The sequence below is a fragment of the Myzus persicae genome, unplaced genomic scaffold (assembly GCF_001856785.1).
Source record: "Myzus persicae strain clone G006 unplaced genomic scaffold, MPER_G0061.0, whole genome shotgun sequence".
NCBI classification, from domain to species: Eukaryota; Metazoa; Arthropoda; class Insecta; order Hemiptera; family Aphididae; genus Myzus; species Myzus persicae.
The window spans coordinates 121,770-265,948 of record NW_019100725.1 but is presented as its reverse complement, the minus strand read 5'-3'; the positions used below and the strand labels follow the sequence as shown (position 1 = coordinate 265,948).

At 30.2% G+C, this 144,179-nt stretch overlaps 12 protein-coding genes and 1 long non-coding RNA gene across 31 annotated transcripts; 4 read left to right on the top strand and 9 right to left on the bottom strand.

Moving 5' to 3' along the window:
• Window positions 1-6,832: 6,832 nt before the first annotated feature.
• Window positions 6,833-22,952, bottom strand: LOC111042654 (homeobox protein Nkx-6.1-like). The gene is made up of 4 exons (XM_022327340.1): window positions 21,583-22,952; window positions 20,131-21,467; window positions 7,941-8,116; window positions 6,833-7,501 (listed from the first exon to the last, which is right to left on the bottom strand). Exons 2-4 carry the CDS (start codon window positions 20,642-20,644, stop codon window positions 7,331-7,333), a joined length of 861 nt encoding a protein of 286 aa, XP_022183032.1. The 5' UTR covers window positions 20,645-21,467; window positions 21,583-22,952; the 3' UTR covers window positions 6,833-7,330.
• An 18,773-nt stretch (window positions 22,953-41,725) lies between these two features.
• Window positions 41,726-48,855, bottom strand: LOC111042653 (probable cytochrome P450 305a1). The gene is made up of 8 exons (XM_022327339.1): window positions 48,674-48,855; window positions 45,727-45,981; window positions 44,545-44,933; window positions 43,810-43,921; window positions 43,300-43,480; window positions 43,100-43,217; window positions 42,717-42,858; window positions 41,726-42,646 (listed from the first exon to the last, which is right to left on the bottom strand). Exons 1-8 carry the CDS (start codon window positions 48,774-48,776, stop codon window positions 42,477-42,479), a joined length of 1,470 nt encoding a protein of 489 aa, XP_022183031.1. The 5' UTR covers window positions 48,777-48,855; the 3' UTR covers window positions 41,726-42,476.
• A 2,393-nt stretch (window positions 48,856-51,248) lies between these two features.
• LOC111042661 (venom protease-like) lies at window positions 51,249-58,088 on the bottom strand. Of its 2 annotated transcripts, XM_022327347.1 has the most exons (10): window positions 57,829-58,088; window positions 57,240-57,384; window positions 55,707-55,854; window positions 55,475-55,602; window positions 53,836-54,180; window positions 53,553-53,700; window positions 52,835-53,001; window positions 52,073-52,174; window positions 51,793-51,941; window positions 51,249-51,721 (listed from the first exon to the last, which is right to left on the bottom strand). In XM_022327347.1, exons 4-10 carry the CDS (start codon window positions 55,572-55,574, stop codon window positions 51,560-51,562), a joined length of 1,173 nt encoding a protein of 390 aa, XP_022183039.1. In that variant the 5' UTR covers window positions 55,575-55,602; window positions 55,707-55,854; window positions 57,240-57,384; window positions 57,829-58,088; the 3' UTR covers window positions 51,249-51,559. The 2 variants fall into 2 exon arrangements, with proteins under 2 accessions (XP_022183039.1, XP_022183038.1); XM_022327346.1 differs by lacking the exon at window positions 57,240-57,384.
• Window positions 58,089-69,709: 11,621 nt separating this feature from the next.
• On the top strand, window positions 69,710-71,202 carry LOC111042688 (PRADC1-like protein). Its single transcript, XM_022327379.1, has 5 exons — window positions 69,710-70,018; window positions 70,112-70,248; window positions 70,349-70,467; window positions 70,537-70,704; window positions 70,880-71,202. The coding sequence occupies exons 1-5, from the start codon at window positions 69,943-69,945 to the stop codon at window positions 70,998-71,000; spliced, it is 621 nt and encodes a 206-aa protein (XP_022183071.1). The 5' UTR covers window positions 69,710-69,942; the 3' UTR covers window positions 71,001-71,202.
• A 1,971-nt stretch (window positions 71,203-73,173) lies between these two features.
• LOC111042660 lies at window positions 73,174-78,396 on the top strand. Its single transcript, XR_002605492.1, has 2 exons — window positions 73,174-73,447; window positions 74,903-78,396. It is a non-coding gene; the product is annotated as an uncharacterized LOC111042660 (long non-coding RNA).
• A 1,209-nt stretch (window positions 78,397-79,605) lies between these two features.
• Window positions 79,606-84,648, bottom strand: LOC111042659 (polyadenylate-binding protein-interacting protein 2B). Its single transcript, XM_022327345.1, has 5 exons — window positions 84,399-84,648; window positions 81,689-81,899; window positions 81,119-81,231; window positions 80,953-81,052; window positions 79,606-80,144 (listed from the first exon to the last, which is right to left on the bottom strand). Exons 2-5 carry the CDS (start codon window positions 81,866-81,868, stop codon window positions 80,055-80,057), a joined length of 483 nt encoding a protein of 160 aa, XP_022183037.1. The 5' UTR covers window positions 81,869-81,899; window positions 84,399-84,648; the 3' UTR covers window positions 79,606-80,054.
• Window positions 84,649-88,344: 3,696 nt separating this feature from the next.
• LOC111042694 (heterogeneous nuclear ribonucleoprotein 87F-like) lies at window positions 88,345-93,626 on the bottom strand. 11 transcript variants are annotated; one of them, XR_002605498.1, is made up of 13 exons: window positions 93,135-93,626; window positions 92,892-93,049; window positions 91,849-91,969; window positions 91,561-91,768; window positions 91,353-91,505; window positions 90,903-91,022; window positions 90,744-90,839; window positions 90,571-90,616; window positions 90,417-90,438; window positions 90,278-90,341; window positions 88,757-88,818; window positions 88,616-88,697; window positions 88,345-88,517 (listed from the first exon to the last, which is right to left on the bottom strand). XR_002605498.1 is itself a non-coding variant. In XM_022327389.1 (10 exons), the coding sequence occupies exons 1-8, from the start codon at window positions 93,144-93,146 to the stop codon at window positions 90,573-90,575; spliced, it is 912 nt and encodes a 303-aa protein (XP_022183081.1). In that variant the 5' UTR covers window positions 93,147-93,626; the 3' UTR covers window positions 90,277-90,341; window positions 90,417-90,438; window positions 90,571-90,572. The 11 variants fall into 11 exon arrangements, 4 of the variants coding, with proteins under 4 accessions (XP_022183081.1, XP_022183080.1, XP_022183083.1 ...); XR_002605500.1 differs by having other exon boundaries at window positions 90,747-90,839; XR_002605502.1 differs by having other exon boundaries at window positions 90,750-90,839.
• A 4,716-nt stretch (window positions 93,627-98,342) lies between these two features.
• Window positions 98,343-103,850, bottom strand: LOC111042693 (heterogeneous nuclear ribonucleoprotein 87F-like). Of its 6 annotated transcripts, none has more exons than XR_002605496.1 (10): window positions 103,604-103,850; window positions 103,266-103,399; window positions 103,080-103,200; window positions 102,782-102,989; window positions 102,527-102,709; window positions 101,997-102,221; window positions 101,834-101,935; window positions 101,675-101,756; window positions 99,297-99,383; window positions 98,371-98,546 (listed from the first exon to the last, which is right to left on the bottom strand). XR_002605496.1 is itself a non-coding variant. In XM_022327387.1 (9 exons), the coding sequence occupies exons 1-8, from the start codon at window positions 103,613-103,615 to the stop codon at window positions 101,695-101,697; spliced, it is 1,047 nt and encodes a 348-aa protein (XP_022183079.1). In that variant the 5' UTR covers window positions 103,616-103,850; the 3' UTR covers window positions 98,343-98,546; window positions 101,675-101,694. The 6 variants fall into 6 exon arrangements, 4 of the variants coding, with proteins under 4 accessions (XP_022183079.1, XP_022183078.1, XP_022183076.1 ...); XR_002605495.1 differs by having other exon boundaries at window positions 101,831-101,935; window positions 103,604-103,849; XM_022327387.1 differs by lacking the exon at window positions 99,297-99,383 and having other exon boundaries at window positions 98,343-98,546.
• A 3,437-nt stretch (window positions 103,851-107,287) lies between these two features.
• On the bottom strand, window positions 107,288-110,344 carry LOC111042687 (zinc finger HIT domain-containing protein 2). Of its 2 annotated transcripts, none has more exons than XM_022327378.1 (7): window positions 110,096-110,344; window positions 109,786-110,000; window positions 108,498-108,681; window positions 108,336-108,432; window positions 107,762-107,971; window positions 107,506-107,677; window positions 107,288-107,436 (listed from the first exon to the last, which is right to left on the bottom strand). In XM_022327378.1, the coding sequence occupies exons 2-7, from the start codon at window positions 109,829-109,831 to the stop codon at window positions 107,294-107,296; spliced, it is 852 nt and encodes a 283-aa protein (XP_022183070.1). In that variant the 5' UTR covers window positions 109,832-110,000; window positions 110,096-110,344; the 3' UTR covers window positions 107,288-107,293. The 2 variants fall into 2 exon arrangements, with proteins under 2 accessions (XP_022183070.1, XP_022183069.1); XM_022327377.1 differs by having other exon boundaries at window positions 110,089-110,343.
• Window positions 110,345-115,349: 5,005 nt separating this feature from the next.
• Window positions 115,350-122,680, top strand: LOC111042672 (short/branched chain specific acyl-CoA dehydrogenase, mitochondrial). Its single transcript, XM_022327356.1, has 9 exons — window positions 115,350-115,462; window positions 117,798-117,930; window positions 118,549-118,649; window positions 118,779-118,985; window positions 121,126-121,296; window positions 121,498-121,623; window positions 121,713-121,895; window positions 121,974-122,109; window positions 122,280-122,680. The coding sequence occupies exons 1-9, from the start codon at window positions 115,430-115,432 to the stop codon at window positions 122,453-122,455; spliced, it is 1,266 nt and encodes a 421-aa protein (XP_022183048.1). The 5' UTR covers window positions 115,350-115,429; the 3' UTR covers window positions 122,456-122,680.
• Window positions 122,681-123,017: 337 nt separating this feature from the next.
• LOC111042673 (SRR1-like protein) lies at window positions 123,018-125,304 on the bottom strand. The gene is made up of 2 exons (XM_022327357.1): window positions 125,074-125,304; window positions 123,018-124,027 (listed from the first exon to the last, which is right to left on the bottom strand). Exons 1-2 carry the CDS (start codon window positions 125,124-125,126, stop codon window positions 123,343-123,345), a joined length of 738 nt encoding a protein of 245 aa, XP_022183049.1. The 5' UTR covers window positions 125,127-125,304; the 3' UTR covers window positions 123,018-123,342.
• A 2,794-nt stretch (window positions 125,305-128,098) lies between these two features.
• Window positions 128,099-133,743, top strand: LOC111042669 (eukaryotic peptide chain release factor subunit 1). Of its 2 annotated transcripts, XM_022327355.1 has the most exons (10): window positions 128,099-128,515; window positions 129,675-129,850; window positions 129,916-130,043; window positions 130,136-130,246; window positions 130,307-130,537; window positions 130,612-130,741; window positions 130,851-131,071; window positions 131,147-131,294; window positions 131,516-131,614; window positions 133,568-133,743. In XM_022327355.1, exons 1-9 carry the CDS (start codon window positions 128,424-128,426, stop codon window positions 131,593-131,595), a joined length of 1,317 nt encoding a protein of 438 aa, XP_022183047.1. In that variant the 5' UTR covers window positions 128,099-128,423; the 3' UTR covers window positions 131,596-131,614; window positions 133,568-133,743. The 2 variants fall into 2 exon arrangements, with proteins under 2 accessions (XP_022183047.1, XP_022183046.1); XM_022327354.1 differs by lacking the exon at window positions 131,516-131,614 and having other exon boundaries at window positions 128,100-128,515.
• A 2,637-nt stretch (window positions 133,744-136,380) lies between these two features.
• LOC111042662 (charged multivesicular body protein 7) lies at window positions 136,381-139,141 on the bottom strand. The gene is made up of 7 exons (XM_022327348.1): window positions 138,705-139,141; window positions 137,578-137,773; window positions 137,131-137,511; window positions 136,936-137,055; window positions 136,759-136,863; window positions 136,547-136,700; window positions 136,381-136,484 (listed from the first exon to the last, which is right to left on the bottom strand). The coding sequence occupies exons 1-7, from the start codon at window positions 138,950-138,952 to the stop codon at window positions 136,402-136,404; spliced, it is 1,287 nt and encodes a 428-aa protein (XP_022183040.1). The 5' UTR covers window positions 138,953-139,141; the 3' UTR covers window positions 136,381-136,401.
• Window positions 139,142-144,179: the final 5,038 nt, after the last annotated feature.

Genomic DNA, 144,179 nt, shown 5'->3' with positions numbered 1-144,179 from the left:
ACAATTTCCTCACACAGGGACTGTGTATAGAAATAGCGGTCGTAGGATTTGCTTATACATAAGGGAACATCTCCAGGTGTATACAGTTTGTTGGTTGATCAAGAGGTATAGAACTTTTAGCCTTTGGTAGCCTTGTTGTAGTTTGGAGGTGATGTGTGGATTCCAAGTTAATTTCCTGTCCAAAATTTCACCGAGATATTTGATATTGGGAAAACAATGATAAATCATCAGATAAAATCATTTACATGTTGGTTAGGATATAACTATATTTATGTACAGAGGTACATTTTTTCGAATAATAAATCAACTAAAAATATTATTTGATTATAACGTAGGTATATTATGTACTTAAATGTGTATTGAATGCACTAAGACTAAGTCCGTTCGTTTCATAATTACTATTGGACCCTACAGTGGCGTATTCATAAGGGGGGGGTTATTTTTGTATTCCCCCCAGAAAGGTTCTTTTACTTCATGCATATTTATTTTTGATTATATGTTATATTAGTATGTTTTCAACAATATATTCATTTGAATACTGCACAATTTAAGTTATCAACTTTTTAACGTCATTAAGACGCTATTGTTTCATTGGAATTCACTAGCTTAGCCATCTTTTATGGAAAATCTATCTATATATTTAGATATAATAATAATAGAATAACTAAAATCACTTTAGGTACTTAGGTAATTTTAGCTAAGTGCGTTTGGTCAATCAATGATTTTTGTTTCTGTGAACACTTTTTCTGATAACTAAACATAATAATTTAACTTACTAAGTACATAAATAGAACGGCGAAATTTATATTTATCAATACCAACATATCCATAAGTGTATTAATACGTTACCTATTGAAATCAAAACATTTATAACAAATATTAAGGAAATCTCAAAAGTGTGTGCAGCTTTAACTTAGATTCGTATAAATTTAATAATCCAAATTGTAAATCACTGCGATAAAATATATTACTATCGATATATTGGTCGGCATTTTGTTTTATAATATGTTTTTATAATAAATTAATAAAAATAGAAGAAATAAGAATAACGTATAATGCATAGACAATATAATACCATTATATTAGTTAAGCATACATTTTAATATATTCAGTAAGTAGGTATCGCTTTTAAGACACGAGTTTATTTTCTTTTTTTATCTTTTGGAAGTTAAGCTATTTTAAACAAAATTCCTGTACCACCAGTGGTTTTTAAACATTCCTTTAGGTTCTTTTTTAATCTTTTTTTTTTTGTTTTCCATTCTTACCTTTTTTTGTTTACACTTTTGTGTAATCTTTATTAGTATTTCCCTTTTCGTATATAACATTAAAATACTTAAACAGCTAAACACTCAACAATTTACCTGCAAACAGATATCTATATTATATGATTTCACTTTTCTTCAAAACTTTAAACTATAGAATTTCTGAGTACCCATAACTAATTGATGTTAAAGTCGTACTTTTTTTTTCTTTCAAAATTGTTTAACTGTTCAAATCTTAATTCTTATAAACGTTTAATATTCTCAAGTTGTCGAGTACCTTCTTGAGCTGGACACATTATAAAACGTTACATGATAAAATTAAATATTTAAATATTTCTTTCAAAACAATATATTTTAGTTTGAAAAAATAAAATTGAAATATACGTTGGATATGTGTGAGCTTACTACATTTTAATGGATGTAAATCAATTGTTCCAATATCCCTTTATCGCCTATTATGTACACACATGCATTGTGGTTATGAGTTGCCTACTTTGAGGATAATAATATTTGCTTATTTTAAACTGTTTGTCAAAATCGTCTTAGAATTTTGTTGTGTACCACGTTTTGAATAAAGGATGCTGAAACAGTTTTTTAAAACATATACAAATATATTACAAACGTTTAAATTTAAACTGTATTATTGACTTCCAATAACACCAATAATAATATTTATTAAACACGTTTTATTATTTATTTACAACACTGTAGAATATATATTTACATTTGATCAACATAGGTAATATTTTATAAATAATAATAATGGAACATCTAACCTATATATTATATTCTAACATGCTAATTACTAACGATCTTGCAATACAAATTAATCACATCAGATAAAGTGTATAATTAGATTTTCAACAATTTGTAAAGGTTCACTCTTTCATCAAAATTCCGTCTGATCTTCAGTTTTGGCATCAGTTTATGTTTAAAAGCGATTTCGGCGATTCTCCACAATTCATGTACAATGCTATAGTTAGGTACATGGATATTAATATTTACGCCTTGTAAAAAGACGAACATTAAAAAAAGTTTTTCATTTTAAATATTCTGTCCGATATTTCAGAAAAACAGACGTTTTNCCCCCCCCCCCAGACGGCGAGACGCGACTTTTATACACCCAAATACACATTTGTACGCGGGTACCTACCTATGTAAATGATAAAATTCAAAATTGCCTTTTTATTGCGACTGGCAGGCACTACAATTCCTTACATTTAGACACCGACAACCACCGCGACCGGGCGGTTCTCCGCGAAACGATATGACTCCGACGAATAATAATATATAATATATAAGTAGGTACGCTGTTGTGTGGGTATACACTGCGGCGGCAGTACTCTTCTCTTTGATCCCGGTGGCAGACGCTCGTGCGATTTTTCTTCTTTTATTGCGTTATATATATATATTCATTCGTTTTGTCGTGTAACCGTAAAATAATATTGGATTCGAGCACAGAAGCATATTATATATATATATAGATACCCGCAGTAACCGCGGGCTGTCGGGTTTTCATTTATTTTGTCGTACGCGGGCTCAATGACTTCACTGCGAGTTTCACCGCGCATACCTATAGTATAAGTAAAACACATATCACATTTTGTTGTACGTTTGCTCGTTTATTTATCATTATTACATAATATTATACATACAATATGGGTAATATTCGTACTTTTACCTTGACAAGTGCACTTACCGACCACCGCGAGGCCGCGAAGTTCTGATCGCATAAGAACGCGGCGACATCGCCATAACTATTCGATTTAAATGTACACTTTGAACGACAATAACGTCCGGAAAGTAGATGTGAGACAGATAGAACAGAAATATAAGATACGCACAGATATGTGTCCGAAATCAGACGATGCAACAAATTAATAAATTAATACGTTTCGTGGGATGTGTTCGGTCTTAATTTATTGTATACAATTTGTTAGATTAATTATCTATTTTTGTTTTGTTGTGTGTACCGCTTCGACGTTCTGTTGCTGTTTCTCGCCTTTTTCTCATCAACGATTACTGTCGTGAATCTAAGACATTGTGTGCAGCTGATACCCTGCGATTCATTTATAATTTCTGACATCTTTTTGAAACCCTCAGAGTTTTCTACCGCTGTCCAATCAATATAGTTTCCACTCCGAACCTAAAATACGTAGTGCAGGTGGATATAGGACCTAATAGTGACGAAATCCTACGTCCCAAAGGCCTGGTATACGAAAACCAAATCTTCTCCTGACCATCAGGCGACGGTCTGCAGTAGGTATGATCGACCCAAATCACACCGCACGCCAATGGTCTACGAGACACATATATAGATAGGTACTGTAGAATGTAGACGAATGAGATGTCGGACACTCGTCCGTGACACTTACTCCTTTTTTGCATGTGATATGAACAGTATTTTAAGTACTGGAGTATTGCCATTTTAAATTTTAAATCGCAAGACGATCGTCGCATCAGAAAAACGAAATTGTAAGGTTTCAAAATTATTTATATTTATATTTAGGTACATTGATGCCTCCACAGTTTCACCAAAAACATATAATAGCTTAACAATATCTTTATGACAAACATTACTATAGGTCTCTACTGTCTCTACAAACTATTCTCACATAATTTAACGCATTAGCTGGCAATGACCACAATTAATACAGTTTTCAAATTTAACAATCATCCTTGAATTTATACCTTCTGATTCCAGTAAAACAGTTGTATAAATGTAAACGGTCTGATCGGTACAAGTAAGTACTATGAACTTATTTTCTAGGTAATTAACCAATACACTGTTAAGTGAAGGTATATGCATTTTGTTGGAGCTTTGCAGGCATATATCATAATATTACGACCTTACCACATTTCATCATTCGAAAAGTAGTCGTTTATAATACCTGTGAAACAATAGTCAATATTTTTGACATTAAAATTATATTCATCCTCGACTCTCCATCGACGTTTTTTAAAAACGTTTCTAGTGAACAAACTTACTTCTCTATCGATATTTCTTTGCTAGTGTAACGATTTATGCTCCTAAAATAAATTTTGAAAGGCCAGGCAAGATGAGTTATTACACTTTAATACCAGTTAATATCAGTAGGTTATTTATTATGACATATTTTCTAGCTGAAAACAATGATTTTTTTTTAATATTTTTTATTAAAGAGACTTTTACTGACGTCAGTCATCTCAACTTATCGTTGATGAATATATTTTTTTTTTAAACATATGAAAATAGATAACAATTAGTAATTAGTAATAATGTTAGTAATAACGTTTTAAATTATTTACAAATCGGAAGAAAACTATAAAATTAAAATAAATATAGTTATAACAGGAGGTCGTGAGGACGTCCACGCTCGAGTCGGCGTACAGCAGGTGGGTCACTTAATCTATAAAATTTAGCACTGTGTACAGAATTTATGTGATCGAAGAAGTTAATTTTTTAATGTGCTCAGTTATTGTGGGTAGCTGGAAGTCTTTGTGAGGTGCTGCATCATTACGTACAAACCACAAACCACGGGCCATTAGAAATGGTTCTCAGAACTTTTGATCGGAAAACTTGTATTTTTTTAATGTGGGTTTTTGCACAATTTCCTCACACAGGGACTGTGTATAGAAATAGCGGTCGTAGGATTTGCTTATACATAAGGGAACATCTCCAGGTGTATACAGTTTGTTGGTTGATCAAGAGGTATAGAACTTTTAGCCTTTGGTAGCCTTGTTGTAGTTTGGAGGTGATGTGTGGATTCCAAGTTAATTTCCTGTCCAAAATTTCACCGAGATATTTGATATTGGGAAAACAATGATAAATCATCAGATAAAATCATTTACATGTTGGTTAGGATATAACTATATTTATGTACAGAGGTACATTTTTTCGAATAATAAATCAACTAAAAATATTATTTGATTATAACGTAGGTATATTATGTACTTAAATGTGTATTGAATGCACTAAGACTAAGTCCGTTCGTTTCATAATTACTATTGGACCCTACAGTGGCGTATTCATAAGGGGGGGGTTATTTTTGTATTCCCCCCAGAAAGGTTCTTTTACTTCATGCATATTTATTTTTGATTATATGTTATATTAGTATGTTTTCAACAATATATTCATTTGAATACTGCACAATTTAAGTTATCAACTTTTTAACGTCATTAAGACGCTATTGTTTCATTGGAATTCACTAGCTTAGCCATCTTTTATGGAAAATCTATCTATATATTTAGATATAATAATAATAGAATAACTAAAATCACTTTAGGTACTTAGGTAATTTTAGCTAAGTGCGTTTGGTCAATCAATGATTTTTGTTTCTGTGAACACTTTTTCTGATAACTAAACATAATAATTTAACTTACTAAGTACATAAATAGAACGGCGAAATTTATATTTATCAATACCAACATATCCATAAGTGTATTAATACGTTACCTATTGAAATCAAAACATTTATAACAAATATTAAGGAAATCTCAAAAGTGTGTGCAGCTTTAACTTAGATTCGTATAAATTTAATAATCCAAATTGTAAATCACTGCGATAAAATATATTACTATCGATATATTGGTCGGCATTTTGTTTTATAATATGTTTTTATAATAAATTAATAAAAATAGAAGAAATAAGAATAACGTATAATGCATAGACAATATAATACCATTATATTAGTTAAGCATACATTTTAATATATTCAGTAAGTAGGTATCGCTTTTAAGACACGAGTTTATTTTCTTTTTTTATCTTTTGGAAGTTAAGCTATTTTAAACAAAATTCCTGTACCACCAGTGGTTTTTAAACATTCCTTTAGGTTCTTTTTTAATCTTTTTTTTTTTGTTTTCCATTCTTACCTTTTTTTGTTTACACTTTTGTGTAATCTTTATTAGTATTTCCCTTTTCGTATATAACATTAAAATACTTAAACAGCTAAACACTCAACAATTTACCTGCAAACAGATATCTATATTATATGATTTCACTTTTCTTCAAAACTTTAAACTATAGAATTTCTGAGTACCCATAACTAATTGATGTTAAAGTCGTACTTTTTTTTTCTTTCAAAATTGTTTAACTGTTCAAATCTTAATTCTTATAAACGTTTAATATTCTCAAGTTGTCGAGTACCTTCTTGAGCTGGACACATTATAAAACGTTACATGATAAAATTAAATATTTAAATATTTCTTTCAAAACAATATATTTTAGTTTGAAAAAATAAAATTGAAATATACGTTGGATATGTGTGAGCTTACTACATTTTAATGGATGTAAATCAATTGTTCCAATATCCCTTTATCGCCTATTATGTACACACATGCATTGTGGTTATGAGTTGCCTACTTTGAGGATAATAATATTTGCTTATTTTAAACTGTTTTTCAAAATCGTCTTAGAATTTTGTTGTGTACCACGTTTTGAATAAAGGATGCTGAAACAGTTTTTTAAAACATATACAAATATATTACAAACGTTTAAATTTAAACTGTATTATTGACTTCCAATAACACCAATAATAATATTTATTAAACACGTTTTATTATTTATTTACAACACTGTAGAATATATATTTACATTTGATCAACATAGGTAATATTTTATAAATAATAATAATGGAACATCTAACCTATATATTATATTCTAACATGCTAATTACTAACGATCTTGCAATACAAATTAATCACATCAGATATAGTGTATAATTAGATTTTCAACAATTTGTAAAGGTTCACTCTTTCATCAAAATTCCGTCTGATCTTCAGTTTTGGCATCAGTTTATGTTTAAAAGCGATTTCGGCGATTCTCCACAATTCATGTACAATGCTATAGTTAGGTACATGGATATTAATATTTACGCCTTGTAAAAAGACGAACATTAAAAAAAGTTTTTCATTTCAAATATTCTGTCCGATATTTCAGAAAAACAGACGTTTTCACGAGAGACCCGAGATTCTATAATATTATAGTGATTTACATGTATTCCTTAAAACCACGATGGATGGACTTGCCACGTTTCAATATTAAACACGGAGTTATGGGAAACTACCTACATATTTTTTTCGTAACATTTTTATGAGTAATATGAACAATTATTCGTTTCCGCCTCCGAATCCTCGTCTTCTTCGCAATCTTGGACCATTCCCTGCGTACTCCGTTGGTGTATATTGGCCAACCTCTGTTGCTGTATTTCCAGATGTTGTTTTCGCCATTTTATTCTACGATTTTGAAACCAAACTTTAACCTGAATCAAATAAAACGCTACAATGTAATATTTTTTCTAAAAAATATTAAATTTTACTACAATATACCTATTACCTATACGCCATTACACATAAATATAAAAATAATCGTTATTGGTGTACGGTATTATGACCCAACATCGCGTTGTGTAAAGTTTATTTACGTTAAGTTTTCGTCCAAATGTAACCCTACCACACTCTATGCTGGATTTATCTTAAGCCATTTCTAATGATTTATTGTTCAGCAATGTCTATTTTAATGGATACATCCGCGTTGTGTTTATGCACATGATATTAATAATTTACTGTCGAAACTTTTACAATAACTTAAACTAAGCTGGACGAGTGATTCGAGAGTCAAGCAACATAATACATTAATGCCTTTGATAATATCACCGTCGGATGTTTAGTCGATAATTGTAATTTTAGTCTCGTACTCACTTGTGCTTCCGTTAGCTGTAACGTGTGAGCTAGATATAGTCTTTCTGGACCCACCATGTATTGTTGACGTTCGAATTCCATCTCTAACCTCTCCAATTGTTCCGGGGTGAATATTGTTCGTACTCTTTTTGATTTACCAGAACAACCGTGTTTTTTACTGGAACCATCAATTTTGTCTGAAAATAAATAAAATCAACAATTTAGTACAATTTACGTAATATGGTAAAACATATAGGTTCAGAGATAAATCTCGATTGAAAAATATAATTTCAACTTATTTATGACTTTAGATAGTCGTGCAGACGACTTAGTGCACATATAGTCAGGTCAGTGAAAATCCAAGTGAATTTTACATTAGTAACGTTCGTACTATCCTAACGTGCTAACATTCTAAAACCAAATTAGAAAGGTAAATTATGGTTGTTTAACATTATTTTGATGTGTTTATCATATTTTGATATGTATTTATTATCATTATTATCCATATTATGCACATCAATATTAGCGTATGTTAATGTGTATGAAGCATGTCAGAAAATGTGAAGGAAATATTATAAGCTACACGTTTTATTCAATTAATTGTGTATTTCAAAATGATACAGGTGTCGGGTACCTAGATTATGTTTAAACGTATGATATTTAAAACACTTTGATAGATTTTTACTTTTTAGTTTATATAGGTACCTACAAAGAATTTAGTTTTAAGGGATTAATTAGATTTTAAATGTTTTATTACATGTTATTTGGTGCGTGTTTTTGGTAAAATTTCAAAAATAATCAAATATCTAATTTTTATTATAAATAGACTAGAGTATTGCAGAGAGTATATATTAAGGCGTATATAAGTATGTTAATTAATTCATTTTATATTAAACAAATTAACCAACTATAATATGGACGGTTCTAATCACTTACGTTTTAATGGACGAAATATGTGATGAGTCATGAGTAAAGTATGTTATTAATTACACATCTATACTAAGCATATACTGGCTCTATGATTCCAATTTTTATACAGCGGGTAAGCCTTGTGGACATGACAAGGAAATTAGATCATTATGTCGGATTAATGCAACCTTATATAAGAATATAATACAGAGAATAAAATTAAAACATATTTGTAACGTATATTTCGAAAAATTGAACATGGAAATCGAAAAATGGAAATGAATAAACTAAAAGCCAATCAAACCCGTTGTTTTCAGTATAGGTATAATTCAAGCAGATTACGAACTGAAAATAATATGATGAATACACATCTGAAAGTCTAATAATATAATAATAATCGTATTTCATTATGAATTGACCGCACATCACAATGGCTGCAGCATTACGGTTATCAATTGTATCCACTCAACCACTCGTCCATACATTACACATAATATATACATTATATACATACGTCATACACACATAATTCAGGCACGTGGTTTTTATTTTGCGAACATTTCATGTCCAACTGATGACAATGATTATTATTATTATTATTATTATTATTATTATTACAACGGTCTGCCACCCTCCCGGTGTAATGATACAACTTTTATCGTGATCAAACAATCGAATTAGCATGACGGCAATCCACCGACACTCGTATAACAATCAATAAATTTGCTCTTCAGCGTCGAACCACCGAAGCATTAATAATGTACACATGTATCACAATAATTAGAACAATAATTTGTCCTGCCAAAACCACATAGTATAACTACTGGACCCGATCACGAATAAATAAAATCACACTTGCTGAATGTAAAAAAAAAAAAAAAATTATAAAAACCGCAACCATAATAATACGTATATATCCTTGTGCATGTGTATATGCGCGCATAATAACCGGTCCTGCTCCGGTGATTTATGGTTGATAGGGAACGTATTAAAAAAATATGTTATACGTATACGCACATATTATTAGTATGAAAAAGTCGCAAAGGGCGCTGAGTGAACCCTTTGGCAAAAAAAAAAAAAAAAGGGTGAGCAAACTATCCAGAGAATTATTGTTGTTGAACTGCAGGGGCGTTCGCGGGCGTGTACAGATATATTATATTATATACTTTTGTCTAAATAAAAACGATGCACCCTCCGCCGAGAAACCAATACAAAACGCATCGTAATTAATATAATATAATATAATATAAGCTTTATGGGTCATGTTTTTTTTTTTCCATAACTTGCCACTCGTTCAACCGACCGGAAACACAATCGTTGGTCGATTTGAAGTCATCGTCGTTGTATCCGTGCACACGACGTCATGTAACGACCAAACCACTGGCGGGTTAAAATAGTCGCCACGATCAAATAATTCCGCCGATTTCGTTGTATGCAATCGAGGACCTGACTGCAGTCGTTCGCTAAAAGCTACCAACAATCTATGCGGTTATAGCTGCGAGTCGCTTAAAGAACAACCTGTAAGCTCGTTACCGGCCCAGTAATCTATTCGTTCGATAAAGTCAACGGTTGTGAGATATTTGAATTGTCGTTAACCGCGATCACCGGACAAATCAAACCACTAGTGACGTTGGTAACGTCTATGGTATTTCATCGACCTGTAAGTTACCGGACCGAAATCCGATCAGTACAGTTTTCGGGTCCGGTAAGCGGTGATGGTTTACAGAACCGAGGTTAACCTGCAGTGTTATTTAACGGTTTAAGTCGCGATAAGGGGTTCGGTAAGTGGTCGCTGCGGGACGTCCGTGCGATCCTGCACCCTCAGAAGGATTTCACGATGATATGATCATCGTTACCGTCGTACGCATCATAATATAACCTGCAGGTATTTATTATAAACCGTAATCCGTACACGGCGGTCGATGTTTTGCGCACGCGTCGAGTGCGCGGATCGGCGCGATCGCCGAGGAAAGTCTGTCGTCGTCGTCGTCGTCGTCGTCGTCGTCGCCGAAAGTGTCATCGGAGATCCTGCGTTCGCGCAGGACGTATAATTATATTCCGCAGGACCCGCTCATTCGGGTATCAGGATGATACCCGCGTATCATCGCACACCGTCGCGCGGGTTTTCGGCGAGGACGCACCGCACACGGCGCACGCATCGCAGGACGACGTCATATTATAATATTATCACAACGCGAAATTATTACGACATCATTATATGTAATAACCCGGGACGCCGAGGCAGCTCCATTATTGTTCTCTTGTGTTGTCGTCGCCGCCGCCGTTGCCTCTGTCTGCGTGTATATATACACTGTGGCGCGTGTATATACACGCGGGACGTCAAGAGAGTAATTAACAACTTTGCCCACCCCGGTATACCCCGCCGCGCCCACGGCACTCGCCGCCGTTACGACCCCTTGCCCGTCCGCCGTTTGACTATGTCCTTTAAGTTTACGACCGCATAATAATAATAATAATAATAATAATAATAATAATAATAATAATAATACGAGATATACGGCCGATGCGGGGGAGGGGAGGGGGGGCGACGTCGCACAATGGACCGGCGACAGTGCGACGAGGTGAAAACGAGACATATCCGGTCGGATGCGTCTGTGTGCTCGAGTGTACGTGTGTGCGTGTGTGTGCGCGCGAGCAGATTCCCGGCGCGGGTTCTCTGCGCTCGACACGTCGAAAAGTTGCTCGCGATATTATCGTTATTATCATTATTATTATTACATAATAACACGTGTGGAAAACTTTTGTGCGCTCGAGATTTACAAACACGATTGCACGTATAACCTGCATAGACGATGCGCACGTGTATACAATATCATAATTCATAATGTGTATATATAAACGTTCACTTTATAATAATAATGTATAACGACGCGCGAGATTATATCCATCGAAAACCGCACGAAAATGCACATCAAAGATATATTGTACCGTAAACGTTAACGCTTTAAGCTGCAAACTTCACTACAATGCATTGCGCGAATTGCGATTGAAAAGTTCGAATCGTCCGCCGCGTGTAAATCAAACAGTGATAAATCGTCGTGAGCCATTATATGTGCGCATTGATATTGGTGAACTGTTCCGTGGACGAGTTTGATGCATTGCGACTGCTCGGGTCGTAGGTATATTATAATAATATATACGTTCATCGGAATATTATTAGAGAAATTGGTTTCGACCGTCCAACTGAAAAGTATACCTACATACTTATGCGGTGCACGCGAAATGGTCGCCAGCAGAGGGGTGTAGGGGGGACATGTTTTAATTATGAATAATCCGTTTTATCATATTATATGGTTTTATCCTCGTTTTAAAACGGCGCGTGCTGTTTTGTCAGTGATTTTTGACTTTGCTCCCCCCTCCCTGGCTTATATTTTTACTCGATACACAACGTCCAAATATATAATACCGGACAACAGCTAGGTGCCCGCTATATATATATCGTATAAGTGCGACATCGAAAAAAACAAAGAAAATAATATTTACTTACGAGTCAAACCATATGATATGATTACATTGTTTTTACCTAATTGAATGTTCGTGGCTTGTAATCGATTAAGTACTCGTATGAAATCTATTATAATTCGCAACCATAGTACGGTATATTAACGGTTTTCTTCAGTTGACTGTAAGTATTGAAACTTGAAATTGAATATTTCCATGAAAAGTCGTTTCCCTAATAGGATAATATACCACTTCATCATGCGGTCAACTCGTGCTCGGAATTGTGTACAGCGAAATCATTTCAACCGACAACTTTCATAAATATCGCGAAATATGTTAAGGACCCAATTCTAAATAAATCACCCTCCAACATCTGACAAACAGGTGCTTTTGTCAACAACCGACAAGAATAGTTTTTCAACAAGGGCGTGTAATCTCTTTCCCCCCATGTTTGATTCGCTTTGCTCGTCTGGCTTTTGTTGTCCCCGACTTTATCAGCTATAATTGATTACAATAACAAATAGAAATTCTAAACCACAAAAATAAATCACATTAATTAAAACGCGAAACATAATGCACACGGGGAGTTCGAAAAAGTTATATTTTTATTTGGTATATATTATTTTAAAACGTATCAACACATATTAATATAACAAACCGAGATGATCAATTAAAATATTTGTCAAACTGTAATTTTGTATAATAATTGAATTACATTATCAAAGTGGACTCATTCAATACGATCCTTATACTAAACATAATATTATATTTATTAGCAATTAATTTTATTTGTGAATGAGTATCGTGCAATTATATAATAACCCATTCCCGGTTTAATTAAATTGTTTTTTATTCACAGAGAATAATAGTTATTTTGTTGACATTATATCTTTAAATAAAAATATTTTTAAAAAAACTTTTTTCATTAATTATAAACATTTTACGTTAACATTTTATTTCATTAAAAGTGGCTTATTTAATTAAATTCATTAAAATCGTATAAATTACTATAGAAATGTATACTATAGGTACTGTATACATTCTCTGGTTTTAATAATAATATTTTATTAATACCTATCTACTGATATGAGTTCAAATGAAAATATCTGTGCAGAAAAGTATGTTCTTTCGTGCTAATAAGTACAAACGCACACGTCTAATGCGTATAATAACACAATTAATGTATAATGATGTACCATGAATTAAGATGATTGTGGGTAGGTTGTCATCCTGTAACCGAGTAGTTAATGGTATTTGGTCGAGAGGAATTCGTGAACATTTTGTGGTGTCCTTTGGAATGGAGACGCGGTATTTTAAGTCATCATTCCAGATTTACCCATTCGAGGAGTTTAACACCATAGAATTAATATTATACCGTCATTGAGTTTTGGCGGAATGTGAATGGTTAAACTTCAAATACCCAATATAATTATATATAAAGGGTACCTGTACATTGAATTGAGGAATTATTACCAACGGTGAGTATGATGTACACGGATATTTTAATAAACTGATTAATGATAATTAATTAACTTGCCCATTTTAATGGTGAAACAACGCACAATATATTACGAAAAATTAGTAAATACTTTTTCGTTTACTTCTTGATACCTAGCTGACAAACTTTATTTGCTTAAACTATATTACACTGTATTATACGTAGTGGAGGCAGTTGACGAAAATTGAGATAACTATGTCGAAATGACGTGTCCAACTCGTATGAGAGTTTGTTGTGATTTCAAGATTACACTTAGATTTAATTTACCTAAAATGTATTAAAGAAATGTAAGCATTCCTAAAAAATCTCTGCTCGTATTCTATTAGTGACTTTTCAGATGAGCGAGAAAGTGAATAGAACCTAACCTAGAAGGTGGATATATATACATCATTATGAAAACTGATTCTAGAAAAATAATTATGAATTAAATATCTCATGTTCAACTATAAACAAAACAGTTAAAGTTAATAATATGTGGAAATTGCTTAATTTTTAATAAAAATAATTTAATTTGTCGTTAAAAACATTGTTGTAGGATTTTGAACATGTTTTGAACTCACAAAATTCGAATACGTACAAGGTATTTAAAAAACGTCATCTTCGGAATTGTTGGTAATTGATCCGAGCATAATATTATAATCCATACAACCGTAGCTAATGAAATAGAAAATATATAATGATGTTGTGATTTACTTTGAAAATTCAATTGTTGGAGGCGAGGCACATGTGATATTGTAAACATGGTAAATATCTGCATAAGTCTGCATCTATATACATAAAATATAAGTACATGTGCAAAAATATATTTCTATTTTTTTTGATGAATTTATTTAGTATAACGTCAAGTATTAAATCTCTACGAGTACCTACTTTATTCATCATTCCTTTTTTTATACTTGTTTGTATTTTATAAGCTTTTATCAAATTTACATTTTTAAGTAAAACACGAACTTTGGCATGTTGTTGCTGCAGTACCCACCTCCCTACTTTGTGGGATAAAGTAGTTTAATGGAGAACTAAATACCGTAAACAGAGAAGCTATATTATGTTAGTAAAATGTTCATTCACGACTAACAGAACTGGTAATAACATTATATTACCATTATATATTTTAAGGTTATAAATAATTTTAATATTTAGAAATGGGTTGAAGAAATTTTTATTGAACAAAACCATGAGTTGAGATTGTATAAATGAATATTAAATACTAAGTATTAATTAGTAAATATCTATTATAATACAAAATGAAATATTAAGTATCAATTTATTAATACAAAATAGTTTAACAAATATGACTTTAAATACTTCTTAAATGGTTACCAATGATTTTTAATCAGGTTATAGTTTATTGGTAAATTTTATATGTACGGAAAAATAAGGTGCCAATCTTTAATACAGAGTCACCTATTGCCTATTAAAATCAACGAAAATTTAAAGACTGCAAATAACTATTACGTTTCTAGAACTATAGTAATTTATGTTGTAAATCTTTGTAAAGTATTAAAAGTGATGAAATATTTAAGTAAGTACCTACTTATTTAATCAACGTAATTAACACATTCGAACCGATTAAATGTAGTTAAACAGTGGTAGAAGTGGAAGGAGGAATACGGGGGAGACAGCATCACTCCACTTTTTAATTTAAAATTTCTATCACCCCACTTATTTCATCCAAAAATATGCTCTCCATTTAAATAACTGTACTTAAAAACTATTAAGTGCATTGTTTTAGTTTTTATCAAAATTGTTTTATCATTTATCTTTGACTTTAAACTATCATATAACAAAGTCACATACACACACTACATAGATAAGACACATAATATATATAATTCATAGTACCTTTATCCTATACTAAACAAGAAATTTGTTTTAATAATCGAATTTTCATCCCTCCCTCGCCCCTCGTTTTGAGCCGCTTCGATTTCTGTACCTCGTAAAAATATGTTTGAGCGTTGTCTTGATAATATAATAATATGTATAATCATTTCTAGAAAAAACCTTATTACATAAATCTCACAATTTATACGATAAGTCTTTAAAAAAAAACTTCTAGACTTTTTAACTAAAAATGTATAAAAATTGCTTGTTTAAAGTAGTATAGATATATTATAAACCGTTTTGTAATAATTTATAATATCTTATACCGTTTTGCGATAGTAATATAATCTACATTAATAGGCTTAACTTTTCCCTTTTTATTTTAGTCGGAGGGGATAAATAATATTAAAAAAAGTACTAAATGACGGGTGCGTTTAAAGTAGACCAACCCAATGCGATGCAAACAAATATGAAACACACCCAGAGCCGCATTTAACGGGGGGCAATTTTGAGGTGATTCAAGGGGCAGCAGATTTTTAGACAATATATCATAATATCATAATATTATGCGTTCTCCGTTACGAATTTCGTATTAAACTTTTAAAATAATACAATATTGTGCTTGTGCTCTTTAATATTTTAAATCTAACAGAGAAACGTATTAAAATATATTTTTGCTGTGTCTGTGATAGCGAAAAAAGTGAGGTGAAAATCATATGATATTTTTTTAAAATATGTAGAGGCTCCAAATTGTTTAATGCCCCTGACGGCAATTTGGCTTAATGTGGCACTGAACATACCCTAACGAATTGTGCTTAGGTACTGCTTAAAACCATCATAAAATAAACACCTACTATAGCTGTTACTGATGTAAAATTGATTATATAATATGTTATACCTATGTTATAAATAATTTACAACTTGTGCGTAATGGACATGTACATGTCATAAGTAATGGTGTAATAATCTTATATTATTCATGTTTTCCTCGGATGCAATAGGTACCTACATTTGATGCAGTGAAATGGCAAATACTAAAATAAAACAAGTATAAATTAAATTGTTTCAAAACCATTCATTTTATTTTTTTTTTAATACTGCTCGCCTGTTACACCTGTAACTGTGTATAGATACCTACAATAATATTAAATACCTACCTATTAAATATTAATTACATAGGCTGCTATCGGATTATGGTTGAATGGACAGTTATTTTATTTACTGTAATTTATAAATGTCCATACTTGTGATTATACTATTGTTATTTTTAAAGATGGATACCATTTTAGGGTCGTCATATTCATATTTTTTGGAAATATTATTTATTCATATCACTTGGAAAAAACCCAGCCCTAAATACAGAACGTTTATTATTTTTTTTATTACCTATATCCTATGGATGAAAATATAGAAAAAAACTAATAAATAATTGTAAACATTACATTTTAAAGTTCTTTTTAAATGATATCATATAATGTTATAGCGAACGGGAAAGAATATTAACTGTCAAAATTACAGTGATCTACACTAAGTTTTAATAAAATATGGATTCACGAGTTTTGAATTGAATTATTTACACCATTTCAACGACTATAATAATATTAATTAATTATATATATTTATAATTTATATAGATTTTTCTTTTACATAATATATATAGACTTTTATGCGATTTGTTTGTAAATTCTAAATTAATAGAGACTTAAGAATATCATATTTATCATGTAGAGATGAAAGTAAGAAATGTATTAAGTATTTAAATTTCATATTATGTTTTTATTGATTACCGATAACCGTATCGAATTATACAAGTTTTGATTTAAAAATGTGTATAAACATTACAACGAGGGAATATCTTTTGTAAATATTTCATATAATAGTAGATACCTATACAGCATAGTACGTATATTACATTAGTTTGAAATAGTCTAAAGCTAGTTCAACGTACTCGAATGTTTAAATTACAAATAGTTTAGTATTACGATGAATCTATTCAATAGAACTTGTAATCATGAAACGTTTCACTCAACGTCGTGTTGTTATTAAAGTTTATTATAACTGTGCACATCGTTTATCTTTATCGATGTTAAACTATATTTTTTACGTGAATTATGTAGCTGTTATAATAATAGATGTAGGTTTATTATATAATCGAACAAACAATATCAGCCGATTAGTTAGAATATGATGGTCACGAGAATTATCTACATAAATATAGTAAAAGAGCTGACATGAAGTCTGTTGAGATAGTCTTTAAAAATCATTAGAAAAAAAAACAATGCAAATATCAGCTATCAATCTAGGTAATTATTTGTATGTCATTCGCGTATCAACATGTCAAAATATTACCTAACCTAGCCTAACACAATTATTGTACACAAGTATCTGCCACAGCCAATTTTGTAAAATTAACATAAAACATTAATAATAATCGATTGGTATTAGCTGGGTGGTGGGCAGGTATATTGAAAAAATTACTCGCTTGACGTATTCGACGGTAATTGACTTAATTGTATAAGATATATTATTATGTATATCAATATAAACTATACTCCGCAGTGTACCCGCGTGGGTATAATTATTTCAGTAATTATTGACGCGTTTGCTTAAAAAACGTAGAACATTTTTATTTTATAAATTGCGTTATTGAATAATGTTTTCAATAAATCAAGGAAGTATAGTATTTGTATCATATTGTACTGTGTGTAGTAACAGTTTTCAAATTCGCTGCCGATTGTCGTTGCAGTTGAAAGAGTTTAACAGACAACAACAGATTATAAATGTCTATGCGTATATTGATTATTAAAAAATACATTTCCACTTAGGCGCCGTATTCTTCCTAAGTGTAGATATACAAACCACGATCATTGCGAGTACCGTATAATGTTAACTTTTTTAGTGCACAGTAGTCACGAGAGCAGTCGTATTCAATAAATATAATTTACAGACGGGTTATTAGCCGAGAAGTTATTTTGAATTTATGTATAATATATATATTATAAAAATGTTATAATATAAAGCATACAGTATACAACGCAAATATAATATAACCTACGAGTTTTGCATCTGTGGTGGAGAGTATAGAGCACCTTTTTAACGTGCACCTATATATTATTTTCATAAATAATGATATAAATACCGTATGTTTTAGCATAGATAGAATGGTGGAAAATTACTAGGAGAAGGAATCCTTAGCTATATACTTAGGTGTTTTATAATGTACAAAACTAGTTTTATTATTATGTTTACGCGTCGAGATGCATACCGGGTACATAATAATATTTCATTAGCCTAGATTTTTATGGATGGAATAATTTTATTATATCTTACAAGTTACATTATAGTATAATAATATAATGTTCACACGCCACACGTACATAAAAAGTAATTTCGACCAATTAAAACGATTATTTGTATTGAATCGATCCGGCTCAAAGGACACTCGATTATAACCGTCTCGGTGCCGTTATCACGCCGTGCGCACAATAATAATAAAATGTCACAAAGACGTATCACTGCATAAAGCACAAAGTGTATTCGATAATTATTTTCGTACGATTTATGATGCTGCATAGTAATCAATATTTGTAACAACTTACTATTATGTATAGTGCGCGAAATTGTCGAACGAATTCGTTGTGTAGGCACTCCGAAAAGAGTCTAAACGCGGTTTAGGTTTTGCTATATACATATATATGTAGGCCTGTACTTATGTGACTGCACGACTGTACATTGTTACGTCCGTTTGAGCACCTGTTTGCGGTGTAATCGCGCGCACTGACAAATTGCATAAAACAATATCGCCGTACTTGGAAAAAAGTGCGTTGTAAAATTATACCGACTTGTTGCCCGGACATACAGGAGCGGCGTGGCGTGTTTATTAAAAAAATAATTCAGATGGTCCAGCGAGTGGTGGGAATCGGTTTTTGTTTACTACGCGTGTGAATCCGTAGACCGTCAGGCATATAACACGTATTCCAATAGCACTAGGATAACAACAACAATACTACTATACTATGGCTCGAAAGTATTATTTGAGTAAATTAGTAAAAAAAACTCTAAAATGTACAAACGTTTTGTGCGAAATTCCAAAAATATTTGATAAACGTAGGTATATTGGCTGTTGTTTGTCAACGGCGATTTGGTATTTTTGGTTTATATATTACTATGTATGTTCAAAATCGAAAAGAGCGATCCGAAATGAAAAACATGATGTGCTCGTCTTACTATTTTGGCGTTCAAACTAGTCGAGCGGAAATACAGAATGGATTTATGTCACTCGGCCTGCACAGACGAATAACTATATAAATCGGAAGCACAACTCCTGTGGTATAATTTTCGAGCCCTACAAATTACGCATTATCATTTATCCGTACCAGTCAATCGTAATAATATAATATCGAACTATTTATAATCGATCGATTACAAATCACGATTTCGGGTACTAAGACGTCGCGTCGACGGTGATAATATATAAAATATGTTGTGCAAAACGATATTTTTATTCACAGCGGATATTACCTTCGCGATGTTTTTTGCCGTGAGCCGCTGCCGAACCGGTGGAAAAGTCGAGCGCGGCCACCGGGCCGGCGGTGGACGGGTCGATCGGCAGTGTGGCCGTCGCTGCGGCCGACTGGCCCACGACGGCGCCCGCTTGGAGTCCGAGTATCGCGTCGATGGTGAACGGCTTGGAGGGCCTGGGCGACGAAGAGCTCAGCCCGTCCGACTCGGCGCTGTCCCGGCTGGCCGTCCTCACGCCGCCCGCGTAACTCTGGAACACTCCCGCGGCCGCGGCTGCCGCTGCTGCTGCTGCCGCCGCTGCTGCGGCGGCGGACGACCCGTTCCCGGCCGCGCGGTGGTGCAGCTGTTGTCTGTTGGGGTGATGTTGGTGATGGTGGTGGTGCTGCTGGTGCTGCTGCTGGTGCTGCTGCTGGTGCTGCTGGTGCTGGTACCGGTGTTGCTGTTGGTGCAGTTCGAGCAACTGCGACAGAGCGGTGTTGTACTCCTGGAACAGCGGGTTCTGCAACATCATCATAGTACCTGTCGGCCCGGGCGTGTATATTATATGCCAGACGATGTCCGACGATCGAGTTGCAGAGAGTTGCACCTTCGACGGTTGTCCTCGCGATGTATCCCAAAAGGACGAGGAGTCGGGTATACACTGTAAAGCGGTGTGTTATTGTAAACGACGACGGACTTGTACCGTCATCGATGCACGCGAGACGAGCGGACCGCGATAACGATATCCCGACGATATAATAATAATATACGCGAATATTACTCTGTCACACGTCGTAATTATATCGCCGTGACGCCTGGCGTGTACGATGTGAATATAATTTTGTGGACGTGCGCGTCGCGTTCTGCAGTCGTCAACCGGACGTGTTGCGCGCGATCGACTGGCCGACACGGCGACATCGTCCTGCGGAAGACGGCTCTGCCGCGGGTCTCGCAGTTCGCGGAACGGGCGTGTACGCTGCGGCCTGCCGGCTGGCCACGCCCCCCCAATCAGCCGCCGGACCTGCGCCATTGGGTGAGTGACGGCGGCACGACGTCGCCCCTCGTCCTTCTCGCCCCGCGTTTCCGCGCTCCGCGGGGTGGTTGATGCGGCCCTGAGCGGAGGGTGTGCAGGGGTGGGGACTGACTTTCCGGCGGCCAAACCCTTCGCCCGCTATTCCATCGCCCCCTTCCGCGCCCGAACACCACCGCTCACCGCCAAAAACACACATGCGCGTCCGCATAATATTAGGACGTATTATTTTTTGATAGTACACGCAGGTACACAGACACCGAAGTCTTCGTCGTCCCTTCCAGTGGTCCTTATTGACTTGAGGTATTTAATTGTGCGTATAATTGTGCTATAATTATATATAAATATATTAAATATATTAATATATATTATATATACTGTAATGACGTAAGTATGCGTAATATCGTATTATTTTAATGTTATAATATCGTTTTATTACTTACCCTATACTGACGACGTTATCGGTATATAACATATTTTATGTATGCCGTGCTCCATCGTAGTATCGGTTTCGAAAGACTACAAATAGTGTGGTGACGAATTTAGTACCACGGCACGATAAATATTCAAAAAAAATTGTTTTATCATTTCTTTGCCGAAGTGCGAAGGCTGCAGTCGTCGTTCATAGACCATAATCCATTACGAGTACTATATAAATTATCTTCTTCTTCGTCGGCATTCAGGACCATCGCTGCCATCAAAATCTCTATCCTGCACCTCTCTCTCTGATATGCTGTTTCTAAAGTTGCGTCCTGGTCTATCATTTCTATACCTTTGGCAACTACGTCAATCTATCGGGTTTTGGGTCGTCCTAGGGGTCTTGTCTTATTTATTTTATTGATAAGTACATTTTTAATTAATTGTCCATCTGCCCTCCATGCACGTCCGAACCACTCTAGTCGTTTTTTCCTAATAAAGTAGTTAGTATGTCTGGCTTATTACAAAGAGACTTTATATTTTCGTTGCTTCTTTTTTCGTTTATGTCTGTGTTTCTGGGTTGAAGATTGGTCCATAATTGGTTCGTAACACTTTCCTCTCGAACGTGATAAGTCTTCTGCTATCACCTTTAGTCAACGACAAGGTTTCACGGGCGTATGTTATCACAGGTCGAAGGTAGCTATGATATAGTATAAATTATAATTGTTTATATATTATATACACTCTATTAAAATAAATTAACCAAGCCGCGGCCCACCTCTAGGGTGGTGGGTGACTACCACAGTCTCATTTTGTGAATTTAATCGGTTATGGTGAGAATAACCGCCAATAAATACTCGTAGACGTACTTGCAGTAGGTATATACATATTATATACGGCTGGGTGCCGGGTAAATCATAAATTTATGTTTATATATTATCCCTAGTCGCAACAGGTCTATCGACGATGGTAAAAATTCACGTAGATACCTATTACAATATATTGTTTTGTGCTGTTCGTACATAGGCACTTGTACATTATAATATAAAACGGCTATAGGATTTTTCGTTTTTGGATTTGTATCTACCACTACCTCAGGATGAATAACCAGAGAAGCGATGATTTAATGCCAATATTGAACGGAAAATCATTGTATCTAAAATAATATGACGTAGTCTCCACTCTAACCACCAAAACATGACATATTAATCTATGTATAGACCCCAAACTTTTTTAATTCTAAAATTAAACATTTTAAAGTCTGAATGTGGTACGATATTATACTCGTACCTAAGTTATAATTCATCATAGTGTATACTTAAGACTAAAGTTCGTAGATAATAATTTACTCTAGAAAATTATACGCTATACCTATACTTGTATACACATAGGCGTAACAATGGGGAGGCTAGGGTGGGCTTCAGCCCCTCTCCCCCCCCCCACAGAATTTTTGAACTGTGTTTAGGAAATCATGTTCTCATTGGTACCTTATTTTGCTATCAAAAACATTTTTAGGACTCAAGCCTCCCTAACTTAAAGCACTAGTCACGCACTCACGCCCATGCTTACATAATATAATATAATATAATAATAGGTATGCACCGTAATCTCTGTATAATAAAAGGGAAAATTACTAACTTGTTCTTTGAAAATGTGCATTTTATTATAATGTTAGCTTAAAATAATTCATCTGATACAAATATAGGTGCCTATTGACTATATGTGTACCTATAGAAACTTGGAACTTTTTCTTAACACAAACTTTAATGACTAATGAGTAGAAGTGTAAAACTAATAATTAGTTTTAAAAAAGAAAATAATTTATAGTTAGTTTGTACAACATTCTTAAATTACTAATTCCATTTATGCAACAACTTACATTGCAGTGAATGAAAATTCATTGTTTCGGTCAGTTGTTGATATACCCATAGAATGTTTATTTATTTTCCATAAAGTGAAACAAAAAATGTACCAATACATGCTTTCGGAGGTTATTATCAACTAAAAAAATACGAAAGAACACTGGAACACAATATCATAATGGTAATCTAAGTATTACAATTAATCAATTTAAAATATTATGGATTAACTAATTACAGCGAAATTCTAACGTTTTACGGAAATAAAACCATACACTTCTAACTACATTTTAAATCATATTACATTAAATTTCGCTTATTTCTTTCCATACGTTGCCTTCACAATATGTGTCTTATAAACCATTTGTGTTATTCGAAATGCAGTTAAATGATCGTTGTTTAATATGTATATAACTAATGCGTTTTAAATTTTTTGTCAATTAATTTCTAAGGTTAATCGTATATATTTGTTCAATAAATGTCATCTTCTAATTATTAAGGACTTAATAATGAAAAGAGAAATTTGAACTATTTTATTAAAGATCCTGATAATATATATGTTTTAAATATGTACTAATATTTTTTTAATTTGAGTTTAACGAATAGGTAGGTAATAAAACACACCTCGGTTGCATTAAAATAAAAAAAAACATTTAATTAAATACACGAACAACACGGTTTACACTTTATCTTATACTAAAACTATTAAAATTAATACACCCTAATGGGATATCGATTTTGTATGATAAATCAAATATCAATATTACAATAAATTATGACACGGTACAATACTTCAATGTAACACACCGCAAAAGAAATTGTTCACTCAAAAACATCTCAGTAGGTATTATTACTAGGTATAGGCGTATTCAAATAGACTGAATAGTCAAGTTGCTAAAGACACTTGGGGATTTGCTGTGCACATTTAATAAGCGCAATAATACATTATTTCAAAGCATATATAGGCAGTCCAGTGGCGTACACACGGGGGGAGGGGGGGGAACACCCCCCCCCTAGTATTTTTTCAGTTTACGTAATTACGTAAAAATGTATNTTTTTAATTTTGTAGTTAAATACAGTGGCGTACACACGGGGGGGGGGGGGTTCAAACCCCCCTTTAGTATTTTTTCAGTTTACGTAATTACGTAAAAATGTATTGTAAAAATGATGACAATTAAAAAAAAAAATAAATACAAAATTAAATTAAGGGAATTTCAGTGTTACCGTCACAATCTAGTTTCGATTAAAAATGTACGGCGAGAAGACCGTCGTCACCGAAGTTATTATTTAATAATGATTATTATTAGATATGGGATATTCCAAATTATACTCCATTATATTATAACATTATATTTTAAACTGAAATATAATTATTAAGTATTTACACAGGACAGATTAAATGGATTGACCATGTTGTCGGTATACCGTGATATAAATTTAACTCCTGAAGAAGTCATTGATGAGTTGGGACAAAAACCCAGGAAAATAGACATTGTTTTATAATGAAAATAAATATTAGTTAAACAACATATTATTTTGATTTATCAATGTATAATATATATATGTATATAATTTTTTATACGTAAGCCCCCCCCCCCATTGAAAATAGCTGTGTACGCCACTGATAGGTACCAAGTCATTCAGTCAGATAATTGTAATTTAATTTATATTTTATATCACAAAAATAGTATATGACTTTTACAGGGTTCACGTGTGGTGAGTTACTGTGCCTCAATTCTACTTTGTACGGATTATTCATACCGGCATAATAGTACGATATATCGTACATAGATTATATAAATCACGTTTTTTATGTTCAACGGCAGGCGAGTGTAACTCTATACGGGGATTTTGGTTTTTTTTTCTTTTATTCATACGAAAATAATAACGATCATAATAATGTACACCGGTCACATTCGAGTGTTTTGTGATGTCGAATATAGTGTGTGTGTGTGTGTGTGTGTGTGTGTGTGCAGCAGTTAACATAATATATAGGCATTGATGATGCGCTTTCACCGGAAAATTGTCATTTAAATTCCACACGGCACAATAAACGTTGTTTTTTCTCACTCGTCTTTTATCGTCCACACATCATCCAAATACATCCAATTTCCTCGTTCGGAGTCATATAATATGATGTATACCTATATGTGTGTATAGAGGCCTCGTGTATGGCGCGACGAGCCCACCGAGTTCCCCGAGCATGCAGAGGCTTATCCCTCACGGTCCGACGGCTTCAAATTAAAAGTCAATTTCGGTGGAAAAGTGACACCCCAAAACGTTCGGGCCCGTTCAGTCGTTCAGACCACCGGTCCGTCGAAATATAGGTATACGTCGTCGCTGTTGTCGCAGTTGTTGTCACTACTGTTGTCGTTATTATTATTATTGTTGTTGTTGTGCATATTGTATAGGTATACCGCATGTGTGTGTGTGTGTGTGTGTGGGTTATAAGTTGCACACTCGTAATCTCGGCTTTGTCTGCAGAGAACGGGGGGGGGGGGCAACTGTATTTTGACGGTGTGCAATCGACCGCAGCCGTCGAGGGATAATAAATATTCCACAGTCCAATAACAACGCCACGTCAGTTGATTATCAAAACGCGCGTGTTTGATTCGATTCTCGACCGACCGGTTTTCAAAGATTTTTTTTTTTTAATTTTAATATTAATACCGCCACCGCAGCCCCGGCAACCGGCGACGACGCGTGAAAACTCTCGTCAGAGTGAGATAGATCTACATAACATTTATGATTACGTGTACTGTACATAGTAGGCAACGGGTTTACCTCTAGGATCTAGTAAATTAACTGTTATTTATCAAAAATTATAATATGATAGGGCTGCAAAGAAAGTTTGGGCAACAGTGGGCGAAAACCGTATTGAAAAATTGCGATTCGTTTGAACCGTATTTCAATAATTGTATTATAATAGTTGGAATACGAGAATATTTAAGTCTTAATAAAACTGATATTGACTGTACGTTCGATTACATTTTCACCAACCATTTTTTTTAAAGATATTTTATCAATTAATAGTACTGTTATTATTAGTATATAGTGTTTAAACACTGCTGAACAAAGCTGGACTTTTTATTACAAATAAAAAACCGTGCATAGCAGTAATATAATACAGTTGAACCACTAGCAAAGTATATTATGTGCTGTACATAGTCCACATGCATGGCCCCGTTCTCCAAAGATTAAAACGTTCAAAAATCGATGAAGCACTTTTGACTTTCACCCCCACTGAATTATTCCCATTTCCAACATTATCTGACTACAATAATATTATAACTCTTCACATTATTAGTGATTTCTATGACACGAGTACTGAGCATAAATACAGTATTACCAATAACGGTTTTTTGTTCTTTTAATTATTTATATACCCATCGAATGTATTATGTAATAATATAATATGCTGTAAAATAATATAGTTATGAGCCGGGCTCGGAACTTTTAGCATTTACTTATTTTTCTGGTTTGACACAAAATCTAGCAGAGTGGTATGGAAATGTACGTCATGTTACAACACGTTCAATTATGAAATTTGAAAGCGCTTTTTTTTGGTTTTTTTTTAAAAATGCTTATTTCCAGTTTTTCAGATTATTTTTACATTTATACATATCTCTGATGACACAATACACGGCCTAGTCAAGATATAGACAGGTCCCACTGACAAAAACCTAGACATTTTAGTTAATTTCTGTTTTTCTGTTGTTTTTGTTCACGGTAAACCTAGAACTAAGAATAATTGTTCTATTTTGTATCATATTTCCGAGTGATAAACACCGCAACTCGTATTGCTAGCTTATCTAATAATCGACCAAATCAATCGATTTTTCGGTTATTAGACAATTTTTCAGCAAATATTTGAGAAGTATAATAAAGAAGTCAAAATGTTTTCAACAATTCTAAAACGCTAAAAGTTTTAATTTTTTTATGTTTCTAAGCATAAAGATTAAACCTTAGTATACAAAAAAATTGTGTTAATAGTTTTTGTAATGCTTTTTTTTGCTTATTTTGATGATTATAAGTGCCGTAAGTCCCGAAGCCTGGTTATGTGGTATACCTCAATACCTATTATAGGTATAAGCGCGCCGTGAAATGTCAAAAATCAAATATAATATACTTTAGAGTGTACCTATACATAATTTTCACAGACAAAAAACAATTTTTTTTTTTTTTAGTCGGAAGTGAAAAACAAATCATGATTTTAAAATTATTATATTTTTTTTTTTAGGTTTTTTCTCTCTTGAAATAACAACTACTCTGCTCGTCTCAACTTGAAATTCTGTCAACTCTCCTCAGCGAGTGCTTCCAAATGTTATACGAAAAAAAATCACAAGTCGCGGCTGCGGCGGCAAGTATACCTACATAAAATATTCATATATATAAACTATAAAGTGCGTATTTCTATCGCGTTCTCGATTCGCTTGCCGCTGCAAGTACACAATATAGAACAATAACATGTATTACCCGCGTACGCCTTGCAACGTAGTCATTATTGTTTTTATTACATCGCGTTTAATAGGCGCACTGCACAGTCGTCTCCGTCGTCGGTATTAATTTCATCGCACCGACACGCGGCCGCGGCACGACAACCGAATAATACGAACCGGCTACCTCGGCCGTCCATTGTTTCGCCGCTGTAACACAATCGGGCGCATCGCAATAATAATAATAATAATAATAATAATAATAATAATAATAATAATAATAGTAATGATACAATATTATTGTCTCTCGTCGTATTAATCGCGCGTTGGCTGTGCAGCACAAGTCTGGAGGAGCGAAACGCGCGCGAGGCCGGCGGCGTCCGCTGCAACTGCACACGCGTGAGCCGCGGCGGACGACTGCCGCAGAGGATGTGGTCGAAGAGTCCGTCGACCGAAACGCCAGTTGTCTGACAACGTCGTAAAATACGTATTATAATAATATCATGCGTGCGCGTTTCCGAGTCGCACGACACTCGTATGTCCGTGTCCCGCCGGAACTTTGCGACGCGTTCGTTTGATTTTTACACGGATATAAGTATGACTGTGGGCACCTAAACCCGCATAGCACTCCGAGTGTTTGGTATTTTTTTTTTTCTTTTTTTGATCGTCGCCCAGTCCATTTCGGACCGGATAATACACGTCGTGTGTCGTCGCCGTATACCGCGTATACCGCGCGCGGTATTCTAGGTTTTGGGCGACGACGCAATTCGATATTATATTGTAATACTGCAGAGAATAAAAAATATTATGAAACCCGCGCGGCCTGCTGCTTATTCTCGCGAGTCAAACACCTACCTACTGATTTCTTTTGATTATGATCTATTTATTGTTTACGGATTTTCGAAAACAAAGACAATTATTGCTCAAATGTGGTGGTACACATAATAATGGTCTTTACGCGAATGTTTCGAATATTTCTCCGGCCGTTACATAAAAGTTTGACAATTAGGTCACCTGCTATTGCGGTGTGTACAATGTACACAGTATATAATATAATGATATAAATAATTTACATTGTTTAAATTATTTGGTTTATAAAGTAATATAGAAAAGACAGTTGATACCTATACGTAACATAATGCGCAGAAATTATCACTTATCACCTGATTTATGTGTTGACGAAACATTTTGAAATTTAATATGAGAGACCGAGACTTGGTCAAACGTCCGTTTAATATATGACTGTAATAATTATTGTCATCAGTCTCGTCGTCCATGCTTGCGTATAATTTATACGATTGTTTAATTTATTTTTAGGACTGTAAGTTGGGCCCCATAGATAATTGGTAACAATATTAACAAGTACCTATAACTATTACCTAACCATAAATAAATAACTGTTATATATGATGTTTAACTAACGAATTAAGTACAATATGTATTCAGTAATACTATATAGGAACTATACTATACCTATACGGCTATACACCAATATTGTGAAACCGCAACAATATAAGGTAAACTTTTCTAAAAATCATAAAATGTTCTTAAAATATCTTAAAATTTTAAAATACCCTAAAGAAACACAAAAAATATATTTATTTTTATATTACTAATGCAACGAAAAAATAATAAACAGAGGTAACGAGCAGGTGTCCACATACCGAGTGTCTAACACGTTATATAAATGATTTGAAATCAAATTAATGTCTTACCTGCTAGTTATTGAATTGTAGTAAAAAAAAAAACAATAAATGGCATTCGTGTAGCAGGTGATCTACTGCAGCAGAGTGATCTGCTAATTTGGGACGAGTGATCTACGTAAAAAACTAAAAAAAAATTTTTAATTGTATAAAAACACATAATAATTTTTATTACGACTTCCTACGTCATAATATTATCATACAAATATTCTTCAAATATAAAACAAGAAAAAATAATTTACCAAATATGATACAAATTTCAATTACAGTAAACATTTTTAGTATCATTTAAAAATTTAAAAAAAGTATATCTTGAACATTAACCGATCTCCACCATGCTTCAATCAGATGACGATGTAATAGTTCTTTGTACCTAGTTCATTACATTTCGCGAAACTATCGTAAACAGACATACATATGTGTTAGATACGACAAACTACGATCACCCAATTATGATTTTTCTTGACAATTTTACATTTATAAAAATAAAAGTAAAACATAATATGCCCAATATGCTAAAAATTGCATTTCTTAAAATATGACGAAATATTATGCAAAAATATACAAATTCAAACTTAGTATTTAATTTCACTATTTCTTAAAACAAATTTATATCTCTCCTAGAATAATATAATATAATCTAATAATAGGTAATAATAATTGTAAACCACCAACTACACCTAGTATAATACGATAGATCACCTGATACACCCAAAACGAGGTAGTAGATCGCCTGCTACACGAATGCCCAATAAATAAATAAATGTATTTGTTAGAAAAACTTTTTATAGTTTTCGCTATACTTGCAGGTTGAAGTCAAAGTAGGAAATATTCTTTTCTATTGCGTTGTTCTAAGACCAATACCCATTCTCCATATTATAATAATAAGATTAAACATAATAAGGATGTCGGGTTTGCAGGTTGTCAGTATTAAGTGGGTATTTAAATCATGTACAGCTCGTCCACTCACGGGTACTTAGCTACTATGCGTAATATGAAATAATATACTTCCCGGCATCGCGGGACTTACAACATCGCCATTTAAACATGCCTACTTATGACAATACATTGTACGTATTAATATTATGTTAATACGGAACGGAAGGGATAATAGCGAAAAAATAAATAATAATAATAATAATAATAATAATAATAATAATAATAGTGCGCATCTATGTAGGAGGTCTATGCCCCGATGCGCCCCATCCACGTACGTCCATATAGGCACTATTGTGATTATTACTATTATTATATTGATAAAGGATGAAAGTGGGCGAATCGTCCTGCGCACATACGTATGTCGTACAGCTGTATTGCAGTCTATCGTAATCGGATTTATCGACGACATCGAGCCGACCTGCGGACCGGAAATCATATTTTAGTTCCCGTCGACGTCCATCGTGGCGGCGGACCGCTCGTGCAAGTGCGAACGCGACTTACCCGCGTAGTTTGTCGTCATTATCATTACTCGTATTACCTCATATTACTGTAGTATTATTATTATATTCTGCCCCCTTTTGTTCATTACACGGCAGTTCCGTTTTTCTCTGCAGCCGTATCGCTTACCACCGACCCGATTATTGTTATTATTAAAAGTGTTACTGCTGTTACTGCCGCACCGCCGACACGCAAAACCGAACGTCGTGTAAAATAATAACTACCTGTGGCATAGGCGCATGTATTGTATACTTATTACTGTGTGAGCTGATTTTTTCTCATCCTCTGACTGCGACCGGTGTCACGTTACCGTCGACCAGGTATATAATATTGTGTTCCTGCCTACCTGTACGTACCATATACTCACACCGCGACGGCGAGGGCTCTACGACATATACGCGTGTCTACTTATACCCATTCATATATTATGCATACAATATAAGTATCGTGGCACAACCCCTCAACTATATAGTAATAATAATATCGTGCGTCCTGTACCGTAACTATTTACCGGCATCAAATCCCTCGACCGATTGCGTTGATAGCGTTTCCTGCCGTTGTCGGACATAATCGTCCTCGTACATATATTAATATTTTATACTTATTTACATACAATATAATGTAAGAGTTTATAATTTTATAGACGCGCATATTGATCTACACACGTAGTAAGTAATACTATTGATTACGATTGATTTTGGAAATATATAGGTATATGACACGACATATGACGACGTGAGTATAAAGGCGATTAATATTAATAATAGTATCTAATTAGTAATTATTAATTAGTAAATTCGACAATATATAATACCGGCGGCGGTAAACTGAGCCCAGAGTACAGGTAAATACGAAATCACACACGTAAACATCGCTCGAGTTTTCATCAAGACGTGTGAAAAAGTTTCATTGTTATATTATGCTGCTGCAATAATTATTGCACCGTGAATAAAGAATTGCGGAGTAACCAGTCTTTGATGAACGGACCCGAAGATAATGTCCGTTGACCTCAACTAAATCAAACCATTATGAAATCGGATTGAGGTACTTTTAGATGGAAATAAACGAATTACTATAACACGATTCGCTCTGCAATATAGGTAGGTACAGGTTACAATGTATACATGACGTAACAAGGTGCAACGCACATTGCTATTATATTAAATCAATTATTTGCAGATTTTGCCTTACAAACTTAATATGTGTTATGTATTAAGTAACTATAAACATACAATATGTACGTATAATTGATATTTATTGGTATCTACAACAGGTATTATAATGCATACCGTTCAAAAGCTGTTTTGAATTGGACCACTATCTATGGGTGTGCTATTAAATTTCAACAAAATTATAATTTAATGCTACTAATGTATACGGTATACTATGTTTTAAAATTAAATATACGTATTTATAAAAAAAAGTGTATAAAATAGAACAGTCATCGTTTTCAGCGAATCCACAATTTCAAGTAACTATCACACACAATGTTTGCTGTGTAGGTTGTCTATATATTAAATTTATTAATAAAAAAAATAAATCACAACATTTTACTATGTCTCCAAAATAATCACACAACTCTAAAAAATCTTAAAAACTTCACCATCATAGTATGCACACGGGTACTACAGATATATTTATTATTAGAACTATTATTAGTATAAAAATAATACGATCAAATTTATAATTGCATGTCATTAAAGGTTAAAGTTGTTTTGATGAGTCATATTATATTAATTTATCACACATTAGCTGTGTCCTAATGCAACATTTTTAGGACCTACTATTTGCTAATATTCTTTGTTTAATATGTACCTATGCTTTCAGATGGAAACTGTAATTTAAAATATCTCTTAAAAATAAATATTTAAGAAAAACCCCTTTGAAGATGATATAGGTGAATTATAAGCTACCTTAAATAATAATATATTTTTTTTTTTTTTTATTGAACTTAAGCTTCGGCAACTGAGGCCATTAGCTGTAGTAGGATTTGTATTGTAGTTTGTATTGTATATTTTTTGGAACGGTAGGGGGGAACACGTGTGTGTTTGTTTTTGGCAGAATTTCGAATGGGGCACCCGTAGGTTTCTGCCATGCCCCGGGGGTGGGGGATGGCAGCACTAATAATAATATTATATACCTTATTACTTCCGTTGTTTTTACAATGTTTAGTTGAAGTGTCACAAACAAATTATATAACCTCCAATAATAATGATATTTCTATATGATCCATTCTGCCTATTGAGCTACATGTTTTGAGGGTAACTTGAAATTAAAAATATTATAGTTAAAAATATTGCTTTAATCGAATTGAAATTACTTTAGTATAAAAGGTAATCTGCATATTGCGTACTACAGTGTACTACTGTATAAGAGCTGCTTTAAACAGAATTTCTAGTAAAAAAATAATCAACCGGTATACCTAACCAAGAAAGTATATTTTAAATGCTATTTCTTTGAAGTCTTTTTATAGTTTTACAATATAATTTACAAAGCTTATACAATTATATATATACAAGATGCATTTTTTAAGCACGTTCACCCCCATTTTTTCCTTCAATAGAATATTTATTCAAATTCTGGTTATAGAATTTTTATGTATACCTAAAGAACATATATTAAAATATCTGATGTTTTTTATACTACCTACTTGAAGAGTATCGTATGGCAATACAAACTTCAATTTTTCAAATGAGAACTCTCCGTTTTTACTGCAAATTATTTAGCGGATGTTTTTCTTGAAAATGTTCATGTAGGTAAATCAAAATTCTAATGAGTAGTTATTGAGTTTTTAAAATGTTTATACTAATGATAATAATCCTTAAAAAAGGTTTTATAAAATAAAAACTATATGTAACATTAAATGTAGTATTTATTATACTTGGATCATTTTTACAAATTATTGATACTGATAAAGCAATAGTAATTACTAATTTTTTCGAATTGTCTAAGCCGCCTTTATCTACTTAACCCATTACCATAGACATATTATCCTTAAAACACAAAGTTACATAATTCAAAAATTGTCATCTTGGTTTTGATGTAAATGCATAGGTAATCAAACTGCTTGAAAAAAATATCTGCTTCATGATTAAAAGTGAAAAAAGGAGTTCCTGTTTGAAAACGGAAGTTTGTATTGTCAAAGGATCATCATTAAGTGGTACGAAAAATAACAAGGATTTGAAAATATGGTCTCTGAGTGCATTTAAAAAAAACCAAAAATTAGCATCGAAATATAAGCATGAAAAAATGATGAGCATGCTTAAAAAATCACTACGTACTTTTTATTTTTACTTTTGTTATTTGCGTATTATCGATCGAATTTTGTTGTCATTTAAATATGTACACTTTATTGAGACTTTATTAAAAAAACAACCCGAACGTCCAACTATCATTTCAAGTTATTTTTCTAAATTGTAAGAATTACACATATTTTTTGTTTTAAAATGTTATCTTTTAAATAATTTTTAATTTACTAATACATATATATATACATATATACATTGGAAATGAGTTTTAAAATGTCATTTAATAATTTCACAATAAATATAAAAAATTCGAAATAATATTTATAGTAAAAGCAAATTAAAAAAATTATAATAATATCTAACTCGAATTTTTTCGTATTTTAAAAAAAAAATCAAGTTATGTAACTCGAAAAATACATTAATCGAATTAATTTTTATTTCCCTTGGCATTCAAGTTATCGCGACTCAACATATTATATGAGTGTATAAAAAATACGTTTAAGATAATGTTAACCTATATTCAGGTACTATTACACTGACTGTCACCGTTTTCCGTGTACACCGTGTGGTTATAATATGTTAACCTTCCATAATTACCAAAAAAATGAAAACATTCAGCCACTTCACGCCTTGTAGTGGGGTCGGGTGGTTAATGGATGCGGTTTATATTTGACTTGTGAAATCATTTTATATCCAAGCAATATTATTTAATTTTTTGAAAAACTAGAAAATTCTGAACACGCGTTCAACAAGAAACAACACGACAGTAGGGCAGCAGTGCCTTTCACCTATCCATCCTATATAAAAGTGTGGGCAAAACAATTGCATTACGATATTTTTTATAAAATTTATATTAGATTTAACTCTGACCGCAAATGTCGGGTTGTACGAACACAACGGAGATACAAGATGTTTAATTATTTAAATATAGAAACTAATACACGGAAATAGTCCAAATGAAATTGATAATTAAACCGTAAATAATAATTACGTAGGTGCAATTTATCATTATTGCATTAAAAAAACGTGTAGGACTCACAACAGGTGCATATTCAACAAATTAAATTTCAAATTTTTTCTTTGTGCATGATGTTTTAGTAACTGATGAAAGCTACGAAAATTGTTTGAATAATTTGTGTATTATAGTTAAATGTATTACTGTTAGCGTCTCTCACGACGTAAAAATATATTCAATTTAAATTTACAATTTTTAATAGTATTATGAATACATAGGTATTTACGTTTTAGAAGTAAATTTTTATGGATTTATTTATGGAAATAATAATACAAATTATAAACGTTAACTTTTTCAACGGCATTTTATCGCGAAAGAATATATCTAAAAACCCTAAGTACCTAGATATTGGTATCGGAATAATTGTAGACTATTAGCATGGAGCGGAATATAAAAAAATCTTGGGGTGTCCTGAGTCGCTGAGGAAAAGTTGTAGAACTGTATAAATTAAAATTATTCTAAAAAGATTGTGAGTGTTACATTGATGCGTATATTCTGTTTTTATCTTTTTGGTGCCTACAGTCATCAATTTTTGAAGCAATAAAAATACTTTGGTCTCAAACTTTGGGAAGTAGTTTCCAGCGGTAAATTGAATAGCTTGTATTTTTGAGGGTCAAAAATATACAGTACTTTTAAAAGAATCTAATCGAAAAAAAACACTAAAAATAGGTACGGGAAACTTGAATATTTTCTACAGAATCAATTTCATTATTTTTATGTGATTCAAAAATCCAGAACCGTAGATTTATTCTGGTCCAATTTACGACTTAACCGCTTTTTCTAGACATGGTATAACTGACGTCATGGTATGCTTTTTTAAGTCTTTTTAGAGGTTTTAAATCTTCTCAAATTTTGTTGTTAGTGTGTCTAAAATATTAAATATTGAATATAACGTTCCTCATAAATTGTTCTTACAGCTATTAAAATAGAAAACTTCCGAGAATAAGAGATGGAGAGCAATTGACTAGGGACAGGGGATGTGGTGAAAGCTGGGATGTGCCTATACAAGGCCTGAAATAAGCCATACAAATAAAAATAAAAACAAAAAAACAAACACATATCGTTGTAAAACCTATATACTCCCATCATTGTTCATTGCCGATTTTAAAATAATGTTATAATCACAAATGCAAATTACGTTCTAACTGCTAAGTACAATATTATGACGTTTTACAATTCCTATGTGCAGGAACGTAGAAATAACCGTATGAAACTTGGTCACTTATTAAATGAGTTTAAAAGACATTTTTATTTTTTTATCTCTTATGCCTATTTGTTCTTCATTTAGACCCCAATCGAATAATCTATGTATAGTTGCTTAAAATATAAAAATTTCATGTCCTTCAAGTGATTTTAAGCGATAAATGTATGCATACTTTTATATCGACTGTAACTAAAAAAAAATCATCGATCAACAGCAGTTTAAAAATTGAAAATCATTAAAAACTGATTTAGGTATTTTATTATAAAATTAAAAGCACGGCGCCAGTTGTATGTTTTTTTAGACATTTATAATTATGATGGCCATTATAGGCCATTCTATTATAAAATATGTATTAATATACCTATAGCTAGTGATGTTCGTTCACGAAGACAATGTGTTTTAATTTTTGAGATTCAAGTGCATATAACGTCTTTCGCTGCAGTATAATACATTAGATCTCTGCGTGTAAAACAAAACAATAACCAGGCGATTTTTGTGAGAAATATGGCATGCACTTAATCCAATTTTTTTAATTTATAGATTAAAATTTAAGAGGTACCGTGTTTTTTTTATGAAATATCGTATGCATTTGAGTAGATACATAGGGATATCTAGATATTAGCTTGGTACTTAGAGTTTATGGCTATGCAAATTACCTACAGCTGCTAGATTATTATTGAAAAATATTATGCTCGAACTGGTTTATCGTTATTATCGTCTATTATAGTGCAACATTTCACGACTTTCGGGCTTGTATATAATAACTATAAACTAAAACTATACAAGTGCGTGTTATTTAATACTTAAGCACAAAAAATATGCCAAAAAATTACACCAACGTATCTATCACAGTGCAAACTATTTCATGTACCTATACTACATTACTATTTACTACACGGCATACACTAGGTGTTGGTACATTGTAGTTGTCCATGAAATATGAATAACATAACACTTATTATAACGGCCGAAAATGCTATTACCCCAAAACGATTATATTAATAAAAACCCGAGTAGGCAAGTAACCCGCGATGTTCAAGCCATACTTTAAATTATTAAAAAAATTAAAACCATAAAACTATTTTTCGATTTAAAATATTATACATAGTATTATGCTTGACATTATTTTAATGAATAGCAGTATACATGTATAATATGTATATATATATATGATCATTGAACATTCTGTCGCATAAAATAATTTAATTTATATTTACCATTTATTACTAATTATTTAATAGGTAACAATTTTTAAACGCAAAATCGTAAATAAAACATAAATGACTAATGATAGACCTTGTGTTATAATAGGTATATTGTTTCATATATTTTATTCCTTTTATAAATTTATAATTGACGTACCTAGGTAATTGTATGCAGAATATACCATATAATATTGTAGTCTATGTATGTGTAATATATAGATGTAAAAATGTTACTCAATATAAATTAATTAAAATATGCTCAACGTCAATATCTGTAACGGATATTGTTTGCACATATGAACATGAAAAAATAAAAAGTTCATATTTTAATAATATAATAATGCTATTAGGTAAGTGTTTTTCTTCTACATCCATGTTCGAGTAGGTATAGGACTATAGGAGGTGTGTATTTATTAAATACATATACCTAATGGTTTAATTTAGAGTATACAAAGTACGTATGAAATAATAATACATGAAGGTTGTTTTGGTTGAGGAAATTTGTCATGTTTAATGATCAATAAATAATAATGGTTAACGAATAATATCGTATTAATAATAAAAACTTGGATAGCTTGTATCAAGTACTTACACTATATGATTCTCTCGAGTCTTAACGATAGGTCATGCTGTGAATCACTATACTTCCGATCTATGTGTGACAAGCGAGATATGATTTTCATTATGAGCTCCGCACTTTTCTCTGATTTTAAATGGTACTATTGTTCAGGCTATAGAACATTAATAATGACATGAAACAAAATTGTTTGGTTTCAAATTATATGCTAATCTCTCTAATTGAGTAGGTATCTTAAATAAATAATATAATATATTTGTATGTATTTCGGCATAGTATTTAGTTTCATTAGCGTAAGATAAGGGTAATTCCTATGACTCACAATATACTTTCATAGGTTTAAAATCAGCTGGTAATAAGCGACTCTACAGGTTAAACATTTCCAGTAATAATACCAATCGGGCAGTCTGTACAATTATCGAAACAAATTTAAGACTGCATAATATTGATGACATTTTTTTTTCTGAATTTTTCGCTGGCAACACCGCACAAACACGAGCAGGACCATATGAAGGTTAGACGTTTTTTTTCTTCGCTCTTTCCCAAGTACTATATACAGAATTACAGAATAACGGTGTGTTGCGAGATGTTTAATTCCAAACTAATGATAAACATTCCCATTTGAAGGACGCGATTCTCGTCACGGAGCTGGGTCAGACCCGTCCTCAAATGTCTTAATATTCCTGCAAATTGTTCTCTCAGAAAGATAATCAAAGGGTTACCTCCTCGAAGTCCCTTTCGATTCACTACGCAATATGGAAAAACAAAAATAAGATTTAAAGAAAATTCGCCATCATAAAGCATTCAGTGCAGCTCGATTCATAGCTGCATATTGCATAAAATCTGTGTACTCACACGAAATCGCCAACATATTAAATTATTTTATAGTCAAACCGATGTTATTTTTTCCATCTACGACTCACATAGTCTGCCGTTTATTCACACACTCGGCACACATAATATTATACGGTACGCCAACACGTAGGTGTACAATATTAATAGTTATGATATTATTATTGTCTTGAATATATATATATATAAATATATGTATAGCTAAGTTTGAAACGAGATATTTTGTGTGCCACCGGAGTTGTTCTCCGTCGGAAACCGTATCGTTGTCGCACACCTATGGGCAGAACAATATAATAATAATAATATTATTATTATTATTATTATTATTATTATTATTATTATTATTGTATACACAATAAACCGGACCCCTGAAATCGCACACGTCGTATAACGACAACAATAATATCGGCATATATTGATACTCTAATTTAATACAGTGGACGAGTGGCGTGCGTATTTATTTCCAAACACCTCTTGTCCGGCCGAATATGCAGAAAATCCGTACGTTATTATATTATTATACGGTCGAAAAAGAAGCGCGCGTGCGCTGTTATTATTATTATTATTATTATTATTATTATTATTATTATTATTATAGCGAACCCGCCACTCCATCAACAGCCCTGACCGCCCACCCCCTCACGACCGTGTACAGTTTTCACGCGTATATTTATATTCCTTTATTTATATTATGTGCACGTATATTATATTATAACATTTAATAATATAATATATATATACACGAGGTGATGGTGTGGCTTTATTATTGTTATTATTGTTATTTCGAGTGTTTTCAATTTCCCCACGAACACCCCCCCGAGGACCTTTATTATGTTAACGCCGCCGACACGGTTAGTGTTTTGTGTGTGTGTGTGTGTGTGTGTGTGTGTGTGTGTGTGTGTGTGCGCTCGCGTTATTCAATAGAATTATTACGAAACTAGTAACAACCGCGTGACGTTTTTGTATTTAATATTATTATTATTATTATTATTATTATTATTATTGCTGTACCTATCTACACCGGCTATAATATAATATGGTAAACTCGTATAATATTATGCTGTTCCATCACACACACACTCGTCAACATAGGTGGTGTATGTTTGTATATACTATTATACATTTATACATAAACCATGTGTAATATGGCCGAGTAGTTATCGTACATCACCGTATCGGTAAGTGGTTATATTATATTGTATTCTGTTTAGGGTTTTTGAAAAACAATTTTTTTTTTTTCGACATGAAGACCGTGACGACAAGTGTCTCGACCAACTTTCATCAAAATGTCTGCATATACACTCATCCTCCTGAGGCCCTATACTATAACTTGATAATACTGTAGTACTACGAGTTCAATGTCCATTTCAATTGATGAGTATCCTAAATGTATCTGCAGCATCTGTAGTGTTATTTTTTCGACCCAATGGGCATTATATTGGACGGGTATTTATTTTTTAACATTGATTTCCTAATATCATGTTATAATTTACACGATTGCAATGGACACTCTTTAGAACGAAAAAGTATCAGATAAAAATTATGAAACACAATATGTTTTTTCCTCTTAATGCTCACGTATCTAAGTTTATATATTAAATTGGCAGACCTTAGTGGGGATAAGAAAAACATGTCCATTGTAGAGATTTATAAGTTACAGTTACTGCCTAGTCCAGTTCCGTTTAAAGTTACAAGCTAATTAATTATTTTTGATTAATTGTTCGAGAAAATAATGACACTTCTAAACATTCGCTTGCACCCGGGGTTAATGAGACAAATGAACTATGTAAATTATAACTAAAATTTAAAATTAGTTAAAATTGTAGTTCATTAAAAGATTGGTTACAAAATGTAATAAGTAATGTAATAATAACTACTATGTATGGTTAGTGCATATTATATTAATAAAATATACTGACACCGAATGGAAAACTATTCCAATTATGTCGACACGAAATAGGGATAGCATACCTACTTACGCGTGAGCAGTAACTTATACACCAATATTACAAATTCTTTATATTATAATTGTGATTGAATTTGGCAACGTTAGAAAAAAATAGAAAAATAAAGAGCGTGTTCAATCGTAATACTAAAAATGTTGATCTGATAAGACCGCTCTCGGTCGTATTTTATCGGAAAAGTGCAGGAAATAACTCTTGTAACCAAATTACAAAAAAACAAAGAAACACAAATCGTGCAACCCGAGAAAAATTACCGAACACAATATTTATTCCGAACGTGGGGAAAAACTATTACTGGTTAAAGTCAACAACGAAAGTCACTTTATCATGTTGTAATATTACCGTGGATAAAATGATTATTATACGTCATATCCCAAACAAGAAAAGAGTGATGAAAAAAAGAAATTTCTTCGGATAAGTGTTACAAACCGCATTCCGAAAACCAAATACCTGGATTGTTATAGATAACGAACAATCAAAATAATATTTATTTCTATACCTATACAGGCCGATGATAATAACGATAACACACAATATCAATGTACTTCATTATATTTTAATCACTTGCTATAAACTTTTATTTTTAATATTTAAACCCTGTGTCGTTTTTATTGCTATACATCGGAGTATAGTTATTAATTTATAATGACGAATAAATAACAATAAAAGTAATAATTTACGAATTCATTTTAATCACACGGCATTTTAGATAGGCAATTAATGGTACATCATTAGCCTGTCCGTTTTTCGCCAAAACAATTTTAAATAAGGAACTGGTCCCGGAACAAATATTTTAGACAAAGTTTTTTTTTTTGGTGAACATCTCAAGTTTTAACAATTACCTATTAATTTTTAAATTAGGTGTACATAAATACAAAATCAATTTTCAAAAACTGATTTTGCTTAAAAATTACCGTTTTTTCAAATCGTTTTCATTTTTCATGTGACACTTTTTACGAAATTTTTGCTTTAGACCCTCCAGACTTCCAACTAGATATAAATTGTTATCAGAACCCATCCTTCATAAAGGGAAGTTTAAGCATTTTTACTATTAAAAGTGATGCAGACACACACAAATAAAAGCAATTACACATCATTACATTCAGCTCTCCACTTTCAATCTATATCATAGTTTCATTAATGATGAAAAATAAAAATAAATATAGGAAATCGATAAACTGTCTGAATTGTTTGAAATGTTCACACTTCAAAATAAATAATTCCATTAATGTGAAACATAAAACTTTGTCTGTAATAAACTTAATATGTCGGAATTTATTGTTATGTGATCATCATCATTTGATCATTTAAAAAATCAGCGTTGACTTTTATATCTTCCCTTAGTAAGTTATACAATTATCATAACCATGGCCCGTGAGAGTTAAGAAATAATGTTAGAAATAAAATACACAAAAGATATTCATTTCCTTTTAGTCATTTTGATTTTGTACGGTTTTGGTGTTAATAGTATACCACAATTTACTCCATCGGGTAATTGATCTATTTCGATTGTAAAATCGTGGATTAAGTTGGCAAATACTAAGTTAACAAACCGCTGTGCCAATGCTTCGCCAGGACATCGTCTCTTTCCTGCAAATAAATAAACAATGATGTTATTACTAAACATTACAGCATAATATAAATAAATTAAGCCGTTTACCAAATCCAAAAAAGTACATGTCTTCAGTAGTGTTGAGTGTTCCGTTAGTGTCCATAAACCTCTCTGGGCGAAAAACTTCTGGATCACCCCATTTCAACTGATCATGATGCACTGAATACAAACTCATCAAAAGGGTTGTATTCTAAGAAAAATATTAAAACTTAATAATATTGTTTACAATTACTAAAACTGTTATTTACAAAGCTTAAAAATCAAAGTACCAAAACAAATTTAATATTGCATGAAAAAAAGTTATCCCGCGTGCAACTAAATTTTAGTAGAAGAGAGACTACCGTTGAAAATAATGTGTTACTCGTGACTCAGCCACTCAGGTAATTCTTAAACGATTATGATTATAAAATATAGCATTGAAGTAATTATACCTTAGGTATACTATATCCATTAAGATGTGTACTTCTTAACACACGTCTAGGACCTATGATTGGTGCTACGTGATTAAGCCTCTTCGTTTCTAAAAGCACTGCTTCCACGTATCGATTTCTGTATAAAAAAATACATTTCATATTAAAACAATTATACTTAATCTTTAATAATGTAAAATTGTCTATTTGATTTATTTTACTTAAGAATTTGTTCTGCTGTAATATACGTCCCCGGAGGTTGGATTTCATCCAGAGTAGATTGAAGTTTAGCCTGGACATCTGGCCACCGAGCCATGGCCAATATAGCGAAATCCAATGTACTACTTGTCGTATCTGATCCAGCAATAAATAAGTCTAAACAAACAGCTACCAATTGCTCTTCTGAAATAAATATGTACGTTTTAAAATGTATTAGAATGAACATACATGATAATATAAAATGTGCCATTAATACTAATATATTATTGTTGCATAGTTTGTTATTCTGATCATGTGTAAAATTAATTTTTGTATATATGAAATCATTATTATTTTATTATAATATAGATATTTTCTTAAATGCCGTTGATACTAAAATGCAAATTATAGTTTAAGATACTATATTATTTAAATGTATTAAAGTAGTTATACTAATAATATTTTTAAACTTATAGATTGTAAATGTACGCTTTAACTAAAAACTAAATATAAAATGAAAATAAGCTACTAACCAGTAAACGTTGTATTATTATCTGCTTCTTCTTTTTTCATTTGATGTAAATATGCGTCAATAAAATCTCTGGTAGTGTCAGTTATCGTTCTCTTGTGTTCCGCAATATTATTCTGTATGAAATACATTCAATATATTATACAATTTTTTGCATGTTATATTATTTATTATTCTACAGGTTAATATTTATAACACAATAAATCATCAATAAATATCAAATTTCGTTAAAATGTTTTTGTGAATTTAATTCTGAAGAGGGAAGAGAGTGTTCAACTTTGAGAAATCTCAAACAGAATATTAGAGAGGTGCTATTGTTAAATATCTCATTTAAAATCAATTACAATCGTTATAACATACCTATCTCAATTTATCAATACAGGAGAAAATTGAGTGAAATTCCGTAATTCTTTTAAATTAGAACTCTTAAATGACGTATGAAAAACGCATGAATAGTCAAAACAAAATAATATAAAATCATATAATATATTAATTATTAGATTTAATCGTATAAAAAGTTATAAGATGCATAGACCCAAATAAGCCGGCTAAGGGACTTAACAACCCACCCTAGAACTGCAATAGCCACCCGCCCTAAAAAAAAGCTAATGACTTCATCACATTGGAATATCCTGTATAGGCTTTTGAGCTTCAGCCCCCTTCCCAAATGTCAAAAGCGAACACACTATTAACGCCTATGATAAGATGCAAGAATTTAATCATTTCAACAAGATCTTACGGATATCAAGGAGTAAAGTTGCTGATTGATATCAGTTATGAGTGAGAAACCCGTCCTGGTTGGTGCCAAATACCGTAGCCATGGTATCTGGTTGAGCAGCCCGCCGGCCATGTCAAATGCTGCACTCCGTTTCCTCATCAATGCTAACAGCTTAGGGTCTTCAAACTTAGAGCCAGCTGTCAGCTCCCACAAAACATTCATTACAGCTGATTGCAAGTATGAGGCCGGCGTAACACTTTTCGGCGCATCGATTAGACGTTGCACCATGATTTGATATTCATCATAAATCAATTCGTCCACTCTTCTCTGTCCTAAGCCAAGTAACCTCAAGTGTCTGACCGCAAACGATCTGTGTACTTTCCAAAGATCTCCGTCAGTCATTGTTATACCTGTTTTTAATGCATACCATGTCTATAATATTACATATTAGGATTCAAAGATACTGCTATGAAAATTGTTATGTATTTTTTTTTTAGTAAAATTCAAAAAGATCATGAACCTACAGCTAAGAAAGGATTTCAAAACAATAAAACATAAAGAGTTAAAATTCATTCCATACATTTAACCAGCTATTTTTAAGTTCATATTTTACCATCAATATAATGATATCTTAAAATTTAAAAAAATTCTTCATTTGTAAATAATTATTTGTATAAGTAGGTACATCTATAACTTATAAGTATAAAATATTATTGCTAAATTCTGCTGAAATATATACAATTGCACAACTACTCTACTTTTTTGACACGAAACTATTGATAATATTATATTCTTCAATGAACAAAAATTCCGACAGAATCAAAGGATCTTTGCCAACGTCTCGTTCTATATAATATTTTAAATTACACCGCGTTTAATATTTTATAATTCATATCCATACTATAAAATAACGAAATATGGTCAATGAGAATAAGATCTCATTCAGGATAATTCATGAAAAAATAATTTTGAAAAATGCATTGAGTATCGACGTATCGAAATAAAATAGTGTCAAAATCAAAATTGTGGGCATCACTTATCAGTTACCAATAGTACCTGCCATTATTATTTTTAACGATATTTTTTTAATATTTTATTTAAGAAGTGTTTTGTTATGCAGGATTGTATTTATAAATTTTTTCAGTGAAGTATAAAAATATTATGTATAAGTACAACGCGTTTTATGTTATACTTACGACTTACCTCTACGTTTGCCCATTGTCCGGAGTCTCATAAAAAAATTATCAGGTCGACCCTGAAATTCGTCTCTGTGAAACGTTTCACTCAATAGATCGTTTCCGAACACAATAACTACATATTCACGTCCTAATTTCAATCCAATGATGTCAGAGTTGTATCTTTGACGGAGCTCCTCTAATGCCAAATATTGACCTTTTTTTGTAGCAGCCAATTTAGATAATTGGTACGTATTTCCCACAAACGGTATCCATTTTGGCCCTAAATACATTGAAAAAAAAAACTAAGTTCCATATGCATCATTGAATCTATACATTTATATTATATACATATATTTTGTACTAAATAAACCTAATCAAATGTTATAGTATGAAATAAATACTAAAAATAAAAAAACCTTATAGCATAAATAATATACTGACAATTAATTTCACAATTTTTCAAATCCTGTTGAAAAATGTCGATCAATTTCGATTGGTTTTCAAAATACAGTAATAATAATATTAATATTATATTGTATCCTGCAGTATTATATAAAACTAAATGTCTATTTTCAGTATTTAAAATTTAAGGACAAGTGAATTTATTATTATTGATGTAAAGAAATTTATAATTTATGACTATCATAAAAAAAATAATTGAAATAAAATCTTTTCTCATTGAAATTCGTTGAACTATAGTATTACCTAGTGTGAATAAGTAGGGAAATTTGAAACTTTGAAACGTTTAGAGCACCAGGGAACTTAATCGCACAGGTGCCTAAATAATTTATCTAAAAAAATTCACTCAGAATTGAATGTTGCAAAGTAACGAGTAGGTACTAATATTCCAATATTAAATGGTTTAAAAAAAATATTGAAAATATATCTTCTTTGAGTGTATAGACACTCAAAAGATAATGGATGATTTCAATTTTTTTTACTTTGTACGCCCATGTTTATAATAATAATATTACGCGCATTTGAATAACCCATACTTAACGATGAATTAAATATAATTATCTCTCTATATACATAAATAGGTTTTTTTATGTACACTATAAATTATGATATTTAACAAACAAACTGGTTTCATCAAAACTATCCAGATGTTGGGTCCCAGGTTGAATAATGAATTATCATTTTTGTCATAAGAACATAAAAAAATTAAATTTTGTATTTTCGTTCACACATAGTTATCACAACTAACCTTCGAATTTCAAATTGACCATTTTCGGACTGGTGATCCGTTCACATGTTTAGATATTATTTCTACACTCTAACTGGTAACTACATTTCGACTACTGAATGGGTATAAAAATAAAAACAATATTGTAAAAAATAAAACTTATTCCAATAAACATAAATGAATCCTAAATACACCTGTTTGAAATAATATTTCAAAATAAAAAATTTAAGTGTTTACAAACTATAGGCAACTAATTTTTAATACCAATCATATTTGAATTATTGTATAACAATCATAAAATATATTAGTAATAATTGTGTTATTATTTCTTATTCAATTCTTTAGGATTTAAAAAATCATACAAATATTATATATTATGTAATAAAAACTGGCAGATAACTATATTGAAACTTTCATAATTAGATACATATTATAATTCATGAGTCACATAAACGTATGAAAAATTGTACGGTATTATAGTTTATTATTTTTCCACAACAATGAATAACGACGATAAGACTACAGAATTTCGTGTTCTAATTTAATCATACTTAAAAACTAACCCACTCTTATAATATTATAATTAGTAAAAATATACTATGGATATCATCATGCATATTCTAATTATTATACAACCATTAATCAGAAAATATAGGACTTCAAAACTCTATAAATGTATGTAATAGTTTATTTATAGTAATAATAATCATTTTTGACGGAAAATAAATTCCCACTTACACACTAAAATAAAGCATAATATAAGTTATAAAAAATAAACAGAGAAGGGGATCCATCCCATCGACATATATTTATTTGAATATTAGATAGGTAAAATAAAGATTTATTTTTAACATAATTAGGTAAATTTATTCTAAAGTTAAGACGTTCGTTTAGTTCAGGACAATCCGAGACATTATTTAATAATTTATGAAAAATGTCAACGTTAATAACTTATATTTCTTTCTAAAGGCATAAAAGAAAAAAAAACCCACGAGCAACATCATAACCAGACAGAGGTGTTCTTTGTACACTAATAGTATAAAAATCGTAAAAAAATGCTCTCAATTTTTGAGAGACGTACAGTGACTGATTTAAAGAGCTATTTTACCATACAAAATGTAGGTACATGGTATATATTTAGTAATACTATGACATAGTATACATTGTATGTTTAGTAGTTAGATAACTTAAATGTAATTTCACAACATTTTTTTTCTTATATTATAATAATGGTTACAACTTTACAAGTAACTTGATTATATATTTAATATTGTAAAATACTAAAACATGTATATAACATGAAACAATATAAAATACAGAGTGATTATCATGCGAGTCACACGACACGAGTCACATACCATGATCCCATGCCATATGTTTATAAAATATATTAATATTTAACAGTATTCAACATGTAAAAAATGAATGAGTGGATATATAATACTTAAAAAAAAATGTATAATTGTTATTAATTAATATTAGTTGTTATTAGTTGTCATGCAATACATAACCGTTTGATTGATTTCACAACGCTGTGCAATATAATACATACGTTGAACAGCAAACAGAACCTATTTTTACTACCTGTCCATATTCCATAAAATGTGTTATTGTATACAAAATGCCTATAGCCAATGATGAATTAATTATTTTAATATTACCGCAGCTCATTTGGACAATATGAGTTACCCACCTGACCTAATATCATCTACTGACTGTAAATACTAGTCGGTTTTAAAGCAAGGCACGGCTGAAACAAAAATAATTCTGAAAACGTTGACTTTACCTGGTGGATAGTTTTTTGGTTTCCTACACGTACGGAGAGCGATCAATAGCAGAATTACAGTAACGGAACACACAAAATACCAAGACATTAATAACAGAGACATAATATTATAATCTTGTAAACTAATGCCGGGACAGGTTAACGATGAGAATAACGATAGGACAAACGTTGCACGTGGTAGCCGGCGAACAACTGGCCTTTTTTTATTCACTCCTGTAATAGTATTTATTGAAATACGGCGATGACAAAAAATGGTGATAATAATAATAATAATAATAATAATAATAATAAATTGCCTCTTCAGAATGAGATACATATTATATAAATGTGTGTGTGTGTGTGTGTGTGTGTGTGTGTGTATAATACTAAAATATATATGTACAACGATCGTTTAAGCAGTAAATTGGTGGGGACATTTCCGTTGTCCACAATCCGATAAACTATTTATTATAACTAATTATAAACACTATCAGCTTTGGCCGTTTGCCTAGTCGTATACAGGGTGGTTCACACTGCACAGTATAATATGTAAGTAATAACTATACAGTTGTATGGGTGCAACATATCAATATCTGATATAGTATAGTAAGTAATACTAATAAAGTAAGTGTATGTATCGCGTGTTGAGAATGAGAAACTTAATAGATACAATATAGACGACTAGTTCGATGCAGCTTAGCAAATCCTCATCCCCAATTTGTACTTTTATTATAGACTTCTCCAAACTCTCGATTTTAGAACTTTTAAGCATACATAATGACCTAATTTTCGAATACTTCGACTTTTATACCATTTTAGTAGTAGGCGATATTGCGACAAGAAATTCTTTTTTCATCGAGAAACACCCATTTTTCTATTATCCTTCAGTATATATACATTTAAATAACTCAGAAGCAACTCGTCTAAATTTTGATTTAGATCATCAACGATTTCAATTATATCGTCTGTGTAGTAATTTACAGTAAAAAAGTTGGTTCTCATTTGATAAAAAATAAGTTGATATCTCCAAGGTGCACAACACACCGGACGCACCAAATATAACACCCTGTATATAGCGATATGTATATATATATATATATATATATAAATATCTAAATATTTAGTGTCTCCTTCTCAACACTATACATAATACACCTAACACCTATATACTTTCAAGTCTATTACTTTCAGTACTGTGCAGTGCACAACACTGCACACACACTTTGCAATCTTCCTGTATACATTATCAGATTTAATAATTTATTTTTATTTCAGATTTTATGATTGAATACGTACCACACGGAAAAATTACATATAATATATGGAAAAATTACATTTATTTGTTCTCATTAAATCAAATGTCTAATTGATGAAACGTGAAGTTTTGAAAGTTCCCGGTTGACCAGGGTACTCAACTGCATTTTATTCGCTTTGCGTTGGATATTTTTCCACTTAACATAATCTTCGTCACCAAGTATTGAAGAATTATCAATATACTTTCAGTAAAATATATTACAATATGAAATATAAATGATATATTATAATTCATTTTTATTATACAAGTACCTAGCTCAAAAGTGTAAACATACCAATTCAGATAGTAAAAACACCGAATTAATTAATTTAATTAATTAATTAATTTTAATTAAAACCTCGGTAAACAAAATTGTAACAGACAAATACTCTATCTCTAGATATGTCTATCTAAATTCGTCGCTACTTAAGGGAACGCGTATTATACTAAATATTTAATAATATTATATACCCAGGTACTAGTTACTCAGTGGCGTATATAGGGGGGAGGCCCCCTAGGCCAGAGCCCATAGTGAAATTGCAGGTTCAATTAAAGCATTGCATGTATATTTACACTGTTAACAGTTTTTCACCATGATTAAGTTAGCCGGTTGATTAAAATCATTTTTGAGTAATCTACAAGGAAATGTTAGATATATTGACGGGACTTGCTTTAATGACTTATTGACTTTGATGTTAAATTCATAGTAAGATAACATTAAAATATACAAACGACACTGTCAATATTTTTAAAAAAAGAAACAAAAAATTAATTTTACATAATAATTATAAAATTGAATTGCGCAATTTTTATTTGAACTGTATAATACGTCATAATTCTTAATTATATAACAGCTGCTCCCTTAAAAATGTATAATTATGGCTATGCTGTTTGACTAGTGATAATTGATAAATCGGCCCATAGTGAAAATAATTCGTATATACGCCACTGTAGTTACTATAGTACCATCTACACACTCATTAGTGTTAGCTGTTACAACTAGATATGTGGTATATGAATACAATGATTATAAGACTTCATATTATAATATGTCTAAGCATATAAATGTATTAATGGAAGTTACATTTTTAGATTATATTTATATACTACATATTATATACAGGCAGTGACAATATTATAGCCGGACTTATGTTTCTAAATATGATAATACGTAAAAACTTTAAATTTAAATTATCAGATCACCTAATATGTTGGATTATTATATAAATGTTTATTTTTATGTTTATTAGAAGGATTAATTTCAAAAAATTGATTTTTTCACAGATAAAGTACTAAAATCAATAAATCAATCAATCATGATTTATCATGTTTAATAATATAGGTACTAGGTATACATTTCGCTTAAAAGTGAAATACTTGAATCTGACAAAATATTTTAAAATAAACGATTACAATAAATTAAAATACAAATAATATCATTTTTAATTACTAAATATAGTTTTTAGAGCAATTAAGGTTAAAATTAAGTAGTTATCTGAGTAATTATAAATTTGTTGTAATAGTAAATATATAAACCAATTGCACAGAGTTGTCTGTTCTTCTTTTCGTTTTTGAGTCAAAAATGCATATAAAACAGCATAAATTAATACAATTCAACTGTAATTCATGTTATCTGCGATCCATTCGACAAATGATGCCACCCTAGTATATACACCTGGATAACCAGGTTCGGCACACTTAAATCCAAAAGACACGACACCCACTAAATAATATTGAGTACCACTGGGCCACATCAATGGACCTCCAGAATCTCCCTGAAATAACAATCAAACAATTATAGATATTTTAGCACTATAAACAAATTATTAAGTTTTTCAATAAGCACCTGGCAAGCGTCTTTTCCGCCTGTTAATAATCCAGCACACAACACTCTATCATCGATAACGGATTTCTTGTTGGCAAATGCTCGTTTACATTCGGAATTTTCTATCACAGGTACTTGAACTTCCATTAGAGTAGTTGAACTCGGTCCCCCTAAGTAATAAATATAATATTATTAAAACCGAATTTACAAAATATACATCAATATTTTAATATGCTGCAATACCTGTAAATGAAGGTACCCTACTCTATATTTATTATTTATATACTATTTGTTTACTTACGAAATGATGTGGAACCCCATCCGGCAACAAACGGTACAGATTTAACTAACTTGTTTGCTCTATGATGTGATAAGATGGGCAAACAGATAGGTTGAATAAATTCTAAAAAAAAAATGTATAGGGTACAATAAATACTAATTATGTTCATTATAGGTAATATACTATTGATTTTATGTATTTGAAATGTTTAATAATAATAATATTAACATAACGTTTCTTATTTCTATAATAATTATATAATTAACAATACCAACAATAATTATACCAATAGAAGTTACCTACGAAAATCGTTTATCGAAAATTAGTAGACGTTCTGAAAATTCTACATAGGTCATTAAAGTTGGATTTCAAAAATGTGAGGATAAGCTTCCTGCAGTTTTTAAAACTATCTTATTACCCTCATAAGTAATAAGTGTTAATCAGAAAGAAATTAGAGATTGCAAAACGAATCATCTGGCTTAACTCACAATTAAAATTAATATTTACAAAATAATTTTTTAACCGCTAGATAATTAACTAGAAAACTCATGTACCTACCTATATAATAGAATATAAGACATAGCCACATAGGTATAAGGCACGCAGGAAATAAATATACGTATTTTATTTTCAAATATTTTAAATTACCTACGTATATTAAATTTCAAGATGTAAAGAAAGGCGGCATTTGTGTCGCTACAACGAATACCCCCGAGATCACGTTCTTGATACCCCCGGAGACTTAGATAGTGTTAAGAAATATATTATATTAAAAATACTTACGATTGAATCTAACACTGTTTTCTAATTTTAATAATGCAATATCAGTAGTGTATTCTTGTGCGTTATATCGTTCATGTGTCATGACACGTGAAATTGCAACATCTATTGGTCCAGCTCCATCATTCACTTTAGGATCTAAGTTCAAATCACCTAAATGCGCAACAGCCCTGAAAAACTAAATAATTTGAAGCTACGAGGTTTGATATTAATGACTATCAAAAAATGATTTTTTTATAAATTGATGGATCATTTTGTTTAAAAATAATGTTTAATATTAGTTTACATTAATTCGTTTGATAATAGCATAATATAAGATCAATGATACAAGTAACTCAAGGTAAGTGGTTTAATAATTATAGAACCAACCTACTGCCTATTATCTATTTATATTGAACAAATTTATTTTTTATAACCATGTTTTGTAACTAAGTGTTTTCCTTTTGACTACTCATTAGTTGTTCAAAATTGGATTCATAAATAAGTACTTACATATAGTAGTAGCATATACATCAATAGTACCTAGTACGTATGTAGTAAGTAACCTCTTCGCGCAATTGATTTAATAACATTTCCACATACTTATTATAATTTATAATATTCTTGTCTCAAAAACATTAAGGATATAAGATACTACTCATTGTGCCAAATATTTTAAACAAAAAGAAACAATTTTCAACTAATTTAAAGACTGAACGAACACATTATTATATACACTTACAATTTTCGATTTCCAATACCGACGGTGCAGTGGGCAGCTGTTAATACGTATCTATCCGATATCAAGGCACCACCACACAGCCACTGGTATTCGGAACTTGGCCTACTGAGATCTTGATATCCAAGTGCTGCCATCCAGGGCCAAGCACCTAAATACATTGAAAGGTCAATATTTGTTCTCATAACTCAATAAATCTAATACACTTTGCAAGGTATACAATTTGTTAAATTTAAAAAAAATAAACACAAACAAACTACACTTGAATTTGTTTTCAAACGTATACCTAATTCAGCAGGATTTCCTCCGACAATTCGAACGTGGCTAGAATTGGTCCGTCCACAAGTTTTTTGAGATGGCAATTTGATCGACGTAACTGTTTCATAAACTGCTGAGCCTGTCGAATCAGGTTTTTGAGTAGTTATCCTTTGAGAAGTTTCAGTGTAGGTGTTGGGTTCATTCTCCAATGGACAGCATACCTTGGGGTCTTTACCCTCATACCCACACATGGAGTTTCTGAGAAAAGTGGCAATAGAAGCATTTTGTCTCTGAGTTTCTAATAGAGAACGTAGCTTTGGGCATCTTTTTATGTTAATGCAATTTCCGTTAAGATCATTTGGTGTGAAACATTCTAAAAATTTTAACAATTAGGTAAATTATTCATAATGTGTTTTTATAATAATAAATAAGCAATAGTAAAATTACCAAATGTGCATTGTTTTTTATTATTATTACTTATTATAGCTAACTGCAGACTTGACAATATAGTAAAATTGTAACTGCTCAGAAACATAACTAATTATTTTTTCATCACTTTAAAGAACTTAAATTAATATTTGTTAAACTAAATAAGACAAAACATATAATTGAATGATATGAGTTAGATATTATTGTTGTAAATCGTAATAGTATTATTGCTGTTCGTTTGGTGAACTTTTGCCATGTTGCCATGTTGGTCTGCAATTCGCAATTATTTAAAAGAATAAATAAACTTGAACTATACTACTTCAACCAATACCCAAAACACAATTATATGAGGTCTTGTATCGTAAGTTTAATAATAATTATTAGATCCATATTTAACGAAACTTCTTAGTATTGTTATTATTTTAAACACATTTTTTTGATAAAACTGAGTTTCTTTATTGATTTAACTGATTTAATATCTATTACCAGCTATATTCCTGAATTCGTTTTATATTGTATTACATTTTATATTGTATTGACTGTATCTAGTACCTACTGCAGTGTAGTAAGTTTCAAGTGTAACTTTGTCATGTTGTCTACCATCTTACTAATAGTAAAATAAATCACTATAACAGCAATGTAAATATAGTATAAAATATAATTAGTAATATAGGCCGAGAGAGGAGAGACTGTCTTCGCTCAGAATATCGTTTTTCGTTAGCAACGACTTATCACTGAATTCACGGTTAACACATACATTATAGTGACTTACTCAATAACGAGATACACTTGACACCTATATGTACAGTACAGTAGAGCAGTTACCTACTTTCACCCTTTTTTATGAATGACTCTAACTTAAAAGTGAGTACGGTGATATATGGTCGTATATCTACGGTGCTAACCAAAAGATCAGAGGCTACTCTAAGGCGACTATTGAGAATACCAACACAAAGTCTCATTTTATCCCGTAATTTTGTTTTTCAAGGCACTTAATCATAAACATTTTTATAAATCAAATGTATAGTAGTATAGTGATATAAAATGTATTCATCGCCATCTGTTGGACGTGGTTCATTCTATTCTCTAAAATTGTCTGGTATCTCTAAGAAAAATCTATGAAATGTTTGTAAAAATCAATCAGACAGTTTTTGAATAATTCAACTACAACCGGACACTCTTATACCATTTACAATATTTACATAGTATATAGATTAATAAACAAAATAAAAACTCACCATTATTGTTTTGTGAGGATTGAGCCTCCACACTCCTGTCTCCGCCAATCCTCAAACTGAACACTAATACTACACAAATAATAAATTTACTTCTGTCCATGTTCAGTTAAGAAAGTCAAACCGTGTACCTATAGACACAAAAATATAAAACAGAAGTGTGGGTATAATGAAATATTTAAATTACCCACGCCGTGCTAAACTCAATAATCAAAGATGTATTTTACATTTTTACCTTCGGTGTTTACTTCTTGATTATGTAGCAGCTCAGACTATAATTACGTGATAAATGTGTTCATGGGCACTGATTACTTCTGATCGAAGGCAATCTATACTTACAATATTAAGTCAACGTGGCCTAGACGTCGTCAGCAGAGTAAGCCCTATAATGATTTTTATTAATTTAGATTTTAGACTCATTTATACCTAAACAACAATACGTTTAACATTATAAATAAATAGCTACATAGTACATGCCTAAGAGTAGCTGGGGTCATAACAACATTAAAATAGGTTAAACTGATTAGGTACCATTGATTATAAGGTATAAGGTATACATATCGTCAAAAAAATACATAAAACCAATAATTGATGGCTTATAGTCTTATACTATGTAAGTACCTATATTGTATTTACATTAATTTTTTATTTTTAATAATAATAATTTTATTATTTCAGTTTTCCAATTTTGTTCACCTAACCTAACCCTCTATAATTGGTGATAATTTTTAAACAACAATAATAAAATTATTTTAGGATGTAGGTATTTATTTATTTATCAGATAATAATATTTCAGGCATATAAAATATATTTATCAACAAGTGCATTTTATTATATAGAAACATAATGTAATATAGCAACACAATTCAATTTCAATCCATAACTTTCGTTCACTTAATAAAAATTATTTAATTATTTAATTACCATAAAAACGGATCAGTGATTTGACGAATTTGGAAATTGAAATTGACCTACCAAATATAACATAATTCGGTAAGAAATTAACTGTTTTTATTTTTTCTATTAACTAGATTAATTTCTAGATACCTTGCAGGTATCAAACGTACCTATAGTAAAAACTTAGTAATGAATTAGAAAAAATAATAACATATGAATTAACATATTGGTATATGGTTAACTGCAATGTTTGTGCCCGTTGTCAATAACTTTTTCTTCGTTTTATTGTATACAAACGTAATCATTTCAATGTATTACCAATACCGTATCTTTTGATTTCACGTATGATATTGTAATCAACAAATTTGTCAAATATTTTATTGTTCATGCCAGTTAAACATTTGAGGAAAGGATATAAATAACCAATAATAAATTTAATTACCAGATAGTTATTATTTATTCATAAAAGTGATCACCTATTAGTTATCAAGATTATATAACATAAAAATAATATAATTTTGTTGAAAATGAATTAAAATAAATCAATTGCATTATTAGTTTAAGCAGGTAGATAGGTACACACACAAAACACAAAGTATTCATAAATAATAATATGGAAACTCAAATGCAGACATAATTTTCTAGTCCAATTTTTTAGAAAACAAATATTAAAATATCGTTAACTTAACATATGATGGGACAACATTTATCCATATATTGTATTTTATATAATATTAAAATGGTGTTAAAATTGTTTCTGAGACAAATATAATAAATTACAACTAGTATGGGTATACTACAAGATACTGATTACTGTGTGATAAAGACATATATATAAGAAAATAAAAACGTTGATTGGTAGATACTTACTAATTATAAAAAATTATGAAATGGAGGAGATAATAATATATTTGTCACTTTTGTAATTATCCTGTTGAAATTAAAAGTGACCTGCTATACTACAATGGTACCCTGAATAAATTTAATTACGCCTGTATTACATCCCGCAAATTACCTATTGAAATAATAATAATCAATATAAGTTATATATAATTTATCTAATATTTATTAGCAAAACCGTAAACTTATAGGCCATACTGAAGGTCTAGGTCACGATTTCAAGGTAAAAATAATTTGATAAGCAACAAGGAAATTAAAGTTAAAAATATTTGTTTTTCTTTTATACAATGCATTATCTGTTGTATATATATTTGAATAGTACAGAAAAAAATATGTATAACAGTAAAAGGCTCGTTCTAGCAGTTTATATGACAACATTTTAAACGCCTATGTGATTTCTTAAATTTTGATTATTTTTGTACCATAAAATAAGTAGATAATTTTAAATTTTAAAATAATTCACTCATGAGGTGAAAGTGTTTTTTTAAATAAGTACTACAATATTATCAATTGATTTATTTAATATACAACGTACATAATATAGTTGTAGAGTTATTACCTGTCAATTTTTTGGTGACTTCTATTATTCTGACGTATAGTGCTTATTATAGAAATAAACTGCCACCAACCACAATAAACAGCGCTGACTTAAATTAGTTGTACCTTGTACGACAGGTAAGAACTATGAACAAGTGGTCAGTAATACGCCAAAAGAGATACTAATAAAATAAAATAATTTAATAAATTATTAATATGCATTATGCTCATCAGTAGTTGCAAATCCCTCCTCCAATCCGCTTTGTTCAAACCGGTCGACTAATATGATTTTAGTTACACGTCTATAATAACACTATAGCTTGAAAACAGGTTTCCGATTATGTATGGAGAAAAATTTGTTGAAAACAGATAATAATAATAATAATAATAATAATAATAATAATAACACGAATATGATTATAATATAATATTCTAAATAGTGATTTAAACATATAGCTTAGCATTTTAACAAGAAACATAATATTAAGAATAATATTTATGTGGTAACACCGCTACGTCATGAAAACAATTTTGTTTTCAATAAAAGATAAGTCAGTTGCCGGTTGGTATGTACACAATTTGAGGCCTAAGTAAGGGGAAGAGTTAAAACAAAAGAATATTTAATTTTTGGTCGATATATTAAGATCGCCGTAGAAAAATATCTTCAAATAGTATTAAAATTGGTTTTTATTTAGAACGTTTATTTCATATTGAAATGATTTTTGTGTTATATAATTTAAAAGAATTAATACATTTTAAAAGCTAAACATAAAATGACTGTAGGTACGTCATACAATACATATTCCTAATATTGTTTGATAAAAAATAATGATATTTTAATTAACTTTTGGGAAATAATATTATATTATGCTGACATCGCAAAAAAAAATTTTTTTATGCACTAGGTAAAACATTTGATAGATAATCGTTAATCAGTAAAAATTATTTTTTTAATATGATTATTATATTGATTATATGATTTTACTAAAGAAGTATCTAATATCTTTATGGTTGGTACCTATAATATGTGTGAATAACCTATGCTTTAATTTGCAATTGTTGAACTGTAATAGTTTATAGTGTTTATACTGAAAATTCCAATAATAAAAAAAAACCTATGCTTTATTTGAACTATTCTTTACCTACGTTTTTATTTATTCCGCTTATTTTAAAATGATAACACCATTAAAGAGTAAAATGTGAACAATGTACCAAAATGTATATTGTATTGAACTTGGAATCCTGTCGAACGCATGCATAACATTTTATTTGAAACTACAAATCTTTTATCATTATATGACATTATTTTATACACCGCACGAATAAGTTGTAACCGCATATTCTAACCATTTTATAGTACAGTGTTTACTTGAATTTTATAACAATCTTTAAAACACTTTACAGAAATAAAACTTTTGGTTTTTTTATTACATTCTAACTCCTAAGTATTAGCATAATTATTGTTTGTTGTCCGTGGTGATCTGTTTTACTTCCACCGGAACACGTCATGGCACATCGCTTTAAATAAGTGCATACCTACCTGTACTTATTATATTGCACATCATAAGCTTATAACATAGGGTTTCCATATTATATTTTACATAAACCGTGAGAAACATTTTTCGTGCAATTATTATGGGAAAAATCTTACCACTCCCCCATCCATGGTCAGTCGCTAGTTTTAACATACTATTTTTTCGATACAAATATATACAATCACACAATGCTAAGCACTCAATGACATATACCTTTATAAGATAAAAAAACCTACTCAATGACTGGTGTTATATAATATAATTGAATAAAATATCAATTTAGTGATAAGTGATAAGTAAATAGTAAAAATGTTCGTGAGAGAGCAGGAAAACAATGAACGTACGTATTCGTCGTTTATTGTCGACACAAAGCCGGACAATAATTGTTTGTATTTTAACCATTTTAACTTTGATTACTATTTACTACACAATATTATATTAAACTAATGTTTATTTAATTAAACTTATATTTTTATTAGAGTTTATAAGGTAATGTTTAGCTGGAAAATTTATTACAGCAAACGTAAATAACCAATAACCAAAATCTTCTAATTAATGTAAAATTATATTATGAATTGTATTAACACTCGTAAAAACAAGAAGATAACAAGTACGCGGTATACGACTAAAGAATGTCCGCATTTCGAGTCACACTTCTGCGTCGCGACACAGCGGTTGAGAATCCTCCAAACTAGAATATTAGATTATACCTATTGCAGACTGTATGAATTTAATTTAATACATTTACAGTCTAATATTCTAGTTAAATTGAAAATATTAAATTATAATAAGTAAAGCCGTTTACATATGAGCACAGGTCGCGCCACTTAACAAAAAAAGTAGCCACGTTTTTGCATAAGTTACTTAAGGCCGGACTGGGTAGGCGGGATACCGGGAGTTTCCCGGTGGGCCACTTGTACTTGTTGGGACGTTTTTTTTTTTTTAGGTTTATTGGTTTTATCGGTTACGGGCCTTACGGCTCATCCTGTCGACAGATGTATACGCATTTTCCAATGCGATCGTTTTGGAAAATTGTCCAGTGACGACTCGTGACTGTCGGACATGGGCGTGCGACAAAATATGAAGACAATTCCTTAAACAGATATGAAAAAATGTATAAACCGTCAAAAATAGATGCTTGTGTCATATTATTTTCTCCGTTAATCTGTAATCCCTACGTTATCGTAACACATGTCTGCACCGCCTAAAATGTGCGACAATTTATTATAATCATCACACGAACTCCCGCCTACTCCGGTGCAGCCGAAATCATAATCGACGCAATTTTGCAGAAGAGCTCAAATCCTAACAAATTGCTCAATATGTATTAATGTGTGTATTCTGGAATCTAAACATATGTATTTTAAATAAAATTTATAACATTTCTTTGTACTAAACGATTTTTAATTTTTTTAATTTTTAATAATAATATTAAGTGTTCATATTCTCAAAATAATGTACAATCATTTTATATGAAAATTTTTGTTTTACCTAAGTGGGCCGATTTTTTTTATTTTACAGGTAGAAATTTTTGATTCGGTTCGGTTTTGCATAACTGCATAAGTATGTGTTCAGCGGAATCGATTTTTTATTTTATCTTGTTCGCTTTAACGTTATTTGAGTGCATTGATTTGCCATAAAATTTAAGTGTTCATATATTAAAGTGTTTATTTAAAATTTAAAACGCTAATAAATCGATTAAAAATTAAACACTGCTTAGACGTACTGAGTTTATATTAAATGCACGCATACACTTAACATACGCGGTTTTCTACGGAGTACGATATCATAAGAATTGTATAAGGTTTATAGTACTTTGGTACTTACAATCATTGGCGTGCACAGTGCCCACACTGCTTGTTCTGCCCCGATGCCTTTGACATCGCCAAACACACTGTTTCCTGCAGCACCAGAGAGGGGTGCAATGAATTCTGACGTATACATACACGCTTCGGGCACCCTCTCTCCCCACGTTCGGAATGATAGAACTGCGCCGAGGACACGTTGTTGATGATCTGTTCGCCGAAATTACCGGGTGGGTTGCGGTTCTGCAAATGGCTGAAGAATCCTATACGTAGGGTTTCGTGAGAGACAACCATGGTAATATGGCTAGGCATAAAGCTCAAAAGCTGGACCATATATCACTATCACGCTGCTGAGTGCTGTTACAGATCCTACCAACCAAGTCCCTTAATTTCTCCTCTATGATGCGGCTATGCGGGTGGGACGACGATCGCGGCAGATCCTGCACGAGATTTGATAGCGGTGGACTTGGGAAAATTGGACAATAGTATAGGTACGTTACCTACATGTTTACACTTATACCAACCTTATATTATGTAATACGTTAGTATTTAAGAACATATTTTGTAATTTTTTAGTGCATAATATAAATCCGAACCCCACTAATCACCAAATTAACGTAATTGATAGACGTATCTCGTTTGATAAGTCACTGCAGTATAGGATGTGTTGAATTTAAATCCAACGATAGTCAACGTATTCCATAGGCGGAGATCTTGTGAAATATTGAGAGAGGCTCAAATATTTGATGACAAACAGTCCCGTGGGGTCCCCCACACCCCCAACACACTAATTTTTACATTAAATCACTCGTAAAAAATTGTTCTCGTTGACTCGTTATCATAACAACTTAAATAATTACAAACATAAAAAAAAGAATAATTAATTAAGTACAATTACCATTTTTAACTTAATTTTATTATTCTATTACATTTTTTGTTAAAAGTATTTAAAATAGCTTCATTACTTAAAGCTTTAGTCTTATCTTTTTCAATACATAATATTGAAAGTTCATTAAATTTTTTTTGATGCATAGATGTTCTTAGCCATGTTTTTATTTTCTTCATAGCAGAAAAACTTCTTTCGCACGTAGCAGAGCTAATAGGTAGTGTTAAAGCAATTTGTATCATTTTATAAAAATTAGGAAATACTTGAGGTGAAATATTCTTTTCGATATCTTCAATATCGCCTCTTTCAGGTTCAACTAGATAGTATATATTATCTATGATAGATACCTAGGCGAATACTAAATTCATAACTTCCCTTTAGTTTTGGTCTTTTAGGACCAGACTCTAAATCACCCAAGTCTAAATCTGAGTCGTATACAACTACTTCAAATTGATCAGTAGTATTTGTCGGTATCTCTTCAGCTGTTTTTGATTTAAATTGAAATATTTCAAACATATTTGAACTAAATTATTTATCAAAAATCTAAATCACAATCTCAAAAGAAACGTATTCCCAAGAACATCAAACAAGTAAAATATAATTTAGTATAAAAGGGTCAATACGGTTACCTACGGTTACGACTTACGGTATAACACGGTACGAATACGAATGTACGATACCCATTACACAATGTACGAACACGATTCATTCCATCACGATAAACTTTACGATAGGTTTAATCCAGCTATAGCGATAGTCCTATAATAGTTATCGCTTCTCGAGGATTAACAAAAATTAGAAAAGAAATAATATTTTTCTCATCTATAAATAGAACGGCGAATATGTTATTCAATATTGATGGCCAATTGGTACAAAATATGTACAATATCAGGTATATAAACTTTAAACACAATATAATATTATTGTGAATTGTGACTTAATTGTTCGGTGTGTTACCGAAAATAATAAATTGGTAAATAGTATGTATGTAATGTACCTACTAGGTGCACTTATGTAATTGTGAATATAAGAATATAAAATAATGAAAAAAATTCTGCAAACTGTACAAAATTACGGTATTGTTTATATAATATTTTTAGGGGGGCTTTAACTTCAAATTATTTATTTGGGGGGGGGCTATGCCCCTGTGAGTCCCCCCGATTTCCGCCTATGACGAATTCGATGAAAAACGATTCCTAGCGGAGAAATTTTGGATACATTATGATAGTTGAATATTTCTGACTTCCGTACCAAATTATTTCGAGAAACTCATCTTACTTATATTTCTCCAATAATGCGTCATGATTGAGATGACTTCATGCTAATCATATACAGGGTGTTTCTGGAGTGTGTGAGGTAATTAGTATACGCATACTCACTGTGATGCCACAATGAAGACAATAAGCGCAAAAATGATGCGATATCTCGATTCGTATGAGAATTTTGCAAAAAAAATACGACTAGGTAGAGTGTTTATTTTTACATTCAAGATTATATTCTAAAAATAACTTTAAAAACCCAAATTTTGAAGTTAGAAAAAAAATTCCAAAAATATCTTCATTGTGGTATCACAGTGAGTATGCGTATACTAATTACCTCACACACTTCAGAAACACCCTGTATAATTAAAAGAACGATGTCCAGTTATCAAAAAATACTACCAACTAGAGGACTAAACACTAAAATATTTAGCTGCTTGACAGTATAATTTTGTCTCCTGGTAGGCGAACACTAGGAGTTTGGTAATAAATACCTGGATACCTGTTATCATACGGTTAGGGGATAACTGAATCCCCACCATTTTTGTAAATTATATTAATAATACAGTTTAAATGCTATAGAACCTACCAATAATGGCTTTGAGGAAATCTCTTACTAGGTATTCTTACTTTGGAAAATCCCGAGTTACGTCACTCGACCACTGCTATCAAGACGGGTTGTATGTCGATGACGAAGTTTCGTGTGAAAGATACCTATAGGTACCTAGTACCTACAACCTACTGTGAAGACTGAAGGTACTTATCGAAATGCGGAAGACCGAGTGACGGGAGAACTACAACCAGTCTCTAGTTTAGCCTGAGGCTGTATCCAAGTTTTTAACGAAAAAAATGTGCACGCGCAGTGTTAGTAATGTATTTTTATAATTTTTCCCGTCATTATAATTTATTTATTATACCAAGTGATTCGGGAATGATTTATGTAGTACCTATAATTAAAAATGTATAAGTGTACCTAAAATATAAATTAAATACCTACTCCAGTTGACTAAATTGTAGACAATCCACTGATGGAATAAGTTGTGAATATGTATAAGTAAAACATTTTTAAATTGAAAACAATCAATGAAAATTAGAATATAAATATCCAAAATATAAAATAATTGTTAATGTATAATATTTCGTATTACACTTTATTTTATAAGATATATTGAAATGATTTTAATATATCTTGCATTATTATAATTAGTCATTAGGTATCACACAGTGCTAATCATTTTTTTTTCATTACCTTAAAGTCTCAACAACTAAGGACTAACTATTAGCTAACATATTTTCAATATTACTGTTACATTCAGACACTATAAAGAATTGTACGATATTAAAATATGATTAATCTTAATATGTACAATGTAAATTAAGACATATACAATTATAAAAGGTTATAAAGTTTAGTTGTTTTTAGAAAAATTAACATTTTGTTGGAATTTTCATAATTGGGTCCAAGTGTCATATACGTGCTCAGGTATGTTTAATGAGGTTCTGCAGATGCCTGCATAATGCTAAATGCTAATCTATTATGCACTTATATTCAGATTCAAGAATTGGTACATTTCTATAAGTTCTGTATCAAAAACCTACAAGGTTCAGGTTCTTTGTTTAAATATTTAAATATTTGTATAAATGTAAATATGAAATGTCTATAAAAAAATTGTGCGTATATCTTTTCAAATTTTATAATTTTGATACGTACTTATGAAGAACCTTGCATTACATATTCAAGTCTTAGCTATAAAAATTAAACATATCCTAAATTTTTAACTACAAAAGTATAAAATAATAATTTGCAAATGTTCGTGAATCTTGTCAAAATTTTAAATTCAAATGCCTATAAAAAAAATCGTGCTACTTAATATCGAGTATCTTTAATTTATTTTAATTTTTTTAAATATTATTACATTTTCTATTAAAAAAAGTTTTAAAAAAATTTTCACCCATCATGGTCAAATAAATACATTGGACACTATGCTTGGAACCGAAAACAAAAAACAAACTAGGCTGTCCAAGGAAAAAATTGATCATCAAAGCCAATAGATGGCGCGCCAAGTGTGATTGTCCAGTATATCAGCCAGTCCACTAACACTCAGCTGATGTGGTCTTTGTTTAAAAAATCCGAGAATAAACAGTTTGCTCAAGTAGACCTAACAAATTTACACTAGGTTATTATTTATTAACCATTAACCATAACATATCCAATCTACGACATTTTTTAATATGCACTGGGCAGGCCTCCACTTATACCGCCCACTGAGATCTTTCGTCAAATTATTTACTGTTTTTTATAAATGTTTTTAATATGCAATCAAAATGCTACAACAATATCGTGTTTTGACATACATATATTTCCAATAATAATACAATTTTATTGGTTAGTACTTATAGCAACAGCACTTTACTGGTTTTATAATAATAATTAATACTAGAAATATATAATGAAATATCTTCAGAAATATAGGCTGACAAACAGTCTCTGCCAATAATGGTTTTTGCATACAATTGTATGAGATCAAAGTATTCAAACTTAACACCTCCATTACAGTGACCTACTCAATAACCGAGGTACGCTTGGCACCCACCTTGACCCACTGCAACAGAGATCTTACGCCTACGGTTCGTTAGAATTTAATTTGAATATTATACCTATTTGTTATTGTTCAATTTTTTTCACAATTTGAATTCTGAATTAAACTAATTAATTTGATTATTCAATAAAGAAATGAAAATGTTTTTGATTCTGAGAGAAATGATTACACGATTTGTATTTTTTTGTATCTGTCATCGCCGCTTGGAGCAGTAAAAATGCTTAAACTGGGAGTAGTTTTTTGTGACAAATTGGATCTAGTTGGTAGGTATTTTAAATTGTAGAGGTCTGCAAAAATAAAAAATTCAAAAAAACAAAAAAATAAATAAAAATAGGTATTCTAAAAAAAATATCTATTGTAGACTTGACATGTTCACAGAATATTCCAATTAGCATTTATTCAAAATAATTTTGGTCATTTTGTAATATTTATAGGTATTTAAAATGACCGACTTTTTTCAGTTTTTTTTTTCGTTTGACTGTACTACAACAGTTTTTGTTTTTAAATTAAAAAGGGCTTGAAAATGTAGTACAAAGCATAATTTGTTTATACAGCAATTCAAAAATATCAAAAACACATAGTTAAGTACAATGTTTCTTATGAGTGTTTAAAATATTTTCCCTTAAGAAATTCATCAAAATCTCCAAAATTTTCACATTATTTTGTAGTGTAAAATTCACAAAATGTTTAATGTTCATACCTTAAGTTTGTAAATTAAATAAAAATTTCTTTACAAATTTTTCTTACGAAAATAATTTTAAAAAGTTGAGCACTTTACCTTTTTCACAAATATTTTTTGTGAGCGTCTAAAGTTTAAACTTTGACGGAATCTGATATCTACTTGTTTATTGACGATGTAACGGTAAACGACAAACGCTTTCTCAAGGCCACCAAGTAAATACCAAAAACCCAGTAAAACTACAAGTATACAGAAACACGTTAATCGAGAGACAACACCTCCGCAATCTGACGGTCCGAGTAGACGAGGTAATTTTCACCTGTCTAACCACGTCATTGAACACCAACCCGATTCCTTGCCCGGGACGGCCTATAATATTAATATATCTTATTCGGTATAAATACATGGACTACCCTCAGACAAATTTCCTCAATATCCCACCTCCTGTTCCAAAATATATGAACGATACACCGACCTATAGACGACAATTATGGTCAAATAACTAAGAATAAAAATAAAATTCATCAAATCAGTATCTTCGTATGATCAACCTCCCACTAGAAGTAAATAGTATCGCCGGGATAGTGGGATACAAGTCGTATGACAAATATTGAAGGATCACTTCAACTTCTTCCTTCAAACCAGCAACCGCTCTCAAAACCATGCCTGCATGTGCTAATTGAAATTTTAAAACTACCCAAACCTTCAGATATGACGACCATTATATGCGTATAGTAGTCACTATTGTCGCCAACCCAGCTACTAGACTATTACGCAGACGACCAGTTCAACTGTCGACAAGCGAGCAAGTGTGACCGGAAGTCACGTTGACGGACCGACCGCTGCGGGTTGGCAACTCAGTTGATCAACAACGACAACCGATGAACACCTCGACTTAGCACCACATCGGAAACCCGCATACCACGAGCCACTAGCCAGGACAGATCTGGCGAGAACAATCAGATTCCGAAACAGAGGAAACTCTGATATCATCGAATAGCCTTTTTTAAGGCTACCATAAAGTTCTAGTTAATCCACCCAACGCGCTTGATACGTAGTAACCAGGGTCAACAAGTAATTTCTATTGGAGTTCGGAAGATTAAAATTATAAAGAAGGTCATGAAAAAAAAAATCTTTGTAAAATTTGTATATTTTTATAATACCAATATGAAAACAAAAAAATGTATTAGAGCCGCAAAAATCATAATACCCAACTAACCTAAAATTATTCAAATTAAAATTAATTTTGATTTCTATTTCGTCAAATTACAGGCATTTGCCAAATAATTTTACATTTTTAAATTTATTTTATAATAGGTAATTCGATTGTAAAACTAAATATAATCATAACATTTTTTGGCACTTATTGTCTTGTATCTCCTATAGGTATAGTCCAATCTACGTGGCTGCATGACTGCGGACTGCACTACTACGGTCTACAATATGTCGATATTATTAAAATTGTATACTATATGGACATGGTTGGATTACACAGCCTGCAGCTGACAACTGCTATCTGTCAGCGTAATCGACAGGCGACAGTTACCTGTTGTTATACTTATTTATAGTTAGACATAAAATTAATTTTCAATTTTTTTTGTGGTTAACGACTTAGTGTTGACATATTATTTCTACATGTTAAAACTGAAAATAACTTGATATTCTCTACAGTTTACTTATTAATGCATAACTGTTTGAAATGTTTTTTTTATTTACTTGATTAAATATCCGACATCGCTATATTCGTAGGCGCAAGTAGTACAATTTTTTGAGGGGGACCAAAGCCCATCCTATAATAATTTTTTTAATGATATATTCTTAGTACCAAGTAATGACTTTTGAATTGAGAGAACTTGGCAGACATTTTGGGGTGGGGACAAACCCCCGAATTGCTCTAATTGGCCTATTATTCTGTGCTGGACATTGTACTTAGCGAAACAAAAGAAAAATAATTAAAACCCGTTTTCATCAAATTCGATATTGTTTTTTGGTGTAACTAAAAAAATAAAAGTATACATGAAATTTTCACTGAATGCTTCGATTTTTAATTTCTATACACCTTTCAATTTTCAAAATATTTTAATTATTTTTGAACTAATTTATAGGCAAAAGACAATTTAGAATTTTATTATTTTTTTTAAAAAATATTGTTGATTAACAATTTTCGCTTGGTTAAAAACTTAAAAATTGAATGGAAAGTTCCTCATAAGTTGTCACTGAAAATTTAAAAAAAATTGAACATCAAAATCAACAATAATTTTTGTCATAAGCCTACTTTACGTGGTGACCTTTTTTAGTGAAGGATGTTCAATTTTTTTTAGCTTAGGCATGAAAATGTAATACATGGCTTCTCATAAATAGTTCTAACTGAAATTGCAAAATCTAAAAAACATATTTTCACAATTTTTTTTTTAACATTTGAAGTTCAAATTTGGACTAAATTAGATGTTTAAACGAAGAATAACGATTTTAGTTCTTTTATTGTAATTATTCAAAAATATAATTTTGTAGGACTTGAACTTTAACAATTTTTTCGGAAACATCTGAAGCTTCATTTGAACAGCTGGTTACACACTAAGTGAACAGTTCTCGAACGTTTTTAATCGCTTACAACCCAAAGTCAATTACACATTTTAGGTACATAGACACAATTTAAAAAAACACTTTATTAAAACCAAATAAATTATTAAAAATCTAAAATATTTATCTAGGTACTCCTCTATAGTTTTATTTTAATGGTACGTGTTTATATGTTACCATATTACTCGCACGAAAGAATTTCATGATCATTTTTTGAAAATATTTGTACTACCCCCTACCTAATTTGAAAGATTATGTAATATGTATGACCATTTCTAAGTTTTTCGCCTCTAGCTCTTGCACCATTTACATAAAGCGATAAAACTGGAGCGGTGCTGGAGAAACTGTTCCTCGGCCTCACCCTTCGTGCATCCTATAGACATGATAATAATATAATAGATCATCATGACAATGCCATGATATTGTCTTAAATAAGAGCAAAGAATATTTTTGTTATTATTCAGAATTTATTATTCTGTAATAAGAGCGTCCGCCAGCAGAGATAACACGTAGACGTTATCAGATGTTTGGTGACGATAAGATGACGAACATGATAACCATCACGGCACGTCCAGACGACGTGTATCGTGTATGTGTTTTATTTGTTCGAAGGTGTTCGAGCTCTGTTATGTTTTTTTTTTTGTTTAATGAATACTGAATAATAATTAACCACTCGGCATATACAATGCTAACATATGTTCAAAATGCTCACTATAAAGGACGCGATTGCTTCAGAGTCGTCCACCGACCAACCGTTCTGTTAGCTGTTGCTGTTGTGCCGTAGTGACGAAAATGATTTCAATACGAAAAGCCGTCTTTGTCGTAAACACTTTTCTGTTGTGTGTCTTGTTGGTTTTTAACATTTATTGTAAGCTCCTCGGCGTCCAGTTATTTAAAAAATCTCAAAAACAATAAGAATATAATGGAATAATGATGTGTTTTTGTACTTATTTTTTTCCAGTCACAAATGGGGACATGACCATTGTCGATGTCAAAGAATTCGAATACGGAGGAGATATATTTTTTGAGATAACACATCCACCAGAACTACAGTACACATATCGCATACGACCAGCCAAAAGCTTTGGCATCCCTTTTGTAAATAATTACCTTTTACTGATAAGCCCAATTTTAGGTTTAAAGGAATACAATTAGTGTTTCATAACTTGATAATATGATTTATTTATTTTTTGTTAAGGACAGGGAAAAATTTCCAGCTAAAAATACAAAATTGGTACTTGTCGACCCTCACCATGGATGCGAAATTCCTAAAAACGCAAAGCAACTTGAAGGGAATGTTGCATTTGTGAAAAGAGGGTAATTATAGTTATTTTTGGTACAGTAATATTACTAAATGAAAATGTGTAAAACAAATTGTTTGAACAGTGTGTGTAGCTTCTTAAAGAAAACTGTAATCTCAGAATTATCTGGAGCAAAAGCTATTGTTATCACAGACAACAACATTTATGATGATACAGCTTATATCCACATGATTGATGATGAAAGTGAAATGTCTGCCAATATTCCAGCTGGTTTCCTTGTTGGAAAATCTGGGTAAGTTGTTTCTTTAAAAATCTAAATAATTTCCTATAACAATACATTTTAAACACCAAATTATTATTACAATTTATATTTATTTATTTGGGCCATATGACGTATTATGTAATTCCAATTGAAATATTTATATAAACTTAATATATAATAAAACAATAATTACACTGTGTTCTAGGCATTTAATACACACCAAAATGACTGAACTATTGATGACAGAACTCCCCATTGTGTTTCCATTAAACATGACTTATGTACCGATACATGAAATCAAACAACCACCGTGGATAACAATTTGAATCTTGTACGTTCAACTCAATACTAGACTGAAAATCCCTCCATGTTATCGTATAGTTTTAATGTTAATCTTTATGTTTTGATTTTATTTTATTTGATAATGACTGAACGGAAATCTCACATGTTAGAATATAATTGCAGACAATTGAGGACCTTATTTTTAAATAGTTTTAGCTATAATTTACTACAATTATGCAGTTTGTATAGATGTATAACATTATTTGGTTAATTTATTACAGGGTTCTATTCAACAGGGAGTTATTTATAACATAAAAATGTAATTTTTAACCATAATATTTGAGGTAACCGTTCATTTTTTGTATTTAATATTTATTTGTATATTTGAATCAATGATGGTTAATAAAGTGGCCAACAAAGATGACAAATAAATAATGATAACAATATGATAAATAAATGTATAAATGTAATTGATAATAATATATCACATCATAAAATTACCAATTAGATTTATATAATAAATAATGTGTTTTATTGTATTTTAATAAATTTATCCCATTTATATTATTTTAAATTTATATTCATTAACCAGATGAATTATTTTGGATTTTGCATTTAATATGTACTTGAATATTGAATCTATTAGAGTTAATTATATTTTAAACCAGTCAAGGAAAAACATACTTTAAATCTGCAGTTTAAAAATAGTCATAACTTACATAAAAATAATATTATCAATAAAATCCTCAGAGATATCCCAGATAATATTCTTGTCTTTAAATTTTATAACAGGTAAATTCACTCTAATTTTAGAAATTATGGAGTGAAATGTATTATTCTGAATGCAAAATTTACCATATTGTATATTTGTAAGATAGGGACGACAAATTAATGTATGGTGTCCTAAAACCTGCTTGCCGGCGGCCAGTCCCTAGTCATTAGTGCTCTCGGTGACCTAGGAGTATATGCGGAGGCTAGAAATAATACATTATCACAATATTAAAACAATGCGCATTGCTGAACATGGTATTAACACTCACAAAGACAATTTCTCAGGAGGTGTCCCTCCCCTCTAGGTATTAGGTTACTCAGTAAAGTTACATATGAAATTGCCTATATTGGCAATACAAATGTATGAATTACTAATTATGAGTAGAGTATAGGCACATGTGTTCACATTTAAGGGACATTACATCTACAACGTTCTCGTTTTACTTGTGCCCACCAATGTACGATACGCCAGCACGATCAATTCACAAATATCAATTTTTTTTTAAATCAATAATAAACAAGAAATTAGCATAACAACAGCAGTCTGCGAAATAATCACTTAAAGAAACGGACGGTGCTAGCAAAACAATTTCACATTTTATGGTCACGCATTACTACGAATCTAGTAAATCAATTGACTTCGACTGAAAAGGGGTTTTTCCAAATTTCAAATAAATCTGTTAAATATAACGGAAGTTACAAAGCTAAATGTTGCAGAATTTTTAACAAAAAATAATTTATGATCTGTTTCCGTGAGTCGTGACGCGTGAGGAGAATTTGGCGGCGACGAGACCTTTTACTCAACTAAAAATAAAAAGGAACGCACCCCCCAGCCCCCACCTCAAAATTAGATTTTGGGAATAAGCCAATCTTTAATAGATAGGTAGTAACTAGTAAGTACTAATTATTGCCTATTGGTCTGTGCCATTTTTTCCACGTTATAATAGGTACTGGCTATTGGCTAGTGTAGGCATTTTGTATCTAGGTAGGTAGGTACTAGGTACTCTACTACATTCTGATGAGCATTGCGCTAGTCATAGAACAGTCGTACCCATTTGAAAATAGTAACGTTTTTTTAGTACAAATTTAACATGTAATTTGCAACGTTAAATTCAAACAAATTATTAAAGTAAACTGATTAACCTAAACATTAAAAATGAAAAATCATATTAGGTACCAAAAAATATTTTTATTATAGTATGTTATGTTATTTCAACTCCAATAAAGTAATTGAAAATTTCATTGAGTTTTAAAATATATGCGTAGGACGTACAAGCGACATATTTTTGGATGTTTGTTCCTCCATCAGGAATTTCTAGTTTGCCAATCGACCACGGTCCACGGTTGCGATGTTGTGAATCAAATATGAAATAAAAGCACTAGCACATTATGAACGTTTACAACTATCCATAAGACAATGCTCCATTTTTCCTCGATTTTCTGAAAAATAAACAGGTATGTATTGGAAATTTATTCAAATAGCAGTTAGGTGGAGATAGTTTCACACTCATATTTTAAGGGGCTTTAATTAGGCAATTTCAAAGAAGAAAAACATCTTTATAGTCACGGGCTCACAGCGCGTACATTCAGGCATTCAGAGTTGATATTGCGGAACCGTGGTGAGGGGAGAACTGGAGGAGGTTCATCAACTAGATATCTTTTTCGTTTTACCAGGGTCTTCGTCATTTTTAATATTAGAATAGTGAGATGCGGTATAACTGTAAGTATAGCCGAAGGTTATATAATATATACAAAAATAATGACAGAAATAATTTGGTCTTGAGTCATAGCAGCACTATATCGATTCGTTAGTAATTAGGAAATAATAAATGATGTATAACAGCTACAGTATTTCATAAGTAACTAAGTAATTTACAAATGTGGTCGTTCTATCATATAAATATGAAAGTATCTATATATTTCCAGAATCACACAAGCGACAAGCATGCCATCCTTTTAACTATACATATATAAAATATATATAAATATGGTACCTATAGTACCTAATATAGAATTAAAGTTATCTCTTCAGATAAACCAAAGCTCTGTAAAAGATATATTCAATTCATGTTTTTCTGGAGTTTTGCGTAAGGGTAATTGTCGAGTACGTCGTACAAATATCGGTGCCAATGTAATATTAGAATACAAACACAATGGATATTATTGCTGAAATTTGTAGCAATTGTATCCTATATTATTATGTACGTATGGCAAACCCAAAACGTATGTGTGAATAATGGACACTATATAGACAATATATACAGATAGTGTAACACCAAGACCTGACAAATAAAATGTCTTAATATGTTCTGATCAATATTTTTAATTTTTGTTTCTGTATAATATTAATTGACTCGTGCGCTACACGTTTTATAGAACAATTTTTATCTTTTAATACTGTAATAATGGATAATATGCTTCAGCAACTAAGTAAATTGCAAATACAGTAAGTACAATCTTTCCAATCTGCCATATTAAAAAAGTCCGCAGACATTTTGCCTCCTCGCGGTCATTATTAACATGATTGGAGACAATAGAGAGGCGATGAATTTCAAACGAAAGAATAAAGTTAAGACGGTATATGTTGCGAGTTGCGACCCAGTATTTCCCAGGTTACCCGAGTCAGGCACATATGTCAGTTGAGTGTTGAGTCCCAACATAACGTTTTAATGTAAATTTCGTCCAGTTTATTTTAGGTGCATATGTAAATTGCGTAACGGATATATTTAATATTATAATGTATGTTACCAAATTACATCCAATATTTTTTTCCCCATTTTATCAGACCTAAGACTTGTCAACATCACTGTTATATTATTGGTATAGTAAAAAATATTGGTTTTTTTTTATTTAAACCTAATAAACAAAAATAATAAAAATGAATTTAGGATGTTATATTTTTATTTATTATTAATTAAATTGCATTTTTTATCGGTACTAATCGGCTGTTGAATTTTTATGTGCAAGATTTGTCTTTTATTAATTATTAACTTATAATGTAAAACCAATTAGTCTATATTGAAGAAGGTAAAAATGTAAATAAAAATTGCCTCACAAATTCAATTTAAGTTATTTTTTTAGTTTTTGATCCTTATTCCTTTCGTATTTTAAAAATATATCTAGTGACGTAAAATTTTAGAAATTTCTTAAGAGAAATTACAATTTTTTTTTTAAGGATTTTCCGTCGGACGCAATTTATACCTATATAATACAAGACAGAAACACGTGCCGAAACTTACGTATGTACCCAAGAATCAGGACGTAACTTACAGTCAGCCAGTTCACTATAAATATCTGACGTATGTATACTATACAATATAAATCATTAATTACCAACTAAATAAAATGTATAGTCAAATTTATCCAGTGTTGGGAAAATTACTTTTGAAAAGAAATAAAATTACGTTACACGTTATATTAAATATTATTATTTAAATTACATGCGTTAGTAGCGTTACCTATCCAACATTATTTTTATCACATTATGCTACTTTTTCATTCAATAAGGAGGTTACAAATAAAGTTAAATTTTTATAAATGAATACAAAATCAGTCCTTAACGACTAATAAGTACACTACTTATACTCTTAATTATTATATGAATTGTATAATAGTATAGGTATAACATCGATGTAGGTATTTGTTAATGCCTTAATGGCTTAATGTTATACATGAAATATATGGACAAAATGTATAAGTATTAATTTCAGGAATAATATTATTAATTTTCCACGAATATCGTGATCCTAGTTTATGTCATATACTACACAGTCTACATTTATGACTTATTTTAATAAGGTTACAATTACGTTGATTAAAATAAAATATAATGAAATTACTACAAGGTTACAGCAAAAGTTAACTTCGTTACAGTAGTTTGTAATTCAGTTATTTTACTACCCAACGCTAATTATAACCAATAAGTAGGTCGAAGATAAAGAATAAATGTTATTGTTGCTAAATACCATTATACCAATAATATTATGTGTAATCGACGTTTATCGAATGCAGTAATACACAATAGAATTTTCAACAACTTACCAGTTGAAGTAATATAAATTTAAAATTTGCATAAAGAGGAATTACTATCTAGCAACTAGACATTAGCATAATATCCAAAATTCCAAAAGCTGGTTTGAAAATTAAAACAATGCGGTAGGCCCTCGACGGTCAAAAAATAAACTTCCATTACAAAATATTTTTTAACAGATTTTTTCTGACTTGCGCAGTAGTACCTTACTACCTTGAGGTTTGTACCTACAAAGACAATTATTAATTTTTAGTCAAATTTAAATATAAATTGTTTTACGAGTAGTAATAGGCGTTAACTGGGGTACAATACAATACCCCTTGGTGTTTCGTAAATTAATTTAAAAAATATCATCGAAAATGCATTTTTGCTTAATTATAAAGTAAGGATTAATTTGTCAAGAAAAGTATGATATTTTAAAAGATTAACTACAGAATACAATGAATGGCCTAATCAGAAATGTTTAATCATTGCCATTCGCGATCACAATACATCATAACAGAATTTATTATCCTCTTCATAATTCTCGAGCAAAAACAAAACGATGATTTAAAGGCAGAACTAAAATTAGTTGGAAATTTGTGTTCACTAATATTACTGAACATTTTGAAGCTCGTTAAAATATGTGCCCTACATACATCGTTTTATTTTATTGCTGATTCAGGTTCTGAATGTCTTCCAATATGGCGAGAAATAGGTAATCCTGGTCAGGACTGTCTTGACGGTAAATTCGCCAGGAATTTAAGTGATGAATATAGGACTGTACGTCTGTACACGATTAAGAGAAACACCTCTCATTTCTTTCAATAATTTAAAATCCACGTCCAACCATGACCTCTTAATGTATTGAGTGTGGGCTCCTACATTCGCATCGACATAATACGAGATTTGGTGATTTAGTCTTGTGATGCATAATGCAGCCCATTCATCTGATCCTTGCATCTCATATTCATTATATTATCGGTAAAAGCGTTTCTCGATCGTGTCAATGAACATATAAAAATGACGGGAACCGTTTCCATTTTTTAAACTGAATACTCAGGGGGCCATCTACTCGTGAAACGTAATCTCGGTTATTAATTACTTCAGAATTTATAAATTTTTCAAGGAGGGTAGAGCGTCCCCAGCGAATAATATACCCTTAATGTATTTCCTTCGGCTAGCGAGACAAGATTCAACAATATGAATTGGATTTTGTGCATTTACAGTCTAATCTTTTAGTCTTTTAAACAGCTGTGCGTACTTCCCAACATATCGTATGTAAAAACGATGGAAGATAATGCATAATAAAATATACAGTCGTTGTCCAATATCCCTTTACCGAGTGTAGAACAAACGGCAACACCTGTAGAGAGCGTCCCAAATCAGAGCAGTCATAAAATAATTTTGGTAGTATTTTATTGTTAGAAAATTACATGAACCACCCCTAACAATTTACAACTCTTTCAGTATTTTTAATGCAGAATCACATTTTAAAATCAAAGTAAAAATGCTTACATTTCTACATTTCAATAATTATAAATATTAGTGAATTAGCTTGACGTATAGATAATCATGTCTTTTAGCATTGGTTTACATTAGTTTACATAGAAATTATTAATATATTTATTTTTAAAGAATGTTTTCAATCTATTTTGGGAACGTTAATTAATAATTTTTAGTTTTCAATAACGAGACAAAATACTGTAAAACATGATAAGTGATAAGGATAACTATTGGCTTTGTCACTGCTAATCATCTGCGAAAAGCATTTTAATATAATAATTAGCCAAGATTTCTTCAGCTTACGTCAAATTTAATATTATTTTGTTATTTTCTTATTTCTTATGTCAAACAAGAAAAACAGGTGTTAAGAAAACTCACTTTTTAAATTAATCGTCAGTATGTTTTAATGATTGGCAATATTTACTTTTATTCTAAAAATCATGAATATACAAACAGGATACTGATGTAGTGATATGACAGCCAAAGATTGAAAAACAATCTATGAACAGTACTAGGTGTTCACAAATCATGAAAAAATATTTTTTTTCATTTTAATTGGAGTTTTGGAGCATCAATTTAAAATAAATATGTTGAACTAGTGCATAGAATAATATTGTAGTTAAATTTAAAATAACTATTATTACCATTAATTGTTTCAAGTGTGAATATCCAAATTGTAAACTGCATATAGTAAAATAATTGGTCCATGTGCCATGTTTAAAGTAAACAATAAAAAAAATACTTTGGCTTATCACAAAGTTTATTACATTCACAAACGTGTACACTACGTCAACCTACCTAAAAAAATTGATTAACAATTAGCTTAGCTCAATTTTAAAAAAATTAAGAGATTTAACATTTTTTTTTTTTAAGTTTAACATATTCTTGAATGTCTAATACATCAGATTTATACTGTACTTAATAGTTCTAGTTTAATCCACAAAATACATATACAAATTTTCCTACATAGTGTTAGACTTGAGTGTTATGTATATATTTTAGATTAATATCATAGTACGAAATAAACTATTTAAATTTAAGGTAACAATAATGAATAATAATATTAATTTGTCAACTTAGCAATCAAAAACACATATTATATTATTATATTTTAATTACAGTACACACCAGTATTGTAATGTTCAATTGGATATTATTCTCGTCAGAACTAAAATGTCCATCTATTTAAGAATTTGAAATGTATGAATCAAATAATTATCTATAACTTAAAAGTAGGATAAATACCATTTTAGTGAGTACTAAAATGTTGTTATTATAATATAAATAACAAAACAGTAAAAATCATTTTAAATAAAACCTAAGAACTAATATTATATAAGAAATTATAAATATCAAAACAGTAACATAAAAATCAAGATACAAATGTTTAACTTTATTGGAGGTGTAAATCAAAATTGATGGTAAATTTAACACAGTACCAATCAGTCTGACGAGAGTTGTCCAAAAAATTATTATTTAAATATTCCCAAAACCATATTATTGAAAATCATAATTACATATAAACATTAAAAATGTAACTAACACAATACATCAAATGAAATATAAATATTTCTACACTAATCCAAATAATAATCACTCATTAAACGATTCATATTTCATTTAATTTAGCCATGAAACATTACACACAAGTTTCTTAATGATAAAACGACTACAAAGAGTTAAGACGTACAAAAATATTACTTATCACATCACTAATATATAATTAAAATATTATATAAAATAATATTAAGTAAACAACATATTTGTACTTAAAATATTAATTATTTATTAGGCTCGCTAAAGAATAAAAATCAAAACATGATATAATTGAAAATATTAGTATTTTGGCATTGTTTTTAAAATAAAATAAAATCTTTTAACACAATTTTTCCGAGTATAAAAATGAACAGTATAATGATTTGCCTGAATCGATAGAAAAAATATTACAATAAGCAACCCCCCTAAAAAATGTATACACCTATATATATAGACACATATATATATATTATATAAATTAAAGAAATTTTCAATCAAACCATCTGAAGTTTTTAGATTGAAACTTTTTCCATGTCAGATTACAAAAATAAATTCAAACAGAATTTCTAAGTCATTTGAAAAAAAAGAAAGATAAATCATAACAAGCAGGAAAAAAATTAAACAAACACCAATTATTTGTATCTTTTAATTAATTAACAGTTGTTGTTAACTGTCCACCAAAAAATTATTTATTAATCTACAGAAAATAAAATAACTATTATAAGCATAAATAATTATTCAATCTTGAACCAATATTCTACCATTATTCATAGTTTGTTAAAAAATAAAATAATATAATAATAAACAATCAAATTAATATTATAATATGAATACTAAATCAATAATTATAAACTAAAAGATAAAATAGACTGGAAAACATGACAAGTTGACTAAGTGGCAATATGCTTAAACATGGATTGTGTTAGCCATTTTGTTTATTTTAATTTTTATAAACATTGTACTACTTTCCATTGTTAACATTATAAAAAATCGATAATAAATCCGTTATACGAATGACAATAGTGATCAAAACATAAGTGCAATTTTTATTATATGTGTAATTCAGTAATTTTAAATTATGATAAAATCGAGTGAAAAATTATGAGTATAATGAATATTTACAAAAAAAATTCATCATAGTCATTTATTGAAAATTTAAGTTTTCTTTAATATGAAAATATATTATACTTTGTGATGATAGATTAATATTTACTTTATTTTATATATATATATATTTATAATATATAGTTGTATGTTAAAAATATTTATTACTCGCTTATGAAGGACTTGCAACTACTACAGGCGCATTAGTCACAGACCGGGTTGCTAATGGTACAAATTCGGCAGCATCTGGATTTAGAGTACTCTGTAACACACATTTACAAAAAATTTAAGCAATAGAATAGTATTCACAAAAAAAAATATTGTTTTTTTAAAAATAAAGAAGTCATCATAATATTTGTTGTACTTTTAAATATTTCATAAACAGTAAATAAACTTTGACTAGTTTTAATTTTAACTGTTCATCAATTTTTATTTCACACCTAGGATTTAAATTTGGTAGATATAAAAAATAATTATGTATTGCAAAACAACAAGTAAAAACTGCATGCTCAATAAAATAAATTATCAATATTTTTATTAAAACTAATATTGAAATTTTTATTTGCAATTAATTACAACCAACTTAAAATTATTTATCTTTAATTATAGATTTATTTCAAAGAAACATTATCTTAACAGTAATTACTATAGTACTATAGATACAATAACAGTTAAGTTACAAGAATAAGGAAATAATTATAAAAATCAATGGATAAGAAAAATTGATTAAAAACAGATGACAAGACTTGAAAGACTATAAGAAACAATTTAATTTGAGTGTTACTACATTTATTCATTTAAGCAGTATTCAATTTTAAATTTTAATAAATAAAATTATACTTGTGACATTAATATCATCAATTTTACTTAATGCTCCTTACATAGGTAAATCTCTCTCCAGAATTATAGATGTAATCAATTTAAAATACCATGACAATTTATATAACAAGGGTATAAGTGAATGTCACATGTTACCGTTAAATTTTAATAACACAATACTCTACTCGTTATCAACAATTCATATTTGGCAATGAAGTTAAAAAAATGTATACAAAAATAATCAGACTTACTGTAGATTGCCTTGGCTGATCACCATTATTGCAAGATGTATTTAAGTTCAAATGATCAAGTCTATGGGCAATCATTGAGGTAGAGCTACTTGAACCATTTCTATAAATAATAGGAAAATTAGCATATTTATAAACACATATATGTAATAGAAAAAATTTAATTTACGTTTGAGCATCTCCATTTGCTGAACCATTCTGTTTGCTATTATGTTGTTCATCGTCTAACATAGCCTCGAGGCATTCTTTCATCAATTCTTTTTCTTCTAATTCTTTCATAACCTATAAGTTATAAAATATTTTATTACTATGATATCCATGAATAATTTTTTTGATATACCTAAATAATAAATAAAAACTAATAAACATATTTCCCTTATTACATATTAAATTCAAAATCATAGTACAACTATGTAACTATGATAATTTAATATTGGCAGTTATCCAATTAAGTAATAAGGTATAAAGTTGGTTAGCCATATCAAAATGTATCACCAAGCCACCTTGCATCAGCACTCAGCTGTCATTAATTTAAATTTTCTAGATAATTATTTTTCTTTTATAAGTATGTTACCTTACAAATATATCTAGTTATAACAATTAACTGTTCCAAAATAGAGAAATCACTTCAAGAGTTTTGTTAACATGCTGTTAGGTTAAGCAGTGAAATATGCGCCATACCAGTTGAATATTGGTGGGCAAACTGATTATTCTCTTTTAGAATTTAGTATAGATATACCTGTAAGTCAAACTCTTCTTGATTTTCCATCCACATATATTCTGAAAAATCTCCATCCCTTGTTGGTGGATCAATTGAATCGGAATTTGATTCTGTATCATATGGATTGCTCAAATTATCATCATCATTTAATGTGTTGTCATTACTTTGTTCTTTGGATTCTTCCTTGGGGACCTTCATTGTGTTTGTATATTTTTTATTCAATTATTTCCTAAAACAATTAATACAATTAATAGATACATTAATTATTACATTTTAGCAGTCTTTCCTCAAGAAAAGTAAAAATGTAAGTTGGTTATTCATAGTAGTCTACATGTTACAATAGCATAATATTATTAATTACATAGGTCCCTTACATCTAATTTCAATTTATTCACTTTAAACTACAAAGAACTTAATAAATAAAAAATCAATAGATTAAATGTTGTCTGTATCTAACTTCTAGTTATGATACTAAAGACTAATCATTACATTAAGGGAAGTATTTTTTTTATTAAGTTATAAGGAACTAAGGAAGATATAACCTATATGTTATCTACATCCGTTATTATTGATATGTAATATTAATTAGGCAAACAAATTTACACAATTTACTTTAAGTGAATATTGATTGTGATGAACTCCTTTCCCTCATCCGTTTTAAAGTAAATCACCGTAACACAAGATGCAGTGAATTATTCTATCCCGTCCCATATAAAACAAATCATATGATAAACTGTCTTTCTAATATTCTAATGGCTGCGGGTAATTCCATTACCTTTGATTTTGTTTAGCAGGTCTCGACTTATATCTTTCTTTGTTGTTATTTACCTTTTTCATTCTCTTGTCTATATTTGTAGCTTATAATTGTTTAATGTATCATAGATTGTTATTTGTCATTACTATAAAATCATTGCATTTTTATTACCGTGTATACGCACAAAATATTGTTAAGAAGTCCATTCATATATTAAAATTAAAATAAATATAATCAATAAATGACCGGTATATTATATTATTATTTATGTCACAATGTATAGATTTTCCATACAAATTAGGGAATTAGGGTGCTACAACATTTAAAATAATTGATTTCGATTTTCATCTTTATATTGCTTAAAATAAAAAATGGAAAATATTTAATATCATGTTTAAATTTTACATATTATCATCAACAATAAGATCTCCCAGAAATAACAAATTTTTTTTTCTTCAAACAATCCGGGCTCATTGACCAAATATAAAGATTTACCTATGAAACATGTTAGTTGATAATTGTTTTGATATGTTAGGTACATTTTTTTTACATATTTAATATGATAAAAATTTTAATTAATTGTTAATTCAGTAGTTTAAACCATACTATTATAACGCTATAATCTGTCTCAAAAGACCAATTTTTAACAGGGGTGAGCATCTCCAAGCAACTACCCGGTGTTAGCTTGATCACGTGGTTTTCAATCTGCCAATTGCATCATTCACGATACACAAAAAGTGATTTGTTTCGCTTTTAAGACTGAGTTAAGAAATTTATTTTGTTTGTAAAAGCATATTAAGAAAACATGTCCATATATTAATTACTGCACAAAAACCACCTTATTTCATAATTCAGGTACAGGAGCATAATTAAGGGGATAAATTCCCCAGAGCTTTTATAATATATATACAAATAGGCTAACACTAATATTTGTAGGTACTTGAACATTTTGTATTTTAAGTGAAAAAAATATCAATCCCCCACTCCAGAACTTATTTTTAATTAAGCCACTATTTAGGTATCAGAACATAAAAATCCAATCTCTAGTCATAACTATATAAAATAATAGGGTACCCCCTATCTAAGAACTAAAAAGTGATAATGTACCTACATAAAATAGTTATTCATTTACTTAGGTAAATAATAATTGTCAATAAAACTTTCCAATTTCCTTAAAAGTGATTGTACTCATTGAGAAAAAAACCAGTTTGATAATGCCAAACATGTTTTACCTATAATGATTTCAACTGAGACGGACGCTGTTTTTTTACAGCAATGCAGTACCCCAACCAGAAAAATAATGTGTACATCAGAAAACCAAATAGGCTAACAATTCTGGTCAGAAATATCTTACAAAAATCAAAATATGTGGCAAAAACAGAATAAAAAAGAAAATATTAACAATTTTAACACACGGTATCGGTTTTTAAAGATAGCACGCCTAAAGGTACAATATGGGAAAAAAATATTCTTTCGAGGGTAGCGAGTAGGTGGCTCCGGACGAAACGTCCATCGGTTACAGCAGTATTTTACCCACGAGAAATGGAAATTGCAGAGAGAAAAAATTTTGTAGTATTCGCTCGCCTTTCACAATGCCCTAGTTTTTTCATGTATATATGTTCCTGCTCGCGCACGTACACACACTCGCATACAGAAAATATACGAAACGCTCGTACACATATACAATTCCACGCACACTCGCGCCACATTATAGGCACTCACCACGGTGGTGTACGCGTGTCGACGTTCTTGGTGGAGAGAGCGAGAGAGAGAGAGAGAGAGAGAGTGAGTGATAAAAAGAGAGAGGACGAGAGCGAAATGCAAACGGAATGATAAAATGAATATAAAAAAAATCACACACACACACACACACACACAGATGAACACGTTTGAGACGTCGACAAAATAATATAATAAATCGTATAATAACATTTTGGCCGTAAAATCCGGTGGAATTCAAGAATTCATACTCACGAGAAGACGAAGAAAACGGGCACACGCCGGTGGTTATGCAGTGCAGCTACAGCCTGTTGGAGACGTCTCGTTGATGGACCGACGGAGGATAACGCACACGACGGCAACAAAAATGGACGGTCGACCGACTGTGTTGACGATCGCTGTGCGTGTATTTCGCGGACTACGGAGGAATCGCGCACGAGGAGTTTCGCTCACAAAATGGAAGGTGAACGGGATAAACGTCGCCGTCGAATGGGAAATGCGGAGTAGAGTCGCTCTGCGCAGCGCGCCCGCGCGGCGGGTGCCGATACTATTGTTAATCCGTCGACCGACCGCCGGAGGCCGCGACGTGTCGTACTGTCGTCTGGCGGGGCGGGCGGCCACGCGCCTGTGAAGGTGGTACCCCTGAGTTTGCGACGCCAGTGTCGCCAGCGAAAAGGCCCGAAATTGCGTACGGAGTCACGTCGTCAAGACGTCACGGCGCCAAACTACCGAATAGATTTGAAATGGTGATTGGCGGGAACGCGATAACAACGATATAATTCAAAGTGGATTGACGAATCCACCTTGGTTATATAATTAACTATAAAGTTACTGGTTAGTTAATAATTGGTCTATGCCCTAGCTATGGTCAGGTACTCTGTCAGCGGTCACTAGTTGGAAGAGTAAACACTAACACAATATGGCTAAAATTATAGATGACTGCTAATTACCGACAAATGACAATACAGTAGACAGGTTTCAAGCATGCCGTAGTTAAGTCGTTAGTATAAAAAATACATCCTGTACGTGCTCAATCTGTCAAAGACAAGTGCAAACTCATAGAAAAGACACAAATATTGGACAACACTAGTTGTAGGTTGTAATATCGCAGTATGCGCGTCACCGCTCACAAACGGACATGGATAATAGATTTTTACTTTAAATGTATTTCAAAATTATTCGAGGAAATTAGCACGCGAAATGCCACAGATTAAATAATTTACATTTTACAATAGTGTACTAGTATAATAGTTGTCGTCTAACTGGTGACCATAAGTCAGCTGCAACTTCTGACAGCTGCGGGTTTCCGGTAAAACGACCACATATTACAAAATAGCTATAAATAAAGTCGTATATACTATAAGATATAAATGGCTACACAAACCACAGATTAAATTATAACAGAAACATTCTATGACTAAACCGTTACTACTTCTATCTTAAATCTTGATTCGATGTCGATGCTCAATGTTATCACTCATCACAGTTATCACCAAAACACCCACGGCCATAAAAACTTTATACCACCATAGTGCCATTCAAAAATTGAGAAGACTGAAGTGCTTAATGCACTAATGCAGATTGCAGACAATATACATTCAGTAAATGCAACAGTGCTAATGCACCGAACTGCATGGAACACCAAATGGAAATTATAATAAGAATAGTAAACTAATTTCGTGTAAATCAAAACATTGTCTTATAAGCTAGTCAATAGTAAATAAATACATTTAACATAGTTGAACACTTAAGAAAATTCGTTTAAAAACGCTTGTCTGATGAATCTTGGACGTGAAATCTCTCCGCAAATGTGCCTCCCTCCTCCGAACAAAAAATTAAGAATAAAAATATTAAACATAAACACACAATGCAAATCATTAAATGTCAAAATATTAAATTAACATTTAAATATAATTCAATAATACTTTCACATAACTTTGATCTATTAATCGTAAGCCATTAAATTGGGTCATAAATCCATAACGTGAATTATGTAGTCAGTACATGCCGATATGATGATCGTACATTTTAGGTAAAACCAAACAACCTATTTTTATGTGTAAAAAATATATACATCGATTCAGGGAGAAAAGTGGAAACGTCCAGTACCGCAAATTTTAACGTTTTCGTCGATTGTCGAATGTACTGTTAACCAATTAGGTTATTTATAACATTGGTTCTTTAAATTATGTACCAATCAATATTATATTTATGCACAAAAGTAAATGTATTAATAAAAGTACAGTATTTTAGTTTAAGAGTTCCGTGCAATGGAAAAAACAATTCATAAAATTAATTTAACCAAACATTTTTTTCTCGAAATATTAATTGCATTTGTTAAAAGGTAAAAAAAATTTTAAATATCATCCATATTATATAAAATTAAAACGTCTATACCTTAATTATATTTATTGAATAGGGACCAATATTGTTAGACATAATATATTATATTTTCTATTTTCTTAAGGCTTAATACCGCAAAGAAGTTTAATCTAACAAAATTAAATGTAGCAAAACCTGAAAACCATATCAAAAGATTTATAAATAATACTTCTGTTGTGACCTCAATGTTAAACATAGGAACATAAATTAATAATTTTAGAGGATCATCAGGCCAATGAATGCTATCAATATTTTTTTATCTAAAAAAAAAACTTAAAAATACTAAAAAATATAAAATAGTTCATTTTTGGGAGTAAATAATCACTTTTAACATCGGATAAATAATTATTTTGATTTAGCTTCGATATCTTAGCGTCCTAGTGTACAGTTAAACAGTTTGAAGAAATAGTTAAAGGGGACGCCTTATAAGCGCTATCGGAAGGAAGTAACCGAATTGGTTCCTGTTTGAACCTTGGTAAAAACTAAAAAGTATCTCCTTCACAAAAAAAACCGTCTTCCCGACGTACCTTTTAAATATTGAAAGTATAAAAAATATCTGATTTAAATACTGATCTGAAGATTGATATTATGACAGTAATATTAGATAAGAATAAGATTGTTTTACAATACAACATAGGTACTATGTAGGTTAATTTTTTCAATACTTCAATTTGAAGTTTGAATGGGTAAGTAGGTACTATAATGTATCTATATTTTTATTTCATTGGATAAGTTGGTCTAAGATAGTTATTCAGAAGTCATAACTATTAACTTTACTGTTATACTTATTATTATAATAAGGAACACAACTATAGGTAACTATGTATAAAAAATTACTTGAGTTTCCATAAGAAAATAGTTTAAATGCTTTCTTATACGGGCAAGTAGGTACGTACTTGAAAATGTACCTACTGCAAACACCATTTTAATAGACACCTATAGTTTCTTCTAGTGATTAGTTAAAACACCTATCTAGTTTAGGTATAAAATGGTAGTTCATACATATATGCAATATGTTTCTTACAAAAAAATATGTAAATATGCTGTTACCTACAACATCTGTACAAATACACATTTATACAATAATGTTAAAATTGTTTAACCTCATTTAATTTCTATCAACTATAAATAATTGGTGAAATATTAGGTTGAATAAGGTTATGTAAGTTATACATACAAATATGTACCTACTCAAATATTCTAAAACCTAGGCGATATTATTCAGTAGGTACCAAATCTACAAAACCTCCAAGTTAATTGATTCTAACAAGTATAATTTGAAGTGGGTATCTATCGGCTTACTATTATTAAACCATAAGGAATACACATATAGTAGATATGCATGTGTATACTAATAGGTATACTCACACTAAACCAGATGGCATAACAATCAATCATATACAATTTAAATCATGAATTTGACTAAAATAGTAAAATATCACATTTAAAAAACCTAAATACATAACACCAACAAGAGTATAATCTAAACTTAGTGTTTATTGCAGTTGTATTGACCCAACAAAAAATTTGGTTATAATATTTATAACAACAAGTTCTCTTCACTTTCATAAAAAATCATATGCCTACTAATTACATTTTGTTCTAATTTTTAGTAAAAATGTTTATTTCTAATATCATAAACTTTTTATCAAATTTGAGAAAAAACATAATTGGCCATTTACAAAATATAAACATTTATGTGTGATATATAAAATAATTTTCCAAAGGAATTAGGATAAAGATAATTTGAGTACACAGTACACACTACACGGCCGTTTATTTTTAATGTTAACTTCTACAGATGTAGATAAACAAACAATAACAAACTGATTTTTACTTTATTACAGTCAGTTATGACAACATAACATTATTTGTTGGATAACTTAGTATTGTACAACACTTACTTCAAATTTGAAAGGTTAGATATATGTTCGAGTCTGACATACATTATGAACTTTTGCAATGAAGTAAATATTATGTACCTTTTCATACCTGAAAAAAAAACCAATTGTATGATAAAATATATTACTTATTTACTCAGATAAACTAAAATTACTAAACTAACTAATACATTTAAACATTTAACTAACCAATATATTGTCATATTGTAAATTAAATACAGCCAATACAGGTATATGACATCTTTTCAATAATATCAGTTTAATCCCGAAACTGCAAAAATATCACAAATTATGACAATCATTATCGTAATAAAATATTTTATAAATTACCTATGTAAATTATGCATTAATAGCTTCTTGAAATGTTGAAAACTGTTTAGTTGAGCATTTGCCTAGACATAATATAAGTAGTATCAAGAATTAATAACATAATCATTGACTCAAAATTTTATTCACATACATCAAATCAATGATTGAATTGTTATATTTATAAATACGCAGCTACTAAAATATCATGGAGCCAAAATGTTTTATGTTAATATTCAAAATACTGAAATGCATTCTTAATTACATTGAAAATCTTAATTGTATGAAATGTTAATTAATATAATAAAGTAATATTTTATAAATTCAAAACAACAATTGTTACCCTAAACTTTAAGTCACAAGAAATTGAATAATAAAAGATAATACCATTTTAGTATTTAAATTTTGAATAACTAGCTTTTAAAAATTAAACACAAGTCCTATATATAAAATTTAATTTACTATTATAACTAACTGCTAAAATCTAGTAGTACCACATAATATTTAACATCAAGATAATGACTTAAAGTTGAGGATAAATAAATTAATCTAGCCCCACAAAATTATAATTACTGTATATTTGTTTAAAAATCAAATCACAACATTTAATTAGCAAATATTTGATAAATATTTTAATAATAATGTAAATTTCAACATATTTTTATGGAATCGTTGATCGATTTCAAATATTGTACAGTTGAATTTGTATTATTTATATTTAATAATAATTTGTAAATTGCAAACCTACCTAAGACACTTACTATCTTGGAACCGGGGGACCTAAGTCCTACGCTGTTGATAGGAGTCTCAATATGTTGGTCTGCATTAAATGCCTAATTTAATATCTTGTACCCACAATCTATAACTAATCATCTATTGATAGTGAAACCTCTATAAGACACAACAATAGTGGCCAAAAAACTGTATTATTGAACGGAATTCACTATTCTAAGTAGTAAGATGCTGCATAATCATATTTAACCAAGGTTTAAAAATAAAATCTGTTAGAAAACATTCAGTAATAATTGAAAGACATTGATAAATAGAGATTTCACTTTAACATGATTATAATAAAACACATGAGGAAATAATGATGTTAATAATATTTTACAGAATTTTAGAACATAACAAAGCACACTACTTACGATCTGTTCCAATATAGTAGAAATTATGCCTACCATATTTAAGTATTCATTTAAGAATGTTCCTTCTACTAAAAAAAATGTATTGTGAATTATCATTAAAAATATTGAGTCAACAACAATTATATTCTGGTCCCTGTATAAAGACTGGGTATTTTTTATTTTATTAATATTATAATATATAGTTACACAAAAATTATTCACCATTAAATAAAACGCATTACATTTAAATTAACCGGTGTTTAAGTTTTAAAAATTATATTGGAAAAACAATAATTAATTAAATAAAAAAATATATATGTATTTATATATATATATATAGAGTAGGTATATAAAATGTTTTAAACTTATTTCACCTAAATATTAAATCATAATGAATATGATAAACAAATATTGTACTAACATAACTTTATAGCGGTTCATAAATGGCATTAAGTGTCAACATGTGAAGAGCAGATAATTTTTGTCTGAAAAAAACATCATTCGAATAGTTCAATACCCAAAAGTTGAAGGAGAGAAATTTGATGGTTATTGATTCCTACCAGCCTCGCTTCAGCAACCTGCCTAACAAGATACAAAAAAAATCATTATGCATAAAAAAACAAAAATAATCCTCAGTATTAATTGTATTCAAGCTAAGAATAATTTATGAAGCATTAACAGTTGTAATTTAAAATACTAATGTTCAATACTCACTTTTAATACCTTCCTCTTGAATTTTGATGGAAATTACCACCACCTCCTAAAACCAAGCAATTATGTTATTGGAATTTATAAATTAAGTAACTATATATAAATAAATATATATCAAAAAACGTATACATTTAATTGAAAACATTTAATTAAGTTATTTCAACAAAAAATATTACCACGACCTGTATGATATGGTACTGCTCTGTTGTTACCAAAATTTCCTCGCATTGGTCCACCTCCATATCCACTTTGACTACCTCCCCAATTACCTCCTTTAAATAAAAACATTGAATTAACTATAAATAATTTATGAATGTTATAGCTGATGAAAATACCTCCATTACCCCAACCTCCTTGGGTAGCTTGACTACCCCAAACATTATTCCAACCTTGAGGACCACCTTGAGCCCAACCACCACTACCGCCTCCACTGCCATATCCCCCAAAATGGTTACCTGAAAAAAATTGACCAATATAAGTATAATTTTAAAAATTAATTGTTTTCATGGTTTTAAATTTCAAGCACCACAATACAATGAAATGTACACTCAAAAACAACAAAATAATCTACTTAAGTATGCAAAAATATAAATTAAAAATTATTTAAGAGAAAAACTTATGTGTATTCTCATCAGCTTTGGATTATATCCCAGACACTAATTTGATGTGTAAAAAAACTTATTCAAACATTTTACTAATACTTACATTGTTTCTAATATGCAACTTCATAAGTTATAATTTACAATTATTTATGTAATGTATACATTAAAATAGAATACACTCACCTCCCCAATTATTATTTGGTCCTCCCCAACTTTGACCTCTTCCACCACTAGCACCACGCCCACCTCTGCGGCCTCTAGAAGCTGATGCTACATCTTTACTGACAGCTTTTTTAACTTCTAATTTAGACCCGGAAACTTCATGGGTTTTGATTACTAAAAAAATGTGACAAATGAAGCTCATTCTTAAAAAAAGATAAATAATACATACAAACAGCTTTATCAACTGAATCTGAATCATCAAATTCAATAAATCCAAAGCCTTTACGTTGTCCAGTTTCTTTGTCTGCAATAATTTGAATATTAAGTATATTTCCATATTGTCCAAAATATTCTTTTAATTCTTCTTCAGATTGTTCTTTAATTCCAGAAACAAACATTTTTTTGACAGTCCATGCTATATCAGGTTTATCTATGTCCTATAATCATGCCATTGTGAAATAAATTATAAAATATGCAACATAAGATTCATTTTTATAAAATTTGATTTAGTATTTACATCACGTGGTACAGCACGTTTTGTTTCTACTTCACGACCATCAATTTTATGCGGTCTATTTGACATAGCATCATCTACCATTGAAGCTTTTGAGTATGTAATAAAACCAAATCCTCGTGACCTATAATTTAAAATCGGTTTTTTATTTTAAGAGCATTTTAAACTCTTTTAATTTATTGTTAACACATTATTAATAGTCTTGTTGTATGTAACAATAAATATTCATCAAAAATAAAATTTGGGAAAACTTAACAAACACTGTCTACATTTATACTATAATCAATACGCATATGTTAAATTGTTAAAAATAATGGTTAACCCACAAATATAAAAAAAAATAATTATAAGACACACAAACATAAAAAATGTATATATTCATACAACTTTGAATCAAAAATATTAAGATGAGATTCAGTTTTGTCGATAAACTAATAAAACTAATTTATGTTATTTCTTACACTTATGAATTCATAATGCATAATTTAAGATTGTAAAATGGATATTTTTATATTTTTAGAAGCATAGTTACTTATAAATTAAGACCCGAAGTAACCTTGAAGTACATGCACTCGTGAGTCATAGTTATTGTCAAAATGTAGTTGGTTAAAACTAATAAAATTAGTAGTTATTTATTTATTGAAAATTGATTTATCTAAGTTATAATTTCAAAAAAAAAATCTGTAAATAATACAATTTAAGTGAAAATATGTAGTAATAATAAATATTCAATCTAGTGTAGTTAAAATTGATCAAATGCCTAACAAATTAAAACCAAAGTACTAAAAATGACGAGACAAAAAATTTTTTTAAATAAAATTTACTACCTAATTTGTTTCAACTTCTAATCAAGTTAACCTAAAAACTAATTCTGAAAAATATTTGGTTTTTTATTTTTAAATATTCATATTGGGCTTAGTGTCAAAATTAAGGTTTGTAAAAAGCCATTGGAGCAACGTCAATTTTGTGTACACATTTAACTAAATCGATATTGTATCTGTATGCATATGTTATAAAGTTTAAGTGGTTTTAAAATTGAGTATAACCTTTTTGTGACAGGATCTTTCATAACAACTACATCGACAATATCACCCCACTTCTCGAAAAATTCTTTTAATGAATCATTTGTAGTTGTGTAGTTAAGTCCACCTATGAATAATTTCCTGAACTGTTCCGGTTCTTCGACATCTACAGCATTTTCTCCCTATTCGAAATCACACAGTAATTTAGACACAAATGAGCGATAAAAACGTTAAATAAAAGTATTACAAGGCAAGTCAAACTCTTACCGACACACTCATTGTACAAACGATCACGCAGATGGATATACACTGAGAAGAATTATAATATATTTTGTGACGATTAAATCGAGACCCGCGAAATGGCGGTAGAACGAAACTTCGATAGACAGAATAACGATTCACTGGTCGTGGGCAGACGCTTATCGGTTTGAGTAATTAGCTAGCCGCAGTAGGTGTCTACTACAGCGAATGTGCAAACAAATAAACAAACTATCGACCACAACTCACAAGTCGAGATCCTGCACCCTGAGCAACCGCAGAACACAACTCACGAGCAACAGCGTGGAAATGGGAAATTAAAATTCGAAACGGGTTCACCGCAACTAGCGCCGCGATTCGAAATTGATAGGTGATATTGGAATACAGGCAATACAGCGTAGTGTAAATAACTAAATACTGTAGTTGTAGATTGCAGTCCGTAGCACAGGTTGCCCTACAGCGACGGGCGTTGAAAGTTCGGGTTTGGATTTTTGGAACTCGGTCTCGGATTAGTGGGATTCGTATTGATAAGACGGACCGCTGAATTCAATTTTAATCAGTCAGTGCAGTAAGCAAACCACGGAAATGTGCATGAAAGAAACACCGGACTGGCAGACTGTAAATTGTGGTAGCGTCGCGCCNCTACTACACTGCAGTCGTGTAGCGCATGCGGACAAAAAAAAAAATAAACTCAATTCTGCCAACACGGAAAATCAAGAATCCCACCAACCTGGTAACCAATTTTTAACGAATATTACAAAATACAAGTTTATATTCCGGAATTTTCCAATTCTGTATTTATGTTTCGATCATTCGAAATTCGAATTCGAGTTATTCCTAGCATGCAGTGGCGTACCTGTGGGGAGGGGGGGGCGAAGGGGGCATTCGCCCCCCCCCGTGGGTCGTATAATTATATGTGACAACTGACAATATATGCCAGAAATGTCCATTGTTATATTTTTATTTATAGGACTCAATATTATTTTTAAAAAGCAATTGAATGCTTACTGCTTTTATACTTTCTACTGCTTCAGTACTTTAGTTTAAAAAAAAAGTTCTTTAATGTCAAACATTTACAGAACCTATTATTTATAAAGATAAATTAATAATCTACAAAATTGGCTTATAAATCTAGATACCTATACACCTAGTACCTACCTACTGCTGTCTGCTTTTTAGTTATTTATATTTATTATTTGCTTTATTTTATGCTTGTGCTGTAGACTAAAATCATGGCTACGTTCAAAAATGGGCCAGGATCGCTTATGTGGGCTTGCACTATTGCACATTTATCAGGAAATAAATATACCAGTGGATGAAATTATTGAACGATTTTCTCGTATGAAGAACAGAAAAATAGACTTTGTATTATAAATTATAATTATAATAAAATTATTTTATAGCATGCATTATACTATATTATTAAATTAAACAATAATTTATTTTTTATGTACCTATTAAAATGTTTTATTTCATAGGTATTTTACAAGTATGAAATTTCCGTTAGGTTAGATTAGCTGTGACGTACATTTTTAAGATACTTTAGGAATAGATAAAAATATATTTCGCCCCCCCCCCCCCGTTAGAGAGGCCTAGGTACGCCACTGCTAGCATGGCTACAAAAGTAATTAGTTATTGAGATTCTTACTGGTCAGCCGGGGTGTTTCCATGGGGTTTTCTACAAATACGCCCTCCTATACTCTCAAGATATTTTTACAAAATTATGGATTGTAGATTTTACTCCACATATATAGGGTACCTGTCCTTTACAGTCTAGCACTAAAACATCTGTTGAAAATAAGCGTCCTTCCCAAACACAAGAACAACTTTCTGTAGTCAAGCAGCATTGGAACTCTTAATTTTGGGCATTTGTAGTGAGTATCCAGTGCGTTTTAAAACTAAAATAATTTAGTAACACGCTAACACTTCAGCATCGCAGTTGACCTGTGGCACACCAAGTAACTAGGAATCCACGAACAAAAATCCGGTAAAAAAAGACCCGCGAAAAAAGTCCGGCTTATTTATTATCGGTTTAGTTTATCGTTTGTTGGCGACTTTATTAAGTTGGGCACCTTATACTATTATTATTTCCAGGATTTAGGTTTATAAAACATGTATATGAATGATAACAAATTTAGTCATTTTTGTTCGATGATTGATAGTTTGGCATTCCTACTCCTTGAACGGGTGCACGAAGGAATGGATTTTTTAAAACAAACAAGCATTTCTGAAGCGCATGGATTGTTGAGTTACTTTGACACCACATATGTTAATGGTTCATATAGGACAGTTGGTGCTGGTATGAACATAAAATTAAGAAAAACTAATCCCTTATTCCTACCAAAAACGTGGAATGTCTTTGAAGCCACATTAAATTGTGAACACTACAGAACTAATAATATATGTGCAGCATGGAACAACCGCTTCACACACTTGGTAGGTCATAGTCATCCAACAATATGGGTGCTAATTAAATAAATCAAGTTAGAGATTGGAGCCGATAGGGAAAAAATAGCATTAAGCAGTACAGGACAAACCATGAAAAAATCAAAAATGAATCAAAAAAACATCAGGCTTGAAACATTATGCAAGCGAATTCATAACTCCGAGCTAAAGTGTTGAAGAGTTTTTAACTCAAGTGGGACATAGTATTAGGACATTTCCAAGGTTATAGGCTAAGGATATAGATTTTTCATTCTGAATTCAAATGTAATAATTGTATTATAAATTATTGCTATTATTTTAAATAACATTAATGTTTTCTTGTTCGACATAAAATTTTATTTTTAATAATATTTAGTAATATTTTTATTTTTATTGTGCCTACCTATAATATTGATTTAAGTTTAAAAATGTATACTTGTATAAAGCCTCGTTCACACGGTGACAGTTGCATGACACCAGTGTCGTAATATCAACGAAATTAGATATACGACACTAGTGTCACGACACACATTATCATTAGTGTCATACTCATTAGTGTCACCGTGTGAACGAGGCTTAAGTATATATCTATAAATATGTATATATAAATAAACCGGACTTTTTTCGCCGGACTTTTAGGTAGAATACCAGTAACTAGAGATCTTAAATGCGAAGACAGAATGACACAATGACCTATAGACACCATCAGTCATCACTCAATCTCGATTATCGGTCTTAAAAATGATTAATAAACGTAAAGGTAGTCAGACCATAGTTATGAGTGTTACGACTTTATAAGTATTAATTATTAAGTCTATGAAGGAGGTTAAGAATGTTAAGATGCCTAACTGAAAAGTACCTAAGTAATAAAGATAAAGTTATTAAAGACTAAATACGTTTCATATTTTCTGGTTCAGGTTACTGTAAAACTAATCAACAATGCCTTCTCAAGAGCAGTGCCTTACCTTATTTGCGCAAGCTAAACAAATGAGACATTTGGGAACAAAATATGCAGTATTGCAGTCGAGTTTCCCCACGCCATTTTGAATTGCTACCATCAAAACTTATGTAACTTGCCGAGTTAAAAAACGTTGGTGAAATCAGAATTTGTGGCAACTTGTTTTAAAAATGATTGCAAAAAAATGCCAAATTTTGGATTTGTCAAAAAGTTACATCTACAAAATATGATAAAAGTTTGTTTTTAAATTTTTTTTTACGATTTATACGATGGTGTACTCAGAGTTTATATATCATGTTCTTGTTTATAATAATAAACCTATCCGCTTTAAAAGTTTTAAGTAGGTACACAAGAATAATATTTTAAAATTATAGCAATAAACTAAACCCGTTATTAATTTCGTATTTTTAAATCTAAGCTTTCAAATACTTATGGAATATGGATAATCTAGTATTACATTTTTTTAGTTTTGTCTAACATGCAAAAATCGAACTATCGACATTCATTTTAAAAAACTAAAAAAACAAATAAAAATGTCATGTCTCCAAATAGCTCAACATGAGTCAAAATATTTTGATAATGACAATGTTATAGTGTATAAAAAATGCTAATATAAATATCCAGTGAAAATTTAGTTAATTAATTTATAAAATTAGTATTATAGTTATTTAATTTATATTAATCTATTTAGTCAAAAATCGATTTTGTGTCAATCTCCTTTTTTTTTTGTTTTAAACGGCGCTTCTGAAAAATTTAACATTAAAGGAATAATCAAGTAAAAACTCAATAGCATTAAAAAGGAGATTTTTTTTATATTATTTTCAATTAAAATTCAAAAAAGTCAAATATTCATTTTATAAAAAAATCTTCATGTCACTTTTCAAAAAGCCACCAATCTGAAAAAAAATGAATACTCATTTTATTATTATATTAAAACAATACCTTAGACGTGAAATTAATATTAGAGTACTTAGATCGATCGTTGTAAACTTATAAATATAAAAGGGAGTAGAGATAACACACAATCCGTTGTGTTTTGTAATTTAAATTATTTTTTAAGTATCAAGTTATATCATGATATAATAATTAGAGAGGTTTTTAGTTTGTTTCAGTGTTTCTTTACTTTATGAAGCACAACAGTGAAAAATGTGGACGACTAATGCAGCACAAAATTCATTTTGAAAGTTTTTTTTTTATAAGAATCTATTCTTTTGCGGAATAATAAGCAAATGTGACAAAGAGTATTTACATTTGAATTGTTGAGGGAAGAAGTCGGCATCATACAAGGGTACAGAATGCAGAATGACACATTTTAATTTTACAAATTAGTGTACATTACTGGACAAATGAATTGACGAGGTATACAATTTAAGGATAAGATTATTATCTAGGGCATCTCAGAAACTGTAAAGAAGCAAGTTATCACCTTTTTGAAACTGTACATTTTAAAATTATTATAAGTTAAATAACTTAATTAATAATAATATCAATAAGAACCTTTGGATGCCCTATAATTTTAGTAAGAACGAGTCAAATTTAATTTAATTTACTAAAATTAAATAAGAAGTTGTAACATTTTTAAGAAACTAAAAATCGGTTAAAATGAAAGACAAGATAAAGTAATTAATTTGGTGTCACGCCATAGTTTTATCTAATTCATCAATTTCACTTATTGTTCAAAATTTATGAAACAGATTGTGGAAATATAAATTAAGTAATAAAAAAAAAAATTTGGTGTCAAGAAATGAAATTTTATCACATTCACAACATATAAATGTGTATTAAAGTCAATACCTCAATGATAAGATCTTCTTAAGTTCCGTAAAATTTCTATATTTTTTGGGGTTTTCCGGCTTATTCTTGTGGAAAAACTTATCTTCATGGTTTGACAAGTACGTGGAATGTACAGATTTTCAAGGAAGAAATTGGAGTGTAGTATTACATACTGACCAGTGAAGGACTCAGACTTTATTATGAGTGTTTATGTTATTATTCCGTATCCGTATCAATTTTTTTGTAAATCTTGAATAAGAGTAGATCTGAAAAATATAAAACATAAAATTGTGTTTTATAATAATTCAATTCTATTTTCAAAAAGAGTGACAACATAAGAATTTAAACTCGAGTCAACATGAGATCCTTTCCCATTTTATGTTTTTTTTTAATATTAATACTAAATAACAGGCAAAATAAGAGTGAACAAACAAAGCAGTGACATTAATGGTGAACAGTCAATGATAGAGTGCTTAGCTCAGCTGCGGTTAAGTCAAGTGATGATGCAATATTATCTAGAACATTCGCATTGAACTTGTTAAGGCTATAACTAATAGCGTTAAGAGGACAATACACGCTCATGCATTGTCCGTCTAACAAATTAATAGCGTGGTAAAATGTATGTATGGAAAAATCCATTTAACTCTGATATGTTAAATATTAGAGTGAATTGTCATATTATTAAATAAAAATATTTAAAAGCTCGTAGTGTTATTAAATGAGGAAAAATTTAAAAATAGAAATTATAAGCATAGCTCATTTAAGAATAAATCTCAAGTAACAACCAATTTTCATCCAGGTTCAATCAGATCACACCCTTTGATTAAAATAGCTTTTTAAAAATATTTTCTGAACACATACACAATCTAAGTTATTATTCATGTTAGACTTGGAACTTATCATTGATTCAAGTTATACCGAAAATGTCCTAGTTAATTTTAATTGACAACTATGTTTAACTTAGACTTGGGTTTTTTTTTATTAAATGCACTACAATGAAGAATCAAAATCCTTACTTCCTGTCAGAAACAGCGCAGAACATCGAAAAATATTTAAAAAAACATTCATGTTGAAATTCATCTTTGGATAGCCATCTTTCCTTCCTAATAAAAAGAAAAGAAAAACATTTCAGTATAAGCAAAAAAGGAGGGGTTCTCAATAATTTAATAAAAAATAGATGATAATATCCTTAGATCCCCTAATATGCAACAAATTTTGGTGTTTCAAGTCATCATTGGTATTAATAATAATTTTTAACATAAACTTTATATTTAATAATAACTACCTAGGTTCATGAATCTTAAAAGATTTTTTTGTACAAGAAAATGCAAAATAATGCCAAAATTTGTTGCTAAATAAGAATCCATTTGGGTAAAAAACATTAGCGTTTATACAACAAACCCTACAGGAAAATAAACGGTTTACCTTTAATAATTGGATGACCTACCTACGATTGACAATCGAGGTTTGCTGCCCTAAATTGAATCACCTATGTGGATTGACGAAAGCTTTAAATGCATTTGCTGACAGCTTAAGCCCTAACAGGCTAACATTCCTATGGATCATTTCTAATAAACCTAATTAAAATTCAATTTCGTTGTTTTTCAATCACTTGCACATAAAATATGTTAAAATGTATTCCATTAGATAGCATTAATTATATTCAAATTAAAATGCTTACCGGTGAATTAAAATACTTAGATTAACAGCAGTAGCTTGGTTATGAGACTAATAACTAATTCTAACTAACATTTTGAAGAAAAAAAAAAATTAAACAGGTAAAAACATTTAGTTCTGGAAGTAATATTATGTTTCTATTTTTTAAAAATGTATAGTAGAATAGAAAAAAAACTTAAATAATTTTTCTTCGTGTTCTCAACTGTCAAAAAAAAATCTCACAATACTCAACATATAGAATTATAAAATTTACATCATGTTTTGGGTATGTATAAAAATTGTAAATACACTGTCTCAAAAGAGAATAAACAATCAGCTGTCAGACTTTTGTCAATCTAGCGATCTCCCACCAACCACCCAATGTTTGCTTTATCATGTGACTTATAACACGTCAATTTACAATGTGGTAAAGGAAGAAAGTGATTGTTCTCTTTTGAGACAGTAGTGTCTAGGATCTTAAAACTAATTAACTTAAATTGCTTGATATTTTATGTTATTTTTCTTAAATCATTATGCAATTGATTATTATTTTAAGTTTTTTTGCTAAGCCTACTGAATACCAACCTTCTAACTTAAATGATAAAATATCAAGCCATTATTTTTAAAAAATGGACACCGAAGGAAAAATGTATAAAATATATTCATATATTATGATATAATATATTATATAAACTTACACACATACAACTTATGTATACATTATTATTTACTAACTAATAGATATTTAAAATGCATACCTTACCTATATAGTAAACAATAAAGAAACAGAAAAAGTTTTGTTACCTATGTAATTTGTTTTTTCAAAAAATGTCTCTTTACATTTAGAAGCTAAATAACTGGAAGCAATATAGGAGTTTTAAATAATTTCAAGGTATATTCACAGATTGTGTATTTAAAGCACAAAACAGAGTTACTTAATAAAGTTAAATAAACCAAAACACACAAAACTGAAATAATTAAAATGTAATTTTAAACATTATACAAATGCCCAGATTATTAATATAATTTCATAAATAAATATTTGTAGAGTTTATTGTTGAGATTGTAATCTTTATTGCAAGAAAAAATAATAACAATGCTATTGAATAAGTCCATTTAAAATAATTAAGTATAAATAAAAATGCTAATAACCTTTTAATTTGTATGAATCAAAAGACTAGTTAAAATCCAAATCAATCATTCTGAATTAACTACATATTTATTAAGACTAACAGTAATGAAATTATTTATAATATTAAGTAACCTATATCCTAATTTACTGTCATAATAAAAAAATTGTGGATACACAATTTCCTCATATACAAAATTGTTGAAAATATGTCAAATACTTAGGTAAGCTTCAATTAAAAAATACAAAAGAAAGATATAGTTGAGAAATATAAAAAGTATATTACCAATACAAAACACGTCATTATTGTACTTATTAGATAAATTTAATAAATTGAATGTGCAGTAGACGAGGATGAGAATGTATTTCAAATGACTGGCTCTTGTGTCATTATTACCCAACTCATGAACGGTTTTAAATAATACATAGAAATAACCGGTACGAGTTTCCTATTTTTGTTTATACTGCCTAACAGACTGCCTCCTCGGATCCTGCCTAACAATTTTCAAAAAATAAAAAAACCATTTTAAATTAGAATCCTAAAATATATCAACATTATAAAATAAATTTGGGTGCAATTTTTGGTATTACAGTTTTAACTTTGTTTACCTTTAGTTGAAAGTGATGTGTTAGTACCGTCGACCAGGATTTTGACCATAGCCAGCATTACCTGCATTTACATTACCAGCTCCTAAACAAAAAAATTGGTAAAATTAAACTTTGTAATTAAACATGTAATGAATCAATCAATATAATAAATACAACTACCTGGGTTTCCATAAGGTGTAGCACGGTTATTAGAGGTATAATTTGACCTCATTGGTCCACCACCACCACCGCCATAACTTTGATTTGGACCCCAGTTGTTACCTATAACATTCATTAAAATTAGACATCTATAAATATTTAAGTTTTTTTTTTTATAACTTACTGGGTTGTTGAGAACCTCCCCAGCTATCACCGCCGCCTCCTTGGTTGCCCCATGCTGGATTATTGTTACCCCAACTTTGAGGAGCACCGCCGCCACCTTGCCAGGCTCCACCAGAATTGGAGTTGTACCCACCTGCACTTCCGCCATACCCGCCACCACCTCCGCCAGAGCCATATCCTCCTCCCATTCCAGAATTTCCATATCCTCCACCTCCGCCATTTGATCCTAATAGACAAAAAAAACACAAGATAAAAGATAAATAACATATATATACTTAAGATAGTAATTTAACTTTATTTTTATTGCATATTTTATTTATAGAAAATTTCCTATGTGTAGAAGAGCCATCATGATTAGTTACTAATTAGTTGAAAGTATTTTAGATATATTTAGGTGTATCCAAAAGGTATTTATGTATTCAATATATATGAATCTTAAGTTAAAATATTCATGTACCTATTTAAAATTCATAATTACGAATAAATATATGCAAATTAGTTCTTAATAAATATATATAGATTTGTAATTACTGTTATGATGTCCTCCCCATTGTTCGTTTCGCGGATTTCCTCCCCAGCTACTTCTATTACCACCACCTCCTCCGCCACCGCCACGACCACCACGTCCACCTCGACCGCCACCAGCGCCATCACTACGGCTAATTGCTTTTTTCACATCCAATTTTCCACCAGCAACTTGGTGACTTTTGATCACTACATTTCAACAAACATATATTTGAGTTCTAATTTTAAGAATACATTTTAATGTATATTAATGTAACTCACAAACAGCTTTGTCAACTGAATCGGTATCATCATACTCAATAAATCCAAATCCTTTTCTTTGACCAGAATCTTTATCTGTTACTATTGTTACATTTGTGATATTGCCAAATTTTCCAAAATATTCAAGAAGATCATTTTCTGATTGTTCTTTTATACCAGAAACGAACATTTTTTTCACAGTAGCTGCGATATCTGGTTTATCAATATCCTAAAATCATAAAAATAAACATTTTGACATTTTTTTTTAAAATTATATGTAATAATATATAAGAGAAAATATTGGATAAAAATTCCATACGTCACGTGGTACAGCTCGTTTAGTTTCCACTTCACGACCATCTATTTTATGTGGCCTGTTTGACATGGCTTGATCAACCATAGAAGATTGAGAATAAGTGATAAACCCAAATCCTCTGGATCTAAATAATTGGACATTAAACGATTAATGAGTTCCTACAATAAGCACAACAAAATATAAAATTACCTTTTGGTTTGAGGGTCTTTCATGACGACAACATCTACAATTTCACCCCATTGCTCAAAAAATTCTTTAAGTGAATCATTAGTTGTGGTGTAGTTTAAACCACCAATGAATAATTTTCTGTATTGTTCTGGTTCCTACAGTAACAAAAAATACTTGGATTATGGTTGACATACAAACATTTTGTGTGAGCGGTTTTCAATGTATTAGGAAGGTAGGTACAAGTATGTACTTATTAAAGTAGTAAAACAATTGAAGCTATTGATTCGAATAAGGTAGGTTTTCAATGTATAAGGTTAGGTACAAGATTGATACGAATACGGTGTGTTAGCTTTACTTACGTCAGATCCCATGATTGATGTGGAAATTCGTAATACGAACAAAATCAGAAAAAGTAATGCAAATAAAACGGTAATCAAGTCAACTGAAATCAACAATTTCAATAAAGTGTTTTTAAGACTAATTTAATAGAATAACAATGAATGTTACAAAGAGAGAAATTCACAAACAAAAATGGAAGTCACACTCGCCAGACGGTGTTACGGTAAAACGAGTCAATAACTCGGCGTCGGAACGTAGGCGTCTGTGTGCGGTACACCAAAATGGTGGCCGGTTGATGTTGTATGACGCGGACGCTTGCAACAGTGTGAACAACTTAATTTTAAAACACAAACATTTCTCTTTTCCAACGGCGGTAAATTTAAACCATTTAATAATTACCTATTAGTAATAATATCGATTAATAAATACTATAGTATACCTAAACGACAAGCAGGGTTTCTATGTCCAAATGGACACACAGTTAAATCCCATGGACACTCAGTTGACGTAAAATTTGTTTACTGCGTGTACAAAACAGAAAATAAATTGTTGGTAGGTACCTACTAATGATTTACCAAAAATAAAAGGAAATATTTATTCTTGTTTTTTTCCTTGGTTCTTAGCGGCGCCAAGAATTTATCAGTTCTAAAATGCTAATGAGCAATTAATTTTACTTATCTTTCGGAGTATATGTAGTAAAAAAAGATGAGTGTTGTTTCTGATTGCAAATTGGATCAAAAGTAAAAAAGGTGGGCAAGGGGTACCCCTAAATGATATAAAATCATTGTATAAGAAAAACAATTCTTAAAGAAAGATTGTCAACGTATATTACCAAGAATATTTTATGATATTAGGTATTGCTATCAAAGTAATTTATTTTATAATAGATAATATGGTGTAATAGAGTTGGTTGATTATATTTTTTCTGAAAACATTGCATTTTAAAATGCCGATGTATGTATAAAATATAATTATTGTATACTATAAAAGATTCAAGTAGGTACCCTCAAATATTTTTTAGTTGCGACAAAATAACTGAAATTGTTATTCTTTGTTTAAATACCTATAATCTTACCCAAAAAGTTTCTATAAAAAACTGTGTTAAAACTGGTTCAATTTGTAGAGAATCAAAATAAATCCAAATAAATCTACCCACATAACCTTTACTCTACGTCCAGATCATAGTCCCCCCCCCCTAAGATCCTCAACAACGACACGATTCCCAAAACACAAGCCACCCGTTACCTCGGAGTCCACCTCGACATTAAACTCACATAGGCATATCACATAAAAACAAAAAGGAGATCAATCAATTTAAAACTCCACAAAATGAAACACCTTCTTAAATCAAATCTCCCTCTCAACACAAAACTCGTAATCTATAAACAAATTCTCTGCTTTTACGGAATACAGCTATGGGGTACCTCCAAAAATACACATATTTCACAATAACACAGTCAACCACCCTAACCACTCATTTCTAATCTCACCCCTCTCACTCACCCCGATAACTCACCATGTCGTCTAAAGCGAAATTGGCCCAGGGACCTACTCAATCAATAATAAAAAATTAAAATTAAATATTAAAAAAACATAAAAGTCTAGAATTGAAGTATAGTGTTGTTTGAACACCCCCTTCCATCAAGCCGTCCAGTTTTGTAAATGTATTATCCGTATTACCTACTTATTGTATAGTATAATATAGATTGTATATATAAAAAAAAAAAACTGTGTTAAATATTTTTTAGATTTTTTGGTTAGGTACAATATAAGCTGCTTATGAAGAACTTTATTTAAACATTTTGAATCCTGGCTTATAAAAATTGAATATTTTATAAATTTGAAACTACAGTAAATAATTTTCAAATTGTTCTGATTTTTATGAATTTTTTCAAAAATGAACCTAAAATGCCTAGAAACCTAGAAAAAAAATTGTACCAATGTATCTTTAATATTTTGAACTGTTTATGAGTTATGAGGAACCTTGTATTAAATTTCCAAAATTTTTAACATATCGAAAAGTTTAGTATAGATATCATCAGAAAAAAAATTAAAAAAAGTTGAAAATCGAAAATATATATAAATACCTTTATGAGTCGAAATATTCTTGAAAATAAAAATTAAACCGTATATTTAAAAGGTAATATAAACATTTCAAGTATCAATGGTGAATCAGTTTTGAATTACAAAAAAAATAAGAATATCATTAGTTTAAGTGTAAAAACTTAGAGGAAGTAGGAACTTAAAGTAAGTACAAACTTCTAACGCTCATTAGTTGTTAGTTTTTTTTTTAAATTACACTTATATAGATAAATGTAAAGGGACCTTTTATTACATTTCCAGAATTTAAACCAAGCAAAACTGGTAGAAGACTGGTTTTGTGGGTATCTAATAATTCCCCATTTTCCACAATTTTTTTTTTTTTTGTTTTTCCTGAAATTTGAAAAATACTGAGATTTTTGATTTTGACTTATCGAAAGTAATAATTAGATTCACTTTCCCACCAGAAGAGATACATTAAGTTGAAAATTGAAGCAATATTTCGGCTACCTGCTTATTGTGCGTATAGAATATGACAGGTGTAAAAAACACATTGTAAAATCTATACTTTCACTTGCACTCAGAATCAAGAAACTTGAGGTATAACTCAAAAATTTACGCAACACCAGTTTTTGACAAGACTCATTGAGTTTTTATTGTTATTCAAAAAACGAATTAAAGTACTACTGTAGAGACTTGAGAATGTTCACACAAAGGACAATACTTATAATTATATTTGTTTTCTAGACATGATATGACTTTTATAACAAAAAATTCTTTGGTTATATCTAATATCTATACTGAATACAAAATTCATTTTACAGAAATTTAAAAGCATCGAAAACATAAAAGTATGATTTTGTTAACAGGAATTTGAAGAATGAATTTTAGCAATATTGGATATTAAAATAAACAATTTTAGTTGGTTTTTGTAATTTAAAGATATTTTAGTCACTTAATTTAGACACTTTTTTCATAAGGTACTTATATTATTATTTGTTATGAACGAAGCAATTTTCAAAAAATTTAGTTGAACTTTGAACTATTTAGTATTTACACATTTTACACCATTCTACTGTATTTATTTTACTATTAGACATTTAGATTTCAGAATACTGCCAATGCATTTTAAATTACAACCAAACGCGAAGTAAAACTACATAATACTGTGTGTTATTCTGCAGATATTAAATTACCTGATATTAATTAAAGAAACTTGGTTTTACATTTGATTCAGTACCTAGATTGTAGGTATATACTGCTTAGGTATGTACAATGTTCAGGTTATAACTTAAAAGATAGACAAATAATTCCATTGTAAATACAATGAATTTATCTATCATACAAAATACTTTAATATAAAATATTTAATTATGTTTTAATCAAGAATATACAAAATATACTGCTTATCTTTAACAAATATTAGCATATTCTAAAATAGAGTGAACAAAATAAAAATAAAACTGTAAGTACCAGAATATTAAATTAAGATTGTACTTTCATCAGTACATAAGACATGTTTTTTAATTCCAAAAAAATAATTTTTAAAACATTATTTAAGTTAAAAGTTTAAAACCAAAAAATATTTCACTTGACACGGTTTCCAAATATATTATATGAACTAAACTAAAATCAATAAATTATAAAATTAATAATTTTAGTAGTTTTTTTTATAATTTAATTTCATCCGCCCAAGATAAAAAATATTCAATCTTTTTCAATAACAAACGTACTTTCTTAATGTCAACATGTATTAAATAAGTGGCTTTAGCATCAGGAAACTTTCTATTAAATTCACCTTGTTCTGTTTTTTCTGCAAACAAAATAATCAAAATATAGAACACAAATACAATTTTGTTGCCTAAATTATGTTTTAACATACTCAATGAAATATTTTTTTGCTCATTTTTATACATTGTCAGTAAATTATGTATATCAGACAAAGCTAATTTTATGTTATAATTGCAGTTGGAATCTAAGCCATTACTAAATATTGTTTCCAAGTCGTTATTTATGAGAATAAAACCTTCTTGAGAACCTTTAAACATTTCATGCTGAAAACCAAAATAGTATAAAACATAATAGTTATCTGAGTATTCATTGTTGGTATGATTAATTAACTAAAAATTATTTATTACCTCTTGAATACTAAGCTCAACAGATTTGACAGCTATGTCATAAGATTCAAAATTCTGATTAAGAGATAGATTTTTTGACAAATTATAAAGTCCGTTGATGAATTCTGATAAATATGATTTATGTTTTCCATTATAATACCGAATCAAAAACACATATGGAGTAATTATATTGACTAAATTCCATTGAATGCAGTCTGATGGAGATTTTTTCTAAACAAAACATTTTAATTACATTACAAGAACACTAAAGGTTGATATTTAATCAATAGATATTAACCCTTTGAGGAGTGAATGAAGAATACAATACTGTTACTGAAGGAGATGATTAGGAATGGAAAATTAAATTTTTTTTTATTAATTTAGGAGCAATGACGTATACATACACCCTAAATGTAATAAATGTTCTAACTTATAATATACATTGGTTTATAAAGTGAAACCTTAGATCATAATATACTATGTGTTGAGCCATAAATATTAAATAAAGTTAAAATGTAAATGAAAGTAAAAGTAATTCAACAACAATTATTTATTAATTATTGTTTTAATAACAAGTATATAAAGAGATACTTACTGAAAGTATAGACAATTTTGGAATGTTTGTTATTAAAGTTGGGATCTCACTATCATTAATATTTTTACCAACTTCAGATACTAATTGTTTTTCAATCCTATGATATAATAAAATTATTAATTTTTGATAAATATAAAAAGATTAATTTAATAGTTTATTTACGGTAAACACCACCAAGGAGTAAACTGAGGTAGAATTTTTGAGATATCACCAGACTTAACAAGGTGTTCAAATTCTGCTTTTTCTGAATCGGTTAAATAACTCCAAACTACATCGGCATCATTTAGATCAATTCCATTCAATCGGTCATTAATATCTGTGAATTCTTCATCATCTGAATCACTTTCTAAATCAAATAAGTGTATATTTAAATAATATTTAAGATCAAATTTGTCATTTTTATTATTAATAAGAATTAAATTATACATAATATGCAGTATAACTGATATACTTAGTAGTGTTCAATATAATATCAAATAACAGAATACAGTGATTTCAGAATTTAAAAACAGAGAGGGAGAGGGACAAAACTAAGACATTTCAAAAAAATACTCAACAATTAACAATAATAGTTTACAATTATAATAGTTTTTTTTTCTTTTTTTTTTCTTAGCTTTTTGTACAACAATTATACAATCAAATTTAAAAATGAATACGAAATATATTTAACAAAATTAGATGCATGTAGAGTTAATATCATGATAATACTATCTGGTTGGAGAATAATTAAATTATTAGAAAGGTTTTTTAAAAAATATTTTTTATCAAGTAATAATGACAATATTAAATAATATAGGAATGTTACGATATGGCCAAAAGATCATGTTTTATCCGCAGGTGTTGTCTCCATCATACAAGAGCATAAATAACAAATTTTAGGCTCAGAATATCACATTTAGCTCAGTTAGTTTAAAAATTAGAGTAAATTGACCTCTTAAAAAAAATTAAGGTAAGATTGTTATCTAGAGCTTATAATCATATTTTAATTTTAAAGCAAGTTGTAAGTATTTTAAAATGTATCAACAATTTCAAATTTTACAATACTCAGAACTCGCTTTAAAATTAAAATATAATAAAAAGCCCAAGCGATGCCCTAGATAATAATCTTACCTTTGATTTTCATAGGACTATAGGAGGTCAATTCACTCTAATTTTTAAACTAACGGAGCTAAATGTGATCTGCTGAGTGTACAATTGGCTATGTTACGCAATTGTAAGAAGGAGCCAACACATGCGTATATAACATCTTCTTAATTAAATAAAAATGAATATGTTATAAACTAAATATTTTTAATACAATCTATAGGTAGTTACTAGTATTATTATTCATTACGTTAGAATATTGCTACAAATTACAATCTACATAAGTAGGTGCCATAAAGTTTAAATTATTTATGACATTGATGGGTACTCTTTATTTTATTCAGTTTTAAAAATAAGAAATATTTACCAGAATCTTCATTTTCTCCATACACTCTTTTAAGAATGTCTATCATTTCTCTCTTGCCTACATCTTCCGAATCTTGAACACCTAGCTCTTCTTGAATACAATCTTTGTAAAATTGTTCTGTACACTCTAAATGAATAGACGATTTGTAACATGTTAAAGAACAATAAGGTGCTCCACATTTTGGACAAACGTATCTGCTTGGATTCCCTGTACAACTTAATAAAATACATATTGATGATATAAACAAATATCTTATTAAGTAATCTAAAATTACTAGTAGGTCCATGAAATGTTTTTACTTACAACTTACAAAGAGTATCTGTATTCATATTTAATAAGGTACTTGAAAATCACTTGTTGGGATTATAAACAAGTATGAAATAATATTTTTTTGAAATGTAAATTATACAATAATAACACGATTTATAATGAATTTTTTAACTAGGAAAGTACCTATAAAAACTGAATAAGATAATTATTAAATATTGAGATTGAGTATCTATAAGTTCTAACGTGTTCCCGGTTTTCTTGTCTCTTCATTTCGTATCATTCTTATCAATCATGGCCATCCATAGAGTATTTATAAGCCATGGTATCAACCAAATAATGTAAAAAAGTACGAATCACCGCCAAAATGATTTAATTTGAATTTTGAATGTTATATTGTATCCTAATCAATTATCAATGATTATTATTGTCTATTGATTATTAATTACATTGTATACTTGTTAAGTGTTAACAATAGTTGTTACTTGTTGTATAGTTCCGCACATTGTCTTGAGTGGTTTAATTCGTCTTCCTATCTAACATACCCAGAGTCGGTCAGAATGGCAGAGTCGAATCCAGAAAATTGTACTCATTTTTTTTTTTCATTGGTCATGCATTAACAGTTTAGTTATATAAATTATATTATTATTACTTATTACAATTCATTCGGTACATTTCACATTTAATACATTAGTCACCTAAATCTTAGCTACCCTCGCCCACTAAAATTTAAAAAATCCAAACCCTCCAAAACAAATTCCATATAATTTGTCTTAAAGCCCCTTTTTATATGAGGAATCGCCAAATGTACAATGATACTGGAATATCCCTAATAAATATCTGGATTAAAACCCAACTTAAAAACGTCCACGCCAAGCTGAAAGACTCGGACGGAGCTCGCCATTACCAACTAGAAAAGAAAACCCAAAATAGGCGACTGCGACCTCGACTGACCCAAGACATTCTCCTATCAGACACTGAAGAGCTCTCATCGGAAGATGAAAAATAAACCAACAAATAATATCAAACCTAACTATGAATTACTATAGCATTATAATCACTAACATAAATGTAAATATTAAATAGCAATCGTAATTATAATGTAATGTATCGTACTTGTAATAGCACCTAATGTGCTGAAACATTTTAAAAATAATAAACGAAAAAAAAAATCTAAGCTATAACTTAAAACTAACAAACTGTTGGCAGCAAGTTTTTAAATTACTCAGAATATAATACATATATCTATATCTATATCTATATTTACAAAATCCCTCAAGATTATTTTTTCACCAGGACCTTCTGCAGTTTTCCCATTTTACTATATGATGACGAATTGACGCGTTTTGGGCGGCCGCTATACCTCAAGTCTCAGTATTTTGTTAAAAATACTTAAATACTTCAATTGGAGAATAGAAATTTGAACAGAATTAATCAACCAACTGATGCATTACTGATAGATGGTATCACTAGGACACTAGGTATATAACTACTAACTAGTCATCGTTTCTTGTGCGGGTCGTCTACATCATGCTTAAAAATGTACCAACCAAATTACGCAATACGCATCCCTATCGAAAAATACCTCGGGGCCCACGATGTAGCAAAATGGCTGCGTACGAGTTGATTCCCTATTATTGTATATCAATTATCAATAGATTGCAAGAGTAGAGAGTTTACGACAGTATAAAGAGTTTGACCGTCACACACAACTCGCTCTTATATCCACCGAGACCACGCGCGAATTTACAAAAAAAAAATTTAAGAGAAGAGATGTCACGGTATACTGGTGATCTCATTACCAGATACTAATTTATAACAACAATGTGTTACAAATTTTGACCAAATTAATACATTTTTTTATATTTTTTTACCTAGTTACTACTAAATGTTTTTAATAATAATATAATTCAATAAATAATTAATAAATAAAAATTGAATGATTTTCAAAATATGAAAAAACTAAAAAAAACAACATTTTTGAGAAACTTGTCAGCCAACCTCCTCGTGGTGTTTCTTGGGTTATGCCAATAGGCTGGATATTTTACTAAATATTGAATAAAATATATAATGACCCGGGAATCAACTCGTACGTACTTCTTAATGACCCGGGAATCAACTCGTACGTAACTCTTTATGACCCGGGAATCAACTAATACACGAGAAAGGTCTCGGGAATCAACTCACTTATTGCGAGCAAAATTAAACTTTTTTTTTATAGTATAGGTACAGTGGTACACTCACGGTCTAAACCAGTGGTTCTCAAACTAGCGGTAAGCGGAAGACTACATAATGATGGTACATGAAAGGTCACAAAGTTTGAACACGGAAACAGACAATATAAGTTGTACGCGACACATATTAGTAATACACATAAGTGGTAGGTACGCGAAAAACAAAGTTTGAGAACCGCTGGTCTAAACAATTTCAGATCGTCCAAAACTCAATAGGTAGCATGCAGAAAGACTCCTATTTATGCGCGCATCGCTTTTGCCATGGCTGAAATATCCAATTCAGCAAAACGTATAATATATTAATATATAGGTAACAATAGAAGACGACATGGCTATATGGCTTACTAGTTTTAGTTACAATAGCTGTTTTAAAATATTGTATAGATACTGGGGGGCGGGGGCCACAAACGGCATTTACTGTTCCTACGTAGTTACTTGTTTATCATAATATATAGTCGTAGCTGTCATAATGCATATTATAATTTATAATATTATATGGGTTTTAGGTTTGTGCATCGGCATGCAAGCCAAAACATCGAAAATCTTAGAATTCGTTCTATATAATATAATTTATTAATATAGTCCATATGACTAAATACTTACCTATATCAAATATGTAATAACTTATTACCTACTAATAAGTATTATTCTCATATCTCATATCTACATTTTTTATAAATTATAAATTATAATCATAATTTTAGTTTAATTATTATATATTTGTTTGTGTTATTACGTTAAAACTTCACATATTAATTAGCAATATAGTTATCACCTTGTAGATTGTAACATTAATCAATAACTAACAATAAGTATTATTATTATTTTGTGGATTTGCTACACAGTTTGCATATATATAAGGGCATTGTTAAAATGCAGAGATGACATATTACAATCTCGGGTGTGGCAATTTGTAACCTAAATAGCTGTATTATTACTTGGGTACATAGCAGAGCCTTATTTACAATTTTTGCGCCCTAGGTCAACCATAATTTTAAGCCCCCCCCCCCCAACCAAAAAATAGATCCACTTTTTTGATTTTTCTTAACACATTTTCAGTTATAATTCTTTTTGGTGAAGTCATGGTTGTCTATCTACAACCGTGATTATGTTAAAATAATATTAATTATATTCTATGCTAAGCGCTAGCACTTATCCGTTATCGTTGCACTGTTAAGTCCATAAGGGTCGAGTCACAGAACACATTCTTTCCAGAAAAAAAATATTTATTGATACAATTCTACACCGGTCACCGAGTTACCGCGGGGGCCACGACTACCCCCTAAATAGATCAATATTTGGTCGTCCGGTGCAAATGTCCCCATTGCTCCCCCCCCCCTAAATACGGCCCTGGTACATAGGTTTTAGTGTAGGTAGTTGAGTAACCATGGCCGTCGTATATGTCCGTTGATGGAATATTATACTAATTACAGGTACAATACATTTTGATTTTATACAACTTATATTCTTTTTCTAATAAGTAATAACCTCTTTCGCTCAACCGTATGGATTACCTATTGTTATTTGTCAATTATTTATTTAAAACAATACATATAGGTAGATACGCACTTCGTACATAGGTAATATTGATTAGAACAAAGTTTTTATTTGTTAGTTATTTCTGTTTCACTTTTTTAGTGTATACCTACTCTGTATATTGTAGTCTGTTACTTATATTAAGTAGTAGGTAATACTTCGCATTCCTGTATGGATCACGATTAAAGATACGAGTATATCTTTATTCTTTAATCGTGGTACCTATGCATACAATCATAATTATGATTACCTGCTTATCACGGTTTACGGCATGTTGGCGAGTGGCTACTGGGTAATAAATTATTATGAGGATAAAGCAATACAATTTTATATTTACATAGTTTTATAAAATATATGAAATATTGAAGTTATAATTGAATAACAATGTAAGATCATCGACCAACGAGCAAGTGGCAATTGTATTGATTTAATTTATAGCGTAAAACGTTGATAACCATTGTCGATCACGATCAGTATCTATAGTCACTAAACTATATACTTATACTGCCAAGATATTTGATGAGAATTCGAAAGAGTGAGTGACCCAAGTGGTCACATTTGGCTCGAATTATATTATTAAAATACTAAACGTGAAACGCTTATAGCTATTAGACTCGGAAGTCCACTATTATACAGCCAATGAACATGAATCAATTAAACAAATATTAGAAAAATCTCGAAGTATGCTTCCTTTGATTAATTTAAAATGTATTAGGTATGTAAATACTAAATATTTATAATTACAATTGTGAATTAGATAGGTCATCGGTATAAATTATTGATATTTTAATATTAACACTAAAAATAAATATATATGTTAAGTAGGTAGTGTTTGTACTAATAGATTCAGCATATTATTATAATGTCTATTTAATTTGATTTTGATTGAATACAACTTAAATTATTTATTATTATTAGATAAAATTTTTTTCAATGAAAAAATAGACTAACAGTAATATAAAATGTTTGCTGCTATGTTTAATATTATAATTATTGAGGTTTAATATAGTACCTATGTTGAAAAATTGTATCATAAATAAACATAGGTGGGATAGAAAAAAATACTGTTAGGTATATTATTATGACCTAAACTTTTTTTTAGATACTTATAGTATAGTTTAATAAGCTTCTTATATAATTAGAATATTAAATCGTATTATTTCATTACTTTTGTATACGCTATAAATATTAATATCTATGTTTTTATATTATATAGAGTATACGTATACGTATATCGAATGTAGTACGTACCTGTACCTATGACCTACGTCCTGACTACCTATATCATATAATATAATATTATATATAAGTATATAACATATACATAAACATATTTTATTTTTGTGTGACGTCATACTTTAAACCGGTATATCTGATAAAAGATTAGAGAATTTTAAACATCTTTGAGCCTGTCCAATCAAAAGTATTTGTTGGTATAGTAGGAAGGTATAGTAGTAACATATTATATCGTGTACAGGTATTGAAGTACTGAACAGATTCTGAAGTAGAAAACCATACAGTATACAGTTTATTGACGTCGGGCGTGTTAGACCTTAGACGTAGGTGTATGAAATTAATTTTAATTAGTTTTGTTTTATAAAAACATCATGAGGTCAATAATATTTAGAAGTCAATTGAAGGTATGTATTTATTACATAATTGAATAATATATAATATGCGACTTATACAAATATTGAATACCTAATTAATATACACAATATTTAAATGATACAATTAAAAACCATTCAAACCTAGATCATATTTATTATAAATTAGCAATTATTCATCACATTATTTCTTACGAAAATAATATAACATGCACGTCATTAAAGTATTATTATAATAATATTAATGTTTTGTACACAATTTATTTATGGGAACAAAAAAAAATTAAATTATAAATTACAAAAAGTACTTACTATATAATAATAATAATAATAATATATCTCATATGTACCTACTCAATTGATTATTTAAATTAAATGTAGAATAATTCATATTGTTGGTATTTTGTAAGTCCTAATGTAATTCCTTCATAATTATAATAATATGACATTTGACTCTGCTATTATAATAGACACTGTAGGCATACGTTTATAACTAAATTATTGCAGTTGTTGCAAAATAAACATATGATGGAAAACCAAGTGTCTACGGTTATCTTTTTTTGAATTACAACTAGTTAAGAAAAACGCTCCATGAAAAATCGAGTAAATATCCAATATTGTAAACATTTGAATTTTAAACACTTAAAAAAATGTCTAACTTTCCGGATGGACATTTTTGTTTTGATAAAGGTAGACAAATGTTAAAGCAATCTTGTATTAGATTATCAAATCTAAGATATTAAAAACAAATTTTGTATGAATTTTAGACTCAAAATAATTTTTCAAATTTTGGTGGTTTTCATGAATCCTGTTCAAATTCTAACTTCAGATGCTCATTAAAAAATATTGTGCATTTACGATAAACTTTGTTTAATTTACACTAATAACAACTTACGGAGAACCTTGTACTACATTTTTAAGTTTTTTGACAGTTCGAACATTTTTTATCGATATTAGTTTAAAAAAACCTAATAATAATCGAAAATTTCATATGCTTTTAAATTTGAATAGCTCAACATGTATCAAAATATTTTTTTAATTGTATGGTGCATAGAAAATCCTAATATAAGCATTCAGTGAAAATTGCTGCATGTATCTACGGTATTTTTTTTAGAGTTGCACCAAAAATCAAAATAGATTTGGTAAATAACCGATTTTGAGTAAAAATGCCTATTTTCCTTAATTTTTTTTGTTTTTTCGTGCTTCAAAATTACTGAGAATTGTTGACTTCTCGAAGGCAACAACTAGCCTCCTAACCTAACCTTGAAAATCGAAGCATTATTTCGACAACTTATCGTGTACAGAGACGCAAAAAATAAAAAAAATAAAAATCAATTCATTCATCGCTCCAAACAGAATCTAAAATACCTAACAACAATAATTATCATTTAAGATTACATACGTAGTAGGCACCTAATACAATATCTATATGTACTTGAATAGTTGAATGAACTAGTATACTAAGTACTAGGCAAATATTATTTACTGCAATGTGAAGGCAGCTGAATACATAATATATAGGTGTATAGGTATTCTATATGTACGGCTTGAAGTCAATCGCTATGTATACAAGCAAGGTTTGCGCTGCTTCATGGTGGCTTAATTTTTTTTAAAGAAATTGAAGCAACAAATTACTTATACTAACTTTTAATTGTTGCATACAAAAACGTGTCATGTGTTATAATTTCAATATTTTAGAAAAACATAAATATAAAATTCATCAAAAGTATAAAATTGTACCTGAAAATAACTGAAAAAAACCAAGCTTGTTACAAAGAGAAATTTGTTTATCAATATTTATAGAAAACTAACTAAAAAGTTTTTCAATTTTCAAAAGAGTCAAAATATTTTTTAAATTCTACCAAGTATAAAAAATGATAAAATAAACATTTGTTAAAAATTCCAAGTATTTGTGGGCATTCGTTTTTGAATTATACCAATATAACAAATTGTCTGATAAGAAATCATTAATATAAATCATTAAGGGTAAAAGGAAAAATTTGGACTTCAAAAGCTTATAAAAAATTATTGTACTTTCCGATAATTTTTTTTTTTTAATAAGAAGTGTCTTTATAGTTTAGACACATACAGAGGAAAAAACACATCGTGATAATAGGTATTGTAAAATCAATGCATATATCGCTCCGCTGAAAATAACAACTACCAAATAGGTGTTTTAGGGAAATAATTTCAAATTTATCTTATAGAGTTATATCTATATTCTTACGAGTTACGACTTACACAATTGTACATTTACACCACGCATACTGATTGGTGCTTTTACAATGGTTTATAAATATTATTTATTTTTATTGTTATCGGAACAAAAATGTACATAAATATATACCTAATATTATTAACTTTTTAGGCAGGTATGTTCGTCAATGGATTTAACAATTTTCCAAGTTGTAGTAATAACTATAAATTGAGAAGAAATCATACTAATGCTCCGAGACCATTATCTATTTTGAGCGAAGATGAACAGTTTTTTAAGGAAACGGGTATGTATTTACTTTAACATTTGTAGTTTGTACTTACATCAGTAATTTACTACCTATACTGAAATACATATATTATTTAGATATAACTAAAATTCATAAAAATAAAAAATTGTATATTAGATATATTTACAATTAAATATAAAATATATCTATTATCTACCTATCAACTATGTTTACATAAATTATTATATAGTTATATAAGTAGGTGCCTATGCAGTCTGCAATATATATATATATAAACAATAAATGTCATATAGCATTTATTTTAATGGCAGTATTCGCAGTGGCAGCCTGGTGAGGTTGAGACGACGATCGCCGACGGGCTCCCCCTTCTAATTTATGGAAAAATATGTTCTAGCTATTCTAGGTCTCCGTGTCTTCTTAATTGTACCTACGTGGAAGGACCCTTTTTTATTTAGCTGACCAAGTAATGTGTGCCCAGGCTGCCACTAAATATACCTAAGTACCTAATATTACATGCTATATTTTAGAGTTATAATATATATACTGTATTGGTACAAATGTATTTATACGATTTAATAACTAGAATTTAAATAGAATCAAATTTAGCTATATAAACACTAGGTTTATACCTAAACTGTTTTTATTTGATTGCAGTTAGGAAATTTTCTCAAGATCAAATTGCACCACTAATAAAGAAAATGGATAAAGAACATAAAATTGACGATGAACTTGTGAAAAAATTATTTGAAAATGGCGTAAATATATTCTACCAATAGTATTTTTCTAAAAACTTATACTGATCATAATAATTAAATTATCAATAATAAATATTCGTGTATTATAATAATTATGTACCTACCTAATTTGTCTGTAAAATGTTACAGTTTATGGGTATTGAAGTAGATCCAGAATATGGTGGATCTGGATCGTCATTTATGTCCAGCACTTTAACAGTGGAAGAAATAGCCAAAGTTGATCCCTCAGTTTCAGTATTAGTTGATTTACAGAATACTCTAGGAAATAATCTTATGTCAAAAATGGGCAATAAAGAACAAAAAGAAAAGTATTTACCTCGGTTGGCACAAGACACTGTACGTATATAGCTTAATTTTTTATTTTAATAGGGTTAACGTTAACTGAATAAAATTATGAAATAAAAAGGACACCTATAATCACAAACTAATAAGTACTTAAGGGGTACTCCTACCTAACCTAAAATATAGATTGTATATTATAACAAAACTTAATTTAACTTGAAGTACCAAACTAGTAAATAACTAATAACGGTAGGTAGGTAATATCTTATATTACTTGATACCATGTCGTACAATCAATCATTTAACATGGTATATAATATCGTTATGAATTCAGAATTGTAATAAGTAAGTAATTTATTAAAATACGTTGTAGCATAGGCGCGTGGCCTGGATCATGAAGGTAGGGGTAGTTGGTAGTATCAATTAAACCAATTGTTTCACAGTTTTCGTACATAAATATTAAATAATACAAATGTATTATTAGGGTAGGATGGCACAGTAGGGGGGGGGGGGGTTAACACCTAAACCCCAACGCTACACCACTGAAAATATGAATACCTATTTACTCGACGATTAAATTAGGTACCTACCTATAACCTGAGAGGACTAGGTAGGTATATCCTAATTCCTAATTTATATTTTATAACTTTTAGTTTCTAGTCATACAAAATGTCTTTTGTGATTATATAATACCTGTAAATATTTTCTATCTTCCTAGAATATCAAGTTTAATTAATGTTTATTAGGTATTTATATTTTATATGATATACCTACCTACTCAAAGTCGTGCCAACGGGAGGGGTAGAATGTACAGCTACCCCTGTACCTATTGTACACTATCTTAACTAAATATTTACCGAAATGTTGAAGGCATTAGTTAATTTGTTATAGACAGAATTCAATAGCCAATTTACATTTAACTAAATTTAGCAGGTAGGTAGGTAGGTAGGTAGGTAGGTATCTACTTACATAAACTATAAAGTAATAACTAATAACTAGGTATCTGTGAAAGTAGGTACCTACCCTATATCTCAGCCTCATATAATACAGAGTAGTTATAGATTATATACATAATATAATTCATATTAGGTAAAGGTACTTATGTTTAAACATTGATCAAGGCCACAACAACAGTCAAGATCGTTTTTATTATCGTAGCCCGCAGGTAATATTCTTTAAATTTAATTGGCAATTATTGTAATATTTGTAATATAGGAAAAGTGTATAATAATTAGAGCAGTTGATTATTCGTTTTACTAATGAACACCAGGATAATTTATTGTGGTCGTATAATATACTATATACCCGGATTATTAACTATTCTATGCTATTATTATACTGATTTTTGACCCATTGTTATCAAACAAATTATTATAGTAAGATTAAGTCGAAACTTATTATCTTCCTACTTTATGATTTCCGTCTATACTCCATGTCCAAAAAATATATAATAATTAATAACCTTTAAAATATTATATTATATATTTATATTAACTCGTCTGCAGCAGCTGCTGTCCTACCTATCAATTTAATAGGTTAGAGCGTAGTGCCGTAGTACATTGAACATTGTAAAATATAGACTACATGTGGTATGTGGACCTCACAATGAGGTAGTTATATCATACACTCATATGTGCATAAAGTGCCACCTAACAACGTTAAGTTGGTAATATTTTTTCATATCCTCTGAAATTAAACGACAAATACTATATAATAAATGTTATGAATGGATTTTTTTTTGTTTTTATTAATTTAAATTTTAAAGCTTCCCTGACGTATGCCATCTAAAACTTATTGTTTAGCAGAATTAAATTCTTTTTAACATTTGGAAAATAGGCAACAAGAACATAGAAATCCTACAGTATAATTAAACATTATAATTCTATACACACATCTTTTATTTTTGGGATGGGGGTACAATCTAAATACCAAACTTCCCTGTATACGCCACTAATAGTAATAAGTAAAAAAAAAGTATTTGTAATAGTTTTGGTAAAAAAAGGAATGTATAATATGGTCAGTGATCACTGATCACAAACCATTGCAGTGCCCAGATATTGAAATTATTATAATTTTTTAACAATTTATTTTGCTGCCTGGAGGAAAATTCATAAAATACTAACACCCTACATTAAAGGATAATATTTAATAATAAAACAAATAGGTTATTATAAAAAACATTTTTTTTTTATAGGTCAGCAGTTTTTGTTTATCGGAACCTTCATCAGGATCAGATGCGTTTGCTTTAAAAACCACGGCAAAAAAAGATGGAGACCACTACTATATAAATGGAACAAAGATGTGGATTTCAAATTCTGATATAGCCGGAGTTTTTTATGTTTTTGCCAACACTGATCCTTCCAAGGTTAAAAATTTCTACTTTATAGTTAATATATAATATATCTATATAAAGGTAGGGGGGAAGTACTTCAACGTATTTGCCAACTATTTGAACTATTATAGTATTATCTATGTAACTTTTTCAGAAAGTACCTACTTTAAATTCCAATTGGAAAGTTCACTAGAATATTCTGCAGTTGAAATAACTATATTAATATTATTTTAGGGTCATAAAGGTGTTACATGCTTTATTGTGGAACGAGAACAAGAAGGATTTTCAGTGGCTAAGAAAGAAGATAAGCTAGGCATGAGAGCATCTGGCACATGTGTCCTTCATTTCGATAATGTCAAAGTATAAAAATACAGTTACAAATTATATACCATTACCAAGCTAATTTTAAATAAATGATTAAATTATAAACCAAATTTATGTTTATGTAGGTACATAAAGATAATATTGTCGGGGAAATTGGTGAAGGTTATAAAATAGCAATAACTTTCCTGAATGAAGGAAGGATAGGAATTGGAGCACAAATGGTGGGAATAGCACAAGGGTGTTTAGACCACACAATACCATATACATTGGAAAGAAAACAATTTGGTTCTAGTATATTTGATTTTCAAGTAAGTTTAAACATAGGTATTTGATTTATATTATATTACATTATTTACAGTATAATACAAACTTATCATAACTTATAGTCTATGCAACATCAAATTGCTCGAGCAGTAACTGAAGTTGAAACTGCTAGGCTAATAGTGTACAATACTGCAAGATTAGTAGATGCTGGTTTACCATTTATTAAAGAAGCAGCAATGGCTAAATATTACGCTTCAGGTAAAATTTCAAAGAAAAAAATACTTCTATGTTATTTATGTAACTTACCGATTGCCAGAAATAATGAATATGTTTACTATCAAACTAAATCAATTAACATTTAAAAAATTAATTTTTGATACTCAATTCTCACATAATTTTTAACATAAGTTAATGTTGTACATTTGTAGAAGTTGCTGGTAAAGTTACATCCGTATGCATTGACTGGATGGGCGGAGTTGGTTTTACTACGGATTACCCACAGGAAAAATTTTATAGAGACTGTAAGGTTGGGCCTATATATGAAGGAACAACAAATATGCAACTAAGCACTATCGCCAAGTTCATTAAAAAAGAATATGAATAATTATTATTTTTTACATAACATATGAATTATATTTTAAGGAAATGTAAAATAAAATGTTGTAACTGAAATGTATTATGTAATATGTTCAAACTAATATTTGAGAGGGTTAAAGAATTTAACTGTTTATAACAGGATTAATACAGTAAAATTGAATTAAATATATCATTAAATATTGTGAATTCTAGATTAATATCAGCTTTAAATAAAAGACAAAGTTTGGTATAATTTTTTTAATTTAAAAACAACCTACCAGTTAAAACAAAATTATTTAAGATGTCAGTGCATCATTTGTTTTCTCTCTCTGGCCTACATATAGCAACATAGCAATTTTACATTTAACAGAACGTGTAAATTATTAGAATCTAAAAATATAAAGCACATCAAAATTAAAAGATTGGAAAAAGCCAACATAGCGACACAGGTAATCTTCTTAACTTGAAATTTTATAAAAGGTTAATTTGTTCTAAAATTAAAAGTAAGAACAAAAAAAGGTAGCATCACAACAGTTTCTTAAAAAAAAAAAAAGTGATAATACCAATACAAATTTACAACTAGTGTGTATTATTTGATTTTTATATTTTAGTGTGAATAAATTGGGATGAAGTCTATTTCCTAATTTTTGAATTATTTTCTTTAAGAACTTAAGTAAATTTTATTTATTATACTCATAGGACACAGCTCTCAACTATTCACTGAATATTAGTGTTGAAGTTGAATTTGTAGTCATATAATTGGTATACAATCAGAAGAAAAAAATGTGAGTCAGAAATATACCATCAAGTGGGAAGTACCCAATATTAGCAAAATATGTATACAAAAAAATAATAATTTATAATGAACTATAAAAATACAGCCAAATTGTTATTTTAACTTATCATAATTCTATATTAAGATTGGAAAGACATACACTCAAATTTTGTTATAAATTCTAGCTCATCAGTATCATATAATGGTTCTTTACCATGTTCCCAAAAATTATTTTCTAGTTCTTTTAATTTTTCATCAGGAAATATATGAAGTGCCATATCGTTGAATACATCATCATAAATAAAATCATCACAACATTTTTTTTCTATGACGTGTGGAGATATTTTTTTTACATAGTAAGCATACTTATCTAATATTCGGTCTAAAGTTGAGGTCACTGTTTGATCAATGCTATTGCAAACAATTAAACAACTTGTTAGTATCTCCTTGTTCCAATTTGCCCATAATAAATTATTTAGTAGCTGTTTCGGGCAATGAGGCATGTACACAAACGTACCGGGTAACAAACTCCGCTTTCCTTCTTCATTTTCACAGAGTGAAACACATCCCATCTCAGCTAAATGGGAACGTTCAGCATCCGTGAATTTGGGATCATAAACATAACAATTTTTCACTTTAAATTCATTTTTAATTGTTAAAAGTAAACCTAACTGGTATTTAGATTGTATGCTCTCAAAAAAATTTCCTAATCCATAACACAGGATTGATGATGGATTAGATCCATTTAATTCTACTTTAATAGTTTCTGAAAAGTGTATCCAAAACGGAGAAGTGGCTATGATATTTGTACATTCTTCTATGCTCCTGAAAATAAAAATTATAAGTAAAAGAAATTTAAAATAATATCATCATTTATGATTGGTAATATAGACGGAAAACCCAAGTATGGAATAATTATTTATAGATAATAAAATGTATAAGTACTTGTACTCCCATTAACTATGTTGAAATAGTAATTAATATTTTCTGTACTAGGTACCAAGATTTTTCACCCGGCATAAGTTATGAATTTTTGCCATTTTTAATACATCCAGCCACTTATTTTGAATTCTTTATTATTCTAACCAGGTACTGATGGTTGGTATATCCATAGGAGTACTGTGGGGGTTTTTTTTTGGAGGAGGGGAGGGTAGGGGTAGTCTGGTAAAACTAAAAATCTATAAAGTAAAAAGACACTATTACAGTACCGCCCACTAAAATATATTTAGATTGTATATGCATTTTAAAGTTAGGTTGCTGTAAAATTATTTTTCTAAATCATTATTTTTCCTTCTCCCATATTTTACATTTAGAATTTGTGGAGAGCTAAGTATTTTAGGGAAAATTTTCCTTTTAAATGTTAGTAACTTTCTTTATCTCCTTAGATAGTGGCTGGTAGATCAAGTTTTACACTTATACGATGCAACTTGTTGCAAGTAACAAGTGTAGTGTTACTTTAATAGCTATTGTCAGCATACTAATTCCTAAAGATCAGCACGATGTTCATGACAAAATATTCTTTGCATCTTTACTGCACTTATCCTTAATTCTATTTAACTATGCATGTTACTTTTATGGTTGTTTATGGTTGATATTACCTTCATCACACTTTTAAAATTGTCTACATTTCCTCAAAAAAATATGGTCCAGATTGTTTTATTAAAAAAACTAAATAGTGTTGATCAATGAATAAATCATAATTGAAAAACTTAAATTAATGATGATAAAAAATAAAAATAAAAAATATTTTTAATCTTAAGATCTATAGATTCAACATATTTTAAAATATAAAAATAAATGTTTAATGTTTTAATAGTAATTGTAATATTAAATTCAATAGATTAACCAAAGATTTTAATAGAAATACTTACTTTTTATATTTTTGAGATCTTGTAGAAAAGAGTTTTCGATTTTTTTTTGACATAATATTTTTATTCTTGTATAAAAATTGTTATTTAAAAATACTATGTTAATTTGACATCATACTTTTGGTCTTAATTTAGTTAAGTTTTAAATTTCTAATAAAAGATGGCTCTAAAGAATAGATATCCACAATTCCACAAGTCAGATCCCTTACATTTGCCACTTATCACGTCTGATAAGGCAGGTAACCACAATACTGCATATTCTATTGCCTATCCATATCTCAAAAGGAGGTTTTAAAAGACATATTTATTTTTGAGATGTAATTCAAGATTTAAGACGGATAAAATAATAAATTACCATTGAGATTGAGATTATATGATTAAATATTAAAAAAGTTATTAAGTAACTTAATTAGTATCTATTAAGCATAGTATCTACTTACCTAGTTGAAAAATAAGTTATAGGCGATAATTATATTTAAACATATAACATAATGATTAATGAAACAGTATTTTAAAGTATTTTACAATCTTTAGTTAAAAATTTAGTGAAAACTGAAAACCAAAAAAAAAAAAAAAAAATGGCTAGGTATAAAAGTACAAGTGTGCTACTGCAAAACATCAAATGGTATAATATTGTTTTCTGTTTTAAAAAAAATTATGCATACCTATAGGCTATAATACCTATACACTATTAATATTAAAATAAAATGTTGTACCCACTTGATAGCCGATTGAACAGAGTACCATAGGCGGAGATCTTGTGAAATATTGAGGGTGGCTCGAATATTTGATGACAAACAGACCCGTGGGGGCATTGCCCCCACACCCCCAACAAACTATAATTTTTACATGAAATCACTCATAAAAAATTGTTCTCGTTGACTCGTTATCATAACAACTTAAATAGTTACAAACATAAAAAAAAAGAATAATTAATAAACGATTTAAATTTAAATATTTTAAACATATTTGAATTAAATTATTTATTTAAAATCTAAATCACATTCTCAAAAGAAATGTATTCCCAAGAACATCAAACAATAAGTAAAATCACACACGTGTTCCCCCCCTACAGTCCCAAACCCTACAGTACCACACAACCTACAGCTAATGGCCTCAGTTGCCGAAGCTTAAATAAAAAAAAAAAAAAAATAAGTAAAATATAATTTAGTATAAAATGGTCAATACGGTTAACGATTCATTCAATCACAATAAACTTTACGATAGGTTTAATATAGCTAAAGCGATAGTCCTATAATAGCTACGCTTCTCGAGAATTAACAAAAATTAGGAAAAGAAATAGTATTTTTCCCATCTAAAATAGAACGGTATAATAATATGTTATTCAATATAGATGGCCAATTGGTACAAAATATGTACAATATTAGTTATATAAACACAATTTAATATTATTGTGAATTGTGACTTAATTGTTCTTTATGTTACCGTAAATAATAAATTGGTAAATACTTAATATTGTGTATGTAATGTACTAGGTACACTTATATAACTGTGGATATAGGAATATTAAATAATGAAAAAAATTCTGCAAACTGTACAAAATTACGGTATTGTTTGTTTAATATTCTTAGGGGGACTTGAACTTCAAATCATTTATTTTGGGGGGGACTAAGCCCCCGTAAGCCCTCCCCCCCCGATCTCCGCTTATGCAGAGTACAGACTTGTCCACATAGAAAACATTTAAAATATATAAATATATAAATATATTATAACCTAGGCATCTAGCATTTAGATAATATGAAATATGAGGTACTAAATACATTACAAATTACGATATTAGGTACTAATGTTATTAAGTAGGTTGTAGGTATAATTAACTAACATTTTTTTTTTTTGAATGCATATAAATAGCTTCTCTGCTTCTAGTTTGAAAATATTACAGCTCAACAAAAGATATTTCTCTAAATCGTGGGTCAAATTCAACAGGGTTATAAACTCCAAAATCATAATCAGCGGTTTCGTTCCACCGGCACTACGCACCAGCAAGCACAGATGTCGCTGTGGTCTATTTGACTTCGGTGAATTATTATCCCTTTCGCCGTCCCTTCACATTGATCTCACCTCCCACTCACGTGGTTCATCAAAATTTCCAAAAACTACGAATAGCAGGACTGTAGGAGCTGACTCTAGACAATGTCTCCGCGAACGGAATACTGCGTCGTCGTCGCGACATGCACTGTTCAGAATTTAGATATCAGATTCAGTGCATCACTTCTCCACCCACTATAAAAAAAAATAATAATAATCAGGGGACAAAGACGTATTCCAAACGTTAAAATAATTCTATTTTTTTCTTTCACCACAGCCACAACACGAAAAGCGTTCGGCCGCTGATGAAATATCGTCCCATCATTCCCATTTACACATATTTTACTCGGGCCCCAACTCGTCGCAATTATAATACCACCATAGCTATCCCAAATTTTAATAAACTAATTTCCCTACTCTCCGATTCCACCGCTGCGACTCCTGCAGTAAGCATCGGCGACGACCGGTTATCAGCCCTTAAATCATCACTTGTATAATATTACGATCTAGGTTTCAGCCATTTCCCAATGCTCGTCATCTCGTAGTGTTAAAATCTTTACCACAGTACAATATAATGAATAACGATGAATAGGAGCTATTGATTTAATACTCAATCATAACTCATAAGGACGAATGAGATCGCCACGTGCATGATTAAATATTAATCGAGATCATTATACGATTGAGTTATTTTTTACGAATTAGTTCCAGCAGTCGACGTATTCACGTCTTAGCATTGCTGAAGCCTGCATCAGCGGACAGCAGCAGCTGACGCGGCGGACACTGACACACGCCGCGGCCTTGCGACCGCGTTATCACCTCACCTTATCAGTTATCACGGAATAGCGGACCACACCACCGCACCGCGAACGTCCGCCCATCGTTTGCGACCAGTGGCGTGCGTTTGCGTCGCGTGTGTGTGTGCGCGTGTCCACGACTGCTGCCTGCCTGCCTGCCTGCTACCGCTCTGCCGTGCGTGCGTGTGCGTGTGACGTTTTGTCAGTGTGTGTGCGCGACCGAGTGTGTTTCTCGCGCCTGCCTAACCTACTTCGCCGAGTCACACATTTTAATTGAACAAATTTAAAAAAATAAAATATTTAATACGACGGTGTACAACAATATATATTTTATCGCACACCATTGTCACATTGTCTGTCAGTTGTCGCTGCTCTGGTCGGGGACAGCGGTAAAAACCTGCAGAAGACTGTTGTTGACGTAAAGTCGCGCGTCAGTCCGTCCGCCGTGTGTGCGTTTTCTCAGTTTCCCGTGTCGTTCTCTCGTTGTACTCTTCGCACTCACCCGAAATGACCACCAACGGCGAGGAGACCACTTCGGATCGCAACGTAGAGATATGGAAGATCAAGAAGCTCATCAAGAGTCTAGAGATGGCCAGAGGGTGAGTGACGTTATTATACAATAGTATTAAATCAATATGCGTACCTACTTACATATAATAGGGCAATGCTTCGTCGTCGCCGCCGTTGCATACGTGCCCCCAGAACTTGGGTATGGCCATTTCGATGCTTCATAGATTGATCGTCGTCTGGTTGTTTGTGGTGTGGTGGGGAGGGAGGAGGGAGGGTTGCCCATGGGTATAATATTATATTAATATGTTAGGTCTGCGAACCAAACTGATTGAATCATGTCCCACAGTACACACTAATACTTTACAAAAAAAGCTGTATTTAATTGCAACCCATTTCTATTTAAAATACCCTTAACGGTTTTCAAATTCACCAGTTAAATCCATGAAATGTGACTATATGTCAGTCTTTGCTGTTGGCCAATGTCCGTAATGTAAACTGTCCATATTATTCAGCGTATTTTATTATTATAATCTTTACATACACGTAATAATAACATCTAGATTCTGGATAGCTAAAAGCTCTCTTGAGTCTTGGCTATTTTACAAAAAAGATTTCATAAGAGTTTTTTTCTGTGATACCTACCTATGTTAAATAATCATAGTTTTGGTTAGTTGGATAATATACCTATCTATTATAATAAACATTATATTTTGAAACAATATTTTTTTAGCGTACCTACCTATTGTGTGTATTGTAATTTAGAAGTCATGCATAATAATTTATAGATACTAGATAAGTATGTTCCTTTTAATTATATTATAACTGAAGAAACCTCATGTCCTGTTGTAGCTGTTGGATGTGGTATGCTTTCTTAACAGTAAGTACTTACTGCTTATGAAGGTCTTTCATAGGAACTGTAAGACAAAGACAATGAGATTTCTTCTCATATCGAAAAAACAATAAGAAGATACCTATTTCTTAAACAATTATATTATTATCAATCGGTCTTAAACTAAGTTGTAAAAACCAATAAGTGCGTATGACGAGCTGGAAAATGGGAATTAGGACAGTACCTATATCATGTTTTGGTTTGCGCTCTACCACATTCTCTCAGCAGATGGAGTACAGCTTTTTATAAATTTCTATTTATGCTAAAAATAAATTCATAGTAGTTTTTGAGACAAGGCATATTTAAACATAAATGTTTTAATTTCCGTACTTACAAGGATTTAATAATTTTATTTTTAGTAATGGAACAAGTATGATTTCGTTAATCATACCCCCTAAGGATCAGATTTCCAGAGTGAGTAAGATGTTGGCTGATGAATATGGTACTGCATCAAACATCAAGTCACGTGTAAACAGATTGTCAGTATTGGGTGCTATTACATCAGTACAGCAAAGATTAAAGCTTTATACTAAAGGTAATTTTTTTAAATTTAATTATTATGCCTGATTTATTAATTATGATCTATGTTTTATTTGTTAGTGCCACCTAATGGATTAGTGGTGTATTGTGGAACCATTGTAACTGAGGAAGGCAAAGAAAAGAAAGTCAATATTGATTTTGAGCCATTCAAGCCTATTAATACTTCTTTGTACCTTTGTGATAATAAGGTAAAAATTATTTAATTCTATGCCCAAATCAAGAACACATCAATTTTATTTCTACCTATTGAGTACCTATTAATAATAAATTTATATTATAGTTTCATACAGAAGCGCTTACAGCACTATTGGCAGATGACAATAAATTTGGTTTCATTGTGATGGATGGTAATGGTGCACTATTTGGTACTTTACAAGGAAACACCAGAGAGGTTTGATCAACTTTTAATCCTGCTATTATATATTTTATTATTTAAAAATAAAATTTTTAGGTTCTTCATAAATTTACTGTTGACTTACCGAAAAAGCATGGTAGAGGAGGTCAATCTGCTTTACGTTTTGCCCGTCTACGTATGGAAAAACGACACAATTATGTACGTAAAGTAGCAGAGGTAGCCACTCAGCTGTTTATTACAAATGACAAACCTAATATAGCTGGATTAATATTGGCGGGTAGTGCAGACTTTAAAACAGAACTTAGTCAATCTGATATGTTTGATCCTGTAAGTATATTTAACCGCTATTTATCGATACCGTAATACAAAATATAATAGTAACAATATTAATTTTGTTTTAGCGGTTACAAGCTAAAATTATTAAATTAGTTGATGTATCGTATGGTGGTGAAAATGGTTTTAATCAAGCGATTGAATTAGCTGCTGAATCATTACAAAATGTTAAGTTTATTCAAGAAAAAAAATTAATAGGTAAACATTCTTTTACTAAGATCCTAACCAACATATTTTTATTAACTGTTATCCTAATCATTACTATTGAATTTAATTGTGATAAAAAAAATATTTAATTTGTTTTTAGGACGATATTTTGATGAAATCAGTCAAGATACTGGAAAATACTGTTTTGGTGTTGAGGATACTTTAAAAGCTCTAGAACTTGGATCTGTTGAAACATTAATTTGTTGGGAGAACCTAGACATTCAGAGATATGTCCTAAAAAACCACACAACAGCTGAAGAAAAAATATTACATTTGACCCCAGAACAAGAAAAAGATAAATCACATTTCACAGAAAAAGATGTATGTCTAGTTAATCCAAATGAATTCTAAATAATAAAGAATATTCAAATAATTTATAAATGTAATATGTTATAGACCGGAGTCGAATTGGAATTAGTTGAGTGTCAGCCACTTTTGGAATGGTTAGCAAACAATTATAAAATTTTCGGAGCTACCTTAGAAATAATCACAGATAAATCACAAGAAGGATCACAATTTGTAAGAGGATTTGGTGGCATAGGAGGTGAGTAATTAATGATGATAAATAAAAAAGTTTACTTATAATTTGTATTAACAATGAAAATGAAAAAAAATATCTTCATACTTTTTAGATATATACCTAATAATTAATTATATATAATAATATAGCGGTTAATAAGCTTTAATAATTAATATACTTTTTAAATTATGGTTGGACTCATTAACCTCTAGGTCTATAAGTATAAAATTTAAATTTATTGACAGGCATACTCCGCTACAAGGTTGATTTTCAGTCCTTGCAAGCGGATGAGCCATTGGACGATGTGAATCTTGATGATTACTAACTATATTAACTAACCTAAGGTAGCTTAATTTACAATTAACAAGTACTGATGTGTGTTATATTATATGCATGAGTACATTTGTATTATGATTTGATTTCAATGCATGCATAATTAAATGCAATTTGTATTATTTTTGACTAGAACAATTATTTATATTTTTGTTTGAAATTAAAATGTTTTATGCTTTATTTACCTAATAAAAATGAAATTCTATGAAGGATAACTTAATTTAATTTGATTAAAGCATTTTGTTTTGATATGTGTATAAGAATCCAACATTTTATGTAAGACGTCTCTAATTTCAGTTCTTTTTTAATAGGCAGTGAATTACATTTCAAAAACAGCTTTAAAATAAAAGTTCATATCATTATTCATAATTAACAATAAATAGAATGATATTTATTATAGTTATAATGTTAAGTATTTATAAGTTATATATAACTGCAATTTTGAAAAAAAAAATGTTGGTTGAAAATTTGTGATCATCAGACATGAAAATATTTTTTAATGATTGCTCATAATTTTAATATCATATTTCAATGCAGAATACATTTTGTAGATGAGTTTATATATTGCATGAATATTAATTGGATTGGAAGAGTTGATTTTCTGTCTTTGAATAACCCACATGCTACATAGGTGTTTGGCATGCTCTATTTTTAACGTACTGATTCATTTAGTGAAACGATAAGAATTCTGAAACAGATTAAATTTGTCGTCAAGTCTACTTGGCTCCACATTTTTGATTTTTTTGATTTTATCTCCAAAATTAAAATATGACAATTTTTCTTTAAATATAAATTATATTGTGGGATAATATCAATAGTGTGAAAAAGTCACTCAAGTTGAACGTACGAACAAATTCAAATTTTTTTCGGCATTCTTATCATTTCACTTGATGAATTGATACTTTCAGAATAAAACATGTCTACATTTTTATGTTGTGCGTGTGTTAGGAAATGACAAGAAAAATCACTACCCATTAAGAGGATACTAACCCACATGTATCCATCTTATAAATGTAAGACATAGCAAAAACTGTTTTGCGAGCTAAAGAACTGAGAAGACTACAGTCATAACTAAGAAATAACATTTTTACCACTCAAAAAGGAAAATTTTGGATGTGAAAATATATATCCTTTTTTATTTTTTTGATATCTGAATTACAAAACAGTTATTCAAGTTTGAAAATCACAAAAATAATGGATTTTGAAACGCTTTTCGTTTAAGTGATATCAATAAAATAATAACAATATTTCGCTGATAATTTTCTCAACTGTATTGTATATCAATTTCAAGTCTGATCTATCACTACAGCCTGAGTGGTCCTATCCCATTCTAAACAGTTTTTGCTACGTTACAAACACATTTGTGAAACAGAGACAAAACATGCTGGTGTAGCGTCCTCTTAAACAATTCAGTTTAGATGGAGTAGGTACTATCACATATTTTTTGGTTTTAATTGATATAAATGTAAAGTTTCATTTTTTTTCTGAGCTTTATTAAAATAATTATTATATTTAATATTACGTTAGTAGTATCACAATGTGAATTTGTTTTTTTTAAATTCGTAGGTCGAGTCTTGTTAGACTAAAATCATTTTGAGTGTTTTAAATAATATTTTGTGCTTAATTTGTATTTATACTTTTTTAATTATTGTGTTATATTTTGCTTCTATAAAAAAGACATTTAATATTTTAAATAACCAATAATTTATTTCTTTATAGTTTTGTATTTTCTGTACATTAGTCACATAATATTTTCAAAACTTTTTGTAAGTGTAAAGTACATATTTATAAATGTATACCCATTAAAATTTTGACGTTTGTGTGATCAATGTAGGCTTAATTTTAAATGTACTAAACACAATATATTACTATTGGTTGTTTCTTGTTTATTTAAATGTTTTTCTTATACTTTTTTGGTGTACTTATTTGTGTACTAAACAATGTGCTTTTGTTATCATTTTCAGGATTATTACGTTATAAAGTTGATTTCCAAAGTATGCAATGTGATGATTTGGATCCAAACGAACTCTATGACATTGACGATTATTAGGATGTTAAATATTTAAAAGGATACCCATTGAATACATAGGGCAACTTAAAATAAGTACAGTTCATTTTAGCTTAAGCATGTTGAAAAAAAGAAGAATTCTATTATTATTTTAAACATAATTATTTCCTTTACTTGATGTTATCTTTTTATTCAAAAGTAAAAAAAAAATAATCATAATTCCATTACATTTAAAAATATATATTTATATTTTTTAACATTTCAATATTGTGTTTCCCTTTATTATTTTTTAAGCACTCCCATGATAAAATGCAAAAAAGTAGATTACAGTGAGTAATACAGGGTGATGCATGAGTATTAACAAAGGTTATTGAAGTATAATTTTGTTTTGGAATACTTGGATTATGAAGTTAATTATATAATCTTTTTTTTTAAAGACTTAATTTAGGCTCAATGGACTTCAAGAATCCCTATTTTAAATTAATTTATATTCCTACATAAATTAAATTCTCATTGTTCTATTCATACTTTTATTTACTTTTTTGTACAACTTTTCAGAAATGGATATGTCTGATTATTTAACTAAAACCCTTGTTACATCCTTTTCAAATCCTTATACATGTAAAATAATTATTATATAAATAGTTTTAATATTATATAATTTTAATGTTTTATGTAGATAGTTTTATTTTTGACATATTGATCTAGTGGTATTATTGTACAACTCAAATCAACTATTTTTTCTTCAAGCTTTACATAATTTTTTGGTAGGAAATACTTTAATCAGACATCGGTAATTGATTCAACACTGCAAAGTCATAATTGCATATTCATTTTTATTTATTCAATTTGCTCAACTGCTACAAAATATAAATATAATTAGATAAAAAAATTATTTTTAGTGTACATTTTTCTATGTCCACAAATATGTATTTTTAATGCTTCTTTTTCGTGAACAAGAAAATTCTGAACTCTAAAGCTTTATTGACCATTCATTGGTTGAGTTTAATTTCTGGATCTTTGGAAACCACCAATATTTACAAAATATTCTTAATATGTATACATCTATATGGGTGGATTACAAATATTTAAGCAACCATGTGATAGTATACAATTTGTAATTTGTACTACGTCTTATTTTAACGTATAATTTATCTACAGGAGTGGCCTTAGGATTTTGTGACTTATTGAAATGCTTTTGTGTGGGACACCCTAGATAGGTAGTTTCTTTTTTTAAACTTTTAGCCTAATTTATATTTGTATTTTATATATATATTTTTTTGAATTGTAAAAAAAATATAAATAGAAGCTTTAATATCTAATACGTACAAAGTTTTTTTTTTAATAAGTTGTAAATTGTATTGCAACAATTTTTATATATTTAAATTTGTAGTCAACTTATTTTGTAATCTATAATAAATAATAATATATAGGTAAATAAAAAAAAAAAAAAATAGGGTTCTTGGGTAGAATAAAACCAACATACAGAAGAACTAAATCAAAGTGCTACGTTCATTTTAGTTATGAATTATTATAGTTGTAAATGAGAATATAAATATTAATAAAAAAAAAAAACAATATTATATTATTAATTTTTCTGTGTAGGTGTTGCTTACAATTATTGTTTGTTTTTTTATTGTTTAACAGTTAGTATCACATTACACTATCCTAATTTAGGTTTGCACATTTCAATCCTTTTTTTTGTAATCGGACACTGAGTTTTTTCATAAAATCTAGATTTAATCTTGCTAATACGCTATTGGTAATTTACTGTAATGTTGTGTTGAAAAACTTCCTTTCTATCATAAATGACCAATGGCCTTTCAATTAATATAACAAACCTAAATAATTATATACTGTTTACTGTAAAGCCTTCCCACATTTAAAGAACAGTGTGATGTTACCACTTCACTAGTGTTTGGGGTTATTTGTTTAACAATTCAATCACACCAATATATAAAATATGTTAATCATTAAATATAAATAAGGGCAATACCATAAAAGGCTGATTTGACTTAGGATTAATAATATTCTAGTATTATCCTTGAACATAATTGTTATTTAACTGATAAAACAACAATTTAGACACAAGTTATTAATTGAACCAACATAATATAATTTGTAAATAACATTGTATTAAATATGGATAGTTAAAGTTAAAAATGTACAAACTCTACTTTTCTAGAAAAAAGCCACTAATAACCTTACTATCACTTTCAAGTTAAATGATGTTAGTCATTTAGTGAGTTAGATGTTAAATGCAGACTTGGAGAGTTGAAGGTTTTGAAATGCTTTTAATTAAAATCATAATTCTATTTCTAGCAAACTTAGATTGATCAAGTTATGAAACACAACGGACTGTTAATTTGAAGGTTGATTGTTTGTAATTTATTGAGAAAATGGCTTAAATAATTTTACAGAGTTATGATTAGGTAGTACTAGTTGACAAAAGACGTATGATTGTAAGTAGATGGTATTGACATGTGTTCTTAGAATATAATTATAAAATTAATACATTAACTTAACCGTTTTACTTAGATTTTAATTTAATGGAAATCAGAAAGTCATGATAAATATTTTAACTAATTTTTAATTATTTAAAAATGTGAGTATATTTTATCAACAATGTATTTTTTTTCTTGTAAAAAAAATAGCAAATTACCACAATAACATTTGTACATTATTAGCAGTTTGGCTAAAATTATTTATAATGTAAGTAAATATATAAAATTATGATATACATGAATATATTGTATTTATTTAGAATCGTTTATTTTTTTGATTCATTACTTAATGTTCTCTCAACAACTGAAATCTCCGATCTAGGTCCAATTCTTCGCCTTCCAAACTGTTGTCTGGTACACTTGGTAGGTCTGAAAAAATTGTTTTTTAACCATTAATTTTATTGGTACATTACATCTTACTAAAACGTTACCTGGAATGAGATATTTTCCCGTGTTAGATGTGATTGGTTCATCCTTACTTAAAAGATCAGCCAATTCATCTTCTAATTCTTGTTCGTTGTACTTTTGTTTAACATCGACTAAACTACCCATTGCTGATTGCATATCTTTGTGTTCATCGATGACCTATAATATAATGATGAAAAGTAATAATAATATTATTTGATTGTTAAATTGTAATTACTTCTGCTAATTCTGCCATTGTTTCATCAACATTATCAATTGTGAGACCAGAATCCTTAGATGAAAGTTTTAAAGCTGCAAGTCCATGAGCGTACGTTTGCAATACCTATAGAATTATAATTTAAAGTTTGGTAAAAACACTAATAATTCATAATACCTATTTTCTATTGTTATTTACTTCGGCATTGTATTTAGATTCTTCTATTCTTGAAATTAAGGCTTGTACATTGTCAAGTGACTTCAGCTGTTTTTCTATTCGTTTTTCAATTTCTTTCTTTTTCCGTAAGTATGTTAGTGCCTACATTTTTAATTTATATCCAATTATTATTTGAAAATAGAAGTTATGTATTACAAATATTCTTAAAAAACTTACAATAGGCTTCATATTTTTGGCTATATAACTTTTAGCTTCTTTGACTAAGGATTCTTTTTCGAAATCCATATTGCTAATTTCACCAATTAAAATTTTCTCGGTTTCTTTTAATTTAAAAAAATTCTTTTCTAATTCAGAAATGGGTTCAACATCTTTGTCACCACTTGCGATTTTAACTAATGTTTTGTTAGTCACTAGATGTTCACCACGTTCTACAAAAACTTTATTCCGAATTTCCAATGAGTGTACTATAAGCTCAGTAGAAGTCATTGACACATCAGCGCTCCACATTTTTTGAAGTTTGTTTTGTATGTCGTCCATGAAAAGGATTTGCGATTGATCATTCACAGAAATCGTGTTGAATAGTTCATTAGCTTGGTTCTTTAAAATAAAAATACAATATTTAAGGCTAATGAAATGATTAAAGGCTTATGAAAAAAGTATTACCTCAACTAAATTTAAAACAACATATTCTGATTTTTCGTCAATAGCAGGAGTAGGAGGTAAAATCGATTCTTTAATTCTACCAACAGACCACGACAATGGACTTTTTACAAGGGTGTTCACAGCCCAACTTGACCAATTACTGTTGTTTTGGGACGTCATTTGTTCAAAATTTGATTGGGATTTTATGGTACCTTCTCTGAATGAAAAATAAAAGCATAACTTAAAAGGTAATAGTAATAATACATTTACGAATTGTTTTTACATAAATATTAATTATTATTTATAATATTGTGTTAGGAATAATTAATAATAATAATAATAATAATAATAACAACAATAATTATAATTCTAAAATTATATATTTTACAATAATTTTGAAATACAATTTTAAGCAGGATATTATTCTTGAAAACACATCATAATAATTGATGTATAAAAATTATTTTTTTTTAAATGTTTGTAGTCTTCAGAATTTTAAAATTTTTGGTGGATTAGTTATTTATTTTTACAGTGATAATTGGATGATAGTATATTTTGTTTGTATATAATTGCATACACAGATAATTTAAAACAATGCCATAATTGATTAATGTTTAATAATATATTATATAGGTAATAAGTAATATCAGTTATATAAGAGCAAAAATCACCTATGCATGAGAAATATGTTCTACGACAAAAAGTGATAGCAAATAGAATGTTAATACTTGAAAGAAAGGTGTTGAGAAACATTCAAATCGGACTAAATCATGTTTCGCATGACAAATGACAAATGCCAAGAGTTCTTGGTTCTATTGGCTAGTTTTAATATTAACTGCCATAAAGGCAAACCGAACCAGTGTTAGACCTGTTTTCCAACCACTACTCAATTTATTTTTACCCAGCTTAACTCACAGGTGAAAAGCTAGAGGGAAATGGATTCAGTTGGTAAATTAAATCTTATAGAAGGTAAACTTTTACTATACATGTATACCCAATTATGTGATTATAAAAAAGATTTTCTGTCAACATACAGTCAAAGACTTTGCAACAACTCCATACAAGGTATTGTCGAACGATTTGATAAAAGTATTATGGTTTATTAATTTCATCTCTCCTAGTTCAGGATTTTGGTACTCCAAACTTACCTAAACATATCCTCAACAACTGTCAGTAGACATAATGGCGATCGTCCCTTGAACAAGAACCATGTTTTCAATTCATTTACAGAAAATGAACAGTGGTGTCTACGTTCGCACTCAGTTACAATCGTTTTTTTCCAGAATTTCATCTTGTTGTCATAATTAACTTCATTTACAGACCGATTTTTGAATGGCGCCATTAATACTGTAATCCGTTCACCGGAAAGACCTTCGGTCCATTTTTGATTAGACATAATATTTGCTGTTGATGATCACGAACTGGCTATTAACATTTGACACGTCAATGTGAATCCCTAAACAACAAGCTGCACAAGACTGGAGTACTGGACAAGTGGACAACAGCAGCCTGTAGGCAGTTACAAAACTATAGATTTGAGAATCTTATTCTACGCATGAACCATAAACGCCACAATCAGAAGCTTGAAAATTGATATCACACTATCAGCAAAAGTACTAACACAGTGATAATTTTTTTTTTTTTTTTCCTTTATTATTAAATACACAATCTGTACCTCGTGAGTACAACAAGAGTATTAGCTAAAATATAAAAAAACAAAATAACATGAATAACATGATAAAAGCAGCCACCCAGTGATGACACTTATAAATTGAGATTATACATTAAGTTTTCTCATAGAAACATCTATCATCTATATATATTTTTTTTTTTTTTTTAATTATGATATTAAATCAGCATATCACGGCACCAGTTGCGTTTTAAACGCCTAGGAGGATTTCCCGGAATAACATTTGATGAGAGTGTTTTGACTAACGGATTTGAATGTGTTGCAAGCCTATTATGAAATCTTTTATAATAAATAGCAGCTTCTTCTTTAATAGTTTTGATTTTTAGGTCTGTGTGGAGAGTATGATTAGAAACATATGGAGGGGAGTTTGTTAATTTTCTTAATGTTATATTTTGGAAAGTCTGAATACGATTTGTATTTGATTTTTTAGCATTTCCCCACAGTTGGATGCCATAGGTCCAAATGGGTTTAATGAGGGATTTATACATTAGTAGTTTTATATTAAGGTTGGTGTGTTTGTTATTGACTAGCAAAGATTTAAGCATACGAAGTCGGAGATTTAGTTGGAGTCTTTTAAGACGTGTATGTTGGGCCCATGTAAGTCTACGGTCAAGGGTTAAGCCAAGATACTTAACTGTTGAAGTGGATGGAATTTGTGTACCATAGAGAGTGACTGGCGGGCAGTGTCCTAGCTTAAGGGTAAAAGTAGTGTGACTAGATTTGGTTTGATTTATCTTAATCCTCCAATTATTGTACCAGGTTTCCATAAGGGAGAGATGATTTTGTAGATTAAGCGATGCTACAATGGGGTTTTCATTTATAGATATGATAAGTTTATCATCTGCATAGTCAGCCACAGTGGTGTAGGCGGAGGTTGGTTGATCAGCAGCATATAAGTTATATAGTAATGGAGAAAGGATACCCCCTTGAGGAACACCAGCTCTGATGTTTGCTATGTTAGAGTATGCAGATTTAAAATGAACTTGAAAATAACGATCAGTTAGATATGATTTAAGTAGCGTGTAGTATGTTGGGGGCAGAAAGGTCTTTACCTTGTAAAGCAGTCCTTCATGCCATACACGGTCAAAGGCCTGTTGGATGTCAAGAAATACACAAGAACAATACATTTTTTTTTCAAGTGCGAAAGACACCGAGTCAACTAGCCTGTGAACTTGATGGATTGTAGAATGATGTGCGCGAAAACCGAATTGGTAGTTAGGTAATATATTTTTTTCACTAATTATGGGAAGTATGCGATTCAGTATTAATCTTTCTAGCACTTTTCCGAAGAAGGGTAATAGACTAATTGGTCTATATGACGTTACCAGGTCAGGGGGCTTATTTGGTTTTGGGAAAAGTATGATTTTGGAGAACTTCCATAAAAGTGGGAAGTATGACAATCTGAGAATGGCATTATATATATGAGTTAGTAATACGATTGCGCGTTTAGGAAGGCATCTGGCTACTTCAGCCGTTATGAGGTCAAAACCCGGAGACTTCTTAAGAGTGTGCTTTTGAATTGCAAATTTAATATCGCTCGGTGAAAAGTGTTTAATTGAGGAAGATAGAGGTAAAGGCATATCAAGACCACTAAGAATCGTATCAGAGTTGGCAGGTAAAATATCTTGGTGAGGTTGAAAAACATTAAAGAGGTGATTTTTAAAAAGTTCTGCTTTCTCTGTGTCAGACACAGTGAAACTCCCATCGGATTTTTTAATAGGTGGAGTGGTTATTTTAAAATGTAGTGCTTGTTTTGACGCTTTCCAAAGGCTACTATTATTTTTAGATAATTTACTCAGGAAATTTTCTTAGTTAAGATTTTTGATTTTTGCTAAGACTTTTTTAAGATGATTTCCTAAGTTATTGTATGTTTGTTTGTGGGAGGGTAATCGGGTACGTTGATAGAGGGCTCTAGCTCTTCTCTTTTCTGATATTAGGATACGGATATTAATCGGCAGCGAATTAGAGTTGGTTTTATGTACATTTTTATCTGTGTTGGCCGCCCAGGCTGCTGATTGAATAACATTCGTTAGGTTATTTACAGCTACATCTATGTCGTCATTGGATTTCAATCTGACATTTAGTTGAAGGTTCTGGTTTACCAGGTCATGTAATTTGTATCGATCAGTAGTGGTGTGAAATAATTTTAGTGGCTCCGTATTAATTGAAGGATAGTCGTTAAGTGTGAGAATAACCTACGAGTGATCAGAATTTAAGTCTAGAATATTGTCAATAACATAGTGCACATTTGAAGGGGTTTTAGTTATAAAAATATCTAATATGTCTGGGTTTTTGTGTGGGGATGACGGCCAATAGGTGGGTCCTGGAGGCGCAAGCACCTTGAATTTTCTTGTATTTACAAAATTAAAGAGAACGTTTCCGCGCGGGTTGTTTACTCGACAGCCCCAACTCTGATGCTTCGCATTATAATCCCCACCTATGATGAAGTTATTGTTTATTGTGTTGAAGTAATTTGAAAAGTTCTCATAGGAAACATTATGCTTTGGAGGTGAATAAATTGCTGCAACTGTGATTGGAACATTATTAACATTAATTTGAATAGCACATGTTTGGAAAATATCTTCGCAGACGCTTGGAAGAGATTGGTATAAGATTGAATATTTTACAAAAATTGCGACACCACCATGAGCTGTATTGTCGGGATGATTGGCTTTATGGAGCCTATAACCGGGTATATGTACGTGTGAGTATGAGGTACAGTGCGTTTCTGTAATTAAAGCTATATCGATGCGTCTATTATTTAGTACTAACTGGAGTTCGGATAAATGATTTTTTAGACCATTAGCATTGAATAATAAAACAAGTAGAGATTTATTTGTAGCGGTATTAGTCATTTTTTTTATCTAGTATCGAGGAGATTACTTTAGTAAGTAGTGCTATAAGTGGATTTATCAAAGATTTAAATTCCTCTAGAAAAAGAGTCATTGCATTGTTAATGTTAGATTCAGAGGAAGGAGAAGGATGTGTAGTGCGTTGTCCAGAGGTAGCCTGCGCATATGTCCGAGCATTATTTGAGGGAGCGTCATTTTCTGGGTGGCTAGTTTGTACATTGTATTTCTTAAATCTAGAATTATCCGAGAGAAAAACATTGTTTGGTGAATGTTTCTTGCGTCGTTGAATTTCTTTATAAACAGAGCATCCTCTATTGCTGGCTGGATGGTTGCCTAGGCAGAGCGCACATTTAGGTGGGGTGTCACGAGAAATGGTGCAGTCGGACGATTGGTGATGGTCGCCGCACCGCACGCAGCGAGATGAGTAGTAGTTACAGTAGGATTTCGTGTGACCGTACTCTTGACAATTTAAACACTGGCTAATTATCTTAGGTTTATAGGGCTCCTCTACTTTAATTTTGGTGTGGAGCATGGAGGTCAGTTTATAGATGTCATTTGATTGAGGGGTAGGTTCCAGGTCAACAAAAAAGAGTGGTAATGGATGTTTGTGCACCTTATGAAGAACATTTGTAACGTTACGTACCTCAAATTCTCGGAGTTCCAATTCAGATTTGATTAGGCTGGTATTAGTTGATGGGTGTAAATTTCTGATCACTACACGTGTGGGTTTGTCTTGTTGCAGTTGGTAAGTATGATATTCGGTATTTTTATCCTTGAGAAAGTGTATAAGCGTTCTATATGCTTCCGGAGTACTAGTTTGAATTTTTAAACGATCCGTAGAGGATTTACAAATAAAGTTTTCAACGCCAAGAATCTCAATAAGACTTGAGCAAAGTCCTGGAAAATCTTGGACTCCTTTTACAAAAATAGGTGGAGGGGATTTGATGAGCTATTCTGCGTTAGTTTGTTCAATGTTATTAGTGGTATTGGTAGCTTGTTGAGTGTCAACATTATTGTCTTGTTGGGTGAAAACTTCGAATCTATTTCTAGACGCGAATAATTTTTTTTTAATTGGTTGGGTTGGTGTTTTAGGTGAGTTTTGGGATTCTGAAGTCGAGGAGGTTGAGTGATTTCTTTTATTAGTAGACTTGACGATCCACTCACCATTTGGTGAGGTGTCTGAGACATTCGATTGTGATGATGAGATGTGAGTAGTTTTGTTAATGATTGTAATTGGTGGCACCGTTTTCTTCGGATTATTGCTTTGGTTTCTGTTGCTACTCATTATTACGCGAGTATATTGACATGCGTGTGTGTATTATAAATATATATATTAATTAGCTTGTTGCGTTTTCGATAGCGAGAATTGAGAGTCTCGATAAGAAACTATAATAAAAACCAAGACCGCCGCGGCGACGGCCGAGTTTAGTATACACTGTTAATGAACCACTATAATAGAGAATATGGTGCACGCGAACACATAGGTTGCATTAAAAACATAAGAAATGTTAGGAACAACAGAAAAAAATAAAATAACTGCTATGCAATTAACACATTTGTGATATTTATTGACAGAGTAATAATTTAGACAATTAATAAACACACCGGGAGCGAATACGTGCGCGCCGAATGACACAGTGATAATAACCACAGATTTCTATATAATCACCGCGGACTAAGATGTACCTTAATATTAATATAATTAATTAATACCTATCTAAATTCGTGGATAACACATAAGCACCTGTAGTTATCGTTTGCTTGTTTATTGCATTTGAATTAAAATGTAAAGACCGTTTGCAGTAAGGTTTCAACAATATAAAACCTTAGTAAATCTATTTATTATCGCAAGTATGGGTAGAGGCAGTTGTTGTTAGCAGTTAAATTACACTGGTTGCAGTGGCGTGGTGAAGTGAAATATTTTATTGGGCAATTCATTTTTTGATTATCCAGGGGAGCCACAGGGACAGGGGCCATGTCTCCCTCCCCCCTCATTGGCCGTATTTGCTATTTTCTGCAGTATTTTATATTTTTGCTATTTTTAAATTTTAAACAGAGTGTGACCCCTCCCTCCCTATAAA

Excerpts from the sequence above, each read along its gene's own strand:
- LOC111042661 (XM_022327347.1), bottom strand. The coding sequence starts at position 55,574 with ATGGACAGAAGTAAATTTATTATTTGTGTAGTATTAGTGTTCAGTTTG. Across the intron at positions 52,175-52,834 it reads AAACAGTGTTAGATTCAATC|AATTTATTCAACCTATCTGT; the intron begins GTAAGTATTTTT and ends TTTTTTTTTTAG. Across the intron at positions 51,722-51,792 it reads GCGGAAAAGACGCTTGCCAG|GGAGATTCTGGAGGTCCATT; the intron begins GTGCTTATTGAA and ends TTGTTATTTCAG.
- LOC111042688 (XM_022327379.1), top strand. The coding sequence starts at position 69,943 with ATGATTTCAATACGAAAAGCCGTCTTTGTCGTAAACACTTTTCTGTTG. Across the intron at positions 70,249-70,348 it reads AAAGCTTTGGCATCCCTTTT|GACAGGGAAAAATTTCCAGC; the intron begins GTAAATAATTAC and ends TTTTTTGTTAAG. Across the intron at positions 70,705-70,879 it reads TTCCTTGTTGGAAAATCTGG|GCATTTAATACACACCAAAA; the intron begins GTAAGTTGTTTC and ends ACTGTGTTCTAG.
- LOC111042654 (XM_022327340.1), bottom strand. The coding sequence starts at position 20,644 with ATGATGATGTTGCAGAACCCGCTGTTCCAGGAGTACAACACCGCTCTG. Across the intron at positions 8,117-20,130 it reads CGGCAAAAAACATCGCGAAG|ACAAAATTGATGGTTCCAGT; the intron begins GTAATATCCGCT and ends ATTTATTTTCAG. Across the intron at positions 7,502-7,940 it reads TACAGCTAACGGAAGCACAA|GTTAAAGTTTGGTTTCAAAA; the intron begins GTGAGTACGAGA and ends TATTTGATTCAG.
- LOC111042687 (XM_022327377.1), bottom strand. The coding sequence starts at position 110,114 with ATGAATACAGATACTCTTTGTAAGTT. Across the intron at positions 110,001-110,088 it reads ACAGATACTCTTTGTAAGTT|TTGTACAGGGAATCCAAGCA; the intron begins GTAAGTAAAAAC and ends TATTTTATTAAG. Across the intron at positions 107,437-107,505 it reads GCAAAAAAATATTTCATTGA|AAAAAACAGAACAAGGTGAA; the intron begins GTATGTTAAAAC and ends TTTTGTTTGCAG.
- LOC111042653 (XM_022327339.1), bottom strand. The coding sequence starts at position 48,776 with ATGTCTCTGTTATTAATGTCTTGGTATTTTGTGTGTTCCGTTACTGTA. Across the intron at positions 45,982-48,673 it reads ACCAAAAAACTATCCACCAG|GGCCAAAATGGATACCGTTT; the intron begins GTAAAGTCAACG and ends CAATGTATTTAG. Across the intron at positions 44,934-45,726 it reads GACAATGGGCAAACGTAGAG|GTATAACAATGACTGACGGA; the intron begins GTAAGTCGTAAG and ends CATTAAAAACAG.
- LOC111042662 (XM_022327348.1), bottom strand. The coding sequence starts at position 138,952 with ATGTCTAATCAAAAATGGACCGAAGGTCTTTCCGGTGAACGGATTACA. Across the intron at positions 137,774-138,704 it reads GTTGTTGAGGATATGTTTAG|AGAAGGTACCATAAAATCCC; the intron begins GTAAGTTTGGAG and ends TTTTTCATTCAG. Across the intron at positions 136,864-136,935 it reads AATCTAAATACAATGCCGAA|GTATTGCAAACGTACGCTCA; the intron begins GTAAATAACAAT and ends ATAATTCTATAG.
- LOC111042673 (XM_022327357.1), bottom strand. The coding sequence starts at position 125,126 with ATGTCAAAAAAAAATCGAAAACTCTTTTCTACAAGATCTCAAAAATAT. Across the intron at positions 124,028-125,073 it reads AGATCTCAAAAATATAAAAA|GAGCATAGAAGAATGTACAA; the intron begins GTAAGTATTTCT and ends TTTTATTTTCAG.
- LOC111042693 (XM_022327385.1), bottom strand. Across the intron at positions 102,990-103,079 it reads AACGAGCTGTACCACGTGAC|GATATTGATAAACCAGATAT; the intron begins GTATGGAATTTT and ends TTATGATTTTAG. Across the intron at positions 101,936-101,996 it reads GGGAGGTTCTCAACAACCCA|GTAACAACTGGGGTCCAAAT; the intron begins GTAAGTTATAAA and ends TGAATGTTATAG.
- LOC111042669 (XM_022327354.1), top strand. The coding sequence starts at position 128,424 with ATGACCACCAACGGCGAGGAGACCACTTCGGATCGCAACGTAGAGATA. Across the intron at positions 130,742-130,850 it reads TCAAGAAAAAAAATTAATAG|GACGATATTTTGATGAAATC; the intron begins GTAAACATTCTT and ends ATTTGTTTTTAG. Across the intron at positions 131,072-131,146 it reads CACATTTCACAGAAAAAGAT|ACCGGAGTCGAATTGGAATT; the intron begins GTATGTCTAGTT and ends AATATGTTATAG.
- LOC111042694 (XM_022327388.1), bottom strand. Across the intron at positions 91,970-92,891 it reads AAAGATCCTGTCACAAAAAG|GTCACGAGGATTTGGTTTTA; the intron begins GTTATACTCAAT and ends TTTAAATTATAG. Across the intron at positions 91,506-91,560 it reads TTCAGTTGATAAAGCTGTTT|TAATCAAAACCCATGAAGTT; the intron begins GTATGTATTATT and ends ACATTTTTTTAG.
- LOC111042672 (XM_022327356.1), top strand. The coding sequence starts at position 115,430 with ATGAGGTCAATAATATTTAGAAGTCAATTGAAG. Across the intron at positions 118,650-118,778 it reads AAAAATTATTTGAAAATGGC|TTTATGGGTATTGAAGTAGA; the intron begins GTAAATATATTC and ends AAAATGTTACAG. Across the intron at positions 122,110-122,279 it reads GGCTAAATATTACGCTTCAG|AAGTTGCTGGTAAAGTTACA; the intron begins GTAAAATTTCAA and ends GTACATTTGTAG.
- LOC111042659 (XM_022327345.1), bottom strand. The coding sequence starts at position 81,868 with ATGAAGGTCCCCAAGGAAGAATCCAAAGAACAAAGTAATGACAACACA. Across the intron at positions 81,053-81,118 it reads GCAAATGGAGATGCTCAAAC|AAATGGTTCAAGTAGCTCTA; the intron begins GTAAATTAAATT and ends TATTATTTATAG. Across the intron at positions 80,145-80,952 it reads ATCAGCCAAGGCAATCTACA|AGTACTCTAAATCCAGATGC; the intron begins GTAAGTCTGATT and ends TGTGTGTTACAG.